Source organism: Barbatula barbatula (assembly GCF_947034865.1).
Source record: "Barbatula barbatula genome assembly, chromosome: 25".
Taxonomy (NCBI): domain Eukaryota; kingdom Metazoa; phylum Chordata; class Actinopteri; order Cypriniformes; family Nemacheilidae; genus Barbatula; species Barbatula barbatula.
This window is the reverse complement of record NC_136788.1, coordinates 5,952,457-6,096,635: the sequence shown is the minus strand read 5'-3', so window position 1 is coordinate 6,096,635 and position 144,179 is coordinate 5,952,457. Positions and strand designations below refer to the sequence as shown.

The following is a 144,179-nucleotide window of genomic DNA, read 5'->3' as shown; positions in this document are numbered from 1 at the left end:
GATTCCTCTGACAAGTACTTAATTGAAAAGTTATAAATAATAAAAATTCACTTATAATTTACTCACCCTCATGTCATCCCAGATGTATACGTCGATAAGATTGAATCTTTTTTGTTCTTGTCTGTCTTGTAAGTAAACAAGTAGATGAGCAAGCACCAATTTCAACCAAACACGTTGATTTGTGTGTTGTCATTGATATATGGAAGTTCTGTCTCGGAGGGTTTGGCATGGTAGTGTACATGACATATAAATGTATTTGGTCTTGGCGGAATAGATCTGCTGCGCCAGAGCAAGTACGGAGACTTGGTGCTGCCAATACATCGACAGCTCGCTACTGTACACATATAAGGAATGCTGCTGTTGCACATATAACACATGAAAAACTCCCATAGCTTACATGGTCACCTTGTAGCAAATTTATACAGGTGGAGCTGGGGAAGGAGGAGGGTTTCTGAAACGCAAGCTTATTGGCTGCTGATACGGACGCAAACAATCAGCTTCACCGAGTAGTAATTATTATGTCAGATTGGTTAAGACATTAGGACTGCGCCATCTAGAGTTTCATGCCAGAACTTACTCTGTCATTTACAAGCTCAAAAAAAACAAATGTATTGTTTTGTGTTAGAAGACATTTATTAACTTTCTGAAGTCATTTGTTTGTATGAGCTTTTTAAGAGTTTCACCATGTTGGCTCCCATAGAAGATAAAATGAGGAACTTTCATTATTTCAATTATTGTTTTGTGAGAAGAAACATCAGGGCGACATGAGGGCGAGTAAACTGAGAGAATGTCCATTTTTCACTATTACTTAAAACGCGTGCTATTCACACGAAGAGAAAGATCGAAAGAGTCAGACAGACATAAAAAACACAATTTATTGGTTATTACTACGTCCATCGGAACAATGTCCATGCTGCTGTTATATAAAGCATTAAGCATTAAATTAAGTTGCTTTTAAACCAAATCTCTTTTACTCTCTCTTCTTCAGGACTTCAAGATGATTTTTATCGGTTCAAGCATCCTGACCAGGCCAATGTCATGAATACGTTCGATTTGTTATCATTTACACTACCGCAGTTTATTTCCTTAAACAAAAACATCTGCCTTTAAAAATCCACATCGACTCTAATCAGCAATAATTTGAAGATAAAAGCACATCATTATCTTCATCAAACAAAACCGATAAATCTCACGGTGGAACATTTCTTCAAGCCCAGAAAGCCAGAGAGACAGGAAAAAATTAGAGAGTCTAAAAGCAAGTTCTTTCCTCCAAACTTCGGTTTAGAACTGTCAACAAAAAAAAGTTCAATTCACGGCAAGATTCATAAATCATTTACAGAGTCAAATTTGCATGTTGGAGTAAATATAGGTTCTTGTATTTTTCGCCACAGAACACGGTTATACAGACGGAAGATGTAGCTGTTTTTAGCTCAATAGGTCTTCATAAAAGTTAGTTTTCAAAACTATGTCACAAACTGCTATTCAGAGACATGCCAATGCCACAGACTATATTATCTCAGCAGTCGATTTTATTCGTCAGACTGGAAAGTATTTTCCTCTCCTGAAAGTATATTGCATAATCTCTTAAAAAGTAGGAGCGACAAAGTCAAATAATGTTATCAATGTGCATGGAAAGGACACAATGATCAAGCAGTAAATATTCAATCATTTCTCCACTAGTATTTCTAAACCACAGGACTGAGTACATTATTACATGAATTTCAATTGTCACGGTAGAAAAACACCGGAAACTATGTGAAGAGGAAGTTTCACAAGCTAGACTCAAACTTGCATTCCCCCCTTGAGCACCAAAGCTCAATGTCGTACAATAAAATCCCTATTTGTATATTTACAAAATCTCTCTCGGAGCGGTCTGGAAAGCGTAATAAATCTAAGAAACATCGAGAAAATCTCCTTTTCGCTCACACCTATAATGCAAGAGTCTGAGAGGGCACGCTGCTGGTCTCTTCAAACGCACACGGGATTTCTTAAACACACTCTGGCTCACACATAGACACACCCAGGCAAACACACACACGCTTCTCATTCGGCCTACAGTTCCAACATATCTACAAATATACAGGAAATCCAGATAAATGCATGAATAATGAAAAGCTGTTGGCCTTGGCAGGCCGGCGTGTTTGAGAATATCTTTGTATATTTGAACTGCCACTCGAAGCTCCTGCATGGCTGGTTATTTGAGGAGAAATCTATACCATCCATTCATAGGTGTAGACGACAGGCACACAAGCAGGAATGAATCGCTGCCTTTGACGAGGTCGATTAAATCAGTAGCACTCAGAGGAAAGAAGAATAACATCTGAGATCGGTTTAATATCTCAATTGTTTCTCCTAGAAATAAAAAGTTGCTAGTAATCTTAAATAAAGAGACAATGTCTTATAAACCTGCACACGATTTATATCATCTGCGTTACAGTAGGCTACCCACATTAACTTTGCGTTGATATTCCAAGTCTATGAAACCCCTGGAGGGTCTGTTGTCACTAGAGTTTAATTTGTGTCTGCGCAACAGCCAATCAGAAAGCAGCACTATAATCCAGCATTAATGGTTGGGGCTTTATAAGCGGCGATATTAATCCACACATTTTCCGTTGAAATATCCTGCCTGTTTTCTTGGGGGTTTTTTGTCTGACTGGACCAAAGCACAATGAAGAGGGAAAAATCCCAATCCAACAACAAAGTCCAGGAACATGTTTTGAATTAGACTGGCGTGTTTTTGGACTCCAAGACTCAAAAAGTGAGGGGTAGGACCATATTAATGAAGTAAAGAGAAGCTGACGGTGGGAACCACATGGAGGCCAAAATATGATAACTTCCCTCAATCCACCTTGTGCTTGTTACATTTTACCCAAATGCAAACTAATTCCTTGTTGTTGGATGAAAATGAACATCGACTTACTCTGCACAGATCCAAAATGAGTTTTTGGTGTTTACATTTACTTAGAATAAATCTGACTGTGGTTACATTAAAGTGATGTGTCCTAAAATATGAAATAAATGTCATGAAAGCATGTAAATGTAACTTTTCTATACATGTCAACACAATATTACAACACTAATGTCATGTTTGAACAAGCGTTAAAAGATCTCAATCTCGATTCGAGCACCCACACGATCTCCTTAATGAAAATCAACGATTCTCCTGCGTCTATTAGACTACACCTCCGACTAACACCATAACGCACCAATCTGTGTTGGTGCTGCCGCTTAAGTAGAGAAAGCATGATCATCATTAGGTATGAAACGGCATCACAAACCGTCTTTTCAACCACATACTGTCATTATTTCTGTGTCAAATGATCACAGAAGTTCTGGAATTAAAGCAGAGCTGCCAACTCAACACGAATGAGACACACGTTTACAAGCTCTCAGTCTGCCCAAATTAATTTCACACCAAATAAAAAACCAACATAAAGTAAATAAAGCCTTGCAACTAAACTCCTCTTTTGATCGTATATAGCATGTAGATAGATGGATGGATGGACAGATAAAAACATTTAACACATAAAACACATTTGCTTGAACCTGGACTATTCCTTATTTACTGGGATCTGCATGTCACGTTTTTGCCTGCATCCTATCCAGTTTCACATCCCTACATGTAGTTGTTTATCAGCACAAGAACACACGTGTGAATGAGCCTCTAAACCCAGTCCATCAAAAGTTGTCAAGATAAAGTGCCTTCCAGAGACCACAGAATCGCCAGGATTAAAAACGTCTAGAATTAATTTGGAAAGTTTCATCCAGAATTACATAATCAACAATATTTGCCAGTAGCATCTTTTATCGTCACAATTTTTCACCAGAGAGGCAATACAGTGACTTTAACGACGCCCATAAATAAAAAGTCAACCTCTTGTATTCTGAGCTCAGAGCTCGTAAACATTCAAAGAACCTGAAGCTGACAAGGCCAGCCGAAACCTACTCCAGCTTTGAGGACGATACAGCATAACGTCTGAGATTTATGAAAAGAGATACACTTGAGCTGGAGTCTGTCTAATACAAAAATGAAGCAAAACGTGCAAAGATTCCTAAAGTGTGAGGAGTTCCTCGATTTATATTGAACACATGTCCAGAGCATATCAGCTTCTTCCAGGGGCTACACTTTAGGATTAGGAGAAGCGGTCTCATGGAAACAATTCTGTTCTTCTTTCCACTCACCCCTCCTAACTAAACCTTATCCCACTTGCCTCAAATCGACAGTCACATATTTCAGCTGCTATTTTTCTGTCGACGGGAGCAATCTAGACTGAATGATAAACAAGGTGTAATGAACGAAGTGAGGGAGAACGTTGGTCTCTGGCTTTCAAATGAATTCAGACAAACTTTCCACAACAAACTGGATTCACCACTGGTGTCTCCACTACATGGTATCTGGGGTTTGTCTTTAAATGCATTTGGGCCGCCCCTGAAAAGATACACGGCCACATTCGAAACGTTTAGAAGTGTTCGTTGCTTTGTCTGTTTAAGAGAACAAAATGCTCTTTCGGACACCTAGGTAGAAAAATCTCTTCTCTATAGAGACTGTCCCCATCCATCTTAGCTTCTGAACACTGTGTTCAGACCATTTCAGGGCTTGTCTTTTGAATGGGATAACACTTCATAGAACTGGAAATAATATTATATAATATACCAATAGATTTCATAACTCCTTCGGGTTTCTTTCCTCAGTGACTTTGAAACTGAGAGTCCCAGTGCTTATGGAAGCCACTTCGCCAACAATACAAGAGACAGAAGCAGGGATGGGCTCAATTGAAATACAACCCCAATGTTATAGTGTAATCTATGGCCAATCCACTCCTGGGAAGGTTTGCTTTGTCTGGTGTGAAGAAAAACTTGATCTCACACACAGAATGAAGGTTACTGCACCATAACCACAAAAACCCCACTCAAAAACACCAAACACACCCTACAGCATCAGACAAAAGAAGGCCCTAGTTAGGAACCCCTTTTATATGCAATCTATCAGTGGTTCCCAACCCTGTTCCTGAAAGACCCTCAGCATTGCACATTCCGGATGTTTCCCTAATAAAACACACCTGATTCTACTCGTAAGCCCATCAGGAACAGGACTGGAAAACACCTATCTAAACTGTGTACCTCAAGTCAGTCCCTTACTTAAGATTTCAAGTATATAATTGAATTTGTTCCAATTTCACAAACCCACTGCAATTCCGGCATGAACTTCCAGAGCAGGCCTGCAGACATCTGCTCCTGGAGGGCCTCAATCCTGTTTATTTCCAACATAACCAAGCCCACCCGAAGAACCCCTTCAAACTCTGTTAGATTATTCGAAAATGACATCTGAGCAAGAGCAAAGTCTGAACTAAACTTTGGAGAACAAGAAAATGTGAAAAGTCCTGTTTGTGCCCCTTTGGGTTACTAAACATGTTGGGCAACTCTGTTCTACCCACGAAACTCTGCCCACCTTTAGTATTTCTGCCTTGGGTAAGCCATAGAGTCCATCATTTATGAGTCCTAAGGGCCTGATCAATGCAGCGTTTGTTTTGGCTTCCTCTGTTTTCCCATAGGGGTGAAGGACCATTTACAACTATTCACGGCACATCTTTGCCCAGCAGGCCTTCCTGTTCACAGAAAACTGCTTAGAGGAATAGGTTGATCTATCAGCTACCCATTCCCAGCCCTGAAAACAATTCAATTTCATTTCGCTTTCCATAACTTTACCCTGCTTTGTATTTCATTCAGACGGAAACAGGGTGGTGGAGACATGTCATCCAAGAGCATCTTTTACAGATTTGCCATTTTTTCACTATGCGTATCACATTAAGTATTCATCGAAAGCCAAGAATACCTTGCGTACGATTAGCAGAGCAAAAGACACGGCAGGGCTTAAAACTTGAATGGAGTTTTCTTTCTTTTCCTCTAACTCTTAGTTATCTTGGTCTCCTTGAAATAAAAACATAGCCATATGGACGTATCGTAAGGATGTCGAATAACGCTGCAGTTCATATAGTATAGAACCCACAATCTGGGTGCCAAAACAGTCCAGATATTTTCCACCCAGACTTTTTATTTACTGAATCCCAGTCTGACTATCAAACATTAGCCACTTTTTTGCAACGAATCTCCAAATTTTCCCCTTGCGTAATATCCCTCAATAATATGTTCTCTTCCCACCGCACTCCCCAAATATCCCACTACACAATTCCAGAGACGGATCCAAGGACTTTTTCTGCCCCAGATTTATGCCCCGAAGTGGGTACTTAACATCATACACCAACACATCATAAGACCATATCTGATGTCATGACATATTGGCACTTCATGTAACGTTTTTCACATACATATACATTTACTTACATACTATGAGGAAAACGTTTAAAGCACATCGATACCCTTTTGCTCTCCAAAAAAGGTCACAGAAAAAAACATTCTTCTCAGTGTGTTCCAACAACACCAGTCATATCAGAAATATTCCACACTTCCATAGCTCCATATGTTCTAAACAACATCCCATTCCAGAGACATGTGCTTACCGAGAACCATCTCCGTGCAACGGCTCATCTCAAAAGCATTGTTTATAATCCCTGCGTTAAATGTTTGATGACCACAAGCTAACGGGTGATGTATTATTTTGGATGACATATCGCCCTGTTTCCAGCACAGCCTCTATCTGCACCGGTGGAAAAATCAGACGATCTTTGTAGGTTTTCAATCAACCACAACATCGGGGAATAGGTGGTAAAATGTAATTGTCGAGCATCTGGGCTTGTTTGTTCACATGTTCGAAGTGTCGTGATTCATCCACAGTGTCGACCTGGGGATTCCATCATGTCACAAACTCATCGCTCTGTGCCATCTCGAGATTTGCGGATCGCTTTGGGAATTGAGTGAATCACGCCGAGGTGTGCCTGTTATTACACAGACTGAGCTGAGCAGACATGAAGGCCAGCTGCAAACTCAGCTGCAGCGGCTGCTTAACCAGAAGAAATCCATAGGGAAAAGAAAGCCAGCCCATTGTAAATTATTCTAAAACACAATTATTGTCCCCACAAATTTGTCTGTACAGAACACTTCTGAAACCGGCATTCCAAATACAACAAATGTTCAGAAATTCTTAACTTAGTAAACAAACTTACTATAAAAGTATCCAATTATGAAAAGATCTATATACATTCAATATACATGTATGCATTCCCTGGTGGCAGCTTTGAAATCAAACATATACCGCACAAGAAACTGACTCTCAACTGATTTCAATGAAGGTGATATGAGGCAGATGACACATTGTGAATGAGTAAACATACGTTGTATGTGTCTTGTGGAGATCTGCTAAACTTACAATGGTCTCCATCCCTGTATAATCATTATCATCTCTCAAGGGACACTGTTGCTTTCTCATTTACAGTTCTTTACTGTAACACAGAACAGGACTTCCTCATTAATATCTTTGAACTTACATACTGCAGATCCAGAGAGAATATCATCAGTTTGACCTAACCTCCCAATTCTCCCGATTCTCAAGAGCAGCTTACGCATGCAACAGTGAACCCAATAGATGCCCAAATACCTATTTTGGGGCTTATTCCTGCTGTGATTAATTGTTTTACGGCAGATGAAAATAGTTTTTGATTTGTCTTATGTCTTTGTCTTGTTTATTCTACAATGGTTTCTGTAGTCTTGGAAGACTCCTAATACTGTATTGGCTTCTTAATAGAGAAAACACAAGCATTGGCGCAATCATCTCTTTCCTGAAAAACAAATCGCACTGTTTTATCCTACTGAAAACATTTCTTCGTCTCAACTTTTATTATGGAACATCGACTGTAAATAAAGTGAGTAATCTTTCATGCTTTTATTATGGACGTATGATTAACTTTTTATTCTCTTTGAAATACTTCTTGAGAAAACTGTAAAGAGAGAGAGAGTGAGAGCGCAACAGAAATTGAAGGACAGGCTCTCTTGCCAGATATACGGCAGCTTTATAGCTGTTGGCTTGTGTTATACTTAACGCTTTAACTTTTACACACACAGTATATCAGTCATCTGCCTAACAGCCAGCGGAGTCAGTCCTGTGCTAAGGCACTTCTGTAACCACCCATGTCACCGCTGCAGAGACTACGAATGGACCCCTGGCGTACCCCAGAAGTGAATAACAGGGTTTGGAGCTAATGAATGGGTATTTTCAGCACACAATGAGGTTCATATTATTCTGATGTCATGGAATGGTCAAACACAATCAGTATAACATATACATTTCAACAACATTGTACACATGCCGGATAAATGGTGTGACATGCTAACAACTTTCTAGTCTACAGGGAAATAAGCATTTGGTGATATAATCTGCGTTTGGTTTTGTAATATGTGAATTTATTGCTTGTAATAGATACTACTGATTTCATTATGTTTTTACCAATGAATAAATCTCTGAGGTTATAATTCACCTGGAATAAAATTAAGTATGATTTTTGGTATATTATGCTGTGTTAGTATTTAAAAGTGAATATACTGTGTCGGTCAAACATTTTCACTCTAATCATAGATAAATCCCAGTTTAATTTCTAGTGATTAATATACAATAGACAGCGACAAACAACATAAACAAACGTTATGTGGCCCGAACTTAACTTCTGGTTGACCTCCCCAAAGAATTAATAACTGTTGAGTAGTTTTAATTTGGCAACACTTTATTTTACGGTGCCCTTGTGACACATGTTACATGCATTTACTATAAATGATGTGTAATTAGACACAACTAACCCCTTCAGAAACTCTAATCCTATAATACACTACTCAAAAAAATAAAGGGAACACCCAAATCACACTACATTAGATCTCAATGAACAAAATATCCAGGTTAAATCTCTTCACTAACACACTTTGCATAACTTGCGAGAAGGAAATAATGTGACAATGGTCAATGAAAGCCAAAATTATAAACACATTCAGGGCAGGAATTACAGTAAAATCACCGTAAAAAATTTGAACTATAGGCTCATTCAACTTTGAAAGTTTTACCACAGTAACTCATAATGTTAGTCAGTAATGTGCATGGCCCTACGTGCCCGTATGAACTCCTCTCAATGTCTGGGCGTACTCCTGATGAGATGGCACATGGCCTCCTGTAAAATCTCCTCTCAGACCTGGATCAGAGCAAAAGTGAGCTCCTGGGCAGTCTATGGTGCTACTTAATGGCTTTGGATACATGAGATCCCAGAGGTTCTCAACTTGATTTAGATCTGTGGAACGTGAGGGGCCGGTCAATGTCATCAATGCCTTCATCATCCAGAAACAGCCTAGAGACTCTGGCCACGTAAGGTCGGGTATTATCATGCACCAGGAGGGCTCTGCACTGCAACAGCATAAGATCTGACTATAGAGTTGAAATGTATTTCATCCCAATACTCCATAACACGTGGAGGTCTGTAAGACCCTCTGAGAACGGTCCTCCCCAGATCACCCTTGTTGTTGCCTCTCCAGTGTCCCTGTTCTCACTTTTATTTACACTAAAACAAGTGAAAATGTTTCACAATCACTTATGCTTACTTACCGGGTTGATTGATAGTCCTGAGGGTTAACTGACTTGGTGTTGTGATCAGGTGTTCCCTTTATTTTTTTGAGCAGTGTAAGTACATGTAGTTAATTTTAACTACGCAGTACTTAAATGTATAACTGTACTGTTACATGGGCACTGTAAAATAAAGTGTAAACATAAATTGTTATAATATAACCAAAAAGACCGGAAGTTAACGTCAAGCATGTGCGTGCAATATAACAGCCTAAAGGTCAACACATAGTTTGATTTTCTGAAAAATGTAAAGAATATTACATTTCTATTTATTTGAGTGGCTTAATATAAATTCCGGCAACTAATTTCAATCAAGGACAACGTGGTGGGGCGGAGCTACTGCTGAAGGTTTAGAAGAGGTGCAGAAATAAGGCAACATTTACAAACGACACGCAGTTCATCTTACAACTGAAATCCCATCAGTTATTGAGCAAATATACAAACAATCAGTGTTTAAAACGGTTTAAATAAATTCATAACAATAAGCATTTAAAATGATTTTTAACCTAAGATGTCAAATCACATTTTGTGGAAAAGGTCGAGTTATTTTTCAACATGTAAAGCAGGGGAAAGTAACCTGTAATTTTATTTTTCAAACAGAGATGGCGATAGAGAGACAGAAGTTACAGATTGCCGTTTTAACAAAATAGAAAATAAGTTATTTTCATGATGCAAATGTACCACTACACTAGGGAATACATTAAACTGCTACACGGCGATCCTTGACTGCTGTCCCAAACCCAGTAGAGAAGAACACAAAGCACATATGCTAAGCAGCTGAACAAACAGACAATACATTGCTGAGCGGTTCAATGAGACTGCTGTGCACACTAAGGTCTGATGTCATTTAACGCAACCGCATAACATACAATGCGAAAACTCTGCTGATGAATCAAAACTTGGAATAAAAAGACACAAAACCCATTTTTCCACTGCTTACACATCTTACACGTTTGCAAGAGGTTTCGTTGTTTTCCATTCACTAGCCTGTGGCATTTCTTGATTTTAATGTGGACGTATCAGGTTTTGCCCCAAACCAAAGTCATGGCCTGTTAGGGCATATTAACAACCTCACACCTTCCAGTGCTGTGATAATCCCAGGCAGCAAAAAAAAGCTCTGGGTCTTTAGCTCGAGCTCGGGACGGCTTTAAACAACACCGGCAGGTTATTAAATAACCCTAGTCTCCATTAACCTTCCCTCGCAAGCAAGCTGTCCCAGCCTGCTGCTCAGAGCGTGAGCAGGCCTCAATTGCACCCCAGTCGCCGATAGATGTATGCATTCCCCATATGTCAGCCTGTAGACGTGGGCGTGTTAGAATTCCCACTGCACAGCCTAGGAATAACGTGTTTTTGCGACCTTGGGGGATTGAGTATTTTCAAAAAATTAATGTTCCTGTCCATAAAGCGCACATTTTAGCAAATGTGTTTATTTATAAACTGTAAATCTGCTGGAATACCCTATAACTTGTTGAAATTGGCTTCGATCTGTGTCAACATGAGCCACCTCCACTGCAGTGTGCGCTAAGTGACCCCTTTACACACTTCTAGAGTAAGCATACTACTGTATGATACACCATAAACCCATCTCAGATTAAGAATGATTAGCAATGATATCCTGACACCTACAGCAGGTCAATTCTCAACTAATTCTAACTGGTGTTTAACTTGCTTGAAGGTCACTGTATCTGGAATGTGCTGCTGCAAAGACAGCTTTAAAAACCATGTGTAGGATGAGCTACAGTACCTGACTATACATGGGTATTGAGCAGTCTGAAACAAGAGGGTGGTCCAGTTTTGAACTCTCCTGGCCAACTTCTTTAAAGCAAATTTATAACATCACTGTAATGATAATGATAAAAAACAACTGTATTTGATTAGCGAAAGGGCCAAGAACTTAGAGACAGATCATAAAATAGTTCTGTGCCAAAACTGAGTACGCTGTCCTACTATTCAACCATTCCTTGTAAGTAATAGTCAACATTAATGGCAACCTAAATATACTTCAATAAAGCAAGTGCATTACAAAAACAAACTTTGTTCAGCAGTAACAGAAGCTTAAAAGATCAAACTATCAAGTCAGAGATGTTACATTTTTTTCCATGGTTTACTGGAGAAGAATCCACACAGGAATCAGAAGAAATAAGCACGGCGTTGTTGAAGCTGGGTCAATGATATTGGGGTGCGGGTTAGGATGAGAGCAGCGGTTCCGAATCAACAAGCTAAAAGTGCTTGGTATCCAAGTCTGTGGCTGACCGCTAAGGACTTTTTTCTTTAGTTTGGAAACACAAACAATGAAGCTTTAAACCCCAAATGTTTTTACCAGCTCTGCTACCAGCTACGCCAAGCTGGGGGTGTTTTCCTGCCTGCACGCTCAACACAAAACACTATTCCAAAGAAGGCCACTGTTGAGCATTTAACTCAAAGAGCTTGGCGGCAGAAAATCACATTTAGTACACAATGTTAAATGTGCTTATTCAGCGTCTTCTGACTGGTCAGGTCAAACTGCCTTTGTTGTCTTAATGCACAACGCACATGGCACAAGCTTCTGCAGAAACAGCAACAAACAAAAGGCAAAGGCGCGTGTGCATGGAGCAAAAGTGTATTCTTCTAGTGGGGTTGGAAAGCATCACAAACTCTGGGCCAGTACGTCTGTGTGAGACCAGGGCCTCTCAAAAATCACAGATATACTTGTATTGGTGTGGACTGAAACTGTGTGCAAGTATGCCTCTGGAGTCGTTGCATAAAGCTAATACGATTTGCTTCATATGGCTTTACTTTCTTACTTTCTTATAAGCTCTTACTGCAAAAGAATATCTGGCAACTGCTCCTGAAAACAACAGGGCTTATTTCCCTCTGTTTTCAACATTCTGGCTCAAATGTCAGACAAAATCCACGCAAACCCCTCTGTTTAGCATACGGGGTGGATGCATCACTTTGGTGCGAGATCTGATACCTGATTGCTCTGGCAGGGATCATGCGGATATATGTGATGGCCCCATCCCAGTTTCCTCTCAAATCCTAAACTTCCAGATATAACAGAGCGCTCGGTACACACATGCTCCTCTGCCCTGAGATTTGGGCTTGTACTTCTCAGGCTTTTTTATGCAAATGCACCAACCCGGAATCAAATGTTTTGTTCTGTTGAACATACTTTCATGCATTCTCGTATTTCTGTGGTGTTACGAAACTTGTTATTTAGGGGCGATTGAGTTACCTTCTTGTGATTTACTGCTTTCTACATAAAATAACCCCACATAAATAAGTAAAGAACATTCTGCGAAAATATAATTGATTAAGATCATGTCAAAAGATTTCATCAGTGAAATAAATTATTTAAATAAAACTTTAATGCTTATTATCTCGTAATTTACAAATGCACTATAAAGCTGTTATAACTGTATGAATAAAAAGAGGGATTCTTTTATAAACATTTATAGCATGTGAGTTAAAAATGCCTCAGGTCACGTTTTTCGTTGGAATCCCTCTTTCTATTCATGCAATTATAACTGCTTCATAATGCATCTGTAAATGACTTATGAATCATTAATGAACACATTTATAAATGCTTTATAAAGGGTGCCTTAATGTAAAGTGTTGCCATGAACTCTTCTGTCTTTCACGTTAATGTCACTTTATGGACTGAACAAACATGGGACACTTGATTCCTGCACTTTCAATTCTGGAATGTTTTGATTCAGGAATATATTAATACATTTGCACAATATTTTGTATATATTTTATTTTTATTGTTATTATTATTCTAATGCCACTGTTTTGGTGGATGTAGGTTGTTAATTACGATTGTAAATGGTAAAGTTAAATGTGACCTTGATGTTTCTTTTGCACCCACCTACTCCTAATACTACCCTTGAGCAGTACGCTCCACCTTAAGTTACTCCAGAAAGTTGTTTTAGATAAAAGCATTTGCTGAAAGACGAAACACTCTTACTAATCTCCATACGCGTTTTCGTCTTTCAGTGCTGAAATATTAAATCATTCAGATCAGTGCAAACCTTGATGTTTAAACATGCGTACAAATTGTAAGAACTTTCCTTTACCTCTGTGTATTTGTTGAAAGATGTACATTAATTTTTTTGCTGCTTCTGGGCAGTCAAATTAGTTATTGTTTGTTTTTTTAGTTTATTCCGTCTCTCTTTCACATTGGCTTTCTTTTTGTCTTTCCGTATATGGACAGAATGTGTTATATGTGTTAACAACTGAAAGTTGACCAAAACAGAAAACGCATCAAAACGAACTGTAACTAATTTTTCACACAACTTTTTATTCATTAAATTGCTCTCTAGAGTTCCCCCCATCTTCCTGCTTCAACATGAAATATATCTGTTGTAAATCAATGTTACATATTTCATGCAAACAAATAGAAAACATAAGAATGTGTTTTGTCAGTGCAAATCCAATTATTGTCTCTATTTTCTGGTCACTATTGTGCCTTTAAACTGCACACATCACATTAACTCATTATCATTCCGCGATCATTTACCCCACAGTGGCCTCCTTGGATCGAGGTTTAACAGGACTAAGAGGAGGGCACATTGTTTGAGACGGATTGGCCTTGTAAGCTTATAGCAGCCTACAGCCAAATCTTTACATCATCAGTGGTGACTACTGAAGCGCCAACCGCTCTGGAACACATTTACCAGTTTGGATTAAAACGACTAGGAGGTTGAAGAAATTAGCTCAATATTATACGAGCAAATAAATGAAAACATGCACTCCTTATCTGTCTCAACAAATGAGCTTGCAATTTATATTGATGCCATGGCAACAACATCAAACCTTTTTAATGATAAGCTGATAAAACATATGCATTATAATAATAATTGCACAAAATATGATAAGATTTTCTATACGCCAAACCTAACCCTGACACAAACATGCTGACGTTATCAGACTCGACGCCTTTCAGATAGTTAAAAGTCTTTGACATGTTTCACAAGAATTTTAAGAGCATATCAAAGAAATTTCCTTCACAAGTTGAGCCAAACCATAGACACTTATCCAATGGCAGGCAAAAACCACAGCTGAAGAAAATACACAGACGAACAATACACTGAAATATAAAAATGATACATAATTGCACAGAATGGCACACAGAGAAAAATGGTCATAAACAGGACACTTGGTTGGTTGGTTGGGTTAATGCAAATTCAGACAGAAACCCACAAAATTAGATCCACTACAATGACTTACAGATGTTGAGAAGGAATAAGATATATTGCTATAAAAAGTAAATAATGTGAAACCAATAGAAACTTCCCAGAGAGGGAGTGCATATTGAAATAAGCAGAAAAGACAACTTACCTGTAGATCTATGTTTTCTTTGGGATCCTACGGCAAGAAACCAGGAACTAAAAAGAAAAAAAAGAAAGGTCAGTGATGTACAAAACATTCGGTTTCTAGATTGCAATCTATTATTACACGGCTCATTTGAATGCTTTATTCTGATTGGCCTGTCGCGACATTCCAAGGGTTGGTATTTTCAAATATCAATGTAGAGCCGATAATTGGATGTTATTTTCAAATAACATTTTGTTAGGGGCAGTTTAATATTACACAAAAAATCATTACAAATATGTCTTTTAATAACATATATGACATTATATTTACGAATAATTAAACCAATTTGCCTGTTCGTGACATTTGAACGTCGTTTCTTACTTTAAAACCGAAACTAAACGTCTTTCCTCGCTGAAGGTCTGCATTCGGTAAAAATGAGCTAATAAAATATTTCAAATTCGCATTTTATGTCCAGTTTTTTTCTCATGTGGCAAGTAGCCATGTAATAAGTGGGATAATGTACAAGCAGCCGGCTGTTATCCCGAAATAAACCCCTTCGGTTTGACCCACGACCCTCCTTTGCTTATTTCTGCGATAACAACCTGCTGCCTGTACATTATCCCTTACTTATAAACCATAATATTATACTATTATTTTTTTATATTATACTTAATCCTTATTTTAAACACAAGCTAAATCATTTTCCAAGAGTTTGAAAAATTATTTAGCTTTTGGGGAAAATGGTTTGTAAATATTGTTGAACGCAGATGTGCAGTCTTTTCGGTCTTGGTGTGAACACACTGTATGTTTACAGGTCAGATTATTAATGACCACAGATAAATGTATACATTACAGAATATGCCCAACAAAGTATGCTGCACAGTTTGCTATTTGCTGAAAATACCATTGCAAATACCAAATATGGTATCAGATTAATCTTATAAACATAGCACTATTCATTCCCATTCTCCATGGCAGCCAGTTGGTTGACCCTTAGTTGATCCGGGTTTTATCATTTAATCATCTGAACCATAAAGGTCTGGAGCAATTGATTGGCAAATGGCACTACATAAAGTCCCAAGCAGAGGCTCTCCTGAGCTGTGATGTCAAAAACAGAAGATAATTCCATGCCTCAAAATACAAGAACCTTCCAAAATAACAAATAACTATAATATCTACATATATAAAAGTGATTTATACGATGTATTGCTTTCACTGTTGCTCTGAAAATTGTATTCTGTCAGATTACACTCAGGCTTTTGAATGGCCGTCAAACAAAACAGATGCTCTTGAAACCAGATGTCGTAGTTACAGTGATGCTTACTAGCTAAGCTTTGGAAATCACAAATCCAAACACCTGCCGTTGACCGCACGCATCCATCAATGTCTCATTGTTATTACTGACTAACATAGAACAATGCAGCCTGAGATCTTTCCGTTATGTGCGAACTTGGCGCGTTCAGTGATCTTGGGTGAGACACGGTAGAACACAGTTGAGCTATGAACCTGACAAAAATATGAATAACTATAATGGATGCATGTGCACTTTCTTTAGGGGACAAAAACCTTTTCTTTCCCAGGCCAGATGCACACACCTTAAAGGACAAAACAGCTTGAGCACCATGAACCTTGGACAACACATAAGGAACGGGTAATTGAATTCGAACAACAGCTTCTCTTCGAACCCCGACGTTTCTTTGGAGGGAAAAAAGATCGGCAGATTGGATGCGGGTTGTCTTGTTTCTGCGGCTTTGTTTTTCTTGTTCCTCTCTTTTTTGTCGTTCTTTTAGCATTTCCCCCAAAGCCGTGGCACGTGTAATGTCATGAACTTTCATCATTCAGCGCTCGACAGAAGAAAAAAGCACTCTGATGTATTGTAATATAAATGGAAAGAGTTGCTCGTCTAAGCTTCAGGCTGCGGCCTGAGATTTGCTCCGACTTTGAGACTTCTGCCAAGTTTAAGGAGCTGTAGAAAATCGTATCACTCCCCACCTCACATGCCCTGAAAATCTCCAGGCCGGTGTTCGCGATCCAGAAACAATGCTTCAAGCGAAAAACACAGCGTATATGAACAGATTATCTCATACACAAGGGGTTACCATGAAATTAAACTTTTAATTTTTATATTTAAGTTTATATTTTGGAACATATTCATTGGTCAGTTAGTAGAAACTAGTCAAATTGAGTTTTTTAACGGTTTACAAAAGGAAAAAAATGATAATTCTGTTATATTGATTCCAAAAAATAAATGTTGTGTTTATATAATACAGTATATGTGTGTGTGGCATGCATATTCATGTTAATCTAAATAATAAAACATGTAAATATTTAAGAAGTATCAAAGTCAGTTTGGGGAAGTTGTGCCAGTCGGCGGCCATCTTTGCAACGGACCTCAGGGCAGTTATGACAGTTATGACGTATTTCAAACACGACGTGAATGGCAATACTGATATTTCTACAATTGCTGGCTGAAATCCCAATTAAACGACATATTTAAAAATGACGGCGCATGCAAAAAGCTTCGCTAGGGCGGCCATATTGAGTTTCTCCCCATTAATTTCAATGGCAATTTCAACATTAATATCTTTGGTAATACATATGTTTATATTATGCATTATGTCAATTATATTTAAATAAACATATAAATGTATATTTATTTATATACATATTTGTAATAAACCTGTGTGTGTGTGTGCATTTATTTATACATATAAATATACCCACCATGCACATATATTATATAAACACAAACATTTATTTTGGAATCGATTAATCGCAATTAATTGTTTTGACAGTTTGAATGTATTAAGTTATTAATTAGAATTCTATTGGGTCTTAACTTGACATCCAGTGTGAAATCTGGGTCTTGAAGCAAAGCTACTGGATCAGGGGTATTCAATCAAAGTTCCAAGAGGTCCGGTCTTTATATTTTCTTCCAAACGGAGGTCCGGACAATATGTTCAAAGTTGGCTGAATAATACCAAAATCTTAGTGAAATCAATGCTTGAAATTGATCTTTGATGCTTGTTATAATAATGAATTTGATTATGAGATGTTAGCCTGGGTTTCACTGGGTCACAAATGTTTACACGCTGACTAATAATGCTAATGCTATATGAAGATAAAAACGTTATGGTTAACAAAATATTACAAATCTGGTTGAAAGGTGTGAGACGTAGAGCAAACAGTAAACAGACTGATGTATACAAATGGTTTAATATTTGCTGCATTTTGATTACGGATGTGTGTCCATTTACCCGCTCTGCGTGTCTGCACTAGTGTTGTTAAAAAAAGCATGTGTTTGCTGCTCTTCACACGGCGCATCTTTGGCGGGAGAGAAGCAGCAACGCGGAGCAGAAAGGGTTCAGATGAAGCGCGTTTGGCCCTAAATAAATATATTCAAGGATATAAAAGATCAATTACATAAATGTTCCTAATCACACGTGTAATGTGTTTCTCCGTTGTGAAGAAATGCGGCTCAATTTAAACAACCAAAATGGTCAAAAGTTTTTAATGGTTTATCAGGCTACGTCTGGCGGTCCGGATGGAACCAAGCAAAGGTCCAGATCCGGGCCGCGCTCCGCCTATGAGGATGACTGTACTAGAGCTATATTTAAAAGGAAAAGTAATGAACAAATAAAACATGTATACACAAATGTGCATAAAGAATGCGGTTCATACATGCCGTGACTTTCTTATAACAATCGCATATTGAAAGCCAGCTTGTTATGCTTCATTTATAGTTTACCAAGCCGATTACTGTCAATCAACAGGGACGCTTATTAAAATAACACTGGAAAATAAGATTAATATCCGTGTAAACTTAAAAGAACACGCTTGTAAAAACACGGCTGACTGCAGACTAAAACATGTTGTTCAATATAAACAAAAAAGACAGACTACCGGAGCATTATGAAAACAAACACATTTGCAGAATTAGCTATACAACTAAAACAAAGCTCAGAATGTCAAACTTGGCAACGTCTGAACTCATTTCAATTTGGCTAATTTGGCTTTTTAAAACAAAGATCTTAAAAAAGCATGTACGTGTTTTAAGGCCAAGTATCTGTCAAGTTAGGGCTCATCACAGTTTCAGTCAAGTAAATATTTCTCTAGAGCCGTCTGTTATTTTCAAATACTTTTAATACATTTTTATTTATAAACAATTCATTGATTGACTATGAAGTACTTATTATAACATTAAATCACATTAAAGTAAGATATACACAAAATATCAAACATTTATCTTATTTGAAAATATTGTTTGAATATTGTAATTGTTTGTTTTGAAAAAGATGTAAACCAACAAGCTTTTGTGTATTTTATGTTATATTATGTCTATACAGTCTATGTTATGAATAGATGTGAAGTGTGTTTTGATGTTTTATGCCAGTATGTTCTGGTTATCTTTCACTCACTAAAGCGCAAACCCACATGAGGCAATAACATGAAGTGCCGTGTGTCTCTTCTATATACATAAACTCTCTTAACCCCGATATACAAAGCAAATCATTTATAAATCTTACCCACACTACTAGGCCTTCAGTTTTGTGCGTTTGGAAAAAACATCGGTTAGAAAAGAAGTGGAGACGCTTAGAATGGATCTGCCTCTAAATGAACGCAGCCTTTATATGTAAGATTAAATTGTGTTTATACAACCTCAGATTTTCCTTTCTGTACTCTAAAGTAACTCAAAGGTTTGTGTTACAGTCATGTCTCTCGTAAATCACTGTCACATGTTTAATGTTAAACACAGAAGGGCAAAATAAAAGATTCTTTTCTCAGGAATGCTCAAAACATGACATGCTTTAAATGTATTGGTTGGTTTTAATGTCGCTAATATGATAGTAGTCAGTAGGTATGGGAAAAAGTTTAGATATTGGAGGGGGGTTTTTTCCATTGTGAAAGTACTTTTTTGGAAAAGGTTTATTCAACAATAAGTTTTACTAGTGTTTTAAGGATGAAAACCTTATAAGATATTAGAAAGATGATAGTACATTTACTGAATTAAAAACACTTATTGGGAAAATAGCACAGGCACTGCTTTTATTTACCCTAATGTGCTTTTAAATCCATATGATATGATAAATAAGAAATTATGTCTTGATAATCTTCCATTCTTCTAAAACTTTGAAATGCCATTGGTCAGAAAACCAGAAAGTCCCGCCCCCAAACGAACACCTCTGGTTCATCCAATTTTACAAAGAAATCAATTTAACAATGGTTCAGTTGTCTTTTCGAACTAAGAAAGACACGCTTCAGCTTAAAGGGAAAAAATTGTAACATTAGCCAACCAAACAAAAGACTTAACCTGAGTTGTTTTATCTTCATATAAATTGGCATCCATCCGCACATCAATTCACCTCAGGCTAAGATATTCAAACATGCGTCTCCCTCAATCAAACAAGTCAACATTTTATCCTGATAGGAAGCACTCCATCACTTGTTTAGTGTACGTCTACATGTCTTTTACATCATCTCATATTTCACCCTACATCTGAGAGACGGCGAGTCTCATCATGGGCTGCGTCCGTGAGAAAGCACTTCTGCTTCAAGCAACACTTCTCAAAATAATACAGATGAGGACGGTCTGACAGCTTCCAAACAGCTCGTCCAACACAAACAAGCAGCATGACTCAGCCCCGGCCAACTACATATTAATCTCACTGACAAAAGCAGACTCCCCCTTCACAAAGCAAAGTTTGGAGCTTTCTGCGGTAAACCAGAGATATCACTTAGATGCCAACAGACCAAGCTAAACTCCAGACGCAAATGACACAACACTTTCCGAACCTGAGGGCGGAACCAAGACACATGCAAAATTAATCACAAATAATCGCGGTAAACAGAATGGAGTAATAAACTCCCTTTAATGCTACTTTACATGTCGTAAAGAAAAAAGAGGAACCAAACTAACTATTTAGAACTGCAGCATGTGAAGAAATTGTAAAGAGTTTACTGTAGACCGGGGCTCGTTGTCACAGTGTCTACAGTGATATTTCTAAGACTATTGAACACTGACACACTGTATTGGGGTAAGTTGTCACAATGAACAGCACACCGGGGCTAGTTGTCACAGTTTTTAAAGGGATATTTCTCAGGCTATTGAACACTGACACACTGTATTGGGGTAAGTTGTCACAATGAACAGCACACCGGGGCTAGTTGTCACAGTGTCTACAGTGATATTTCTAAGACTATTGAACACTGACACACTGTATTGGGGTAAGTTGTCACAATGAACAGCACACCGGGGCTAGTTGTCACAGTTTTTAAAGGGATATTTCTCAGGCTATTGAACACTGACACACTGTATTGGGGTAAGTTGTCACAATGAACAGCACACCGGGGCTAGTTGTCACAGTGTCTACAGTGATATTTCTAAGACTATTGAACATTGACACACTGTATTGGGGTAAGTTGTCACAATGAACAGCACACCGGGGCTAGTTGTCACAGTTTTTAAAGGGATATTTCTCAGGCTATTGAACACTGACACACTGTATTGGGGTAAGTTGTCACAATGAACAGTACCCCGGGGCTAGTTGTCACAGTGTCTACAGTGATATTTCTAAGACTATTGAACATTGACACACTGTATTGGGGTAAGTTGTCACAATGAACAGCACACCGGGGCTAGTTGTCACAGTTTTTAAAGGGATATTTCTCAGGCTATTGAACACTGACACACTGTATTGGGGTAAGTTGTCACAATGAACAGCACACCGGGGCTAGTTGTCACAGTGTCTACAGTGATATTTCTTAGGCTATTGAACACTGACACACTGTATTGGGGTAAGTTGTCACAATGAACAGTACCCCGGGGCTAGTTGTCACAGTGTCTACAGTGATATTTCTAAGACTATTGAACATTGACACACTGTATTGGGGTAAGTTGTCACAATGAACAGCACACCGGGGCTAGTTGTCACAGTTTTTAAAGGGATATTTCTCAGGCTATTGAACACTGACACACTGTATTGGGGTAAGTTGTCACAATGAACAGTACCCCGGGGCTAGTTGTCACAGTGTCTACAGTGATATTTCTAAGACTATTGAACATTGACACACTGTATTGGGGTAAGTTGTCACAATGAACAGCACACCGGGGCTAGTTGTCACAGTTTTTAAAGGGATATTTCTCAGGCTATTGAAAACTGACACACTGTATTGGGGTAAGTTGTCACAATGAACAGTACCCCGGGGCTAGTTGTCACAGTGTCTACAGTGATATTTCTAAGACTATTGAACATTGACACACTGTATTGGGGTAAGTTGTCACAATGAACAGCACACCGGGGCTAGTTGTCACAGTTTTTAAAGGGATATTTCTCAGGCTATTGAACACTGACACACTGTATTGGGGTAAGTTGTCACAATGAACAGCACACCGGGGCTAGTTGTCACAGTTTTTAAAGGGATATTTCTCAGACTATTGAACACTGACACACTGTATTGGGGTAAGTTGTCACAATGAACAGCACACCGGGGCTAGTTGTCACAGTGTCTACAGTGATATTTCTAAGACTATTGAACACTGACACACTGTATAGGGGTAAGTTGTCACAATGAACAGCACACCGGGGCTAGTTGTCACAGTTTTTAAAGGGATATTTCTCAGGCTATTGAACACTGACACACTGTATTGGGGTAAGTTGTCACAATGAACAGCACACCGGGGCTAGTTGTCACAGTTTTTAAAGGGATATTTCTCAGGCTATTGAACATTGACACACTGTATTGGGGTAAGTTGTCACAATGAACAGCACACTGGGGCTAGTTGTCACAGTGTCTACAGTGATATTTCTAAGACTATTGAACACTGACACACTGTATAGGGGTAAGTTGTCACAATGAACAGCACACCGGGGCTAGTTGTCACAGTTTTTAAAGGGATATTTCTCAGGCTATTGAACACTGACACACTGTATTGGGGTAAGTTGTCACAATGAACAGCACACCGGGGCTAGTTGTCACAGTTTTTAAAGGGATATTTCTCAGGCTATTGAACATTGACACACTGTATTGGGGTAAGTTGTCACAATGAACAGCACACCGGGGCTAGTTGTCACAGTTTTTAAAGGGATATTTCTCAGGCTATTGAACACTGACAAACTGTATTGGGGTAAGTTGTCACAATGAACAACACACCGGGGCTAGTTGTCACAGTTTTTAAAGGGATATTTCTCAGGCTATTGAACATTGACACACTGTATTGGGGTAAGTTGTCACAATGAACAGCACACCGGGGCTAGTTGTCACAGTGTCTACAGTGATATTTCTAAGACTATTGAACACTGACACACTGTATTGGGGTAAGTTGTCACAATGAACAGCACACCGGGGCTAGTTGTCACAGTTTTTAAAGGGATATTTCTCAGGCTATTGAACACTGACACACTGTATTGGGGTAAGTTGTCACAATGAACCGCACACCGGGGCTAGTTGTCACAGTTTCTACAGTGATATTTCTCAGACTATTGAACACTGACACACTGTATTGGGGTAAGTTGTCACAATGAACAGCACACCGGGGCTAGTTGTCACAGTGTCTACAGTGATATTTCTAAGACTATTGAACACTGACACACTGTATTGGGGTAAGTTGTCACAATGAACAGCACACCGGGGCTAGTTGTCACAGTTTTTAAAGGGATATTTCTCAGGCTATTGAACACTGACAAACTGTATTGGGGTAAGTTGTCACAATGAACAACACACCGGGGCTAGTTGTCACAGTTTTTAAAGGGATATTTCTCAGGCTATTGAACACTGACACACTGTATTGGGGTAAGTTGTCACAATGAACAGCACACCGGGGCTAGTTGTCACAGTGTCTACAGTGATATTTCTTAGGCTATTGAACACTGACACACTGTATTGGGGTAAGTTGTCACAATGAACAACACACCGGGGCTAGTTGTCACAGTTTTTAAAGGGATATTTCTCAGACTATTGAACACTGACACACTGTATTGGGGTAAGTTGTCACAATGAACAGTACCCCGGGGCTAGTTGTCACAGTGTCTACAGTGATATTTCTAAGACTATTGAACATTGACACACTGTATTGGGGTAAGTTGTCACAATGAACAGCACACCGGGGCTAGTTGTCACAGTTTTTAAAGGGATATTTCTCAGGCTATTGAACACTGACAAACTGTATTGGGGTAAGTTGTCACAATGAACAACACACCGGGGCTAGTTGTCACAGTGTCTACAGTGATATTTCTTAGGCTATTGAACACTGACACACTGTATTGGGGTAAGTTGTCACAATGAACAACACACCGGGGCTAGTTGTCACAGTTTTTAAAGGGATATTTCTCAGGCTATTGAACACTGACAAACTGTATTGGGGTAAGTTGTCACAATGAACAACACACCGGGGCTAGTTGTCACAGTGTCTACAGTGATATTTCTCAGGCTATTGAACACTGACACACTGTATTGGGGTAAGTTGTCACAATGAACAGTACCCCGGGGCTAGTTGTCACAGTGTCTACAGTGATATTTCTAAGACTATTGAACATTGACACACTGTATTGGGGTAAGTTGTCACAATGAACAGCACACCGGGGCTAGTTGTCACAGTTTTTAAAGGGATATTTCTCAGGCTATTGAACACTGACAAACTGTATTGGGGTAAGTTGTCACAATGAACAACACACCGGGGCTAGTTGTCACAGTGTCTACAGTGATATTTCTTAGGCTATTGAACACTGACACACTGTATTGGGGTAAGTTGTCACAATGAACAACACACCGGGGCTAGTTGTCACAGTTTTTAAAGGGATATTTCTCAGACTATTGAACACTGACACACTGTATTGGGGTAAGTTGTCACAATGAACAGTACCCCGGGGCTAGTTGTCACAGTGTCTACAGTGATATTTCTAAGACTATTGAACATTGACACACTGTATTGGGGTAAGTTGTCACAATGAACAGCACACCGGGGCTAGTTGTCACAGTTTTTAAAGGGATATTTCTCAGGCTATTGAACACTGACACACTGTATTGGGGTAAGTTGTCACAATGAACAGCACACTGGGGCTAGTTGTCACAGTTTTTAAAGGGATATTTCTCAGGCTATTGAACACTGACACACTGTGATGGGGTAAGTTGTCACAATGAACAGCACATCATTGACTTTTTAGACAAGTTAAAACAGTAAATCATGAAGCACAACACCGCTTATAAAAAAACAGGCGTACATAACAACATTTTAGCCATGGACAGAATTCACAGAGAATATTCACTAGCTAGGTGAATGAAACCAACAACAAAATGAATACTACACTGGAATAAAAATATTTCTGTAATTGGTCTTTTTACTAAAAGAAGCAGCTAAGATGTACTGTACAATAGCCACCCGTGAAAACTTGCCCCAGACTTCCTTTTCTCTTGAAAAAGGAGGCTTGTTTTTGTTCCTGTTGGCTTCCCCCCTCCAAACATACTTTCCAAGCTATCGCGACCTCTCTGGTCAGTGAATAGTAAGAGCTAATGAACGAGGCCTGTCTGCACCTCTAAAAACAGAAAGTGATGTAATGCAAGCACAGCCACAGACAGGCTGTTCCTTTTGAACTCAAATCAATTGGATCCAAAACAGGGTGACCTATGGAAGACCTACAATAACACATAAAAATACAACTGGCCTCCTGTGAACCCTTCATGAAGTCAAGGGGGTCCAGCAGTTTGGTTTTGGATGCTGGAGCTTGAAAGGGGTCCAATTCGAGCTTATGAGTCTGGGCTCTTTGTACTGTAAATAAGAAGCTTCTGCATTATAATGTAAAAAAGAGGTGTATTAAAGAATAGAATCACATCCTTCTGTTGAACACAAAATATGATATTTTGAAAAATGTGTGTGGTTTTGTGTTGGGTTACCAACACTTCTGTTCTGAAGAAGAAAGTCATACAGGTTTGAAATGACATGAGGGTAAATATATTAAACCATTTGGTGACAGTCAATCCAAGAATGGCAGGACTTTTGGTTAGTTTTTGCAAATCCTGTTGAGTTGGGTTTGAAATACATATAAAAGGTCTATTATTATAATAAATTTTTTTATAATAACATAACTTGGTCGAAGTATTAAACTCTAGATCTCCATCTACTCACAATGTTGTGTTTGGGTCTGGTTTGGTCTTAAAATGTATTAGTACTTTGGTCGGATCACAGGCCAGGTTTGGATTTAAAATACAGTTCTGGGCGGATCTCTAAATCTATACTTCTATAGGTGGTCTTAAGTCAAATCATTTTAAACTGACATTACACCAAATCCAAACTGAGCTCCTTTACCTCATCTGTTGCACATTAGGTAAACAGTTTAGAACACAATGTACTTCATAAATAAGTTACAGATTGCAGCTTTAAAGTCGCAGTGAAATAGAAAATGACAATGCCTATTTTTTCATGAAATACTGCAGCGTTTATTGTAAATAGTTTATCAATGTGGCTAATTCTCTTTTAAATGCACTTCCATCCTGTAATGACTATCCATCTAAGATGACGTATTTTAGACAGCTTGAGAGGGGCATCTGTTAACTCCTCCCCTTCAACTGTCAGTCTGCCAGCTCCATTTCAAAATGCAAATGCTGTTTTAACACTTCCAATCAATTTGCAGAGAAAGACAAAAGCCAAGCCCACAGAATGTTCCATAGTATTGTGGGTGCTAGCGTATCTCCGCAAAAAGCCTTCGCCATACCGTGGGTCCTGACGTCTCTCCACTGGAAAGTCTTTATAATATTAACACTAGCTTCTGCCTGACTTTTATCCTTCTTTCCTTACTTAAAGGGTTCACCCAAAAATGAACATTCTGTCATCATTTACTCACCCTCCAAACAGATCTCATCCCCCATTTACTCCCATAGTATTTATTTTCCCTACTATGGCAGCAAATGGGGGATGAGATCTGTTTGGTTACTGACGTTCTTTCAAATATTGTCCTTTGTGTTCAGCAGAACAAATACATTTATACAGGTTTGAAACAACCTGAGGATAAGTAAAAGATGATAGAATTTTCATTTTTGGGTGAACTATCCCTTTAAAATCAATAGAACCTTTACTTTTATGTAATAAATAAGGCATCACTCTTTCTAAAGTCTTTCTAATGCCCACTGGCTCTCTTCCCTCTGACAAGCCCCTTACTGCTGATAGGCAAAAAGTTAGTCTGACTCCGTTTACTAAAGCGTTTTAAAAAAGCCCACCTTGACATTTTTTCATAAAATAACTTCATATCACCTATAATTTTTTAATACTCCAGTTTGCTTTGTCCAATTTTCCATTCTATTACTAACATGAATAGAATAGAACAGAACAGAACAAATTACTTACAGAAGAGAACAAGTAAGACAAATACATTTTGTCTTCTGCCAAACCTTCAGGTAGCTGTTATGGTATATAAATCAAGTTTTCTAGTCACTCTGGGATTTTGTTTTCAACAATGTGCTGGATCTCTGCTGCAGTCTATGCATCTGTTGAACAAATTCCCTGTGCGTTGCACTTCTGAACATTTTTTAGGAAAACTTTAACTTTTAACATCTGACAAGCAGACGATCAAAGAGATGAAAAAGGTTTGCCTCCATGTTTATTCTCTGCCGAAAGCACCCCCTAAATCTGTCTAGCCAGGCAAGTGTTCACAGAAGAAACAACAGAGCGATACAAAGCATCACACACCAGGAACCGAAGAGCCAAACGCTGGACATCACGGCCGTAAACCGCACACTAAACCCCAGACGCACTCGAAAGTGGACTAGAACATCTGGCCCCACAGCAGGAAGACACCGCCACTGGATCTTCTATCACAATGTCCATCAGCGAATTGTAACAAGGGAGTTAAATACAGTAAGTGTGCGATTTCCACTGTGACTGAATGTTTGCTTTGGAATTCTGGAAACCACAAAAATCCAAATCCCTATTATTGCGTGAAGTGTAGAGCAAAGTTTTGGATCTCTGTTGGTGCTTAACAACACAAGAAAAATGATAGGCCGGAGTGTGTTTTTGCATTTTTCATACAGTGTCGCTTTATTTGTGATGCCTCTTTTGTGAAGGTCACAGTTTGAGGTAGACGAAGACTTTGAGGTCGCCGTCTGCTAGGAGCCAGTTCTTTCAGGTGGTTGCCACTCTCCAGGGTGTAAGAGTGGGACCTGGGGCCTCAGCCCATCAGCTGATGGACAAAGGGTCAGTGTCTCAGCAGGGATGGTCAGGGCGCACTGGGATTGATGGGGTGGTGTTGAAGGATGGAGGTATCAACCAAACAGACTGTCTTTCAGAGCCTGACTACCGCCAGGGGCTCGTTGGGGGGCTATGCTTCCCGTCAACACCTTTAAGTTTGCCGGGCTTCAAGTGTGACCTTTATATGACGGACCAGAATAATCCACCCAAAACCTTCACAAATAAGCAGCAGTGTGGGACATCTGTTAGACTTGGATCAAAAAGGAAAATAGCTGTACTCACATTTGAACAACTCAGACAGCTTGAATAAGATTGTTTTCAAATATTTGACAGAGCTGGATCTCTCTCACTTTTCACAAAGAAAAACATTTGATTGTTATTAAATTGTCATATTTGATCAACTTAAAAGCAACTCTGCCTCAAAACACCCTCAGACCCCAGAGGGTTAAAAACAACTAGACCTTCTCATTTCAACTTAAAAGGGATAGTTTTTTTATTAGTTACTCCTCTTCATATTATTTTAACCATGTACAACTTTCTTACATCTGCAAAACACTGGAATGTCGATAATCGAACAACATTGACTTTCATTGTATGAACACAAAACCATTTTTCAAAATATCTTCCTTTGTGTTTACCAGAAGAAAGAGCAATGAGATGTGAGGGTAAATAAATGATGACAGAATATATATGTTCAGGCGAACTATCCCTTAAATTGAGAACTTTAAACCAACAGAGGATTGACATAATCACTATTCGTCTGGTAGATCTCTAGTGGTTTGCTTTTCTAGTGTATTTTCCATTCATCCATAGCTATCTGCCACCCAAATCTCAAAAGTGGGGAAAGATGAGATGAAGGATAAATTGCTCATTGTTTCTGATGCATTCGGAAACTAGGTTAGGGAATGGAGATACCACATTCCCCCCGGGAAAAGACAATGAGCAGAGCGTGTAAAATCCCCCTTTTCCGACTTCCAACTTTCAGAAACGGGTTTCCCTTTCAAAGGAATGAATCTGCAATGCAAAGCAAGAACAGAAGACCACAGTGTTAAACACAGTCAAATATGCCATGAATTATATTACGGTAGATATTTTGCAGAACAAAAACTGTACGGCTGTATAATTATGATTTCCAATGATTACAACACTCTGTAAATTATTGATGCCAACTACCTCATGAGGTTTTCATGAAAGCATGGAGAAACTCTGAGAAGTTTTGTGGACAGGAAACAGTCCCTGGGGTCATGAGTTGAGGTTGGGTAGAGTCTGAAATGATTTCTCTATTGAGCATTACCCATGATGCTCTTTAATTTGAGCCCTGAAGCTTCCCAAACACTAAACATCAGTCTAGAAACTTAAATACCCTTAAATAAGTGATTGCTCTATTAATTAGTTGCCAGTGGAGATGCGACTTTAAGGCAGCCAAGACATTTGCATCTGATAAAAAGACTCAATAAGCAGTGATATCAACCAGACCAGAGCACATATGGAACCAAACACAATCCATCAGCTGTGATCTAAATCTACACAGGCTTGAAAGATCTCAAACTGACTTTTAATAACACAAGAGTTCACTTTTGATCGCAGAGATATTTCCTTTATCAGAGAATCTGTTTTATTTTCACATTATGGGGTCCAGCTCCAGTTCACTGTACCTTGGAAAGAGGCCATTAACGAAGCATTTAAAAGAAAGAATCTCAGGTATGCCAACTTGGCAGTGGGGGCTGAAGATTGGGGATGGACAGCGAAAGTGTTCCCGTTGGAAGTGGGCTTCAGGGGCTTTGTATCCAATTCCACTACAAGGCTGCTTAAGAAAGTGGGGATCAGAGGACAGGCCAAACGCACGGTTGTCAAGAACTTGCGACTATTGCTCAGAGAAGAAGCCACTGGCTGTGGTTGAAACGGAAGGACACAATATGGGCTGCCAAATGAGCACGTAAGTGCCAGTGAGGCTAGAACAGCCAAAGCCAACAGGGTGGCGCGTATGGTTGCATTGAGGTGCGATGCCAGCCAACTACCAGCAAAGCAAGTGTTGTTGAGGCTGCTAATCTGGATGAGCTAATTGACACAGGAAGTATGGTTTAGAGGACAGTTCCAGTGGAGGATAATCAAGAACTGGCAAGTGGAAGAAGCCAATGGCTGTGCTTGAGGGTGATGGACACAGCATGGGCTGCCAGATGACCCTGTAACAATGCAACACACACCCAGGTATGATCAACCTTCGGTGGGCCTCCCTTGGCTGAGGATGTCTTGTGAATAAGGGTCAAACTAATTATTAGTAAAACTAATTATATTGTAATTAAAAATAAAAGATCGCAAAAAAATTTATGAAATTATTTGCATTGCGAAAAGATAGTAGTAGTATTTTTTTAAGTGCACAAAGAAAAAGAAAAAAATTCAGAGATTTGCACACAATGCAAATAATGTTTTTATCAATTTCAGATTTTTTGGCGATCTTTTATTTTTTAATTACAAGATAATTAGTTTTGCTCTCAAACACTGAATCTTTTGCATAAAAAAGAAATAAAAAAACTCCATAGGAATATAACACCTAGTCCTATTAAGCAAATCATTCAAGGTGAAATGTGATTTTTTTTTAACGGTTCAAAAACCACAACAACAACAGCCGTTCATAATTTGATTTTCTCAAAGATTGTTAACACCATGGATTAGTGGGGCTTTCAAAACACTGCTTTGTCTGTTTGACTGGTTTGACAAAGAAACTTTTGGCCGAACAATGGTGTACGTTTTGGCGGGACTTCCTGTTCATGAACAACAAAAGGTGGGATAAAAACCAAGGGAACAATTCATAAATTGATTTTTATTTATTAGAATATATCCAATATATAATATGTCAAACGATAATCACCATTAATCGCATATAGAATCAATATGCTGAATAAATATGAATAAATAAACTCTTCATATAAATTTTATATCTACATGTCTATATATTTAGGAGAAATAAAATGTATAAAATTAATAAACATCAGGTCAGATCTCCAAATCGCATGTGCATATCAAGTCTGATCTTGGATTGGATCTGATCTGGCTTACTATGGTCTCTGTCTTGGTGATGGGGGGCTCCATCCATAAAACCTCCCCAAAAATGTTCTTTCTTGAAAGTGTTCAAAGAGTGTGTGACAGTTAAAGGATTGCCTTGTCCCGTCCAAATCTCCATGGGGCTCTTAATCGAACACAGAACCAGTTTGGATGGGAGCACTTGAGAACGTATCCATTATGAGAAGGCTGTTGTCCAAATGTCCACGTGCGTTAAAGAAAAACACGATCATTATTACTCTTTCATGCAACTGGCCGAGTCGTGACCGCACAGCTGACGATTGGTCCCATAAATCTTTCACAAAAATGGGCCCGAAAACAGTTTACAGTGCTTCTTTATGGCTCTATATTCAATTCCAGAAAGCCCCAGGAAAAATGCAAACATCACAAATGATGAAATGCTCAAATTTAGAGCACTTAATATTCCCTGCATTCAAAAGAACAGAAACACTGTACGATTGATCAAATGTGAAAGTAATAAAAAGCACAAGGCCAAACCGACAGACCGATGCAGAGGCTTGGGTTCGTTACACCGGACCAGATCGTCTTAAAGACCTGGAACGAGATGTAGGATTGAATCGAGACGATTTATTGAAACAGGCAGAGACAGGTCTGGAACCGCACAGCCAAAGGAGCAAACGTGTTGTTTTGAGACTGCAGCCCTGAGGAGAGCTGATGGATGAAGAGGCGTGTAGAAACTCGCTGTGACGAGATAGGAATCATGCGTTCGCCTGATAACACCCTCGAGGAGCATCTGAAATGACACTCAAGAGCTTCAGATGAGTATCCAAGGTGTCACACAGAAAAAAAAGTCATAAATTGTCCAAAGATATGTATGCAGCATTGGTTAAGTACGACAAGATGCTAAGCCAGCGATCAAGCATTTGAACGTCCAAAAGCTGCATTGATGTGACATGTTTTTCTTGGTTCTCGTTTGCATAAAAAGTTTGGAATGTACAAACGTTTTTATTTGCTGTGAAAACGTGGTTTCCTTAGTAGTGAGCAATTCGAAACAATATGTACGATTATCTGCATTAAAACATTTTTTTTACTTTAACTTACATTATTCCATATGTTTACAACTTTTGAAAATGTTTTTAAATAACGCTCCTTGGTTTCCGCTTTTCCTGCTTTATAAATGAAGGGTGTGCTTGAAATCATGCTGAGCAGACCAATTGCTGCATGACATCAAAGTGCCAATTCATTCATTTCATTTTTGGGTGGGTCATCCCTTTAATGAGGATATTATCTCATCAAAATCATTTTAAAGGTCTTCCTGCAAAATGTCCTTAAATGAAATGAGTGATCAGTTACACAGAAAATTACATTTCAGAGTTTAGCCTGTAATACGTCCAAAAAAATCCTCAAATCAGTTGTCATGGAAAAGGTAGCCAAGAGCATGAGTAATACATCTATAAATATTAATATATAAATGTCAATCAGCCATATGTTAGTACGGTCCTGTTGGCTGGAATTTAATAGAGTTTAAATCCGACACCGGCAGTTGCTTTTCGCCATTGAAACTTCAGACGTGTGAGAGCCTTTAAAAATCTCTGTCAATCGCAGTGGTACATGTGAGAGAAATCACCCAATCTAATGAGAATGAAAGACTGTACAGCTGAAACAATGATCAATAAAACATTATGCACTGCAACTACACACCATTAATGTACAAATCAAACAAGACTACAACATCAGAGAAGTTTAGATGTTTTACCAGAAATACAGTCATCTATTCCTGCTAGCAAAATAAACGGAGAGAGGGTGATCAGATATTGTATCACCCTATACAACCATACCACAAATAAATGGCCATGACATTGATTTGATTTATCAATAATGATATTAAAAACCTATTGTTTATCTCTCTATCGCCATCTCTGTTTCACACATGAAAGTGCAGGTTACTTTCCATGCTTATGTTTCCATGGATTGAAGTCAAATGAAGTCAAACTGACATCTTCCGTAAAATCATAACACACAGCTCATCTTACAAAATATTAGTATACTAACACTGATAGTACAACAATCAGTTGTATGGTCAGTTTACAAGACAAAATAAATGAAGGGATCATTGTTAAATTATTTTCAGTTTTTCTTTATATCTTTTATGTTTTGGCATTAATAATAACTGAAAACAAGTTTTAGCAATACAACAGTAATATTTCTACATGTATTTAGGGAAAGTATAAATTTTTTTCCTTGTGGTAACCTGGATTTTAATCACAGTTTTCATGTGTCTTGTCATGCAGTCAGTCTTTTTTTAACATTGCTGTTGGATGACTTTGTAAGTCCTGAAATCCAACAGACACTGGACTGAAATGACCACAATACATCTAGAAATGCTTATTCAAGGAACGTTAGGAATGGTCTACACTTTTTCTGTGGCTGTATGTTTGAATGCCACGATTGACCAATCAGAATCAAATAATGTCGAGTTCCGTGTTATTCATATGTGTAACCACTAGAGGCTATGTGATTCATCCATGCGATTGTTAATGCAACAAATATAACAGCAGGTCTTTCATTCTCAACGCCAGGCTGAATGGGGTACAGTGTACAGAGAACAGGTCCATAGAAAATAAATAAATCCCATATTTCATTTCACTGTGTAGAACAGTATAAACATTATTTGAAATTTCTTGTGTGTTCCACAGTAGACAAGTCATTGAGGACTAGCAAACAGTTCATTTTTGGATGAACTATTCCCTTAAAGTGATCTCGTGTCATTTCAAACCTGTATGACTTTCTGTCTTCCGCAGAACACAAAAGAAGATATTTTGAAGATGGTTGGTACCCGAACAACACTGGACCCCATTGACTTTATGGACACATGGGTGCAAGTTAACAACATTTAATAAGATATATGCTGAATAAAGAAAGTCTTGCGATGACAATCTGGTGAGTAAATGATGACAGAATCTTTGGGTAAAGCATCACTTTTAAGGATTAGTTCACTTTAAAATAAGCCCCCATTGCGTTTCCAGAGTAGGAATAAAAATGGAAAGTCAACGGGGGTTATTTTGAAGTGAACATCTCCTTTAAGATCTGCTGACATTTCTTCACAAGACAATATTAAAACATCTTCGTTTGATTGGCTGATGATTGACAGTTGAGAATCCAGGAGGTAAAAGAAACGGGACGTAAGATGAGAAGCTGCAGAGGAAAAGCCCTCTGTAGGCAAGGGCCGTTCCTCGAGGGCAGTTGTAAATCAGAGCTCTGATAGACAAACACAAATACAGCATGCATAATCGCAGTAATCGGCTGATGATAGACCTTAAAAAACACCTAACGGCGAGTGCTCGGGATCCAGCCGCACTGTGTACTTTGCAATCAGCTTCCCCCCAAAGCAGTAGCACCAGATGCTTACAGTCAGCTGGGCGCTGTAGACTCGGGACCTGGCCTCTCTCACATCCCACCAGGGGGATGGTGCAAGATCACGGTTCGGTAATGTAACCACGTATTCCAGGCCTCAAAGGAAGCGCGGAGTGTTTGGGAAAGCGCTCGGGTAAGGAAGTCTGATTCAATCTTTTTTTTCTCGAAAACACACCTCCCCCTGTGCGTGATCACTTCCATGTGTCCGGCCCAGACGGAAAAAACAATACTGAGTGAAAAATGATACACGATACATGTCATCATGTTACGTTTCATAATTCTGCATGCAGAATTTCGACCGAGTGGTAAATTTGTTACATACAAGGCTGCTTAATCAAATTTGAGAGAGTCGGATTGATAATCAAACTGATGACACGACATGCCTCGGGCGCCAATAAGTTATTCTTATTTCCAGCACACGGACAGAATCAAAGCTCCCAAAATAATGCAGATCAGGCCATGCTCTGACAAACTATGACAGACCAGTCAGAATCAAGTTACACACTCGGGAGGAACTTTTATTAGCATCTTCATTATAACAAAAAATACCTTTCTGGTGGTTCTGTAGCTTTAGAATAGGGCTGTCACATATGAGTGTAATGCTGAGAAACGTAGGTTAATATGTTTACTAGATACTAACACTGAATTATTTATGATATTATTGTTTGTGTAAGACAATATCAATAATCTTTGGTATTTAAAAAAATTTGATTGTCCTTTTGTTTTTCATTTTTTTCACTTTACATTAGCTGTTACTATTGAATTTTATTCTTTTTATTCCTTTATTTTATAAGTAATTTTTTGTGTCAATTTATTTAACTTGTAATTTATTATTTATTTAAATATGTAATAATTGCTAATTTAATAATTGTTTAATGAAGTAATTGTAATAAAAAACGTTGTTATAATTGCTTCCAATTTTTCCTCATCTGTTAGTCCCTTTTGGATAAAAGCGTCTGCTAAATGACTAAATGTAAATGTAATTGATCATTTGCTGTTTTATTTTTATATATTTTTTTAGCTATAAGCATTTCATTTTATTTATTGATTGATTAAGTCATTTATCAAAAAAGTCAGTAAGGCCAGTAAGCAACTACCAAGAAACTGTTCAGAACACCATAGCAACCACCCTAGCAACTGCATAAAATCACCTAAGCAGCTGACTAAAGCTGCGTTTAGACCGACTGTGTCGCTGTGTGTAGCCAGTCTCTCGCTACGAGGTTGTTAGAAGGCGTTCCAAGCATTAGTCGTCCTAGGAACATTTATAAACAAAACCTGCAGTGACAGACGAGAGAAGGATGACTTGTCGCTCATCATTTGCATAAAGTTGAGTAAATCTCAATTTTGCTGAGTCGCTAGGCACGCCTACTTCCTGTTGCCACACACTTACTGTCGCTCGTGTCACTGGATGTCGCTAGGCTACCATTAAAATGAATGCTATCGCCTTGCTTTGTCGTTGGCGGTCCTAAGACTCACATGTTCAAAACATCACAGATCTTCATCAGAAAATGTATCAGAAGGCCAAGAGGTTCATTTACTTTTAACTGCTTCCAAATAGCGAATGTAGATTACAGACTCTGAGAAAAGGTTAATGCCCAAAAAAATCACAGAAACACAAGGGACGTGGATGCCATTATGTGAGGAAATTATTCAAACCTTGGGAACTTGAGCCTATTGGTAATTTTCTCTGAATTATCTGTGTCAAGTGAAAGTTAAGGCTAAAATATGTTCATGGTCATATACAAGCTTTTATTATGAGAATAGATGCTGAGCACCCCGTTACGTGCACTGCATGAACTCTTTGTAAAATGCAAGTGGAAACCTAGAGACTGGGTTATGAACTCAATAAAACCCCCAATACTCACTGCTATTACCCTTTAGATACCCTGAAACAGGCCATTTTCAGAATAGCCCTGATCAATCACAGCAATGATGCTACAGAGCCAATCAGATACTGGAAGCTCATTCATAAACATATAGTGCTAAAAGGTAAGAAGGTGTTTTGCAAGAGGCTCGCGTGCTGATCTCAAATTCACGAATGATTACAAAGGTCAGTTTTCTTATTAGGAGTCATCACAAATTGGTGTCAACCAGTACAAAGTTCATTAAAGCTGGACGTATCATTTGCCAAACAAATTGTGGTGCAATTTATTTTCCTTGCAAAATAAGCATTGCATGCTAGCAGCAAGAACTACAAATCTACAATTGCAACAAATTGTCTACAGTTTGCAATAAAGACTTTTAGAAAAAGAAACCAATCTTCGTAATCAAGATGGTACCGCTCCTAGACTTCGGCATGAAGAGAATCTTTGTTCTGGTGACATGTTATTAAACCAGTGAATTTGAAACAGAAAACCAGACATCAATCGGTTCATTAGATGGCTGCCCTGCGGACTAAGAATATAAAAATCTGTGCTAAGAAGACTTTTTAGACAATATAATACCCTGAAGGCGCACTTAGCATCTGCTTACTATCAAAACACAATGTCGCACTTCGTTCTACCAGAATGACGTATAAATACACAACAAGGAGCGGAACGTCGCAGGTGGTTCGAGATACAGATGAACAGGCTCAGTTGAGGTGCGAAAAAATAGGACACATTGCTTTGAGTGTAAAGTTGATTCCGTGGGGTAATACAAATATTTGTATGCAGAAAAAAAGTGCAGAAATAGCACAAGCTGAGTGGAAATGGTAAATACTTCGGATTTGTCAAAAGTAATCTCTTAAGCGGTCACAACGAAACTTCAGTCCTACCGTCTACGCAAAAACACAAGTGTGCGCAGAAATCAGGGTGACAGTCTAAGTTTGATCCAGAACTGTGGAGGGAACACGACTCGAGAATCAGACTATGAGAATCAAAAGCATGGCATACTTTAATGAGGCAAACAAACATTTATGGGAGACGGCTTTTAGCGTCAGCTAGATCCTGGAACTCGCCGAGACGCTGAACTGAAGTGATACTGCAGGAGAAGTGAGAGAGTTAGTCAACGCTTATTCACCTACTATCAAATCCCCATAGACAACTTCACTACGAGCTACAACCTGTCGCCGTCAGAACTATACCCCATTCTCTTAAAACCGAGGATATCTAAAGGTGGGTTCACACTTGTGCATGTCCAGCATGTTTGTATTAAAATGAACTCTGGCGAAATTTCTGTTAATATGGTTCATTTGAAGTGTAAATGCTGCAATCTGATTACATCGGTTGCAATAAGAATTCATCACGATCGACTAAACGCTTTATTCTTAAACGTTTGCAAGGTTCTAGGCATAAACTTATAATCATCGTTATTGCTGTTAACTATTGACACGTTCGTGAATATACACCGGTCTGTTACTACGGGGGACTATTCCATGACTCTAAACATGATGCAGCAAAGCTTAATCGGTTGCTTTACCTGTCAGTCATATGGCCTTTTGGTGGGCCTTGCCTAAAGAAGGCAGCCAAAGTTCCCAGACCTTCAGTATCATACTTCCATATGAACTCTGGTGCGTTTGGCCAGAAATGCAACACGTACCAAAGACATCTAAACAGACCAGGATGTGATGTCACAAAAGACAACGCTAAAAATCACGTGGTTTGAGTGTTTATTAGATCTTCAACTAAGGAATTCCTGACCCCTTAAACATTTAATGAGCTCTTCGTGAGTTCTCGGCTGGTAAAAATACCACCATATGGTCGGAGCCGATGGCCTTGAGGAGTTCGAATCCTGGCTTGAGGTCCTTTCCCCGACCCCTCCCCCTTCACTTCCTGTGCACTCTCGCAATGTTGTATATGTTGTCAATTTATGTTATAAAAGCGGACCAATCAGATGTTTACCTTATCTTTACGTGAACGTCAAGCGAGCCAGGATTAAAATGTATAATTTTCTTTTTAGGACCAGACCAAAAGAACCACAAGAACTGAACTGAAGGTGTAAACACACTCTTAGATTTACCTGAAAACAAATATATTTACAATAGAGGAGCACTGATGCTAGATTTCTCCACCGATATGATTATTCCGAGTGATATATGCTGAAGTTTAAATTAATATTCCTTAACTTTCTGTCTGTTATTAATTCATATTATGAATATTAATATTAAACATCAAACTGGTTTCTTAACATTTTCTATATACATAGCACAAATTCATTGCATTTATACAGGATATATACTGTCAGCTGAAAATTGCTTTTTTCGACTGAGACGGTTTATTGGCCGATATATCGTTGAATCTCTAATTTACAATATAGTTAGATAAGAAGACATAGACCAGTTTGCAAAATGTAAACAACACTAGCCCAGAAGTACGCAAAACACTAGTAATACATTTGAACGAAATCCAATCAAACGATCATTTACCAAAAGGATCCTTTGAACATGGTCTACAGTGACCTAGCTTCTTTCAACTACATCCCTATCATTCTTCCAAACAAGCACCTAATTTCACTCAAATCCCAGTTGTACTGAATTAAAGCCTTGTCCTCACATTAGTTAATTTGTTTCATTGTATCTTACAAATTCTCACCTTGTCTGGCAGTTTATTTCTCAGCGTCCCCTCACGCAAACTAAAACAGAACAACAGCTGTGAGCGGTTTAACACCCCCCAGCTAAGGGCAATCAACATCCACACGCATCCCCGATCCTGCCGCATATGCGAGTAGTTTAACACACCGCTGGGGTCGGGCTATTTGCTGACCGCTCCCCCCGAGACCCCCGGCCACACACACAACCTGGTGACAGCCGTTAGCGCTTTAGCTATGAAGAAGACAAAAAAAAGATGGATGAACTTGCCCCAAACCTTTCACACATATACACACATTCTTCCTGTCAAGCTGTCAGGGTTGGATATATGAACTGGGTGCTCGGGTAGATTAGAAAACAGGGTGTGTTTTCATATCTAACTGAGATCACATTAAAAAAGCAGCTTCAGGTGAGGGTTGTGAGTGAGAACGTTGAGTGATGTGGAGATGGCGAGGGTCCATCAATGAACCACCGTTACCTCAGCGGGAACTTAAAGCAACTGTATGAAATGAAAATGGATAACCAGCCTAACTTAATAATCATCGCTCACTTTTTACGACAGCATTATGAACATTGCGAAATGTATATGTATGGCGTTCTGCTACATCTGTTAGCGGCTATATGGATTTTTCTTAAATGATGTCTCGTAAATAGGCCGACAGAATCTGTTTCGTTTGTGAAGCTAGAAACACCAAGGGTTTGCTAGAAGCTAGAAGATTTGAATCCCAATTCACACACTGATAAAAATAACTTTAAATACAAGCAGTATATGTGCTTTACTATTAGCTGAACTATTGCTAAAGAATCATTGCACATCTAAGAATTCAGTAATATCAAACCACTCAGCTAGGATTAAATATTTCTTCTCATGCCAATATGAATAAGGCGTTTTAGGGCATTGTAAGTGGTTGCCACAATGTTCAGGGAGATTGCTAGGCCATCACTACTGTGGTTGGTTGCTAAGGTATTTCTGTGGTCTGCTAGGGCATTGCTCCTGGAGGTGCCTGGGTGGTTGCTAAGGTGCTTTGGGTGACTGCTAAGGCACTGCTACTGTAAGTGGTTGCTACAATGTTCAGGGAGATTGCTAGGGCATTCCTACTGAAGGTGGTTCCTAAGGTATTCTGTGGTCTGCTAGGGCATTGCTCCTGGAGGTGCCTGGGTGGTTGCTAAGGTGCTTTGGGTGTCTGCTAAGGCACTGCTACTGTAGGTGTTTGCTAGGGTGTTTATGTTGGTTGCTAGGGCATTCCTACTGTAGGTGCCTGGGTGGTTGCTAAGGCACTGCTACTATAAGTGGTTGCTACAATGTTCAGGGAGATTGCTAGGCCATCACTACTGTGGGTGGTTGCTAAGGTATTTCTGTGGTCTGCTAGGGCATTGCTCCTGGAGGTGCCTGGGTGCTTGCTAAGGTGCTTTGGGTGACTGCTAAGGCACTGCTACTGTAGGTGGTTTCTACGGTGTTTTGGGTGGTTGCTAGGATATTGCAGCTATAGGTGCCTGGGTGGTTGCTTGGGCATTACTAATGTATGTGGAAGCTAGGACATTGCTACTGTAGATAGTTGCTTTGGTGTTTTGTGTGGTTGCTTACTGGTCCAGGTCAAAAGAGAGATTCCCCAACTTTTTTCATCAATGTTAAACCTATGGATTGAAAATGTTTTATTTCATGATGTTTTTATCCGTTTAAACAGCACAGACAAAAATGAACACTTTAAAAAAGTGATATTTTAACAAGCCACATGATTTGGGGTAACAATTATGTCTGTTAAACAAACAATGCGGCAAAGGTTATGCATGTTAAATTTAAACCATTAACTCAGGCAATTTACTGTTAAGATGCACCAGAGAAAAAACAGACAAAAAGGTGACACAGCGACTGGGTTTTTCCTCACCTCCCCTGGACTGTATACATCATTAACACCTGCACTTGAGTCACAAAACAAGAAACCTGGCACACGAAACTCAAATATCTCAATGAAAAGTCTGTAGAACTGTTTGAAACTCGCACAGGATTCACTCACGGGCCGACAGAGGAGAACATATTCCATTCTGTCATGACGCAGAGCGTCTACGAGGGGAAAAACACACATGGCAGACAATTATTAGAAAGAGGACCGGAGCACGAGAATGGACTGCAGGGTCTCATAAATCCTCTGCCACATCCTGAACAGATCAGACGGGCTCTTGTGTCCCGTCGCACCTCTCCAAAACACACAGGATACTGGAAATCACGTTTCTCTGAACTTCATTCGGCAAGAACGATGTGGGAGAAAAAGTTTCATCTTGAAATTGATGGCATTTGCATTATTTTACGCTTCTTTTATCTTAAATAAACACAATATGTGACAGCATGAGAACTTCCAGAACTTTGATGTCATACTGCTGACATAGAAGCGTCGCAGACATGTAGACTGGATGAAAAGTAAATAAAGTAAAACAAACAAAGTTAAATAAGGCAATATGTCATTTTGCAAATAGGGTTTGAACATGTGTCTCACTGCATACTTAACAAAAACCACTAACCTAAAACCTCTAAAACTTGAACTAGTGTTCCGTGTATAAGACATTAACAGCGCTGTAGTCTCTCCACATATGGTTTGAGCATTCGCGACTCAATAACTCAATCCCAATTTTTTATCGTTCCCTAGTCAGGCAGCAGTATCTAAGATCGCTAATATAATAATCTTCATATTTGAACTACTGCTTCAAATGACTAACAATAACATCCAAGCCTTGGTTTTCCTTGCCCTGAAAAAATGCTCTGAAAATTAAGTGCAATAATTGCTTTGGCCTCGGTGCGTGATGGCTTTGTGAAATGTTACGTCTGGCACACACTTTGGCACTGATTTAGAGAAGCTGGGGAAAAAACGGTGAAAAACTGTGAAGAATCATATTTACGGCTAGGTCAAAAAAAGATGGAAAACTGTCACTTAGGAGTAGAATTAAACTGAAGATGTCACAGCGATGTATTAAGAGAAGCGTCAGATCTTTGCACTTGACTACATCAATGTTTTCCCAAGACGTGAATGTCCTGCCACAGGCCCAACCGTTTTCAGTGCACCTTCTTCAACACACAAGTCCAGCCCAATGAAAGGGACAGTTCAGACCAAATAAATATGCTGTCTTTATTCATTCACTCTCGTGTCATTCTAAACCTACATATGACTCTTCAGTGTGAAACAAAAGAAGATATTGTGAGAAATGTCAAGTGCTTTTGTGTCCATACAGTGGATGTTGTTTGGTTACCAACATTCTTCAAAATATCTTCTTTTGAGTTCTGCATGAAAAGGAAAATCACAAAGGTTTGAAATGTCATAAGGCTGATTTAATGATGTAATAATTTCTATATCTGGGTGAACTGTGCCTTTAATTTACATTGTAATGTATATCATGTAGCATTATTATCCTATATAATCTTCTGCTCATTAATACTAAAGGTAAAAAAGAAAAAAAACCTAGAATGCATCATTCACCAAGTGCCATATATCAAATGCACATATATATATATTCCTTTATTAATTGTTTACTACGTATTTTGATAAAATATGTCTGATCAGCAAAGCCGAAATCCTTGTTGTCCCCCTTGGAAATGACTACTGCAGCCTCCAAGATTTATGACGAAAACATTTAAATCATGGAGATAAGAGACATACATAATAATAAACATCTTTCTCATATGCGTTGGGTTGCCAGTTGCTTGCTCTCAAAACTTGACAGCAAAGTTCATCAGAGTTTTATCTCTCTAATGTCTGTGATGTCATCTTTAATCACATCGAGACCTGTTATTCTTCAAGGCTCTTATCTGCGGTGCCAAAAACTGCCCTTTTTAAATTCCAGACGTTATAAAGGTTATATTTCTGTCATACTTGATATTTTCAGATACAACATAAAGAGATTTCTTGATCAGCGCATGCAGTCTAAATGATAACTTTCTGATTTTCAAGAGTTGAGTGCAAATGAATCAACGCAGCGATGTGGTCGCATGATTCAGAGAGCAGGAATTCAAAGTGACTAAAACCAAACATTAAACACTGTCTGGTATCTTCTAACGTGTAAATAACCCAGATCCAGCACCAAAAAACACATCCGTCCAACAGAATTCCTTTACAAGAGCTCCAACTGTGTTTCTGGTCTCCCCCCTAGTGGCAAAAAGGCGGTATTGATTCAAAAGACATCCGTCAAAAAGGTATGGCACACAAAGACTCATTCCCATGGTCGGTCATTATTTTAAAACACACACAAATGCCTAAAGATCGAACTGCATTCAGCAGTAGACACAAAAACACAAGACCTGGTAAATGTCGTTTTGGAGCTCTCATCTCGGGCCATCTTACAACCTTCTGTCAGGATGAAATACTTGAGTCTTATTATAAATCAGTTCAGAGTTGGAGCTTGTTCAAGGTTCAGCGTTTCCCACTCAAATGATTATTATCAGGCGGCTCACCTTGGAGTGTATTGTTGCTCTTTTCTCTATTAAGGAGAGAGATGCCTGTGTGTGGAAGCTATTGTGATTTGCCCTTTGGCGAGTCGAGGAGCGTGTCATCGAGGAGCTCGCCCTGCTTTAGAGCAGGTGTCCTTGTTCCCTTGAGGAAGTCTACAAACATCCCAACGACGGAGAATCTTCCGAAATCTGGATATCTTTTTCATTATATGTCTAGTATTAGTAAATGTCTAGTTTTGCCACAATAAACAACTAAATAAAAAAGACATATTTATGAATACATACATAATTAGTTTTAAATACTGTTTATCATTTATTTATATCATCTTTATTTTTTGGAGTAAACACAAATGCAGATATTTTGTCAAATGTCTCTGTGGTTTTGAGTTTGTACAATGGAAGTCAATGTGGGTCAATGTTGTTTGGTTACCACCATTCTTCAAAACATCTTCGCTTGTGATCTGCGGAGGATAGAAAGTCATGCGGGTTTACAATGACTTGTGTATACGATTATAGTAAAGCACACTAAATTTGAATTCTTGCTTTATCTAATCAACTTTCTCATAAGTTTGTCTTTTTTTAAAGATATATTTACTGGAAAACTAGACATGAATACGGAGTATTATTGTTACTATGAATTGGAAATATGATGCAGGCTTACGAATCATCCGAACTTGTTAAACCGCACAGAGACTGTCAACAAAAGCCACAAACTAATCATCAACCATCTGTGACTCATTTCATTTCAACAAGGTGAGAGCTAATGATAGAGAACCTTCATTTTCATTTCACTTAAGAAAACACTCATTTAGACGTCACAGACTGCAGTGCGGCAGTCCAGAATGTAAAAAAACTGAGTATTTGTAGCTCATTCATCATCTGCAAGTCTTCCACGAGTATCCCGTGGTCAGTTTTCTCATTTTCAGGGGAACTGGTTCCGGGTCAATGATAAAAGTGGAGCTTTAATTATGCAGATGAATACCTCATGCTGTAAATGACTGTAATACAGAACTGTCAATCAAAATCTTTGTTCAGCTGTCAATCACTGGATTTATGATCAAACATTACCTCCGTCTAGACTGAACTGGGCAAATGAGCTGGCGCTGGCTTCCAACACCTTCAACGAAATGCTATCTCTCCCCACTAAACCACAAAGGAAAAACACATCCGTCATTTGAACGCAATAAATCTTTCATAAGTAGCACGCTATCAAACATGTTAACAGCGCGTGTTTTATATACACCCTCAGATATGTTTATTTGTATGTAAGTACAAGCGTGATGTTAAATGTTAGGGGATTTCCACAGATTTAATGACTTTCTCTCTCTCACCTACTGTATGATGATTCCTGTGACCTTTACTTCAATGTATATATGCCAAAACCAGTGCCTGGAGCCAGTTTACAACTATAAATTAGACTAGAACGAAAATTATAAAGGAGAATGTTTTCGGAAACTCTCTAAATCTGTAAATAAGATAATATGCACATATGAAGCAATTCCTTTTTATGAAAGACTACGATTTCTTCTGCTTAGTCTCACATAGCGAGACTATAACAACAAAGTCAGGGTTCACTGAGGATGTGATAAGACGACAGGTGCATTGATGGATGTGTAAGAAGGTCAATGATACACCTAAAAGGTAAATTACAATTATTTCAAAATATAAAATAATGTAAATAATAATAATAATAATGTAATTGTATCGTTTTGTGTCATTATATTACATTTTTTTATTTTTTACTATTAAATTAAATCATTTCATTACGTTACGTTACGTTACGTTACGTTACGTCACGTCACGTCACGTCACGTCACGTCACGTCATTATTTCATTATTTAATTTCATTATTTAATCTCATCTCATCTCATCTACACACATCGATGGTATTAACACTGTAAAAAGTTGAAATAATGACAGTTTATAGCAAGATTAGTGTGGTTAGATTACGGCAGAGGGGAGGAAATTATTGACGTGAAGGCTTGACTAGCTGTTACCTAAACAGAGCCGACTGCTCCTCTGATGTGGACCAAATTGACTGATACAGTCTGTTCAGCCTAGATTCCTTCAGCCGTAACTGTGGCGTTATCAAGCATAGGAAGTGGAAGTGTTATTGTTATGAACCTGCATCTGGGTGGTCGGTTGACACATGAGTATATCACACGCGTTCAAACACACAGTCACACACGCAAAACAAAAGAGATTTGTGGAGATACGCTACATTCCTTACACACACTAACAAAGCTACCGAGGACTGCGTTTTTCAACATAAAGACAACATTCATAATATTAAAGACGAACAATACGTGCCTGTAGCAAACATTGTGAGTTATGGGTTTTTTACAAGTGCTAACACAAGCCTACAAGACAACTTGTATTTTATAACTTCATGATTTGCCAAAAATGTACACTTAAGACACACCCGGAATGATAACATACCGCGAGATGTGTACACGCTTTAGGCTTTGGGCCTGACAGTCTGGAAGAAGGCCGGAATAGACCTGTCCAAACTACAGGAATGCTTCGCTCCACCCAAGATAAGCAGGTAGAAGCTAAAAATGACAGACATGTCCCGGGACGCTTGGCGAGACGAGTCCGCTGTCATTTCAGTGGCCGTTTACAGACTATTTTTGAGTCTTGAGTCCAGACTGTAGACGACACGCCGTCTACGGCCCAGATCCATCTGCATATCTGAAATGATTTGGCCAGCCGTACGTTTTAGTCTTTAGTCAAACAAAGCTGCTTTAAGTTGGTTTTTTTCAAAGCAAGCAGACAGAACAAGAATCTGAGGATCCAAAAGAATTTAACCAAAGCAACTCCAGGCGTCAAGAAAAGGTCAAGTGGCACATTCAAATCCACATTTATATTTATGTATTTGGCAGATGCTCAAAATTTCAATTGCATTCCAATAAATTGTGTTATTATGCACATTGTATTAGAATGAAACCCATGACCTCGTCATTGCTTGTTCCATGCTCTAGCAAATGAGCTACAAGAGACGTTCAACATTATTTTATCCGCCAAGCAACTGTGATAAAAATCCAGGTTATCACATAAAAACAATTATTTAAAACTTTTCCTAAATTCATGTTCAAATATGACTGTTAAAAAGTGAATATGAAAAAATACAGAGCATAATAAATGCCAATAAAAATATATTTGTATTAAGATTTTGGTAGATATATTGTAAGTAGTTCACAGAATGAAACACAATTATTTTTTTACCTCAACACATATAAATAGTACATTCTAAAGTCAGAGAAACCGCAGCTGTATAGTGCTTTTTACAATTCTGCTTTGTTACAAAGCAGCATTGAATGGAATTGGCAGTGGTTTCTGTAGTAAAGAAAATACAAATAAATACATTTAAAAAATGTGTAAAATTGTACTTAAAAGGTTCTTCACAACGATGCAATATAATAACCATTTTGGGTTCCACAAAGGTTCTTTAAAGAACCATCTCTTTATATCTTTTCATAACCTTTTTTCACAACAAAACAACGTTTGTGAAACAGGTAGTTAAAGGTTCTTTATGGAAGTATTTAGACAAAAAAGGTTCTTCTATGGCATTGAAGAGCCCTATAAAGCACCTTTATTCTAAAGAGTGAATGCATGCTTTTAATTCTAAACCGGCACACGTTAAACAATTATTGACATATATTGAAAATAATTCAGATAGCATAAAGGCTTATTCACTCTGAGGTTAAACATAACACTAAACAAAGTTTTTAAAGTTGCAATCTATCACCATCTCTGTTTGAAACACAGTGTAGTGTGATTTTTTAAACAAAAAGGTTAAGATTAAGCTTTAATGCTATTTAATCCGTTTAAAGCTATGATGTAACAGTGAAAGAAAATGGTTATGATTGACACCTTATTAAAATCCTTTTGAATTTAAAGGTCTCGTGCATTTCAAATCTGCGGCACGCACGTTATCAATCATAGGACACTTATAGTTATAATTAGCTTTATAGTTATCACTCTTGGTGTGAACGGGCCTTCAAATTTGTGAGAGATGTGTCATGAAAATTATATTGAGTTCACATTAAGATTTCTGGCTTTATACGCAGACGTGTTATCTTGACCTATCTGAGATTTCCAATAACTCCTCAGTAGACATACAAGATTACTGTGGTTTTTATCAGAACACAACTAAGCCAGGACATACCTCAGTGCAAACAAGAAGAAACAAGCGAGACGTAAAAGCCAAGTCAAAAAGAATTGACCAGATTTTAATTCCAGATCAAACATACCACAGCTGGTTGTGTAAACGGCGCAATGAGAAATGACCATGTATTATTATATTTTAGAAGACCACACTAATGTGCGACCTTATCCGGAAATGTTAAACGCTCTTCTATAGACTGTGGATCCTACTGTATATCAACACAGATTATGGATGACACTCGGCGTGCCTGTGGGTGATATAAGACAGGACTGCACTCAACGGTACATGAGCTAAGCCGAGTCCTTGACAGCAAATCAAAGTACCTGCTGTTTAATGCCAAAAACAGCATTTCAAAACCCCTATTTTTGCATGTTAAGGGTACTTTGGGCCAAACCCCATGAATGACTCACAACTCTTTCCCCCTGTCATTAGCCCACATCTTGAGGAGCAGAGGACATCGCTTTTCAACTCCAACGCATTATGCCTATACAGCAAAAGCTCTGATTCGACGTGGCCCATCGCCAACTTGCTCAGCTATGCCTTGGCTCCTGACAAATCAACAGGGACAGCAAAGTTCTGGCACTGCTCAAGAGAGGCTTTAGAGATTTTCCCTGAGTCCTGCTTCGGATCACATTTGCCCGTCGATGCAACGTTTTCTCGTCTCCCTCTGTTGGGTGGACAGTTGCAGCCGCTGCTGAGCGAATTCACCTCAACACATCAATGGATTTTTTGACACATTAATTGGATCCAGCAGTCATGGGAAAGCAATCTCCAAGCAGAGCAGGTGGACTAAACAGCTGTCCTGGGCCAAGAAAACAGGAAGTACAGGAAATGCCTGATGAACTCACAGAAACACAACAACCTCACCATTCACTTTAATTGAGTCACTCTTCACAACTACTGAAAGGTCCTCAGTCATTTTAGGTCACCATTCGCGACCACTGCAAGGTTCTCATTCACCGTTCTCTTCCACTGAGTCGCCATTCGCAACCACTGCAAGGCCCTCGGTCACCATTCTCTTCCACTGAGTTGCCATTCGCAACCACTGCAAGGCCCTCGGTCACCATTCTCTTTCGCTGAGACGCCATTCACAACCACTGCAAGGCCCTCGGTCACCATTCTCTTTCACTGAGACGCCATTCACAACCACTGCAAGGCCCTCGGTCACCTTTCACTGAGACACCATTCACAACCACTGCAAGGCCCTCGGTCACCATTTTCTTCCACTGAGTCGCCATTCACAACCACTGCAAGGCCCTCGGTCACCATTCTCTTCCACTGAGTCGCCATTTGCAACCAGTGCAAGGCCCTCGGTCACCATTCTCTTCCACTGAGTTGCCATTCACAACCACTGCAAGGACCTTGGTCACCATTCTCTTCCACTGAGTCGCCATTCACAACCCCTGCAAGGCCCTCGGTCACCATTCTCTTCCACTGAGTCGCCATTTGCAACCACTGCAAGGCCCTCGGTCACCATTCTCTTTCGCTGAGACGCCATTCGCAACCACTGTAAGGCCCTCGGTCACCATTCTCTTTCGCTGAGTCGCCATTCGCAACCACTGTTAGGCCCTGAGTCGCCATTCGCAACCACTGCAAGTCCCTCGGTCACCATTCTCTTCCACTGAGTCGCCATTCGCTACCACTGCAAGGCCCTCGGTCACCATTCTCTTTCGCTGAGACGCCATTCACAACCACTGCAAGGCCCTCGGTCACCTTTCGCTGAGACGCCATTCACAACCACTGCAAGGCCCTCGGTCACCATTTTCTTCCACTGAGTCGCCATTCACAACCACTGCAAGGCCCTCGGTCACCATTCTCTTCCACTGAGTCGCCATTTGCAACCACTGCAAGGCCCTCGGTCACCATTCTCTTCCACTGAGTCGCCATTCACAACCACTGCAAGGACCTCGGTCACCATTCTCTTCCACTGAGTCGCCATTCACAACCCCTGCAAGGCCCTCGGTCACCATTCTCTTCCACTGAGTCGCCATTTGCAACCACTGCAAGGCCCTCGGTCACCATTCTCTTTCGCTGAGACGCCATTCGCAACCACTGTAAGGCCCTGAGTCGCCATTCTCTTTCGCTGAGACACCATTCACAACCACTGCAAGGCCCTCGGTCACCATTCTCTTCCACTGAGTCGCCATTCGCAACCACTGTAAGGCCCTGAGTCGCCATTCGCAACCACTGCAAGTCCCTCGGTCACCATTCTCTTTCGCTGAGGCGCCATTCACAACCACTGCAAGGCCCTTAGTCATCATTCACTTCCACGGAATCGCCATTGAGGGAAGGTTTAATATAGGGCCTTCTCAGTGCTGATTGGTTTCATTACAATATCATGCTACTCACGAACTCAGTTAAATAAACTGCATAAAATGGGGTGGAAATAACTTTTTCACGTTCTGTATTAAAAAAGCCCTTAATAACTTTAACAATGTCACAACCTTTGCTCAGATCAAAGCTCAGATATTTTCAATACAACAACGTTTCTTATCAACTTTTTTAACATTTATTTAATAGATTAGCATTTTAATATTACATCAATTGCCTCATCCTTGCGACTCGTAAAAAAAATTATCTGATGTCTCCTGAATGATGAACGATGAACGATCGACCTTTGAGCAATAAAACTGTCCTCTGGGAAGAATCTTTTTTTAAACTGTCCTTTAAAAGTCATTGTATCATGAAATCAAATAAATCATCTAAGGGATCGTGTCGAAAAAGAATCCATGGGGAAACAAAACCAAAGCATAACATCTTAAAGTTACCAGTCACTCATATTACTGACCACGACTCCGAAATAGACAGTCTCCCCAAATTCTCTCCTATAGTACGAGCCAACACTAAACAGACCTTAGGGGTTGTTCTGTGTCTTAGTGAGAATAAAAGAGTGTTTTTATTTATTCGCTCATTTACAGACACCACATACCCAGGAGGGCTGTGAGGAGAGATGCCAACGTTTTATTGCACTTCATAAATAGCAACACATTTACAGCACACAGCCTAAAATTCAGCACGGATATGAGTGGTTTAGGTCATGTATGCATGGTTCTCAACCCGAAGGAAAGAAAATCGAGACAGTGATGAGATTAAAATGAAACCAAATTGAGACTTCGGAAGTCTCCAGTTGAAGTTGCAGAAGATATACAATGCTGAGAACAAACTACGCAATCCATTGCATCTTAATTGACAAAGTTCCAAAGCAAAAGCTAAAAAACGAGATGTAGAATGGTGCTGAGAGAAAAAAATGAAGGGAAGTCACTTCTGGCCAGCAGGGTTTTATCACTGCCTTCGTTCTGGGCACTGTCAGGGCTGACAATACTGCTAAAAGTCATTACCCCCAAACTGCAAATCCCATGCTCTTCAGCTGTTTAATTCCATCTGGACCAAAACCAGCTGGATAGGCAGCTCTACTTCCATCATTTTTCAATCGCCTAGTCTGCTAAAAGGAGTTAGATGGTGGACCGGGAATCGGACTTGGGGAGCAGGGAACAGTTTTATCAAAGAATAACAGTAAGAAATGACGAGAACAGAAAACATGACGCTAAAGCAAGAGCACACATGAGGACAGAGAAAAGAGATACAAAATAGAAACATGGCAGGCCAACTGCGAAGGGGTTATAATTAAAAGTTTAACCCATTTGTATATAAAACTAAGAACAACATATTTTATTCAAAATATAGTCATAGTTAGTTTTAGGGGTCTGAGCAAACTTTTGATTGTATCATCAGTAAAGTTTGTAGAGTCCGTATGTGCACAGACCATTCTTTCAAAAATGGTGCTATAAAGAACTAAAAGTGGTTCTTGGCTCGTAATCATAGGGAACCACTTTGAGTGCTATAAAGAAACATATCTTGCCATTTTATTTATCTGGACTTGCAAGACTATTTTAGGGTCCTGGCATAACCCAGTCACTGTATAAGTTTACTGAGGTTGATTTACTGATTTATGGTTAAATATTAAAATAAAACATATTTTGCAGAAGGCATGAAGTATTGTTGTGTGACAAATAACAGTTTGATCATACATTGCTAGTGTTGATCGGGTAGTGATGTTCATTGTCGATTATCCATGATTTCAAATAAGAATCATCCAATGGCTTTTTAGTGCAAACCATTAGTCCAACTACTTGAGCACTAGTTAAAACCCAAATTACGCAAAACAACTAACTGAGATAACATAATTTGCTGACAGCTTGTTCCCCCCATTTAAAAATCCCATCTGCGCCTCTGTCTCAGATGCAAACATAGCAATAATCCAGTACCCTTTAGCAACCACATAGCAATTCACTAATAAACACCTTGCCACCACCTAAGTTCGTACAAAATATGCACACACCCCACATCTTTGTAGCACAAGCAAGCACCAGCAAGAGTAATGTCAAGATATAACTCTTGTTCTGGGAGTGGAGAACTGCATTCCCAGCAGTGAATCAAGGGTCGAGCTGAGAGTTTGCATATGGGGAAGTTGTGCTGCACAATCCATCATAATGCTATCGTGTTTCATACTTTGAGGTGGTTGTATGGGGATGTACTCAGAGCAATAAAGCAAACCAGAGGTCTGATCTACAGCAGCGTAATAGTAAAGTGACAAGTGGAAGCAATTACAGTACAGTAGTTGTTTGGTAACGTATGCCAGCTATGGGTTATATATACAAACAGGAAACTCAAGCACAGGTGCATGAAGAGAATTTCAAACTGCGAGATATGCCAGCTCTCGTGTTTCGTGTCACTGATTTATTGGTTTTTGTTTTTTCAGTTAATTGTTGAAAGGTTGGCTCAAATTTTAGCTAGGATGTAATTGAAACAAAATTCAGTTTGTTTGCTAACACAACCTGCTGGAAAATATACAGTCAAAAAATGGTTAAAATGTACTCTGTCACTCGGATGCTATTCATTAAAAAGGTCCCAACATGTACCAGTTACTGTAAACATTTGGTACCAATTTGTACTGATTGCGACCGATGTGTACCTGAGATACTTATATAGACTCTTTAGGTGCAAATGTATACTTTCTGAAAGGGTACCACCCCAGTGACAGCTTGAACATTTTTTTACAGTCCAACTCATAATATTTTTTACTAGAATGAGTTGCTATAATTGATCAAATTAAGTCATTTTAACTTGTTGATCACATCATTTTTAAAGTGTTGGTAAAACTTTACAGGTGCTATTTGTAAACAATCAGTTAATGCATTTGCTAACATGAACCAACAATGAACGATATTTCTACAGCATTTATTAATATTCATTCATGTTCATTTCAGCATTTACTAATACATTATTAAAATTAAACGTTGTCATTGTTAACATAAGTCAATGCACCATGAACTAACATGAATAACTGTATTGACGTGAACTAACATTGACAAGGATTAATAAACGCTGAAAAATGAAATTGTTCAATGTTGGCTAATGTTCGCAAATGCATTTACTAATGTAAACTTATAGCACCTTATTGTAAAGTGTTACCAAGCCATTAACGTTTCCATTCTTATTTTCATTGTGCCCCAAAGAAAAAATCCACAGTTTATTGAATGTAATGTATCCTTTTGTGACAACATACCCCCACATTCAAACTATAAAGGAGGTAAACAACACTGGTCATAAGCCCTTATTGTTTTATAGTTGTTTTTATACTTTACATATCCAATCAGGTCTTAAAGATATTTGTTTCACATTTCATTTGTTGAAACAGGTAGTGCTTTTGGACCAGTGTTGTTTACTTCTTGCAAAATGGTCTCTAGGTAATTGGTGATAGTGGAACCTGGCAGTAAACAATATTTTTTATATGAAATCTGAACTGCACAATTAATTTATAACTCATGAAACACTCTCTACTATGCAGATTTCATTAGTTAGTGCCTTTTCTATAATATCAACAATGACGTAAAAATGACAAACGCTACGCCCAACCACTTGGGCTTTAGAGACATCTGTACAAAAAATGACAAGTACTTTGAACTTTAAAGGTCTTCACAAAATCTGAAGAATAAAATGAATTATCAAGTATTAATGGTCATATCATTTTGAAAGCTTCAGAAATTGAGTTAGCGCTACAAGCATTTAGTTTCAACAGTACTCAACTACAGTACAAATTGTACTGTTCAAGAAGCAATAAAGAACAATTTCAAGTCATTTCACTTCACTTAAGTTTTAAACTAGCATGCACAAGCAACAAAATGTTTTTCACATTATACGTGCTGTTTACATCTGCAGACACACCACTGACATCACCGGAAAGACTGTATTATGAGCCTATTTTCTGAACAACATGAACCCTCAGATCAATGGGAAACAGTCATTCCTTTGGTCATTTACTTTGAATGGGTATTTTGTGGTTTTCTTTAGCGTGTCTGATGAAATGTTTACATGCTCATTCGCACTCGTGTCTGTTCTTGATTTTGATGTCTAGAGCTCGGAATCATTGAACACAATGGATTGATTACAAGAATGCTGACAATGTTTAATGTTATTCTCTAGCCCAACACCATTGCTTTTGCCTAGCTTGGCAACACCTAATAACTAAATCCGATGTACCGTTTCACTTTTACAGCTTCACAGAATCAACAATTTCCAAATGTCTTTTGAACTTGTTGACACCTTTCGGATTTAGTTCTACGAACACATTTTTTAGACTAGTTGACTCAACTTCACTGACCTGATTAAAAGCATGTCGGTTCACTTGGCGGCCATCTTGGTTACACCCAAGCAGCTAGCAGTGATAAAAACGCTTGAATGACAAAAGATGAAAGTCTCCAAAATTGCTTTGAAATTGTTTCAGTTTCAAAAATGTATGCCAATTCAGCAAAATAAATCACCAAAAAATATATTATTGTTGGTTTTAAAGATCCACCAAAATCCAACTTGATCCTTTGTGCAAATTATCTTCACCAGGCAAGTCAGTTGACCCCGGCGGCCATATTGGTAACACCCAAGGCGGCCATTTTCTGTGTAGTCCACAGGGATGCAGTACAAACACAGTTACGTTATACTCACAGGGAAAGAGCCAAATATCCAGACTGTCTGGCAAGATGACATTTGAATTTATATCAAATTAACACTAAAATACTATTTTAGTATATCATTTGTTTCTTTAGATAAAAATCTCACTTTAATAAAACATTTTAGATGGACGATAGCCTATTATTTAGAGTGATATCTGCCGAACATTTTCTACAGAGCACAAATTGCATTTTGATTGACAGGATGTATCGGCTTTTGATGACTCATCTTGCACTCACACACATATACAAATAATCAAATGAAATGCTTTATGTCCACTCGTGCGTATCTTCTTCACACAAACAGTAGCAAGCAGCCTGTCAATGACATCTGAAAAAGCCAACAGCCAAATTCACTGCCTTTAGCGAAGACCAAATTCACTGCCCTTTTGCGAAAAAAGTAAATTGTCCCTTTCACTCATAAGCAAGACCTTCATTTCTTACATCCACCACATCGTGCATTACTTCTTCAATCCTTGTTCTGTCTTTGATTAAAGTCACTTAGGGTGGAAGGTGTTTCTACCAACATAAATGTAAGATCTATGATCAAACCAGTGTTGTGATCCGGGCCCGACACTATTTACATCTTTACACATGTTCCAACTTCATCACAATGCAGGGGCGCAACTACACAGTGTTAGGGGGGTATGCAGAAACAGTTTTGGCGCCCCCCCTAAATAAAAAAGTGTGCCGGACATCATCATGTATGGGCTTGAAATAATAAAGGTTTATTTTAAAAGTATATCAGACAGCTACTGTAAGCCTACCATAATTATATGGTGGACACAAATATATAAAAATGTATTCATGGAAATTTCTCTGCCATTTCTTTCTTTTTGCCGTATCTAAAACGTACCGATCCGTACCGAAACGTGACACAAGTGTATCGTATCGAACCGAACCCTGAATTTTGTGAACCATTACACCCCTACCTTTTCCATATTAATAATATTAAGAAATTAATCTGTTGGTATCAAGTATGAAGTTGGTATCAAGCTCCCTCTACACTTCCACCTAATGTCAGACCTACCTAACTTTGCTGTTAAATATAGCAGCCTAAATTCAATTTTTAAATCAGCCTAGGGATGGCATCAGATAAGACAACTATTATGCAGTAAGGTTGTGCTGCTGTTGAAATTACATTAACATTTGGGATTTTAAAAAGTACAAATATGACACACACACATACATATAGAAAAGTAATTACAGGGTCACATCTCTCTCTGTTTAAAGGTCTGTGCTGATATACATACATACATACACACACATATAGCACAGATCTTTAAAGAAGGAGAAATGTGGCCCTTGCAGCTTCCATGTCACCCAGCAGATGTAAAGTAGCCTGTATGTCTGACAGCACAGCTGAGCTAACATGAAGCTAATGGTAAAATAAAATCCATGATAAACCAGGCTAATTGCATAAGGAATGTTTTTCAGCTTCTAGTCATTTATTGTGCATGCTACCTTATATTTACCAGTTCTTATTTTACTTTAATAAAATTGAGATATGTCATGCATGGCATTGGTAGAATAGGGTTTAACCAAAATATAAATGTAGATATCAGCAGCAACATTATTTTGCATTAAGTTAGCAAACACTTGCCAATCAATATTTATATTTGCAAGCCTCCAAGTTTGGTAGCAAATCTATTCATGAATCCGACGGTCGGTTGCTCAGCAAGCTCGCTAGCTAACGTTAGTCTGTTTACATGAATATTGTATTTGCAAGAATAGACGTCACATTTTGAATCCTACCTGTTGCCTTTCACCATCCACGTATTTAGCTGCTGTCGCATCCCTTGACAGGCCATATCCTTTTTCCATCTTTCTTTTTCTATTTTTAGCCCCCGACAGCTTTTTTGGTTTATCCATCTTTTTCAAATTCAAATTTCAACGACAACTCACCAACGTTACTGCGTCCTTAACGTAACTCACGGTGCCCCGCCCACTCGCGATATTACCCTTCTATGTCTAAATAAATTATATGATGGAATCTTATGAGGGCACCGGTGCCGCCTAGCCTGTTAGTCATCTTAAATGTATATAACTTTTTATATATACAATAACTTATATAAATTTTAGAAAAATTTATATAACTTTTATTATTTCACATTTATTAAACCATCGCGTTGGCGCCCCCCATGGTGCGGCGCCCCTATGCGCCGCATATAGCGCATACCCACTTTTTGCGCCACTGTCACAATGGATCACATGACAAAAACAATCATAATCACATTTTAAGGCATTTGTGTTCGTAGCGCATGTATGTGAGTGTCGAGCAAATAACAGACCCACAGCTTTAAGCATCTCTTAAATGCATCTGTCTTGCATCAGCACATTTTAGCGGTTATGCCAAGTACAAGCGCAGAATGTCGAAGCTGGTTTCAATATTCTCTCCCTGACACAGAAAACATTGACAGAACTTCCCCAGGTCTCTCCGTCTCACAGACAGGAGCGAACACCTCCATTTCCAAGTCATCTTACAGGAAACAAAGCATGATTTATATCTAGCAGAATGTCTAAAGCTGCTGAAAGGAAAATGTCTTTAATGTCTATTAGTGTCGCAGTTCTTTCTGATAGACGACAGCAAGATGAAATAAAGAATAATAAGAAACTTGCTGTCGTCCATGTTCCGAAGATTTGAATCCCGAGACAACATAAGGTTTGAAACAGATGGAGGGTTAGTGAACGATGACAGAATTTTCCTTTTGGGTGAGCTATCTCTTTAAGAGAACACTGTCCAGCACTCTTCAGCATAATGACATCAAACTAGGTCAGGAGACAGACATGTTACGAAGAACTCAAGAGCACTGACTGCTGATAAAACATACATTTATAAACAGAAAACAGACATTCGTAAACCATACATGAAGTACAACATGCTCGCATATTTTCCCTATTTGTTCATGACAGAAAGCGAGACGCATTATGAAGACAAATTCATTCGACTGACATCAATAAATAGGTCAAACAGTTCAGAACTCTGTCTCTAATCCCGGTCTAGAAATGAGGGGATTCTCTCTGTGATTCTAAACATTACTATAAAACAGTCTGTATGGTCTGTACTGTTTTTGAGTAAACAACAAATCACAACATAAGACCTCTTTTTTTACAGAAACAAATTGTGTGCCAGAAGAATATTTACGTTTTGATGGCCATCGCATAAAACCAAACATTGGTCAAACTTCATCTATTCTTAACTTTTATATTAGTGAGACATTACTAATTCTTACATTTGATTACATCGTCATTTAAATCTGATGAGAACCATCTCCTCCCATTTCTCCTTACATGGTATGGAGTGGACTCGATGCACTATGTTTATGTAAACAACATTTTGCTGCCTGAATCATGAACATTTGCTTTACTCTTCAGTTTTTTATGGTAACGAGAAAAAATGAATTGCAACTTTGGTTTGGTCTGTTCCAAAGACCAAATAATAGTACTTTCATACTAGTAACAATGACCGTCCTGTCATTCCTCATCAATATCATGTTATGTTTTCAATGAAAAGTCCAACGATTGTGCACATTTTGTTATTTAAAAAATAAGCTCATCATTTGTTTTAATTAATACTTAAACTACATATTATAAATATTAAGTTTGTATTTTCAAAACGTACCAATATGTGGGTTCCTATGTGTAAGTATGAAGAGTTTTTAGCTAAACAAATCATGTTCTTTATTGTGTTGTCCTGTTTTTATTGCGTATCGTTGGGTTAGTCGGCTGTATCTTTTCAGTTATTATTACTTAATCGAAACAACCCAACTGCAGTTTGATTGATATAACTTGAAATGCACAATAAAATAACGTTTTTATTTTGTTTTTCCCAAAGGATTTCATCGTATATATCCTTTGTTTTACTTTATTTTCTTCCCTTTGCACAAAACGCATACGCTAACTAAATAAAAGCATTTATGTATTTTATGTCAGTGGACAGCTACAGTATCTCAAATCTTGTTTTACATTCCCTGCAAGAGCAATATAAACACACACAACAAAAAGACTGACTGAGGTTGTCATAGGACATGCATGCATTAAAGGGTTAAAAGAGAAATTCAAGAGTACTTCTAGTTTCAAAGGTGGGAGCGTGGCAAAACAAATCTGAAGTGCGCATGGGTTGTGCGTCAATCAGAGTGAACAAATAAAAGTCACTTTGCGTGACTTTAGAGAACAAAACAGAACTCCAGCTTCACCCGAGTGTCTAACTGCTAACAGAACTCCAGACGTTTCCCACCTTTTTCCTCTTTGAGTTATTACTTCCTGACAAACATCCTCAGGTGTGGACGGTACCTTGCGTTTCAGCATTTATCCTCCAAACTGCCTAATAATCTTCCACTCAGTCCTTGTTTAAAACGTGTTTATAATGCCACCGCAATTACTTCAAGCTTAAAGTGGAACGCCAGCTAGATGGTTATGTAAATTCGGCCCAACTTTCACAGGGTCTCCGTTCAATATCGGGTGAATTCTGGGTGTTACTACAGCGTATATAGACCATCTGGTACATATTGCGCACAAGAATGGCAAGCAAAACACTTATTCCAATCTGATGGGCTGAGATTCTACGCAATTTCTTGGAGTCGTTGCACTGGCTTTTATCAGACTGCTGGGAAATCAAGTTGTGTTTGTTTAGTTTGTGATGTTCATACCATTGACTTTTCTTATAATTCATGCGTGTTGTTTGAGAAGTGTAAGAGACATTTCACAAACGTTTTAATGAATGTCTGACCGTCGTAAGTTCACCAGCATCCCAGGCTGAGGATCAACAAGTCAATGTCCGGCGATGGTGCTTTTCCCAACACAGAGCACGGTATCTGATACTGTACTTTAGGAGTAGTAGACACACTCTCTGTTGTAACTCTAAAGCGTGGACATACCCGGGCGATCCAGAAATCCTCGGTTCAAAGGGTCCACTAAAATACTTGGCAGACGACCAGCTTAACTGTCCATCCTGGCATATTTTACTTCACAATCTGGTTGTGAAATGTACCAGTGTGTAACACGATCGCCTCTTTAACATACCTTTCTGTGCGATTGATGAAGGAGAAGCGCATGCCGTTGTAACAGCACCAAAATTATGTTCTTTGGAGAAAAACAGGAACCATCATGTGATATTTACAACCCTACTTAACTCGGTTAAGATGTTTTACAATGAACATGCTTATCAGGTATAAGTGTCATGTTATAAATATTTCTACATTTATTTTTGGAGGACAGCTCATTTTATGTTAGGAACATCATTTTATGATCTTGTAACACAGCTGAGACAGTTAAGTGCCCACCTTTTAGAACATACCAAAAGGTCAAACTCTGAGTGGTTATTTAACTAATCTGACTGGCAGTGTATTTTTACACGATAAAACATTTTGCAAGTCAACTAAACAACTCTGACAACATTTACTGTCATGTTTAATGTCTCTGTTCTATTTTCTTCTAGGGAAGAGCGACATGGCCGACAAAAAAACATTTCCTCCCTAACTTTTACATTTATGCATTGGGCAAACTGAAAGCGACTTACTAAAATGATCGATTCAGCTTTTATGGCAAGAATCATTCGGATATTAAGTAAAGATCATTTTTCAGGATGATATGTAGTACATTTCTTGCCGTGAATATATAAATACTTTATTTAGGTGAGTGGATGCAGCAAAATCTCAAACAAAAATGTCCAGAAACACGCCCATGAACTTCACGCGCTGCTGTCCGCTCTTTGGGAATTAACAACTCAAGTTCGGCATCTATGTAAATCTTAGAATTTCTTCTTTCGGGTTCATCTACTCTCCACAACATCATTTCAGCGGTAAGCCCATAGAGAGCGTTAAAACAACCCTGTTTCTTCTTAGCAGCGGCCTACAGCGCCTTTGATGGACAACTTTATTTTCTCAATACTTAGATTTTTATATAAGTAGTTTGTATAATAACAAACCATACATCTAAGGTAAGCTTAATTCAGCTTTCAGATGGACAAATTTCAATGAAAAAGTTGACCCTTATGACTGGTTTTGTGGTCCTGGGTCACATATTATACTTCATGTGGTTTCAAAAACCGTTTGAGATGTAAACTCACCTCTCGGCCTTTGATGTCATTGTTATCTTTTCTTCCTAGTTTAGCACAGATCTTTTCAGCACAAATGTATTGACCGGTTGGCCATCCAACACATGGATTACAGCATATGATACCTATTTTTCTATCTAAATTCATGCAACCACAACTCAACCTGTAACATGCATGGACTTCACAATTTTACATGCTTCTACGTTTAAAGGGGTTATATCATGCCAAATTAAATTTCCCTCTTTCCGAATAACATAGTTTTATTTTCTTTCAAAATATTCTTTACTTTCAGAACTGAAAACTTCTCTCCCGCTCCAAAATAGCACTTTTTATGGTAGCGAAGAAGCCAAAGAGACTCGTTCCAACATTTTTCTCATCAGTCTAAAAAGTTTACGTTGACACTTTTGAGATGTACCAACTGCACCTGTGATGGAAACACTAAAGATGACTATACATACATCAAGCTAGAAATGCACGGTGGTGGAGTCCATAAATACAGAATTGGAGTACAGTACAGTGTCTATAAATATTTGTGCTCTTTTTAGTCCCTTTTTATAGCCAAACTAAATCAAATCTGCAACGTAGTAATAGTATTGAGCCACACATTTATATAATAAAAAACAACACAACTTTGTCTTCGAGTCTGATTAATGGAGGGATTATGAAAGCGAGGCGAGCACACTGTCTTCTTAGATTATAGATCATGTCTAGCTCACGTTCAGTCTCCGCTCTCTAATAGCTCACATACTTATTGGCCTTACAGTCTTCTGAGCCAAAAAGACTCATTCTTTGAAAAAAGCACTACAGTTTTTAGTGCACTGAAAGTATGCCATGGGATTTGTTGCCTTGTGTAGGATGTAATTCTCTCTACAACATGCCTTGAGGTACATCGTGGTAAATTCACAAGACACGGAAGTTTCAAGGAGATGGATTAGATCAGATTTTGCTCATGGACTCTGCCCAAGGGCACTAGAGAGTAAATTTGCGAGATAGTAACCGGCATGGTGTGCATTAAAGTCTTATTAGACTGGGTTCAAAGGGCTGAGCCTTGTTTCCTCCTGTTTTATACAGCTGGATGCAAAAAGCTATCTTTATAACTTTTACTCTTTATGTCTCCATATGGCATATTAATATACGGCCATAACAAATACGAATCATGAATCAGACTAAACGTTTAATTGAAGTCATTGGAAAATAATTTATGACTCCTGAACCTGAACGAGAATCAAAACGTAACATGAATTATCTCTACTTGCTGGAAATCTCATAAATATCCATGAGAAACAACAAGATGTTCTCTTTCTGTTTCCAATGAAGCCGTACAATTAATAGCGTTCCGAGATGTTGAAACGTTTTTGTAACTACACACAAAGTTCATTGAAAGAAGCGAAGCCCTCATACATGATGGGAAACATGATACAGGGTTGGCAATGGTTCACGAGAACATTTGAACAAAATATAGCCAAAGGGGGCCAGGGTTTCCATGCGGGATATCATTTTGGCTGGACTCTTCCATAAAATTCACCTCTTTTTCCAAATTCAGTATTCTTCTTTCACCCGTTCTTATCAAAATACTGTCAGAAGCAGAAGTTGAATTTCATTTATCACCAACTTTATCCTCTTGGTACATGGAACAACCCAACCCAAAGAGAAGACGGCCTGTCTGCAATGTTTATTTGCTTCATTCTTTTTATTTGATTATATCTCTTTTCATGAAGCATATTTATTTTATTAGTGAAATGTGCTGAAGAATGTATCCTGTCATTTTCTACAAGGGCATTTTTTCCATATTTTCTTCAAAATGCAATATGTTTCTCTGACATCATCATCTAAATAGCACCACAGACAAACTCCCTAAGCATCCAAGCACCAACCTGCTAAATAACATTCCCCCGATAATTTACAGACAGGAAAGAGCGATTCCAGGCTGAGAAAGACCAAGACCCGCAGGGGACGAGTCTGCCTAACAAAAGAGAGCGTGTAAGAAGCGCTGGTCTCTCATAAAACCCAGACTGAAAAATCACAAATATTTGTCCCGAAACACATTCCGATAGTAATAATTTAATCACTGCAGCAAACGGCTGGCAGCACAACCACCACAACACAAAACCCTGGCGCGTTACCCTGGTGTGACCTTCTTCTGGCAATTGAGCGTTTTGGCCTAGGAGCGAGTCAGAATTATGAAATGCTTTATGGGAAGCGTGACACCCGCTGCCATATCTGGCGTTATCGTATTTATATCTATAGCACAGATTGGGGGAAGAAAAATTACACAGCTCTGCCAAACCAAGTCGAATGTTGAGTTCAAAGACAGAAGTTCAATTGAGAGTTCTTCCTGTAGCCATCAAGAAAGCATTTCCCATGGAATAGGAACATGTTATTCCAAAACGACATCCAGAAGACCTACTGAAGAGTTTTATATCAAAAGCCATATGTAATCGAACTGTTTATGTTAATATCATATTCAAAGACCATGAAATAACGGTTTAAATCCAGGAATTAAGCAACGCGCACTTTCCAAAACCCTGCCAGAATAACAACGCAGATCATCAATCTTGGAGATTTTGTTGTGATGTTACAGTATGTATATTGAAGTGGATTGAAATAATGCCAATATTTTGATTCAAAATTTGATGAAATAACATATGGCAGCAAAATAGGCCAGATTCCACAAATTAGTAATGGCGTTTCCGCAACAGAACAGAAAGAAATAGAACGCAGGCCAACGGTAATACATTTAATTTCCATTTTTTAAACAAATAATTACAGAATCCCTTTAAGGTTTAAGTGAACTCGCCAATATCTGTTTTGTCTCAGCAGGACAGCTACTTTTATTGTATAGCTACTTCATAGCTTATTAGTTCAAATCAAAGCGTTTAAAAACGTACGATTCCATGAGTCTCTCGCTTGCACGGTTGCCAGCTTGATAGAAGTTCAGCGGGATTACCTGTTTTCCTTGGGTAAAATTCGACTTATCTGCCTCATTTGCAGAAAACACTGAACGCAACTGGCTTGAATCCGAGCGCTCCGCTACTTCATTTGGTTTTATGTAGAAGATTTGAAGGACCTTTGGAACAGAAGGAATCTTGGGACAGGATCAGTCGCCAATCAACTGCTGTTTATTTATATGGTGCTGGACAAATCTAAGACATCAGGGATGGATTATTAAATTATTATATCAAGAGAGAAATTACCAAAACTGCAGACTACAGTGGTCGTGTCACACATTTTGTATCCGTTTATTTTTCTCCTGCCAAAACAGCCATGATTCATTTTTTCATGAATGCCATTTTCCACCCTCTTGTCGACCCTTAGCATTAAACCGGCTGCTTTTTTTATTTGTGCAGCTGTGAAATTTTTACTTTGATTAAACACCCCAACAGCATCCACCTGCAAAACCTGGACAGAAGTAAAGGCTCAATAGGGCAGGTTCAATAAGGGGTGGGGCTAAAGTGGTGGGTGTGGTTAGAGACGCATCACTTCCACTTTCTTTAAGGAGACTTAAAGACCCTAAAATGCACAGCTTCATTTAATCTGTTGACCAAAGCATGATTTCCATCAAAACATCAAATTAGGGTGGGACACCGATTAGCTCCGCCCACTCATAAAACGTGTTGATCCATATTGGAGGAAGTGAGAGAGTGTATGCTTTTTAAAGGGATACTCTCTTAAAAAATTGGTGTTTTAAAGGTTAATCACAGCAATGCCATAGAAGAACTATACAGTCAAAGGCTCATAAAGAACCATTTCTTACCTTTTTATAATCTGAAGAATGCTCTTCAGATGTTAGAGGTTCTTAGTTAATTGAACCATATAGTAAAACAAGGTTCTTATGGCATCGTGCAACACAAAGGGTAACGCCATTGTTAAGTTACCAACATTCTTTAAAATCTCTTCAGGTTATGAAATAAGAAAAAGTAAATGTGGAAAGCACTTTCATTTTTGGGTGAACTATCTATTTAAAGCGTTTCTTGAAATTAGAATTTTGTGTTTTATTTATTCGTTTCATGTTTTCATAATGCATTTAAGTATTTAAACTTGAAAAACTACAATTACAAGTTTCAATTGTTCTTCTGACTTTATTGTTGTTTTTGGAAATGTGGTAAAATTATTAAAAAGCAATTTGAGAGTTCTGTGTCGCAGATGCAAGAACTAAACCAAAAATAAAAGAATAGAATAAAAGAAACAACACCCCCCCAGCCAATTCGAGAAGGTGTGAAGTCAGTTTAAACATAGCTTTTGCTGTTGGCTCTTAATGTATGAGTTTTTGCTCAGATCACACATTTCAGACGACGCTACATTAAGGGACATTCTGTGTTTCCTAACCAACTCTCCTAATGGGCTGGACAATTGTTACCTAAACAATTTTGTTAATGAGCGGACTGAGTCATATCGCACATGCTTTTGGTTAAGATGCAAGTGTTAACAATGGATGGCCACAGAACGTTCTGAGGGGCCTGGGAAAGTCCCAGTTACAAAGCTTTTATTTAGGTCAAGGAAGGTACAGCTGGTGTCTCTCAGCATCCCACAGATTTGCTCAGGGGCTGCACTTCAAAAACAAAAAACGATACTTGTTAAAAGTGTGTCAATTAATCGATGATGCAACAACAACTTCCAAACGTACGAGCCTGGGTACCAGGTGCAACAAAGGGGAGTATGTTGGTATACACAAGGGCTTTTCCCCGGGTAATGTTTCACACTGCATATAATTGACCAGGGGTTAAGAGATAACCCTGGGTATTCATTACCTGATGTTTCACACCGCATCCCTTGGTCAACATTTTTCTTGTGGGGTTTACCCTGCAAGAGTGGCGCTTACCCTAGCCCCAGGTAAACTGCGGGGATAACCCCGCTTCAAAATGACAAGTGTGAAATGTTTGTTTACCCGGGGTTAAGAATGAAGATAACCCGGGGTTACGCGCAGTTTGAAAAGCCCCACAGACTGCAAAACTGCTGGCGAAGTAATACAATCACAGGAAATTACAATTTATTTAATGTTAAATAAAGTTATGTGAAGAGTTATTTTGAACCAATGAAGTTTAACGATGGGCGGGTCTACCCAGTATTTCAGAGCATTAATAGAAACAGAGTTTATTTTTAGCACCCGGAGGTGCTTCTTTTTTGCTGGTGAAGGCAAAGCCATGTGATCGCCCCCAGGTGGCTGGCTGCAGTATAGTAATAAACCCTTTTGCCCCTTTCAAGTAAATAAATAGTCAAACTAAAAAGCCCTCACGCTCGATCGATTTTAGCCAAAGATGTTTTCTGTCATTTTAGCTAGTTCTTTTTACAGCGATGAGTGTTCGGGTGTTTGTTTTTCGAATAAGTTTGATTTTAGTTAGCTGTTATAAAATGCACAGTAACCGACTGCTTCGCTGGGCGTATTGCTTTTATAAAACAGTGGTTCCATATGCTTAGCGAGGTTTTATTAAATAGAGTAAATACAATGATATTTAGGCTGTACGTAATGCGGTCCGCTGTTATAAATCGGGATATATTTTATAAGGGATTACAACTTGGCTCAGCCAATCAGAATCAAGGACCAGAACTGACCCTTTTATAATGAGGGTTATTAAAGTCACCACAGAAATTCCCATCCTTGGGGTCTACGGTATCCTACACAAAGACCCCAAGGAACAATTTACCATGCAGATCGTAGAAGGATAGACAATCTCATTCTGGATATTTTATTGGTTGCATGTGTCTATGTATTCAACGGTTCATTCTCCTGAAGGATATCAGATATGTGCTCTTTAAACATCTTTAGTGTGTCGACAACATTACCAAACCAAACTTTCGTGAAGATTTGTCGTGTTTAACAGCTTCCACCTGTTCGTTTACACATCAAAACCATCAGAAATGAAATGATGAAATCTCTCTTAAAAGTGAGTGTTTCGCTACTTTAGCGTTTAGGCGGAAACCACGGTTGCCATGGTAAATCCGTCAGCTGCATCTCATCAACAGCATGCCGTTGAAATGATCCATACGTGTGCTTTTAAAACCATCTTTAGGTCAAACATTTAAACGACTATCTGGCATTAAATCAACTATTTACTGCCATTAAATATAGTCAATCTCCACTCATGACTTTCAATGAACCTGTCAGATGATGATATAGGCTGCACGTGAGGTCCGGCGCGCGGACGCGCTTTGTTGCTGTGACGTCTCGTTGGAAATGTAAGAGGAAGCTCCGGACTCACCCGTGATGTGAAGTTTCGCTGCGGAGAACCGGGCAAACTCACGGCTGCTGGCAGGAACACCCGGGAAAGCTCGGCCGGGATAACGGTCTTCTCTTCGAGCTGTTGCGCATCTCTGCGCGTTCCATCACCGCGCTGCGCGGCTGCGCGCCTGCCCAACCACCAGCGCGCAGCCAGTTAACCTCTGACTGACCAGAGCTTCAGAATTTACCTACATATTATTATGTGTCTCCAAAGTTGTACAAACGTTTTATTATTTATAATGATATAGAGCGTTGTTATCCAAAAATAGTCTTAAGAACAGAACGAACCTTAAAATGGTGCTCTTGAAATTCACTTTTGTTTACTAAATGCCATTACATTAAATATCAAATCTATAGCTGTTGTTTAAAGAAAATGACACGAACGTGTTTCTCAAGCTAAATATTTTGTCCGGTTATAATAAGAAATGATAAGTGTTTAAAATGAAAGCAAAGTGTCTATGTGTCATTAAGTGGAACATGTGCCAAAAAGAGTCATTCTGCAGGACACCTGTGTGCGCCCGAAGGGAAACTCACTTTATACAGTACATGCACTGAAAATGAGTTTTGGACAAGATATGACTGTCCTGTGTTTCGTTTCAGAATGGTGCCAGACGCATGTTTTGTGTCAGTGCATGATGTCTGGATCTTAACTCTCATACTTGTATTGGATTTTGTCCTTGGTGGACTCATACTCTGGATCTTATCTGGCCGGGAGCCCCAATATCTCCATTGTGCCATGTGCTCCTTTGTTGTGATTTATGTTGCAGCCTGCATCTCACGCTCCTTTTGTTTTGTTCCAGCTCTGCACGACCCCTTTTGATTTTGTGGCCCGTTCTTGTATTTTTGGTTAATAGAGCTTTTTTTTTATTTTGTTTAAATATGCTGCGCGGGCTTGAATTCGTACCTTGCCAAATAGTGATGACATTTACACAAAACGTGTTCTTCACGGATGGTGCGTTTCAGTGATTCATTGGTTCCTCGCGTCATCACTTAATGACATCACAATATATTCTTACTGCTCAATGTTGTGCCGTATCGATGAAACATTGAAATGAAGTCATTTGCGTATGCATATTGCGTATTGTTGCCTTTCGTTTGACGTCAAACTTTGACCATGTACCTCCTGAAGACCAGGTCAAAATAAAAATGTTCAAAGATTCAGACATTAGTGGCAAAACCTGACTGGCTGGCTAAAGTAATGTACTAAACGTTTTAGTACTTAGCAATGCTAAACGTTTTACTCGTGAGCCTTAACTGATGATTCTTGCATTTTCATCACCAGAAAACATATACAAAAACATACATGATTTTTTCTTAATAGATGTAATGCCTTTTGGACCAGAATGAGAAGTTCCTATCACAACGTTACTGTTGCTTCGACAAAAGGTCTAATCATATTACTGGTCTGACATTGTTCATGAGGGTCACGATTGTGACCATCCTAACCCTGAATAAATGTAAGTATTAATAAATGTGAATTAAGTGCTTCTTTTCCGTTTTCTAAAAGGTAACTAATATGATTTATATGTTTCAATATTTTCACCCGATGTAAAGAGGACTTGATAAGGAATCCATCTATCCCCATCCATCCATCCATCTCATGAGGGTGAGTAAACAAAGAGAGAACTTTCCTTTTTGGGCTAATTGTCCCTTTAACACCACTCAAATGTAGATAAAACCAACCGCGGGGGCTCGACCAATCACCTTTCTCACGCATAGCATTGTGGGACATTGAAGGCAGTACCAATTGCCTGTAAGTCCACAATGATTTCTATAACAATAGGTTATCAGGACCCCAGCAAATGTTCTGCAATCTAAAACATCCAGACATTATACGTTTTAATCTAGGTAATATTTTAGGAACAGGGGAACAGCCGACCAGGTCCCTTTAGAATCAAGGATGTGATTTTGGATGCGGGAGAACAGTTCCAAGACCTGACAAAACCAAATACAGAATCTGAGGGAAAAATAACGAAAAACGTAAAAGACAAAACTAGAGAAAAGCGTGGGAGGGTGAGAAAAACAGATTTATGAAAAAAAAACATTCCTTAGGGGGATAGATGGATGGCGTACAGAAGAGAGCTAATATGAGACTTTGAGACTGTAGGAAAACAAATGAAACGGAGAAATGTTTTTATCAGCGATTATTCAGACTGCTTTCCACACACGCTCCAAAATACACCCTTGTGTTACAGGGTGCGTGGGAAAACTCAACAAAGTTCCAAATCTCTTTGTTTTCCTCGCCCCCGTACACAAGATGCAAATCGGACAGACACATCTGATTAAAACCCACCGGAGCAGCGGGACAGGATGAGTTAGCAAGTGCATCTTGTACTTTTGCCATGACAACCGCCCAGCGGTGCCTGTGCTGTAAAACCTGAAACGTGTGTTAGCCCGGGATGTTCCGGCCATGTTTTGATACGGGGAAGAGCCTTGCTAGGTCCACTTGGAAGCAAGGGAGTCAAAGTAGGAGTTTCACAGAGAATATGTTGCGATGCGAGAGAACTAAAATAAACTCTGAACTAAAAATATGATACGAATCAAACACAGCGGGCGGAAGTCTTTTAACAGCATCCAAATTGCTTTCAGTCAAAGGCGTTCATTGGTTTTTAACCGCAACACCTGATTACAGTTCAACACCGAGTCATATAGTATAAAATAAATCAATCCCTTTAAATAAACCATAACACATGCTTTCAATATGTCGTCTTTTAGCATGTTGTGCATTTATCATTAGTTCCTTTACTAATCTTCTTTACTGGCACTTTGCAAAGACATAACCACATTTGAAAAGGGCGGTATATGGATTTGCATTTGGGGATTATTAAGTCTTGATGGTTTTGTTCTTCAGAAGTTTTTATTTAACAATTTAAGGAAATTAAACGGACAGATCACCCAAATATGCTTGTAACCAAACCGCCATTGACTAGCATTGTTGGAAAATGGCAATGGTAGAGAAAGTTGCCCCAGAACTGTCATTCAATCATTAAAATAACTTCGTATGTGTTCAAGAGAACAAAGAAATGTATACAGATTTGCAACAACTTGAGGGTGAGTAAAAGAAGAGAGAACTTTCATTTTTGGGCGAATTGTCCCTTTAACACCTCTCAAATGTAGATAAAACCATCCGCGGGGGGCTCGACCAATCACCTTTCTCACGCATAGCATTGTGGGACATCGAAGGCAATGAAGGGTACATCTACCAACTGCCTGTAAGTTTTGGCAAATGTATTGGGTAATACAGTATGATATGCATAACAAAATATAAGCATGTAACAGTTACACACTCACCCCTAACCACATACACAGCCTTTCTCACCAGACACACAGGAAGAAAAATGACACTGACCTGCCAAAAACATACTAAAGTCTGTCTGGCAGATGCAGTCTAGTTGATGTCATAGTCAACTCAGGACACAGTGCATCAAAACAATAATCATTTAATAATCCTGGAACAAATTCTTCATACACAAATATATTTATATATGTATTCATATATATGAAAAAAGTACATATTTTATATACTACATAAACACAGTTTATTGTTGTCATATTTTGCTGTGTTTCTAGTAAACTGCCCTACAAAAGCATCACAAAACTTTCAGTAGTTTTTGTTTGTACAATAAAAGTATTTATTCGAGCTAACCATTATGAAAACAAATCTCATATCGATGAGGGAAGAAAGGGCGGTCCTTAAATATTGTCCTGGTACTCCACCAATACACACAGCAAATAAAAAAACATCATAAACAAAGAGAGGAACTGAAAATCTAAGGTTATCAATTGAAGCGTTTCCTATAATGATGCTGGTTTGTCATATCAGTTAAGCAGATAAGAAGTGACGAAAGGAAAGTCGATTTAAAACGTTCAATTGCTCTGTTTTAAAAAGATGATGGAAGCATCTTAAAGCTCAACAGCTCGACATGCTGTTCGTCAGAAGAAAAGGTCTTTCCGTTATGCTTTGTGACAAGATCCAGGTAGATCCGATGAGCCAGCAATGAATCCAACATTGCTTATACGTTACCAAGAGGACTGGATGACTGTTGAGTAGGGGATTGCCAGTGGTTTTCAAAAGAGCAGACACGTTAAACCAAATCGTTTTTTGCTGCACTTGGGTTGAGCTTGTTTTCGTTAAAAAAATTGAGAATTGAGGTGTTGGCTCTCCTCAGTCGAGACTTCTTCGCGTTCCTGCTGAATATTCACGTTGGCTTGTGCGTGAGAAGGTCTGCGTGTGAACGTCTCATGTGTTCACGGTGTTGACGGGCATCTGGATCTGGACCACCTCTCCGTTCTCGTTTTGCTGGAGCTGTATGGCTTCCTTCACGTCCATCTCCGCCTGCAGCGCTGGAGTCAAATCTTCTGCCTGCAAAACAAAGAGGGAGATTTATTTTTTACCGCCAGGTTTACTTATAATGTTAGAGAAGGCTTCTTAGCGTAACAAAAATCGGGATTTAGCGTTATGCCTGGTTCGGATTACACAATTGCGATTGGTAAATAGTGTGAGCACTAGAAGCATTAAGATAGTAATTCATTCATTCTGATGATGCAACACCACATCGGTAGAAGTGTCGATGACATCACACGCATCTTATGAAGACGAAAAGCTATTACTCGCCAGAAAAAAACGTTAAGTCTGACATCGTTTCTTTTAATTTCGTGGTCAAAATCACATAATCTGTGACAAAATATTGTGTAATCTGAATTTGTCATCACAAGCAACGCTATTATAGTATATTATCGTATAACTATCTAACTAAAATTAAAATTGAAAATGTTTGTATTTATTGAAATCAAATACAAATATTGGCCTTAAATTAATTGGAAAAAGTAAATATAAAAAAATAAAATTGCTTCAGAAATAGACTGAATTAAGTTAAAGGAACTCAAATTATAATAGTAAACAAAAACTAAATAAAAAACTAAATTAATTAAACTTATAGAGTTACATAAAAAATAAACAATAAATAAAAACTAAAATCTAAACAATAAAAGCAAATTTAAAACATTAATAAAACTACAGTTTAATAAAACTTCATCCAAAATAACAAAAAAAGGAAAATGTTAGGTGTTTTAATGGTACATCTAGTTCAACCAATGACATGAATTTGGGGGCGGGACGACAATTTATCCAACCAACTAGATGGTTTAGGAAACCTGTCATTTTCTTTACAAAACACACATCAGCATTTGTTTTCCTGATAAACAATTGTTGGGTCACCAGTGGACGTCCCATGCAAAATCCTGGTCCTGAGTCAAGTATTTGCGCATAGCGTGTAAAACAACGCAATACTGATGACGGCACGTTAGAAACAAATAAAACATTGACAGCTATATGGATTGATACGACCAAAATAAAGAGTGGAAAAAACAGCGAGCTGGAAAGAGTGAACGAGGGGTCACATGAAGGCTACGCTTCATCTCAGTCACTGAAATAAAAACACTCCCTAAAAATTGCGGAGGGGTTACACAACGAGGGATGAGTCACACCAGAGTATGTGGAGTGAGTCATTCCTTCCTCAACGGGTGCCAGGGGAACGCACACCTGCACGCTGCAGAGATTCAGGAGTTGGGCCTGAAGTGCCAAGAGTCCTAAAACACGTCGGTCTGATACAAGACACTCACGTGAGGTGCTGAGCGCAAGGCCCTCGGGACAATTCTCGTGTGCACCTACAAGAGTGCACTTATTAGTCAGGTCAAAATAAACAACACGAGGTGGATGTTCGTGGTTATCGGATGCCTCCTTTGATCCTAAAATCACTTAAAAGAACAGACGTTTCTGGACAGAAACATCTCTTTATTTTGGTCAATTTTTTATCAGTGCTGATCAAATGTGCAACAAGGAAACTATTAAATAAAGAGAAAATCTGAAAAAATTAAGCGGTGTGTACCCAAAAAAGCATGTGTAAACGCTACCACATGTACCAGATGAGAGCGATTTAAATAATCCTGAAATTCACACACAAAGAAGAGCTGTGACCGGAGGACGGAGGCTGAGCGCCAACTGGGGCATCTGAGCATCATCTATCTGAGGCACATGGAGACTGTCTGAAATCATTTTGGTTTCAAATGAATGATCGACTTGCTGTAAGCTTCTCTATAAAGGAACCTAGTCATTAAGTCATCTATATGATGTCATTTCCTGGATTTAAATGGATCATGCCATACAGTTTTTTCACCTCTTACCCATGAGAAAATTACAGCTATGAAGCAGACACATGGACCAGTGAGATTTCAATATGATTGGAATGACATCACAGAAATAAAAGCCAATGTTGCGGAAACCGTCTCAGTTCTGTTGGGCCCTTGTGTTCATATTTAAAGGAATGGTTCTCCCAAAAATGAAAATGCTTTCATCATTTACTCACACTTATGTCATTCCAAACCTGTATGACTTTCTTTTGAGGAACACAAAAGAAGACCTTTAGAAGAACGTTAGGGACCAAACTACATTGGCTCCCATTGACTTCCATTGCATGGACACAAAACCACGGAGACATTTCTCAAAATATATTTTGTGCTCCACAGAAGAAAGAGTCATATACAGGGTTTAAACCAGAAAAGGGATTCTTTTTGGGTGAACTGTACCTTTAACTACAGCAGTGGTTCTCAAACTGGGGGCCTCAAGATGGATCCCTGGGGGCCCACAGAGGTTGTGCCGTTTCATGAAATATAGAAATTGAGCATACATTTTGTGCTATCAAACATCAGAAAAATATGACCACCAACCAAACTGAATTGTTTATATAAAGTAATTTGTCCTACTATGGGAGTCAATGGGGGGCAAAATGCATCTGGTTATATGCATTCTTCCAAATATCTTTCTCTATGTTCATCAGAACAAAGAAATATATACAGATTTAAAACAACTTTAAAACGTCCCTCACTGCAGAGAAAGCCCATGCCATAATGGTTTTTCATTTCCTGATCTGAACAGCTGTTGGTTTTATACCCCCTGTCAGGTGTTGTCACAAACGTCAGTTATCTCGAATTGATTTGCAGAGATTTCCTTTGTTGGTTTATGCCAAAGCCTGTATACACATCCCTCTGGTTAAGCATCAAAGTCTTTATTATCATTAACAACCTTCGCTGACAGCTTTGATGTGTTCTGCATAATTACAGCGCCAATTTGGAAGACGTCCAGACCACCGAGGAAAGCGACAAGTGGGGCTAGAACTCACTTTAGGATCCTCTGATGGTGGGATGTCTGGGTAAGGAGGCACTCATGAAACCTTTCCCACAAGCTTGTTTTCGGGATTTGGTGAAGCACGCTTGGATGAAGATGAGATGATGCATATTTGAAGAACGGCCAAAATGCAAGTGTGTAGTGTGTGTGTATCGTGAGAGAATGAAGAGAAAGATGCTGGTCAAGCAGCACTGAGACTATACAACCAATTTGGCCAAGATATGGCACATCCGGTGAAAAACACTAAAAAGATGAAGAACATGAGTCAGAAACGTGTAAGACCAGGGAGCCAGTATTAAGAAACTTAATAGGGTCCATTTTGTATTCACGTCCTGATTTTTCAACCGGAAATAACCTTTAAGAATATTCAAACTATAAGCGCACAAAGGTCTCTTGCAATAAAATGGGTTTGGTTGTACCATGTCTAACCACTTTAAAGCGCTAATGTGGTGAAGGCACAGTTTTCCTCCCTGTTACCGAATAGCTGGCATTCCCCTGTGCGCAAATGACATGCTGGGGGTGCGTGTTAGCGGCGGCACTGTTTGTAAACCCAGTTCTGGAAACTAAGGAGGGATGGTCCAAAACAAACCCCATTGAATTGGATTTAAAGAGGAAGTTGATTAGGTGTTTCTCTAAACACAGCGTCCATGCTCAAGAAGCACACTTACTCATTCGACATGAGAGGAATAAAACTATTTTAAAATAATCTGTTGAACGGAAGCTTTCAGAAGGTGTGTTTTTTGCTTCCACAGATTTGCAAAATGAATGTCTACTTTCAACTCCAATATTTATCATGAAGCGACGGATCCAGAATTTGATTTGATTAATAATGGACTTGGGACGGGGCGGTTTCTACTGACCTGCTCTTCTGTGAATTCATCGCAGGTAAAGTATAGAAAGAATTTATGAATGAACGGCAAAAGCAACCTTAAAGGGGTCATATGACCCGGCTACAATGAATATTATAATATAATAAACACGTATTCGCGCCATATAACCCTTTAAGATTAACTACAAAGCTGAAAAGTATTTTTTCAGAAATATTAGTAGTTACTCTTTTGCATATTTTGCCCCATGTCTTACAGATGGTTTCAGTGGCAACAACATAAACAAATGTTATGTGATCCCAACTTAACTTCCGGTTGAGTAGTTTTAATTCAATACAATAAATATACAATAAAATATTAATACGTCTGTCTGTGCCCTGTCCAATGACTTCCACAAATTCTTGCATGAATCAAACATGAGTGCTTCTGGTGACCGGTATTAACTGTCGAACCTCCACGTGTGCTCGTGAACATTTGCATGCCATGTAGCATCTCTGAAACGTGATGATGGCGTCATAGGGAAGTGATTAGATTAAATATACAAATCAAGGAGGGCATGAACGTCGCAAACTTGACAGAGAGCACAAGATAAAAAGAGGGATAAAATCAAGCGAGAGGAAAGGGACAACTAGAGGCTATTTGTTATTTCGGTAAAAAACAAACAGATCTGGGCTTCTGATTGGAGGAAACTAGAGGTGCACTGATTAACCGGCCAGAGACCGGAATCGACAATTTTTTCGCATGATCGGCCATCTTCTACTGCCGCGACGCAGGCAATAACGCCACAGCGTCAGTACACCCAAAGCCACATGTAATCATGTAAACATGCATGTCTTTCACAGCTTGTTTATACATGTATAAGTGGCAGCTAAAATGAATCAACCCACTTCTTGAATACTACAGACTCAAAATGTATAGGTGAGAGAATATCTTGTAATTACATGCAGCTTGGAGAATTGCATTTAGGGAAATGTTCAATAATTTGTCTTATGAAAAGAAAAATTGTTATTATGAAAAAATGTGCATTGAAGAAAAGCGGATATGGTTTTATATATACTGTCAATTACAGTCCGTGGATAGAAAATATGAAATCAGAAGGTTTCATTAAAAATAAAATCGGAAACCGCAACCGGCAAAGAGAATTGCAATCGGTGCATCTCTAGAAGAAACAAGAGCGAAGTAGATTAACATCGCTGCCCGTGGTTTCTAGAAAGAACATGTGACCCCTGTGACACCGTGTTGGTGGTCATTCGGAGACAGTAAACATCAAATAAAACCTTTAATTGTTATCGGTGTGTTTGCGTGTGGCTTATCTTACTTGTACTCCTCCAGTGTGGTCGGTCACTGGTCCAAGCTGAACGTATTGGACCTGAATATCATTAGCCTGGAGAGGAGATGCGTCAACCCCGCCGTTCCCATCGGCCGACGCCACGGCTATCAGTTGCGGCCCTCTCAGGACCTAAAGAGAAAGCAGAAAAAAAGAGGGCTTGAATGGTCGATTTAAAGTAACACAGTTGGAAAGCATTCACACAGTCGTGTGTTTGTTTATGTACGTGCTGTGTCTGACTCCCAAGCTCGAGTTCAAACACACTACTGTAATTTCCCATCAGCACTGAACGTGCATCAGTGAGCGTCATTATTTTGATGTGACGACGTGACTTATTTCAGTAACTAATGCCATGTAATGCAAAAGTAGGGAGACTGTCACATTGCAGTCATGGACCCTTGCACATTTTCAGGAATGTCATAAAGTGCCAGTTTTCTTTCAATAATGATCTACTCACTAAGATTGAAAAGGTAAAAAAAGTAACAGCTTGATGCATGTGAAGATTCTGTGATACATGGGATTTGACATTTGCGTGCCCGTTTGGGATTACAGAACGCTGCGTGCACTTATGCACGTGATGCTGATTTCGTCCTGTAGCGATATATGAGGTATGTTCGCCAATGTGTTATAACATAACCCGATATCCAGCCGAGCTCTCACAAACACAGCTCCATCCATGCCAAAAGCCTACTCTAATCTGAATACAGGCACATGCAACAATAAACACATGAATGAGCGCATACTCTTACGCATCATGTTCAATCTTTGATTCCACATCGTGACCACTTAAGACGTTCTCTTGTGGTCGCGATGGTTTTGGAACCTCCGATTCCTCTTCAATTACTGGCGCTGGTCTTAAACCTGAACATGAGTCAGTAATTTTTCGCTCGCAGCAGTTGACCGTTTCCACATGGTCAACATTCATTCAAACACGGTCATCCAAGATCGAGTTTTGAGATTCAATGAACAGGCAACTTTAGACTAAACCACTGCTAATCATTATTGGTCCACAAGCAACATCCCCACTGCGTGACACCTCTCCGCCTCTTCTTGGCGACATCAGCGCCTTTCAGCACCAGTGTGGCATAAACAATCGAAACTCCTCAAATAGCAACAGGACTGCCATGCACTCCCAATTAAGAGAAAGAAAATCTGCTGTACTGTACAAAAATCCCACACAACCCCACTTACAGATCCAGTTCGCCACCACCCCTATCCTGGTTTCAACCCCAGACGTTGGCTTTGAAGTTGCAGGCCCGTGGCATGCTTGAAGGTTGTATCGAACCCATGCCTAGTATGTCTCCGGAGCTATGGGGAAACGGTGCCGATTTTGCCGCAGCTTATCCAAGTCATCGCTGCCAGTCAAATCCTGCAGTGATAATTAGGGCGTATGGTGACGGCTCGGTTTAAAAGAGACGACACGTGATCGTATGAGACTAGAGGAAGGCCCGGCAGGTCTTAAACACGAACACATGCACCAGTACAGAGATATGTGCACAAACATCTTATGGTTATAGTGACGAGGGTAATTCACAGTTCAGCCAGAAATCCCAACTTCAAAAATAAGATGCTTGTAACTTGGATGACATCTCATCCACACCATCGTGAAGACAATCAAAATAAGTATGTACAAGTCTGTATATCAAGTATCCATTGGCAGTTCTGAAACCATCCGTCCGGCCCCATAAAGATAAAGAAATGCTCTTTATCCGCATTAAATTGCATGTTCTGGCATTTAGCCCTCGACTTAAACCGGTCAAAGCAAACATGACTGCGACAGCCGGAATTTTAAATCTGCAACTTACACTTTTTTTACGTACCCAGCTGTGAGACTCAAACACAAGTTTTATTATGCTGGGACGACGTCTGCGATTGTAGCAATGGAAGCCCGTTCTCATTGAGAGTTCTCACGAAGACTCTCTTGCCGATCTGGAGAGCATGGGAACCTGATTCCAGAAGAAAAAGTGAAGCTAATTCAAAACACGCAACCCTCACAGAACGCACACTTACACTAATCAACAGGTTTTGACGAAGTGTTATTTATGGGACTTTGCTTGGAAGGAAAGAAGAGGAATCCATTTGTGATGTCACAACGTACATTCCAACTGGTGTGATTGCATGAGGACTGCTGACTTTGTCAGAAATGAAAAGGCTGGTTTGAGCCATCAGTTATCGATGATCTGTTTGTCATTAACGTATAAATCAAACTCACAGTCAACAGGGGGAACCAAGTAAATAACCAAACCGGTTGTTTGCCTTCTTCCTCATGGGTGGATTGATTTCACATAGAAAGGTAGTTGAAACTGAAATGGATCGTGCCCTTTTCTTAAGGCTTCTCCAAGATCTGTCAGCTAAGAAACACGGTGCCCAGCCTGGCTTATTTGAACGTCAAGTCTGCTATCTCTATACAGGCAAATCGCCAAACAAATTGGCAGAGAGAGCTGGGATCCGCTGTCAGCTTGTGTTGATGGGACTAAACGCAAACAGAAAATAAGCAGCGAAATAAATCTCTCGCTTACGTTGTAATGCTTTCAGCAGCAGAGCGGGACTGCGAACACATTGAGGAACTGGAGCAAAGACAACAAAGAACAAAACAAGAGCAGTCTAATGCGAAAAACATTTCTTTCGGGCCCTCGCCGAAACATAACAATCAACTGTGCAAACAAGTTCTCCTCCCAAGATAGATTTTTCAATACTGACGTTCGTGTGTCGTATGGAGTGCATGAGAATGTCAGCCGCAAAAAGAAGACAATAAAGACATGAAACCATACATTCAAGTTCCTTTTGCTGTAGAATAAGAAACCTGATTTCAAGACAAACACAATGAGATCATTTACGTTTAGTCATTTAGCAGACGCTTTTATCCAAAGTCTGTTGAATTAGGTGTGAGAAACTAGATGCTTTTGTACAACACATCTGGGATACAAAATGGGATAGGACAAGGGATATTTCTTTTCACAGTTCAACAAACCGTGGCGTGCGAGAAGACAAGCCAGTTTTACACCAGTAAAGCCTCAAGAGTTGCTTGTATCACAAAAAAGTGTCTTTGGAAAGGTAAACACTTCCGCCCCGATTCCAACAACACTGTGCATCTGGATGAGGACAGACCTAAGCCAGGACAGATGTGGCCTAAGTGCACTGAGAGAGAGAGAGCAAGTGAAACAGAACGAGAGAGAGATAAAGAAGGAAGGCCAAGAGAGCATTGCACAAACTGAGTGAACTCCCGAGAGTCCTACATCACACACCCTCCTACAATTCTACTATCAATTCTAATATGAAATCCCTAGTAGACAAAAGATCCCCATTTATACCTCAAGTTTATTTCACCCCAAAAAACATTGCTACAAATTGAATGTCTGAAGAAAGGTCTACGCATGAACAAGCGAGTATTATACTGAACACACATGGATAACGGCATCACCGTTGTCTTCTAGAAACCTCAAATTTTCCTCTCATTTTATCCTTTAAAAGTTAAAAGGCTTTGGTTGTCATCACCAAAAGTACCGTATTCACCAAAGATTTTACGTAGCCTTGAGTCTTGGAAGCAGAGCTAGGTTCTAATGGATATGTTGGTCTATGCAGTTCCAAGTAATTATTCATTGCATTACTTCACCAAAGCTGCAGCAAAGCAGGGTTTAGCGAAGCCATCCCTTCAATTTGTCAATCGCGTGGCCATTGATCATGGACTGCATGATGGCTGGATGAGCATTTCTGACAACTGCCAAAGTGTCCATGTGCTGTCGGTCTGCGTCAGTGTGGACTTGGATTAACTGTGTATTAAGCGTGGGGATGGTTACAGAGAACCGGTACTTTGTACATATCATTTAAAACATATTACTTGCTTAGAAAAAAGTGCTTACATTTCTGTAGACATAAAACCAGAAAGCAAAAAAGAAATACGGTCTACCAGCCAAATAACCACAGTGATGTAAAGTAAATACGTTGAATTACATTATGATGTGCTCCTATGCACATGCTAAGTGGCGTAAGTGGTGTGCTAAGGAACACACAGACGTTTAGTTATGATATGATTCCAGATTGTAGAATTAACAACTCTAATTTGCAACAAATTTAACATGCAGATAAGTCAAGCTGCAACACTTGATCTCAGGAACCAAAAAACTGGCATTCGTCTTTGTGTCAAAGCACTGTAACCACAGTGCCTTGTCTTTATTATGTTTCTTAATATACTGTTGTGAACCACTCCATGCGTTGTACACTTGTAAAATATCAGTGTGACCCTGGAGCAACCTCCGTGTGGGAGACACACAGTCCAGTCTCGCCTTCAAATCTTGTTGTTTTCCTACACGCTTTCAATGTTTCTAATGGAGAGCTATAAATTCAAAACGCCACTTTTGCAACAGTAAAACAAAGGGGAGATGCCTAAAAGACGCTATTCTGTGATATCATAGTTCTGGAAACTAATGCAGATGTGAAAGCATATTATCATGCTTCAAAATAAAATCCCTTTCCATTAGGACACAAGGATCGTTGGGATAACAAAAAGTATTTTATTCTCCATTATTCATTTTATACCTCGGAGAAATGCCTTCCCTCGTTCTAAAGGAGGTAAAGGGGTAAATTCATTAAGGAGTATGAATGTTCTGCTGTGACAAAAACTGCATCGCAAATTAAGTCCTGGAGACATTAGATCCTACAGCAGGTACTTAATGGAGGCACGCTCTTGCCCACATCTGGTTTCAATACTGGGATAAAGAAAACATGAAGTTCTGGGTTGCAAATGGGCATAATTGCATACATACCAATATAAATGTACACACATTAACAGAGGGAAAAAGTTATCAACTGAACGCAGCTAACACTTCCTGCGATCATTTTTGGGTTGCTTGAAAACAATTGTTTGGTGTTTTGTGCTGTACAAACTCTTGCAAAAATGGTTGCTTAAAAGTGTGAATGTAAGAACAATATGACGCCTCTAAACCCCATCCCTTTCATTGCCAGGGTCAGAATAAGCTCAAATCAGGCTCTGCGTGAGCTCAAAAACGACTTATATACAGCCGCAGCTCCTGTACACATATTTACAGCGTTAGCTGAAAGATCCTGGATAATTCAGCACTTCAGGGGCTTCACGTTCCCTCCAGTAACGCACCTGGACTTTCCCAACAAGAGCCAAACCTCCCTCCCTTCCTAATTCATTTCTTCCTTTCTACCGCAAACTTGGCCAAGGAATGGATGGCAGAATTGGGCAGAAGGCCAAACTGGTGAACGGCTGTGTACCGTCCCCTTGTGGAAGTGAAGTCTCCCAGAAGACACGAGGCCTAAAAATGCAAGTTGCAGCAGACCTCTGCAATATCTGTCTGGAAGAATTATGTGAACGAAAGAACTCTCTGACGGGTTTAGGACTGACAGACTGTTTAAAAACGAAGTAACGTAAACCAAAGTTGGATATAGAAAGAGTATCTCAGCTGATTATAATTGCAGCAATCTAGCTTTGTTTTCCACCAGTCTAGCCAGACTAAATTGATGTTGTTCTCAAAACATTTTGTGGTGAGGACGTTATTTTGCCCCTGGCCATCGATGTTAGCGGTTGCTGGTTTAAAACCAGCAAGTTTAGGGGACACTGCAAAGTCAGTTTTCAGCCCAAACGCCAATTTCCTCTTTGGAATTGAGTGGGATGAGGTGAAATCGGGGCAGGTAACTGATGCACAATGAAATCAGTTTTGTGAATAATAAAGCAAGAAACCTTTTAAACAAAAATGACTGATGGTAGCTCCTTAAAGCAGGTTCTCAAGCTGTGCCAACAACAAAAACAGCACGTGTCTTCAGTCTTCTTGCCCTTATCTTTTCATTTGTACTTATGTTGCTGTTTGGATCACATCAGAGAACAGAAAGGAGGGGCATCAGATAAGAACAGCCGAGTGGTCCAGACCGACTCTCACTTTCTCTCACGGAACAGGACGACTTTCATGTGCTGCCTGTGCTTACTTTAGATGGTGGGGATGAATGATATGGCTTGCCGTTATATACCGACAAGCTATAAATCGCTGGCTCTTTTTCTTTATGGGGTCAGAACGTCAAGCTCCAAAAACACAAAGGAAAGCACCCTAAAATGAGCTCCATATTATTTGCCCCATGCCTATATCTTAAACCATACCAAAGGTTACAAAGAGGTGATGTGAGATATAAATAGATCATACGTGTCTCCTGTTCATCTACAGACATCTTTAGTTACTGTCCCAACCATCCCTGCTGAAAGCTGTGAGGTGCCTGGCGGAAAACTCTGCTCTGAAGACCTCCTGACCTCAGCCTGAATGAAGGACAAACCTCCAGCTGTTTACAGGACAGAAACGAGTCCAAGACTGACGAACTACAACAGATGAAAAGATGAAGGAGGGACCAGAGTGAGGAAATCCTTGGAAGGGACAAAAAGACCCGATGCAGAGAGAGATGTGGAAGTGATCCAGAGCTATCATCTGAGCTCATTTTCTTCCACTCTATGCTTTCTTCACGCACATACACGTGCCGCATCAAGAGACAGGCCTCAAAATAATAGCCGGCAACCGACAGCCAACCCATCTCATGCGTGATCGCAAATAGATGATGGGTAATTAATATAACAGTGTTGGACATTTTTGGAAACGCATACAAATTATGTTTACGTGCGTGCACTGGCCAAGCGGGTACCTTCATATCTACATCCATCTGGCCCACATCAACACAACAGGCAAAAAGCAAGGAATCACATTCTTAAAAAATTGCTTACTGCTACTGTTTAAATGAAAACTATTGCGTTATGGGTTTGTGGGGGTGCATGCAAAAGCTAGAAGCAAGACTAGGGGACTATCACACAAAGCACTTACAAACAGCAGATGCTATCTTAATAGCGAGGTACAAAGTCGAAACGTTAGTAAAACTCTCACCTGCGGGAAAAAAACATTTTAATTTCCCCACTATATAGACATCTGAAACGTGCACATCACAATAATTAAAAGCGACAGTGAAGTGTTAACATCAGATATCCGAAATGTGGTACGAGGAAAGCTTTTATCTCTTGCTTGGTCGCAGGGTCAGAATTGAAGAGAGACAGCAATGCCAAACATATTGACCTCAAACAATTGAGGTGCGCGGACAAGTGGCACGCCGGTCACTTTCTCGCTTTAACACGCAGGCCATGCAATACCGAGTTGTAAGTCAGCGAGTAACATAAACGTGGATGCAAAATAATGAGTTTGAGAATGTGTTTGGATGAGCTGCTTTTGATCTGAAGTTTCTCTCTGATCTGACGGAAAAGAGATGAGAAACAGGAAGCGGCCGCTGTCCCAAACATCACGATCTCAGATCAAAAGAAGAACAACACAACGACAATGAGAAAGGAAGCAAAAAGACGCACATGGACAGAGAGTGATGATAAAGGGTACTTACGTTTACCTGTCCGTCTTGACCAACGTGCACTTGGTGGATCTGTAAGTTGCCCTGCAAGAAAGAAAAACAAATGCTGTATTAGATTTTCACAATCTATTATTATATTAATATAAATAACACATTTTATATATGATTTATAGTTGTAACGATGCCAAAAATTCAGTCTACACTGAAATGTAATGCTCTTGATGACTTAATGCATTGACGTCTAAAAATAGATTTATTTATGATTTTCAACGCCATGTCATTTGAAAAGTTCATTATTATGATAAATATTAAGAACTTAAACTAATAATACAACAAAACATGACAAAAACAACAATACATAGTTTTAAAATATAAAAAATCCCAATTTTTTTTTAACAAAGTGTTGGAGCCTTTATAATTTTAACAACTTGAATAATATAACAAACATATAACTAAAACAATAACATGAACTAGTATTACAATTATTTTCAAAGTCCATGTTAATCAGTGATTAATAAAAAAACAAAGGGATAATTTGATCACTCAAACATTGTTCAGATTAGAGATGCACCAATAAATCGGCCAATAATCGGTATTGGTCGATAAAGCGTTTCACACTATCAGCCATCATCAACAGTTTGGTGTTCAATATTAATAGTTAGCATATTAAATTAATTACATTCAGAAAGTTATGAAACATTCATTTAACCTTTAAGAATTAAGAATAATTATAACCACCAAACTAAAGGTATCGGCAGATATCGGTATCGGTGAATCTCTGGTTCAGATACTGAACTGAGTAGATATCGCGTTATACCATTTTTGCAAAAAGATACGGACACAATTTTTCAATATTTCAATATCAACTTGGTAAAGAAGAACTGATGCTTTTAACATCCCTACTTGCATAACAAACAATCTCTAAGCATTTCCAAACAAGCATCAAATCACTGCAGTTTCAGACGTTCTTCGGCTCTGACCCTAAACTAGAAATGCACACCTGCCAAAAGTTATGGACAAAGAGGAACTAATCGTATGATGGCTCATTTCCTTCTCAAAGCCCCTCAGATAAATAGTTTTGATGAGCCGGGCCAAATATATTACAAAGACAGTCTTTGTGAGTGGCAGCTGATGAAACGATACACTGTTGCTAAGCTCTGGACTCAAAAAACAAACAATATCATTGAAAATTGACCAAAAAATGAGCAGCGGAGAACATCACGACCCTTTCAAAACAGACAGGATGCGTTCTGGAAGTCTCATGTTCTCTTTGAATGATGGGTAGATCGGTCAAATAATGTTCACATAATTGTAAAGGCTTTTTCATATTCCCCGTCAAATCTAGGACGCTGTAAGAGCTTTTCAAATAGGTGTTTTGGAGGATTATCTCCGGCAAAAATGACGTTCAGATACATCACAGATAAGTGGCGCAGTTGAATGGACCTCTTGAGACTTTCATTCCTCCTTTTCCACTTCCAAAAGGATTTGTGTTAACGTGTGTGGTTCTATAGGGTGTATCATTCTCTCTGCTTTCCAAGGTTTAACATTTTTTCCTCTTAATGTGCTCCCCACCGGCCAAACAAAACAGGATGCCAGTGTTTGAAAATGGGAGTTAAAGGAGAAATCCTCTTGGCATAATCAAAGATCTGCCTCTCGGTGAAATGCGGCAGTGTGTGGCGTGTCCAGTAATCCTTCTATCACTAACATTTACACGATAAAGAAAACAAAACCGTTTGAAAGGAGACAGAAATCTAAAGCAATGGAAGAGAGGAGCTGAGCGACCGGGAGAGGTCAAAGAGGACAGAACGAGGGAGATGAGAATCTGAAAAGAAAAAGACGTTTACCTCGCTGTCCTGAGTAATCTGCACCTGTTCACCCTGTGGCACCTGAGCGATGTGCAGATGTCCCTGTGGAATCTACAAAAACAACATAAAAAGAATAAATGCTAAAACAGAGAAAACTCGCTCTGAGATTTCCTATTCCTTCAAGAGAACTATGGTTTGATTTTGTGACTTAGTGAATCGGATTGTTTGTGCTATGTGAAATAAAAACAAAAGCCTTTATTTTAAATGGCACCCTTAAAAAAGCGTCATTTTTCTAGCTCTTCATGTTTGTTACGACAAGAATGGAAAAACCACGAATGAAATAAATAGACATCTCTTATCTATTTTTGGTTTTAAGAAGTTTGTTTAAAGAAGTCCGTGTTAAATTTGAAGAAAATAAAGGAACACAAAAGATTACCAAGACCTTCGACAGGGTGGATTCTAAATAGGTTTGTTTAGAATTGATACTGCTGTGCATCCGGCCTGCACCTCTACGGCAAAACTCATGAGACATGTTACTGGCAGCCAATCATTTAGCATAAATTGACATCATTCATCACGAAAGCAGCTTAAAATGATAGTTATTATATTCATGCCCAACTTCATTACAATATTGATATTAAATATAATATTTACACATAAAGCACTTCAAAAATTAATATTCACTAAATCCCTATCTACCAGGAAGAAAATACAGCGACTGTTTGAGCCTGCTGGTTGAACTCCTACACTGGCAAACATTTATCATTTTGTAATGAACTGTAATTGCATTGCTATGACAGTGAATGCGTAACAGGATATGTGTCCAATATGGTTCCATTTTACTACGACTTATTAAACTTGACCTTAAAGATTTCGTGAACCCTTTTCTATCGTGATCACGTACAAACTACTTAACGTCACCTATAAAAATACAGTCAAGTTAATGTGGCTATTATAGTAAATCAGGCGTACGAAGAATCATAAATGAAATATGATTTGTAACATTACTTCTATCACGTGAAGTCTGGGACCCCCTTTGTATTTATAAACACATACACCTACACATTGTTTATATATAAATACTTAAATAATAAGTATTATATATATATATGTGTGTGTGTGTGTGTGTGTGTGTACATTTTTCTGTGTTTATAAATACAAAACTAATTGGTGTACACATGGCCTATAGGGCTGCGTCAGAATATGTTGGACAGCGCTCCGGTATTCACTTCCATTTCGTGCTTGAAAGAACAAAAACACAAGATTATGCCAGAAAGCATATTTTGTCTAGTATTTGCACAAGCACGGTCTTCAACGAGTTAAATCGAATCTTAAATGAATGCGAAGAGTACTGAAAATAGGAAGCGCATTAGACCTGCTTAGAGCGGCAGCTCTTAAAGGGGCCACGCTCTTAAATGTGCTGCTGTGACTCCTGTCACTAATGTTTATCAAAGAACAAAAGGAAAGAAGAAATCAATGCGATTTTGTAGCATTAATGGGGATTCTTCTGTATTTCATGTTTTCTTCATATTTCCAAACTCTTAGGTAGGAAGGGCACACTTATTATAATGGGTTTGATTAGTAGTTCAAATAAGACATCGGTTGCAAAGCCAACAATATTACAATGTAGGCTTTCATTCATAAAATGATTCTGTTAAAGAAATGTGTCGTTTCTACATTAAATTGGAGATAAAATGTGAAATTATTAGAATGTTAAAGTATATTGAAAAACATCAAAGCTGTGTGTGATAAGTTAGAAAAAAAACATTAAACTAAATATGTAGTGTAGTTTAATTTTACCATACGTGTGTGATTAATCGCAACAAAAGGGGTGCGATTAATCGCGATTAATTTTAAAAAATCTATTGACAGCCCTAATGTTAACACAACTGCTAAATTTAAGGTAGAAGTTAGGTGAATCCTGGATGACTATTCTTTGTTTATTCAAAGAAATCCAGTAGTTCAGTGCTGCATAGTAAAAACAGTAAAGCTTCTTTCATATTTATTGTCACACATTCCCAAACATGTAATAATTTTTCCTTTTATTACCCATTAGCCTTTGCTGCTCCATATATCGCAATACCACCAGATGAAAAGTTGAATTAAGAAAAGTCTATAATGAAGTGAAAGATCAGGCCCTAAAAGCACTTATTGTTTGCCGTATTTGACCCGTAAAAAAATGATCAATTACGTGCAAGTGACGAGCGGCCATAGGGCCTCGACATGACCACTGAGTTGTTTCCTTAGGGCATGACTCTTATGGTTCAGTTCTGAGAGAAGTTGCACAAACAACAAAAGACAGATCCGTTTCTAAGCTCGGCCGATGCCAAAAACTCCTCCGCAGCTTTGACTCTCTTGATTGTACATGGTGTATTCCGAGTTTGGATTGTGCTGTCACGATGTATGCAGCTCACGATTGAGATGGCGGATGTGTTGTGCGTGTAGGGGTGGAGATGACCTCATACAGCTGTGAAAGTCAAAGATCACGTTTAGGTTCTCAAGAGGGAGCGCATGATTTTGGCAAAGCGGAAGTTATTTGCTAATAAAGCTCCATTAAACCTTGCCGAGGGATGGAGCGCTTGCACACGAGCACACAAAGTTCAGAGCGACACAGACCACCTAACAGAGTGAAAATTAGAGGCCGGATTCACAAAACTCTTCTTAAGAGAAACAATAAGACGTTCGTTAGAGTGCAATTCTTATATATTTCAAGTTCATATTCATTTTTTTCGTAAGAATATATGACATGCTTTCTCAATGTTTGTTTGCACTCGTCGGTTCGTGTGTTAACTGTATACATCTATACAATAAACTTTATTTGTGTAAATTACATTTTTTATGACACTTTCATTTAGGGGTGTAATGATACACTCGGCATATATCTCGATGCCTGGTTCACGATAAGATACGAATCACGGTATTTTAAACAAAATTTAAAATCAAAACTGAAATTCAAATAACATTTTCAAAATATTCACAATTTCAGTAACTTTTTTTTGTTACAATTACAATTAAAATTAGATCAGAGTCAATTTTGACAGCAAATTTAGATTTAGATTTAGTCGTTCCCATCATTTTAGTTTTAGTCGACGAAATCTATACAATATACTGGATATGCAGAGTTGCAGCAGAGAGAATATTAGACCATGAACGATATGTAACTGTTCATTCAGTCTCATTTTGACTTGTTCGTTTACTGAAGGGCGTATTCATTCAGTACATTCAACCAATGAAAGGCTCTGACAGACCTCGAACTCAAACGCCATTGGCTCACGTCTCTTTGAAGCTGCACTGTCAGTAATATATGAGAAATATCTTTCAAAAAAACAAATTACATAAACTGCATTACATGTCTTCAGTCATGCAAATTACATACTTGATTCGAACTTTAGCATGTCGTTCAATCTATTAATGTACATTACGACTCACTCACTTCTGTAATCGGATTAGCGCTGGTTTCTTTTGGCTTATTTTATAGGCCATTGCATTTGGCATATAAATACGTTGCTTGTCTTTGAAATACACTTCAGGGTGACTCGTCCGCGGTCACGCTTCAAGTTTGCTGTGTTTTACCAGCGATTGTGAAGGAAAATAAGACGCTTTGTTAATCACGTGGTGACACAGATTGTGTCTTGTGCTTTCCCTTCTCCCAGAGACTTCTCTCTATCGCATATGTGAGATAAGCACACGCGATACGCTGGCGCAGACTAGGCAGCCTCGTAACCGCTCAACTAATAGAGTTAAACATCATACCGTAAAATATCCCCATCTGTCTACGATGCGCATCGTAACAGTTTGGCATTCATTCGATTGGACGAGGGGGGAGAGGATGACGTCAACCACTTTTCTGCATCGAGGAGATTTTTTTTCAACTTTAGGCGCAAACAGGTGGCAAAAGCCAACTGAACACAATTCAAGAGAAGCACGCCGAACAGCAAAAACGTGTTCTGTCTGATCAGCTCCTTAAGAAGTTTTTCAGGAATACATGACATTTCTTTAACTTTTTTCTTAAAATAGAAAGAAAACATTTTTTTCTCAACAATGTTTTGTGAATCCGGCCCCAGGAACCTTAAAGCTTATGCAACATTTGTATACATTATACAAAATAACTACAAATATGAATGAATAAGTTTGTTAAAATCCCTATAGTTTGTAGTCTCTAAATGTATGTGTGTGTGTGAGGGTTTTCCGCTTGTAAGATGTACTCACGACTTGCACCTGCCCGTCTTCTCCTATGCGGTGGATCTGGACTTGTTGTGTGGCCCCAGTCAAAGCGTAATGCAAAGCCTGCTGGGTAGAGGTCTCGATGGCCGACGTCTCTCCGGCCGAGACTCCATCTGCTCAGAGAAACAGATAAACAAGTTCACAACACACCCAGACTATGTGGGTCAAACCAGAAATGAGAGACCGGGTCAAACAACTGGTTTCAATAACAAAGATACTCGATTGGAACGCACACACTTAAGTGAGCGAGGCCACGGTCTGTTCTCGGTCATGACAAATCTTAAATTTCTGTGTTCTCAGACAAACTCCCTCGCGTTCATGACCATAGGATGCAGGCCCTGCAGGATTTGTACAAACTCGAACCCAAACAAATGCAGAGCAGAAGTAGTTCACATACACACACCCTGAACTTTAGGAAAATCCCTTCCGACTGCACTTGGACTTGATCCAGTGCATCTGCCAGATTAGAGTTTGTTTATATAGCGTAAATGGTCTCAAAATACACAACAGGGGCTCTTAACCTAGCAGCCCAAACACTCTAGTTCCCCAAAACTGTACATAAACCCAGCCCCCTTAGTCTAAACAATAAGTATCACCAACACACAACAACAGCCCAAACAGACTTACAACACACTCGTACCACATTTCTGATTAAACATCGTCAAGTGGGCTTTGGCAAAACATTGCGGTGTTCATTTACAAAGTGGATGTGAATTTAAATCATAGTGAAAAGCAAATTTGCAGGGTAAAATGACTCTAAAGGGCAGTGTCACGGTTTCAATTCTTTCCTCCTTTCAGAAGAAACGCGATCGTAGACGACCTGAATCTTGCCTAGCCCGTGGCTGAAAACTACACCATATAAAATTTGTATGCTTCTGAAAGTCTCCTCTCACCAATTTGTCCTGATATTCCTGGAGTTAAATACCAGTGTTTGATGACTGCGATGTTCTAAAGACAATAACGGTAAATCTACACGCAAAATACAAATCCCATTAGCGCCTCTAGTGGCATCGAATGGAATTGTAAAAGGAAAGTTTACAATTATTTCCCCAGTTGTGTTGTACTTTAGCCACCGAAACTAACATAGTTTCTACACCGTACACAAAAAACAACAGAACCCATTATCACTTAAAATGTTTCGGCGCATCAGTCGCAACAGGTGTAGACACCGTATTAGAGACGTTGCCTCGGCAATAAACTGAATATAAGTTTACGTAGAGGAACTAAAATGAACTGAAAAATTGATATAAAATACATTGCATATATAATAAAATAATCATGCTTATTATAAAATAAAAGTTGATTCAAAATATTAACTAATCTGCAATAACCTGAAAAGAAAACTTTGTTTAGACATCGTTGAGAAAAAAGACGGTAAAAAGCAACAAAATGCTACGGCCACAAGAGTTTTAGTTTCTAAACTGCCTACGCATCAATAATGAGGATTCTCTGAGGCAAACACTTTGTTCCTCGCTCGGTTACAGGCCACATGTTCCTCTTGCCCTGGTCGTGGTTTTGAAAGAAGGCCAAGCACCAGGTGGCTTGTTCGTAGATGGAGTAACAGTCAGAGCTACTGCACAGGGACGCCTGATCCAGCTGGACTGAGAAAACTACACGAGGTGAAGCAATACTAAATCTATGGACCATTGTAGTGGACTAATTTGGATTAGTCCGAAGCGGGTCAGAGGTGAAGATCCTTGTATCTCTGCGAGGAAAGGACAGGAAATGAGGCGTTGTCCCGCGATTAGAACCATCTGTTACGTTGGACGCATCATTCGTAACATCTTTTTGGCACACACAAACAACTATATACAAAGAGGTGCATGTTTATACATTGCGTATAAAACATAAAACGCACAATTAAAGTAACATCGAGTACGTATACAGGGCTAATTCTGTGCCAAACTAACACGCACTCAATCTCAACATGTGTTTATATTTGTTCTTCAGAACCCAACCCAGCTGGGCTCCATACGGTCATGACAGATATTTCATTATTAACTACCGGTGTATAATATCCCGGTATCGACTACCAAAAACATTCGTTTTTTTCTGTACCTGAACTATTCTGCGAGGAACGGGTCCGTCGGGAGAAACTCTTAACCGCCAGACTCTGTCCTCGTTGTTTTCGGCGCCAGGCGGTGCGACACTTGGAGTCGATGCTCTGCTTGATGCGATACCAGTCGGACTCTGTGATGCTGAACTTGTGAAACAGGTGACCTGGTTGCACACCAACACAAAAAGCACAGTGAAATGATAACACAACTTTGGAAAAAGGGCAGATAGACTGATGTAATGACATTTAATGCCGCAAACAATAATCATCCTTTAAACAAACAGCTCCAAGAAGCATTCCACTATCTGTCATTATACGTGCGTTATGTTTGCATTAGCCTGAATCAAAAGCCAGGCTTGTTTGTGCAAGACCGCACATAACACTCCTCAACAGCATACCAACTCGTTCTTTGACTACTTATGGAATGCAGCAAAAATGTAATGTATCGGACACAAGATTTGCTATGATTAAGAGGTTGATTTGCAGAGACAGACTGACTCACATCGAATGCCATAGATCATGAGAGGGTCCAGCTGTTTTTTGCCGTGCTTGCCCTGTCCGGAGAGGTTGGAGACAGCTTGCACCTCACGGTGGAACAGGTAGTCCAGCAGCGTCAATGCCATCTTCTCCGCCGTGCGGCAGTTGGTGCTGATGTGCAACATGTCGGACGAGGACACCGGGCTGCGCACCCGCATCTCAGGGTTGTTCTCATCACCTAACCACGTTCCGGTTGGAAAATCCTCTATAGGGATAGAAGAGAGATATACATGTTTAGAATGGCTGAGATGTAAGTATGTGAACTCTGTAGCACACCCTTATTAAGAAGTTGCTTTTGCCATTTTGTGTTTTTATGTATAAATTGGTTATTAAATTCTCAGTGCGGGGTAAAAAACGCACGTATCCCAATGCAAGTGTTGACTGTAGATGATAATAGAAAAAAAATAATGATTGAAATGCAAGTCGGTCACATCGGTCAAGAACTAAACCTGTGGTGGTTGAGGCTTTGCATTCCCATGCATTTAAACCCAGTCATGCCACACTCACATGAAATGCAAGAGTGCCCCCTAGTGGCCATCTCTGATCGCTCCACCAACAGTTTAAATGAGAACTGACAACGGCGCGTGTCTCCTGAAACGGTGCTTTTCTTATTAGGGTTTATCATTAATGCACATCACTGCATCTCAACAAGGACGATGATGAGGTGGAGCAAACAGGTGGGATTAAAACAAATCTGCTTGATTGACAGATCCCAAAAATATAAAACAACTGCGCATTTGCAAATCGCAAAAAAGCACACGCCATCAACAAGCTGAGTCGCATTACATCAGATTAAAGCGAGGGGAAAATGAGTAAAAAGCAGAAAAACAAAAGCAAAGCCTTTTAAAAACCCAAATGTAGCCATTTGATGACTGAATGTCATCACAAACAGCTGCGAATGGGGGACTATTTGTAGAGGAACGTCTTTGAAGTAACCGAGCTATCCCAGACGCCACTCCAAAACAACCCAGTCAACAAATAAGAAAAGCAAAAGCAGAAGTTAAACAATCAAAACAAAGCCTTTAATCGCAGTCCTCGTCCAGACTGAAGATACAGCTCTGAATCACAGACGGCCACATGCTTCACGCAAGGCATGGGTCATGGGAATCGTGACTTTGATATGTCCCATAGTGCCGTTTAATTTTAAATAATGAATTGTCAGAAATGTTCTTAATATTCATGAAATTGAGCTTTAGTTTAGTATACTTTAGATTTCAATGCAGATGAAACCGTCCAGTCTCATGTTATCACATGGTTTTAAATCTGTGACTCTATACCCGATGCGGTGTGTTTGCATTTTATCGCTTATTGTGTTGTCCCATTCCTTCCATTTTGAATTACCTACAGTATTGTTCCTTTAAGATGTTTCTTAAAAAAAGCCTTAAAACACACTGCTCTTTTGATTTATACCTTCCGAGTTCAGCGTGATGAGCGTCACGTTGTTGGTGTTTTGAGATGACTGCTGACCGCTGTTAGACACGGAGTCACTCGTTTCAGAGCCGCTTTCCTGATCATCATGAATCTCTTCATGGACCGGAACCTTCAGCACGATGGTCTTCTGTCTTCCTCGCCCGACAGTACTGCAGCAAAACATGAAAGTGGCGTTACATTTAAGATAAGAAACTATTTTCCTGATTAATAGATAACTTCACAGCTAATAAAAGTCTAACTGGTGTGTTAGTTCACCCAAAAATGAAAAATTCTGTCATCATTACATTATTTCTTCCGCAGAACACCAAAGCAGATTTTGGTAACCAAACAGTGCCGACACCCATTCACTTCTATTGTGTGGACACGAAACTAATGCAAGTGAGTGGGAGCCTGTTAACAGCATTCTACAAAATATCTTCTTTTGTATTCTGCATAAGAACGAAAGTCAAACAGGTTTGAGATGACAAAAAGGGTGAGTAAATGACGGCAAACATTTTGCCGTGAACTATCACTTTAAAGTGACTTCATGACGTCTTGATTCCCTCTTGTTTTTCGATCACCCACTTGCTTAGTAAGTTCTCCAAGGAATCTACAGGGCGTGACATAATCTCCTCCTTCGTTGTCTTCGATTTATCTCCGCTCACTATGACGTTTGTCTGGGGAACAACGCTGAGAGCAAAAACAAACCATTAACGTGTTAAATAATACAGTTTATTATTAATACTAGCAGTTTACAGCTTAAATAGCATTCAGGGACATCACCATATGTTAATACTTATTAAAAACTAAATTCATAGTGTTCATAACGTTTTTTAAATGTGAACAGTTGAATCAGTTATTGAGCAAGTAAATAAAAAGAACTTTGCTTGATTCATAATGGATGTTGCTTGACCAATGACATTCAATTAACATATGTGACATCGACACCTAGCGGTTGAGCTTGATATTGCAGTCCAAATTCTAAATATTGGCGAGGGTTCCCCCCTCCTCAGACTCCACACTCACAGAAGTTGCCAGACACTTACAGGAGTTTAATGGAAAGCATCAACTCTTACATTGTAAGCTTAGCTATTAATTTATACGTTTGCAGTGGTTTTGTTTTTTGCAAATATAACGTTTCATAAGTATGGGCCGTATTGCTGTCTCGTTTAAATAACCATAATAAAATTGTGTAAAACTCCTCATAAGTTGTAAGATAATATAGTACGTTTGCAACGTAATAGTACCGGAAAGGATGAAATCTGCTATCTCTGACCCAGATTGTTTGTTTGCTGCAATACGCTGTGATTGTCGGTAACTGGCAACCGAGCTGTCGAAATACACGAGTGGGAAAATCGGACCAAAACAAAAACAGACATTCCGGCACAGAACGCACATTTCAGAGTGGAATAACGGACTATAGCACTGTTTTCTCGACAAACCAATATATGAACTTAGCTTAGTTTCCAAAATGTCTACAAACATATTAAGTTATTATTTTGATCAAAACAGTGAAATTGTTTTCATACAGCTCCTTTAAGGTTTAGCTAATAAAAAGAGAAATCTAGCATCCTCTTTGGTTCACTCACCAGCGCACTTTGTCACAAGTTTGAGTGGCTCCAAATGGAGAGCCGGCGACCATGGGCACCTGTATTGCCCCCTGGTTCTTTCCCAACGTGTCCAGTTTCTCCCCCAAACCTCGACAAGTTGCTTCTAGAAGCTGCAGCTTGGTCTCCATGCTGTCAAGCCGCTGGCAGATAGCCTGGCTGACCGACAACAGCAACGCCTGTGTCAGGTTAGAAGAAATAAAGACTTTGCCTTTATATACAGTTTGCATTATTATTATTATTAATATTCTGAACAACATGAATTGACTGTGAAATAAAAAAGGCTACTTTGAGAGATGACTCATGACCACTGTCCATTCTCGCACGTTTCCTTCCTGGATGATCAGCTTCGTCGTTGTCCAGGTCGTCTGTTAAAAACGGTGAAGATATTGTTGTTAGGGAATTATTAACCATGTATTAGCCCCTGTATTCGGGCCCCTGAGCAGAACTCACCTCCATGACCCTCGTGGTTTAAATCATCCACTGCGATCTGGACGATCTCCACCAAATCTTGATCAGACATCATTCAAATCTGGCATTTAAAGAAAGATTTGATTGAACTATTACTTCATAGTGTAACCCCTACTTCGCGCCAGAAATCCTATTGTTGTATGTTGCACAAATTGTTTCCCGAGAAAGTGTGGACATTCATATATGAAAACAAGTTAACGTGAAATGTTGTGCCGGCACAATCGTATATCTTTTGGAACGCTGATGCATTGGTGGAAAATCCAGAGATGTTAATACAGATATTGGGCATTTAACTCTGGGAAAAAAGGATGTTTTTTATGCAAAACAAAGCAATATGAAATGACATAACATCAAAAATACATATTTAAGATCCTGCATTATTTCTAGATTACTAATATGACACACTGATTTAAGAATGCTAATGAAATCTTACTTGGTCTTACATCCATCAATGCTATTTATTTCATTTACAGAAACGCAACAATGAAAATTATGTCATCATTTACTCGACCTCAAATTGTTCCAAAACCTGCATAAATGTCTTTGTGTCACAAAAAAATATATATTTTAAGTAAGGCTGGAAACAGTTTTGGGGCACCATTGACTACCATAGTAGATTTTTCTCATACTATAGTAGTCAATAGTGCCCCAGAACTGTTTGGTTACAAACATTTTACCAAATATCTTTCTGTGTTTAGCAGAACAACGAAATGTATACGGACTTTAAACAACTTGAGGGTGAATAAATGATGACGGAATTTTCATTTTTTTGGGTGAACTATCACTTTAAGCCACTAATGTCAACCACTGTATTGTCAGCCACCGTTTGCCTGGCGGGGGGGCTGCTAGATTTATAGTTTTATTAAATTAGCATTGCACATATGAATATATAATCTGTCTGATATTATATGTTTTGCTTATAGTCAATGTTTTCTTGTACAGCTGCATTGTAACAATGAAAATTGTAAAAAGCGCTGTACAAATAAAGCTGACTTGACTTGTATGGCTGGCTTTAGGATATGACTTTTTTATTATAACAAAAACCGTTTCTCTCGATTAATGGATTTTTTATTTATTTATTTATACAACTATGAGAGATATTTCTAGCTATGCACTAAAAGTTGGGCAAAACAACATTTTGTATCACTTCTTTTTATTCATCTCCACATTTTTGCAGGTCTGAACAATCACAAAATCACATTGTCTGTTATTTCCACAGTTAACTGAATGGACTGAATGTGCATTCATGATATGAACAGTACATGTCGAATTGCTGTTGGGATAGACTTGCTTCATCTAACGTTAGATTCAATATATCTGACCAAACCGGACGAAGCAAGTTTAGAAATCAACTTAGACTTTTAAACGCCGTTGTAAATTTCTCATAAACCCCGATTAAAATATTAGCACAATTAGCACGCTGCGGCTAACATGCTCAATGTAGCCCGTTAGCTCGCGCCTGCTAGCAGAAACAGCATAAAGGCATTAAGCTGCAGCAGGGAAACGCTTCTAGGCCTCAGTTCTGCCCTTGCTAGTGCGCAAGAAACTACCGGCACAAAATGTGCAGTATCGTTTATATTTCTTGACTGCACAGCGCCGTATTTTGAAGAACACAGAGAACAGGATGCGTTGCGTGTCAGGGTGGTTTATATTACCGTGTGAATGACGAATTCTCGTGTTGTTTGTGAGGATTCCGATAATGGCGTCCTTCCTCGCGAGAGAAAAGCTTGAGCATTGAACCGCGCTCGCTGGTCTGACTGCGCATGCGCACAGACCGACGGCTATATCGATCAAGCTCGAGCGGTTATAGCTCCAACATACATGTTATTTTATTTACTGCATAAATCTTTAGGTTTTCTGCATTTGATCTTAGTGTTGTGAATATTGGAAGCTATTCAAATTGTATTCTTTTATATTATTAGAAACGTGTAAAAGTTGAGGATCATTTACTTATTATATGTTGAAAGAAGTTGAACAGTGGACTCAAAATATTAATTTATATATTAATTACGTTATATTTTAGCATCTACAAAGCAGTCACCCTTAGAAAAGGCCTATCCGAAAATATACTTTTGGTATAAATGAGTTATATTCAGGTCTCCTTTTGGCTGCTCATCCATTGAAAAAAAGTAAATTCTTAGCTTTGTAATGAAAGTTAAAAACATATTTTAAACATTTAGGCATATATGTTATAAACTAAGCTACATTTCAGTTGTCACCCATAAGCTCATGACCTTTAAAGATGTATTTAATTCATTGATGGATGGTTAAACCTTATGTCAACATTGACGCATTTGGCAGACGCTTTTATCCAAAGCGAAACATTTAGAAACAAAACAAACACACGTAAAAAGAACAAGTTATAATAAATTGTGTTTATTGCGCTTGTTTTATTGTCATTTGAAGAGTTTCTGGTCTGGGTCGGGCTCTACAAAGAGAAACTCCTCCATTGGAACTGTTAATCCAGATTCCCAGCAACTGTTCTTGCAGGTGTACACCAGAACTGTTCCAAACTCCAGTGCGCCCTCTAGAAAGGAAAAAACTAATCTTGATCTAATGTGTATAAATGAGCACAAATGTAAATCATCATCTCTACGCACTAACCTGAACTTTTGTCTCTGCTACAGAGCAAGCTGACCAGTGCGGGCATAAGCTGAAACTCAAAAATTCTCGGCCCGCCGCAGTGACCACAGCAAGGCACCATTTCTTTAATATTGGAAGGTAGATCCGTAATAAATAGAGGCGTTCCACTCCAACTGTATCTACAATATAAGTTAACAGAAATACATTTTATTAAATAAATGTATTTTTAGCATTTTAGGCAGGAAATAAATTACTTTATTTGCTAGGCAGAATTTATAGTTGAGCAGCCTAAAACGTTCAGTGTCTCATTCTTACTGAACAAAAACATTACCGTAAGACTTGTTCGGGACAAAGAGAGATTTTCTTCATGAAATCTGTGAACACTTCATCTCCGTGCTTGGCTTTGGCCATCTCATATTCCTCTGGTGCTTCCCCGCTTTCACAACAGGAAAATAAAATGATAAAGCACATTATTTATTTCAAAACGTAAAGACGTTTTAGTCTCCATAGAGCAGTGGATCCCAACATGGGGGGCTTGGCACTCAAGGGGACCCCAGCTGACAAGAGGGCCTTAAAATGACCCCATAATTTAAAATGAAGACTAAATGAGCACTTACTTACGTTACAAAAACTAAACAACGGGACGTGTCTCGTTATTTGGCCATTTTTACTATAAATAACTATACAAGACGGGGGGGGGGGGGGCTTTGAATAGTATTGAGTACAGCGGGGGGCCTTGAGTCAAAAAAGCTTGAGAATGCTATAGACTATAGAGCATAGTGACCACCCGGTAGTTTTCTCCTTTTTCTTTCCCTCTAAAAAATCCTCAATACTTCATTATGTTATGAAGTCATGATTCAAACCTACAAGCTGTGAGATAAATCCCAACATTAAAAAAAGATCAAAAAACGATTCTCATAGATACAGAAACAGTATATTGTGAATGTATTGATTACATCATATGCGAAATCTCATATGCACAACTTTTTTTAAAAATCAGTTGCTTATAATACATTTGTTTACGAAATGAATGGGATAACCTTTCTGTCGTGCACCATTGCAGTATTTCGATTCTCACCTCACAGTCTCCCCAACGATCACTCCCTCCCTTTCCTCATACTCTCTAAGCAGTTCATTTTCATGATCCGTATCAAGAAAACCGTCAAAATCTGTTTCCTCCATAACGCTTATGTAGAACGACTTGAACGTGGGCACGTCTGTAGGCCGCAGGGCATTCTGATGATCCACTCCTCCATCAATGCACAGGCCCTGAAGCTTGCTGCTCACATCCATTCCCACACCGATGCTGTCGGTCACGGTTTGTACTGGATCTGAACAGGCACATGTGTTCTCTTCATCTTCCACCCCCCAATCATCAGCTTCATCACACCAGTCTGTTCTGGACATTGATGTTTCTTTACATGGCGCGATTTTGTCTTCCTGTCTCCCTGATGAGGCTTTGATGTCATCATCCAGGCACTGAGAGCGCAGGACAATCCAGCTGGGTATGTAGAAGCCACACAGTCAGTGCTTTACAAAACAAGAAGCGCAAAAGTATGCAATGTAGCATGCGATACGGAATATCGCGCAAGATTTTACCTGTGCGATTTGCCATAGCACTGTGAATTGGTGCAGGCAAATACATTGATTGTTCTGTGGTAAGGAGATGCGGCGAGGGGACAGTAGACTTGCACGACGTGAGACAGGCCTTTCTGGCACAGAGTGCATGTGGGATATTGGAGAGAGATTACCGGCAGTAAATCCTGAAATTATTAAAAATGCAATGAAATGTATATGTTAAGGTTGTTTTGCATTGCAATTTTTGTTAATACAGAATTAGCACATGCACTGTATGATAACAAAATATGTCACGAACTGTTTTCAAGCATCAGTTACATCAATTTATTGACACAAATGTTAGAAAAAAGAAATGTTTTATAAATAAAGCTTAAACAAACAAATTTTATTCATTAAAAATAACGTCACTATAAAACAACATAGTGCCACGTTTGGCATTAATAAAATGTGCTTATACGTATAATACTTTATAAATATTAACCAGCATGCTTCAGGTTTCAAACTATTGCACTGGCGGAAAGGACAAAGAAGAGTTGGGACTACTCGAACTTCAAAAGAACCGAGCCAGCCAGGAGTCGAACCTGGAATCTTCTGATCCGTAGTCAGACGCGTTATCCATTGCGCCACTGGCCCGATATGATGTGGCTCGAGTTCGTAGAGCAACTTGAAAAATCGCATCCTATTGACGAACTCAAATAGAATTTGATGTTTACTCTACTGTAGAATTGACGTTATTACTAAACGGAAAAACGCCGTGACACACGTACATCTGACCACATCGAGTTCGTTTAAAGTCAGCATGGTTTGCTGCTTAGCTAACTTAGCCATTCTGGCTAACCCTAGTCTTATTTGAGACATTTTTATTTCTAATCTTTAATGTTCAGCCGGAAAGCAAATCGCCTGACAGCATTTCGCTCATATGTGAAATCCGTCTACGACAGAAGATCAGTTAACCAGCGAGCTGTCGTGCGGATTCTGTAACTTAGCTTTGACTAGCATGATGCGTGACGTCTTCTGTATACCAATGAATGAAGTGAATATAAATAACACTTATTTACCGGAACGTCTCCGATTTTGTTCGTACAATACGACGTGTTCTTGTCAATGGCTCCATCGCATATTCCTACGAGAACGGTCTCGTGTACTGCGGTTGCCATTATCATTTACCGTTAGCAGAAATCTGCAGGCAGCTGTCCACGTGCTTCTCTAAACACGTGGTTACTAAACTTGACTACTTCGTTTAAACTCAATGATCATATACATTTGCATTCCGTATCTAATTTACACTTCTCCATAAGAGACAAACATAATGTCTATCACAGATCATAAAGAATTAGACGTTAGCCATTTGTGAGAATAATATAAGATATTAGACTATAACAGCATATGAGTCACGTTGACACTCGTCATATCACTAGTTTTGAATGTTATTGTATTTATAAAAAGTAGAAAAAACTTTTTCGGAACCTTGTCATTGCACACAGGGACTTTCAGTACGGCACGTTGCGAGCATCAAGGGGCCAGTGGCGCAATGGATAACGCGTCTGACTACGGATCAGAAGATTCCAGGTTCGACTCCTGGCTGGCTCGTATATTTTGAGTTTTATTCCCTCACTATACCCAACTACACTCAGTCAAGAGTATATATAGGAAAAAGGATTCAAATAATACATTTCCAGAAAACCTATTTTTATTCAAACAACAGGCGTACATTTCCATCTCTAAAAATACAGATTACCAGCAACGTCATTGGTTGTGTTTAGCCGTGATGAAAAAAAACTGTGTAAGCCTGAAGTGCCCTCTCGCGGTATCTCCTGCTCAAGGACAATGATGGCAGGGCAAGAGTTAACTGAACTGTGAGTTTTTTTTTTTTTTTTTTTACTGAACTGTGACTGTCATCTCTTTAACCTTTATAATGACATCACTGCTTGGGTAGTGTGATGTCATAACTGTATACCAAAATGTTACAAGATTACATTTCTGATTTGCAATTAACGTCACATTAAATCTAATATTTTTTGCTTGTTTTAAGCACAAATTCACCCAATGTGATTGTTCGACGAAAATATGAAATTTAAGTGAAAACTTAAAACAAGCACAAAAATCATCCTTTCATACTTTGCTTAGTCATTGAATTCAAGACACTTTTTCTTACCCCAACAGGCAGAAATTTTTGCTTGTTTTCAGCACAAATTCACTGAAATTTCATATTTTAAACACAAGTCAGGTCATTTTGCTCATCAAGTCAATTGAGTCAAGAATTTTGAGCCGTTTGTGCTGGAAAACAAGACAAAAATACCAAGAAAGTCATTTGTTGCGGTGCATAAAATGATGTCACCTGGAATAAACTTCAAACTTTCTCAAACCAAAAGCCTCGTCATATGATATGATATGGTGACATTACAGAAATTATACAGTTTGCAAAATAACATTTTAAATACTGACATCACCCTCCCCTCCATGGGCGAGGCTGGCCCCTTTTAAAGAAGCTCAGCACCCCTAAAACTTGGAGTAAGAAATGTTGTTATTCTAAAAAAGAAATTCGTCTTTTACTTTTTTAATGGAAATAGTGAAATGCATCAACTTTTTGATGATATTCTAATGATGTGACCAGCACCTATGGTTTCCGTAAGCCTGCCATCTAGTGGTAGTTCTTATTTTCTGCACGGTTGCGCATGGATCTGCAGTTGCGTGTGTGTGGATTGTCCAATGCTAAACCGCGTAAAGAAAGTCTCAAAATCCAAATGAACCGAACAAGATGTATGAACGCGCGTCACAGGATCCACAAATGCGCAAAATCAATATACATGAACACAAAATAAAACATTGCGATCACAAATCTGCCTCTATTTGTACAAATCGCTTCGTGTTTATTCAAATCTAAATTTCACAGAATCAAATCATAAGGCATTTGTTTGTGAATCGTAAAATACAAATGAAACGTGTATCACGTTCACGGATGACTGTGCGTGCATTTGTTAATCATTTTGAGTCGAAATTCATCCCATATTATTTGTACGGATTCGTTTAATCTGGCAACACACCCTAATCTGCGCTGTGTGGCTGTGGTTCATCAGACGCGAACTTTACCCTGGTGCCTATTCATAATGACGAGGAGAATTTTGAGCCATTTCTACACGAAAACAAAACAAATATACGGAGTAAGAAAGTCATTTTTCGCAGCGCGTCACCCGAAACGCACCCGGTTTTAAAATCACAACAGTTCGTGAAATCAATATCGCGGTATCTGGCAACCACAGTCCTTTAAACTAAGTTCCGTGTGTATTCAGGTCGGATTGCGCAATTCACCGTGACAAAACTATTAACCGATCGCTCGTGCACGTCTGTTCTTCAGCTGTGATCACCGAGCGCGGTCATGAGAAGATCCACCGCACTGTTACTGTGCGTAACTGCGCTGACTTTACAAAGTTTAGTGAAAGCAAGCGAGGGTAAGTGTGCGCAATATTTCCTCATGTTAATATACGACGTTAAGAAGTGCAAATGCACCATCTCTATTTTAGGCGTCAAACGGAGTTGGCACGTGCCCCCTCAGATCTTTGGGCAATCGGTTTTTTTGCATGCCTCCAAATGACGAGTTATGCATCTATTAGTCAGTTGCACGATTCTAGAGGAAGATGCTATATCAGTTGTGAGCTCCTCGTCCTCTTTATGAGAATCGCCGTTTCGATCACATACAGGATCTTAACGTTTATTAATCCCGCGACAGAATCAACAGCGCTCGGTTTACGGAAACTAGGGTCGCGTGCGCCGTCGTGTAGGTAACGCATGACCCCCTTTCATTTAGACCCCACGACCAAAAGCGGGTGCGAGAACTGGACCCATTGAACTGGGGTTTTGACTTAAAGGCGGCTCTGCCCATCCCAGACCGATACCAGTATGTGAATAACTACCGTGAGAACAGATTTCTCCGGATGTTTTCAAAAGCCTCCTCCTGCGCAGTCAAACACTCCTCTTGCCATACAGGTAGCATCGTTTAAAGTGAATATCTTGTGTGTTGCTGGGTGCAAGGACTGACAATACCCTTAAAGAAGTCAAATGTTCCCTCTAAATTAACTATCAATGTTATGTTAAATCATTTCATATAGATTTGGAAATACATCGAGTGGTATATTAGTTAAAATAACATTTACAAGATATGAAATAATACATAAAGAATTTTGAACCCTTTTCATATAGTAAGAAATAGATGCACGGACATGAATATATTATGGATTATACTGCTTCATATATTTTTGTTTCATAATGGAAGGAATTTTGTAATGGATAATAAATCTGTATTAAAGGCAGTTTAACTAACCGCTTAATTTTTATTTGCATATGTTCACATTATGTATGCAAACAATGACTCTTTTACTAGTATTGATAACAAATTGTATATAATATATCTGTTCTCAAAACACACCAGACTGATGGATTGACCTTAAAAGTGTACATTGTTGTTTTTTATTGGGAAGAAGATTCGTGTATCAATCGGGAAGTGTTGTCATTTAATGCTCGCAATTATTCGTGTGATGTTTTGTCCTTATATTTTTACACAAACAACATACACATCTCTGCTACCAATGAACACTTTAAGTTTGTTTCTAGAACCTTCATACCATACAATTACAGCAAAAGGGACAGAAGGGCAAACGTTACCGTTCAATTACAGCAAAAGTGGGTGGGATTCATTGGGTACTTTCTTTTAATAAACTAAAGGTGGATATTGTTTGCACATTTGTCTATATTAGATAGATATCCACACATCTATCATCCAGCCCCCCCCCTCAATTTACCATCCTTCTATATCATAGATCAATACATATGGATAGATATGTGAGAAAATGATGCACAATTATAAAAAATATAACATAATTGTCAATTACTCTCGCTGACATTTGTCATTTCAGTTTCAACATGGTGCTATGTTTTAGATGATATAAGGTTGGATCAAGGTCTAGCGGCAGGATCATGACAGAACCGCATGTTTAATGTGGAGAGAGGCAATTATTGTTGATTTGGCTTGCCATGCGCTCTCTCTGGTCTCGTCTTTGTTCCTGCCCTCTCATCGTTATCGATTTCATGCCCAACACCTGTTCCCCTCTTGATTTGGTCCCTTATTTAATGCCCTCGTCTTGTAACTTGTTTGAGTGTAGTTAGTCTTAGCCCTCGTGGGTTTTGTTTTTATTAAAGTCTTGTTAACCCCTTACTCGCTGCCTGCACCTGGGTCTGTGTCTCACCATCGCGATCCCGACAGAATGAACCAGCCATCACAGGACCCAGCAAACAGAGGGATGGTTACGGGAACGGTCAAAGCCGCCGGGCATTCCAGGTCTGTGCAGCCGGCCATTTCCACCCAGTGCAGCCAACCATTCCCGCTGGTGCAGCCGGCTATCCAATCCGTGTCCTTTCGGCAATCCAGTCCGTGTCCTGCCCTTGTTTGGACTTCACCTGTTTGGACTCTTGTGCTTCCCTGTTTTGGTTATTGTTATTCGCTTGTTGCATTGTTTTTGTCAGTGTCACAGTGTGTCTTGTTTGTGCCTTGAGGAGCGTCAGGTTGCCGCTCCTTAAGGAGGGGCTTCTGTCATGATTCTGCCACATCATGTTAGGTTTCTCTTGGTCTAGTGGCAGGATCATGACAGAACCTCATGTTTAATGTGAATAGAGGCAATTATTGTTGATGTGGCTTGCCATATGCTCTCTCCGGTCTCGTCTTTGTTCCTGACCGCTCGTCTCCATGTTATTGATTTCTTGCCCAACACCTGTTCCCCTCTTGATATGATCCCTTATTTAATGCCCTTGTGTCTTCTGTCTTGTGCTCGTTCATTGGGATTTGTTTGGGGAGTTCTTGTGCCTTGTCAGTTTAGTCTTGTGCAGTTATTTGTAGTTCTTGTTAAAAGTTCATTTTAGTCTTGTTTGAGTGTAGTTAGTCTTAGTCCAGTCTTGTCTTATTATATTCCCTTGTTTTTTACCTCCTCGTGGGTTTTGTTTTTATTAAAGTCTTGTTAACCCCTTACCCGCTGTCTGCACCCAGGTCCTCTGTCCGTATCTCACCGTCGCGATCCTACCACTTACACACTTACAGTTACTGAGAAATTGAAAAAAAAACATGTTGACTTTCATGCTGCCCAAACGCTCCAATATCTCCACGAAAGCACAAACTTTCCAAAAGCTCACAGATGACAACATAGTGAAGGAATCATCAGTAGAATGTACAAAAAGGTTAGTGACTGCAGTAAAGACTTTATTAGCAATATATGTAATTGCTATCAGTTATAAAAATGCATGCCCTTTGGTTCAAAGATAGCAAAAATGTAACAAAATAATGAACAGAATCGAGTACAGTTCTAATCTATATGATCTTCAGCATTTGGATGCTCATAATCATGTAATAGAAAGACTTCAACATCTAGCTTTGTCTCGGACTGAGATTGGAATCAGCTATTTTTCAATTATCACTAATTAAAAAATTCCTATCGGGTCTTTTACTGTAAGCTGTGTTGACGCAGAACAAGAAGGTTTGCAACATTAGGTCTTCATTTCTGTCCTGCTGTATTTAAGCATTTCTAAAAAGGATGAGAAAGATCCATAATATGGTATGGGGTAAGCTTGTGTGAAAAGAAAATGGAAGCATTTTAGAAACGTGTTAATCGACTGAGAATGATGTGAAAACAATATAAATTGTGTTAAAGGTATAGTCACAACATACGATTGCTGTGCTAATTGTGTTTAGTTTTGAAAATGTGACTAAAGATTGGTCAAAGGGATGTTAGCAATTAAAAAAAAACTGTAAAGACATTAATAAACTGAAAATATGAAAATTGTAACATAGTATGGTATGTATGCTAGTGGCTCTTAAAAATATACTTTAATGTATGCTAAGAGTGTTTTGTTTGTGCTCAAGCTGTATACCCAACAAAAGTCCAAGGGTTTAAACTCGCTTTCACACAGGACCTGTCGTACAAACCAAATCTGGATCCCTGAAAGGTGCTCATCTTACTGCACAAGGGAAGGAAACAGTGATTTATACTTATCTGGGCATTCCTTTTGCCAAACCGCCCTTGGGTCCATTGAGACTCGCTCCACCCCAACCAGCAGAGACATGGACTGGAGTGAGAGATGCTACAAAACAGCCACCCGTGTAAGAATAAAACACAAGTGATCGACCTGTACATAACGGAAATGAGAATAAAGAGTCCAACTTTTCTGTTTCAGGTGTGTGCAGGAGAGGCAAGTACTTGAGGATATGTTGTCAAACTTTTCTCTGAAAATGGAGATTCCTGAAATATCAGAGGATTGTCTTCACCTCAACGTTTACACTCCATCCAAACCTGGAGACAACGCTAAGTTGCCTGTAAGTGTTACGTCTGAAAGTGAGGGACTATTGTGGAGCACAAGCACTAAACATGCAAACAAAAATAAAAATGATCATTAAGGTGTTGATACAAAAGACGTGTTTGTGAACTGTTCCTTTAACTAGAATGTACTGCACATTATGTGCAAATGCGTATTTACGTTTAATATTGTTGTTTAAATCAATTGATTTATTGTCTGGTCTGCAAAAGGTTATGGTTTGGATCCATGGTGGAGGATTGGTTATGGGATCTGCGTCGATATTTGATGGACATGTTTTAGCCGCCTATCAGGATGTAGTCGTGGTCTTAATTCAATACAGACTCGGAGTCCTTGGGTTTATGAGGTAAAACATCTCGAATTACATCTGAAAAAAGGCTTGTGAGGTACATACAGTAGAGCAAAAACTAAATTAGTCAAATAATGTTAAGTAAAGTTGACAGTATATTTATGTTTATACAGTATCTATCCATCTATCTATCCATCCACTCGTCTGTCTGTCTATACACACACTCAGACAGACAGACAGACAGACCTACATACACATACATACTGTATATAGTCACCCAGATTTGATGTGTAGCTAGAATGATGTTATCCAGTGTCACAACTTTATTACTCGTGAGTGCCAAAATGTACTTAACACTGATCTTCGAACACTTCTGATCTGATAGCAGTGCAGTTACAGATACAGTTGAGGTCTAAGGTCTAATACAGGCAGACATGACGAATAATGATTTACCCAATGAATTTCATGCCTTGATTTCATTCACTGTTCCACACTCTCATATGTCGTCTTATGATGAACTTCTGTCCTTTAGCACAGGAGATGAACATGCAGCAGGAAACTACGGTCTTCTGGATCAGGTCGCTGCACTTCAGTGGGTTCAGGAGAACATTCACAGCTTCGGTGGAGATCCTGGATCCGTCACCATCTTTGGAGAGTCTGCCGGAGGAGTCAGTGTGTCCTTACATGTAGGGATTCAAAATCCAGAAATACACACGAATGACTTTATAAAAAAGGAGAATCATTTATTCCCCATAATAGCAGTTTTGCAACTTCGAGTTTGAGTTGTAATATCCAAAATGATGCAATTCGTTAATCTTACAATAAGTAGTCCAACCTTAATGATGCTTTTGATAACATTGTTTATCAGAAATAATTATAGATTCCCTCAAATTCTCATTCATAGGTTCTTTCACCGTTGTCTGCAAACCTCTTTCATCATGCCATCGCAGAGAGTGGCACAGCGGCAATGGACGCTATCATGAACCCCTACCCTCTGTTCACAGCCAAGGTAAAACATATATTATCTTTAAAGATGAGGTAACACGCTCAGTTTCTGCCAATCTCAAATTTATCTTGAGTACCTATACAGTAGTATTAAACACTTCGTATCTTCCAAGAGAATTTAGTTTGGTCAAAGTTATAAAAGACAGATACAGCTGTACGATTATTTCCCGAAAAGACGAGCGTCTGGAGGCGTGCAGGGGGGACGGAACTGGAGCACGAGCACACAATACATCATCGCATTATCCCTCCTGTATACGTCTCTGTTGTTAACATTATGCACGCACACGGCGATTGCCGACAAAACAATGACTTATGACGTACCGCGTGCGGTTCATGTCCGGCATCTTTTAGCGCCATCTATCAGTTTCAAACGATCTCCAAATCCAGCGTTATATCCACCGTTTATATAACATTCATCACCCAAATACAGTGAGCAAACAAACACAGCTGAACGTGCTCTTTATCTCACACTTGTGAGTGGGGGTGCTCTTTCGATCTGTGGATGACGCATGGGCGTGCTTTTCTGGGAGCATTGTCCAATAAGGGACGTATTGTATCGCTTAATATATGAACAATGGCATTGACTTTATAATTGTGAAATAAAAACAGTGTAATTGTCACAGTTGAATACAGTCACATTATTCACAGTATTTATAAACTTTGAAAAAATATTTTTACTTGGAGGCCGCCATTTTTTTTCTTTCCAAATCCGTGAGGTCAAATGGTTGCAACCTAAACCTGTTCTCTTTCGCAACAGCAAAGCACACACGTTTTCCATGTATAACAGTAAAATATGACACGTTAAACATAAGATCAGATATATAAACACACAGGGACAATAGGGGGCGGTATGTCCAGCCTGCCTGCCATAAAAGAAGAACGCGTTCAGTTTCAGTAAGCGTCTGATCAAGGTAAGCGTGCATTAAATCATAGCTTTAAACTATCGCTTTTAAGACATTTAAGACATCAGCATTCACCATAATGGTATACTTTATACATTATGAGAATATACTGATTTTAGCATTATATATACAGTATATATATAAATATATATATATATATATATATCATCCTACAGAACCATATATTTACTGAAGAACTGATAAGTTTGTCTGTGTTTAGTTTGGCTGTCTAGCTGTGCGTGCAACCATTTGATGTCACTGAAAAAGAACACGGCGGCCTCCTTAGGTTAAAATGAGTATTACATTTAGGATTTTTAAGAATTGAAGATATTAAATGTGTTTCTAACGACAAATGCTAGTAGTGTAAGGCTATTACAACGCATTAAGCCACACATCTCTCTATACACCGGGTTCCCTTTAACAGTGTTAAGCAGTCAAAATGCAAGAAATAGCGTGTTACCTCCACTTTAAATAGGAATAAATCAAAGAAAAAGGTTCACTTAGATATGACAAATATGATTCATTTACATGATGGCATGTTTCTCTTCAGGCTGTAGCCAATGCATCTGGCTGCGATGTTTCCAGCACAAAGGAGATTGTTGACTGTGTCAGACTGTTGTCAGAAGAAGACATCTTGAAGATAACTCGCGTAGGCATCTCTCTATTTATTTGTGTGTCTCTCATTGTGTTTCACTAAAATGTTTCTCTTAAAAGTACAAACACTCCTCTGTGTTGTATTCTTGCATGTGTTTGACTTATAAAACAGGAAAATCCAATGTTACTTTTTGGAGTGACAACAGATGGTCAGTTCCTTCCTAAATCAGCAGAGGAGCTTCTCCGAAGCCACAAGTTCAACAAAGTGCCTCTCATGACCGGAGTTAACAATGATGAGTGCGGATTCATGCTGCCTAATGTAAAGAAAGAATTCATTATTGTGAAATGTAAAAATGCGTATGGGTATTAAAATACAAGCCCGTGTACATATTCTGTTTTATTCCTTTAGTTCATCGCAGGTCCAGGATGGACGGATGGCATGGACAGAGAGAAAATCGAGCTGTTTTTGCCAATGTTTTATCCTGATGTAAGACACAAAATATTTTAGATTTTTACATCATTCATTCAGGCATATAAAACAATGCCTTAAAGGCGTAGTTCACCCCAAAATAAAGCCTATTTTATAATGTACCCACCCTCATGCCATCCAGGGTGAGAAATTTCATTGTGGGTTTAGCTATTCCTTTATAAGAGAAAGGCCTTATTCATGAAACAAGCGGGACAAAACTTTGTTTATATAATGTATAAAAGCATATATTTTCATATAAAGCGTTTTTTTTAACAACTTTATTTTCACAGTTTTAAATGCATACATATTTTGGATTGTAATTATTTATTTAATTATAAAAAAATGTTTTTCTTGTTTTCATTTTACATTATCATCACTTATTTATTTATTTATTTTATCGCCTCCTTTAGCTTCAAGATCCGTTTCTCGCTGAGCTGGTGTTAAATGAATATCTGGGCACATCCAGCGACAGGATTAAAAACCGAGATGGTTTTCGAGAGATCTTGGGCGACCTCTTTTTCAACATCCCAGCTCGCAAAGTTGCGAATTACCACAGAGGTGAGACTTCTCTCAATATTTGCTCTTCTTTGTCATTTAATGAATTGAAATAATATTTTAGCATAATATTACGCGTCATAACTTACATTACAAACCTGTTGAATTATCTTTTATGATGTTAGATTCCGGTGCACCAGTTTACGTGTATGAATTCCAGCATCCTCCCAGTATACTTCAAAAGATAAGACCCAGTTTTGTTGGCTCTGATCATGGAGATGAAATTGTATTTGTCTTTGGATACTGCTTTGGGAAAGGACATATCAAACTAGAAGGTACAGTATGAATGTCGTTTTAAAATAATAAAAATGAGAATGAAAAAACTAAGGGTGCGTTTATATTTGTAGTTCGGTTCTTTAGGTTATTTTGGTCCGGACCAAATAGTCCTGGTTCGCTTAGCGTTCAGACTGGCATTTTAAAAGCGAACCTAAAGATATCGAACCTAACAGCTTAGGGTGTAAAGTCGCAACGTGATCGGACTGCTTTTATGATTTATATTTTAAATGGAACTTATCCAAAACAATGCTGTGTGCTGGGTTACACATGCTCAGTGTATGCCTTCCAACCAAACATGGCATATGAGCACGCAGTTCGCATACTATCCGTCCTAAATAGTTTTCCGAAAATAGAATTACGTAGTATGTCCCGAGTCATAATATGTTGAAAATAGTGTTCCAAAGATTCCCGGATGGTCTTACGGTCGAAATTCAAAGTGCAGAACGATGCATGGCACCAACTCAACACGAGTAGGCGGAGTTTAGTGAACTGATGTGTCACTTATTGAATCAATATAAGTGTAGAGTTAACTTTACATATGAAACCATAAATGAATCAATACTTCTATGGAAAGAAGAGCTGTATTTTGATGTGCGACACTTAATGGCCACAATTTTGTCTAAGCAAAAACTGCCACTTCCGTTTACTGTTAGTTTGTCCCAGTGTGTGCATGTTGTTTTGCCACACACTTATATGTGCATATCATTTTCCATAACAGAAACCGTACATACTTTTAATGCAGTTGTATGAGTAGGAGAATTGGGCACAAACACAGATATATCTGATTCAAGTTAATCTCAATATTTCATTAGATTCTGTAGATAGTCAATAACTTTGTGAGTCCTGTGTTTTCTTTCTTTCTTTTATACTTTAGAGAAACTTGCAGAGGAAGAACATGAACTTTGTAAAACTGTCATGGATTATTGGGGAAACTTTGCTCGCACCGGGTAAGCCATATTTGCCATGTGAGAATCCATTGATACTCCATCCCTTTAACATAAAAGGAACAGTTCATAGAAAATGGTCAAAACCTTGTCATTCCCTTTACTATTTTATACACATTTATTATGCTATAACTATAAGCTTCTTGCTTCTGTTTGAAACCGGTTGCAGGTCTCCGAATGGTCCGGGTCTCACGGAGTGGCCTGAATACGGAGCTGAAGCTGAATATCTCAGCATTGGGCTGCAACAGAAACCTGGCAAAAATCCAAAAGGAAAACATCTCACTTTCGTGACCGAAACACTTCAGCAGCTCATAAAAGAACGGAAGGAAGGTAAGTGATCCGTGCCAGAACCGGCTTCAGTGTCAGCCGCTTAGTTGTTCGGGTTAAGAAGCTTATAATAAAACCATACATTTTGTGCTTAGAAAGGTTTCATACAGGCTAAACTGGAACTTTATACCCAGATCACATTTACTCCAGAGTGATAGAAATGCACCTCGCATGATTTGTTTGGTCTCTTGGGCAGGACCTGTAGTTCATACCAAACTAGGATCTCTGAAAGGTTCCCTTCTGACCGTGAAGGGGAAGGAGACAATCGTGTATAGCTATCTAGGCGTACCGTTTGCTAAACCACCTGTGGGACCCCTCAGACTGGCCCGACCCCAACCCGCAGACACATGGGAGGGAGTGAGAGACGCCACGCGACAGCCACCCATGTAAGATCACGTTTCTATTACAGGACGCTCTTACCCTTCACATGATAGATGTTGTCTATATGTTTATGGAGATAAAACACATATTTAACCTGCACGCAATCTTCTTTCTCCTGTGTTAACGGTCACGTTGCTTGTTCAGGTGTGTTCAGGACAGGGAAGGAGTTTTAAGTGAACTACAGTTTTTCTCGATGAGTCTGGAGGTGCCGCAGGTTTCAGAGGATTGCTTATACGTCAACGTTTATACTCCATCTAAACCTGGAGATGATACCAACTTACCAGTGAGTAATGAAACAATACCCCGACCAACTAAGATATAGAGAGAGAGAGAGTAATATCATAATTCAACAACCACATCTGCATCACAAGTTATATATATTTATATATAAATGACTGTTTCCACAGTTTGGATTAATATTAAACCCATCAAAATTTGTTATTTTGATGTTATGTTGTGACTCCAAGCATCCATAAGAAATGAACTCTTGCCATCCTTTGACTACATTCCTACACTTCGCATTTTATCATCCAACTCCTTGAGGTCACAACCTGGGAAGCTTTCACACATGCTGGACTCTTATCGGCTGCTTTTTATTTATTATTTGGTGCAAATAGTCCATTTCAAAAATATTTATTACAAAATATAAGGTTTCTAATGAAATAAACGTGTATGTTGGCACAATTTTATTTCTGTCTACAAAAGTGATTTCACACCTTGAGATCAGTAGATTTTGAAGATCATGAGAAACATTTTTTTTTAAGGGATCCTAAACTTTTGACCGGTAGTGTACACACCTGCATGAAAATTTGATTTTGACATATTGCAACTTCAAATATTGTTTTCAGATTTCTTTTTCTATGAGTAAGAATGACATCCATAAAGGGCATATAACACCTATAAATGATCAGAAATGTGTAAAACAAGACTAGACTTGTTTATAGTCCAGGTTGTAATATTGACCACTGAGTACGTGTCATTTTTAAAAGAATTGGTTGAAAAAAATTGAGGTTTTTTTACAAAGAAGTGCAAAACATCATTCAGTTTTAGATCTCGAGTTTTTAGGGTTTTATTTAACGCAGTTTTATTTATTTATGCTACATTGTTTTCAAAATAAGCATTTATGTACATTATAATTGAAAAGCAATAAAATACACTTTTTGTCATTTGTAAAATCGATATTTAAGATCAAATGGTTTAAATATGTTACTGCTTTAGTCTGTTGCTTTCTCACATTCCCTGGTGTTTGTCCCGAAGTTCCCTCAGAAGCAAGCGTGTCAGAAAGCTCTCCGTGTGTTCACAGGTCATGGTTTGGATTCACGGCGGAGGCTTTAGTTTTGGTGCAGCCTCTCTGTACGACGGCTCCGTTCTGTCAGCGTATGAGAACGTGGTGGTGGTACTGATTCAGTACAGATTGGGCTTGTTAGGATTCTTCAGGTATGTCCCAAACAAACCCAGCCGATGTTTCGCACACGTTCATCGCAGGTTTAATGTCAACATCACTTTGTTCTCTGCCAGGAATGTGTTTTGCCTTCAGCTACGGCCATTCACTTATAACAGCAGCTTTTTTATTATCAAATGACTTCAATAACAGTTAGAATTCAGATGACTTGGTTTTGGGCAGAGCTGTCGTGTTGTTGTTTTTCTCTTTGGATTTAGACGAAGTGTCTTGTTGTCTTGCAGCACAGGAGATGAACATGCAGCAGGAAACTACGGTCTTCTGGATCAGGTCGCTGCACTTCAGTGGGTTCAGGAGAACATTCACAGCTTCGGTGGAGATCCTGGATCTGTCACCATCTTCGGAGAGTCTGCCGGAGGAATAAGCGTTCATTTGCTTGTGTGTTCATCTTTGTTTGCATATGAAGTATTTTTGTAAATATATTAAGTGTATAAAGCAAAATGTATTTAGGGAATTATGGCTAAATGAACAGAATGACATTCTTTAAGAGACATACACATAGTTCAAGTTACAAACAATTCTTGATCATTCTCACAGTTTACTTTTTTCTTACTGTTAGTATTATAAAAAAGAAAGAACTCACATTTCATTTATTTGCATTGAAGGGATAGTTCACCCAACAAAACATCCGTCATCATTTATCCTCCCCACCTCGTGTGGTGTATATGACGCTTTCTTCTGCAAAACACAATGGCGGTCAGTCGGGTTCAATGATGTTTGGGTTGTTAACATTCTCCTAAATATTTTCTTTTGTGATCTGCAGATGAAATAAGGTCATACAGGTTTGGAAGACTATGGTGAATTACTAATGGCTTTGGTCGATCCGTTAAACTGTTTTTGTTGTTCATAGTATTGCAGATTTTGCAATAATCGCTTCTTTTTGTTTTAAAGATGCTGTCCCCGTTGGCCTCGGGTCTGTTCCATCGTGCCATCGCACAGAGTGGCACTGCTGTTTGGCCCGGCCTTGAGACCTCCAAACCTTTACTCTCAGCTCAGGTATTGTTTCTTTTTCCATTCTTCTTATATAATATTTGATGACTTCTTCTTTAATAAACCTTGCTAAGCCCACACGTTGATCTGCATTTCAGAACGTCGCCAAATCATCGAACTGTGACGGCAGGACTTCATCCAGTATTGTGGAGTGCATCATGCGCTGGTCCAGTGAGGAAGCTGAGAAATACTCCAATCAGGTGGGAGAACGCAGAAACATGTGACATGACATCATGCCGCAGTATTCACTAAACTGCATAATCTTTATATCATACATTGTATTTTTATAGTACAAGATGCTGGACTTCAGAGTGGCTGTGGATTCTTATTTCCTGCCCGAGCCTGTAGATGAGATCATAGAGAAGCAAGAGTTCAGCAAAGTTCCTCTTATTACCGGCATCACGGATGATGAGTTTGGCTTTTTATTGGCCGCAGTGAGTTAACATTTAATTTCTTTTATGACACTATTAAAAATTGACAGGATTTATTCTTATCCACACAGAGCTGTGTTTTATCAAGAGTAGGTTGAATTTTTGACGTGTTATTTATAGATATATGAATGTTATTTCCCCTTAGTACTTTGAGGGTCCGGGTTGGATTGATGGCATGACAAAGGAACAAGCCACAGACGCACTGACTCTCGGGTATCCCGATGTAAGATTCAACACAAAATTACAATTCACATATATTTCAAATGATTATATTGTATCATTTGTGTTTCAATCAATCCATCTATTTGAAAACTTTGCTCTCAATAGCCCGAGGATCGATGGATCCGCGAACTGGTGGCGAAGGAGTACATAGGTGCCGCCAAAGACTCCATACAAATCCGAGACAGTTATAGCGAGATGATGGGAGATGTGTTTTTTAATATTCCTGCTCTCAAACTGGCCAAATACCACAGAGGTGAGAACTAATGATTATTTCGTATTGGACTTTATCGATCAGATAAAGGCATATTCTTAAGAAATGGGGTAGACTGTAGTGTCTGTAGAGGCAAAATGGTTAAAGCGGTTGTAATCTCATATTAATCTTGAGTAACTACAGAGCAGCAGTGCATACTTTGTGTCTTCGACGAGTCTCTAGTTTCATTACATTTATAAAGGACAGATACAGCTGTACGGTTATTTCCCCACGAGCACACAAGACAGCATTGATTCACTATGAGTTTGTGTTGTTTACAATATGTACGTACACGCCGATTGCCAACAAAACACAGACATATGACTCCGTTACTATTAACCCGATGCATACATTTTTGATTGTAGCTTCGGGAGCGCCTGTTTACCTGTACGAGTTTCAGGAAGCTCCAAGTGTGATCAAGAAGAACAAGCCCAGTTTTGTTGGCGTCGACCACGCAGATGAGCTTTACTTTATTCAGGGAAGCTGCTTCACAAAAGCCCACATCACGATATCCGGTAAGACACATGTATCTTAAACATGCACCTATAAAAATATGGAAAAACACGGACTCGTGAAAGGTTTCTCAAAAGCGGAAGGTGGTCTGTCATACTTCATGTTTTAATCCTTTAAGGTGCGTTCACAAAGGAAGACGATGAACTGTGCAGAACAGTGATGGCCTACTGGGGGAACTTCGCTCACTCTGGGTAAAATATCAGGATTCCTTTTCCGAGAATATATACGCGCACATAATAGTGAGATTTATTGTTTCTGGATCTCCAGGTCTCCTAACGGTCCGGGTCTCCCGGCATGGCCTGAATACGGAGCTGAAGCAGAGTATCTAGGCATTGGAGTGCAACAGAAACCTGGCAAAAACCTGAAGGGAAAGCACGTCAAGTTCCTGACGGAAACACTTCCAGAGCTTGTCCGTCTCAGGCGAGAGAAGAGAGAGCATTTGGAGCTCTAGACATGACCACTTGCCCCTATTAGAAACAAACACAATGCATTTAAAAAATACATTTAAAGGGTGATGTTGAAAAGGGAACGATTGTGATGAAGTAACGGTGATTTTGCTCAAATGAATAATAATAATAATAATAATATGATTGCACTGTAAAAGGATCACCTGAGGTGGTAAACAATTTATGGATGAGAAAGATAGTTTGTGGTTTTTAGTTTTTAAGAACGTTTTAAAGAAATCAACTAATACATTGACAAATGTTCTTATAAATCTGATTCACTCTCGTATGTAATAAATCACAAAATCAGACAACATTGTTTTTTTTCTCCATTTTATTGAGAACAAACGAAGGCCGAAGCTGCAAACCTCCCTGAATTTGGCTGCATACTAGTCATGAAATTAAAACCTGCAAACATACACAGACAGCTTTTGATAATCATAACAATATTAACACAATGCCAATGTGGAATATCCATTATCGAATTATTGTGTATTCCTGTAGTTTGCTTTATAATCGGAAGAAAAAAACACGTTTACCAATCGCTTGATTCTCGGATGTCGTTTATAATGGAGTTAACATAGCTTCATTTTCATTTCATTGAAAACATAAAGACCTCGAAAACTTCACAAATAAACGTTGGAGGCACAGTGTTTTGCACAACGCTACATCACAGTAGCTGCACGAGAGAAACAATGACATAAATAAGGAAGGGAAAGTCAAAATGAGACGACATTTGCAAACCGTTGTACTTTTATAAAGCAACACATTTATGAATGAAACAGGATATCAAGTGGGCTTTTCAAGACGTGGAAGCAGACCTAAATGTGCTTTCTATTTTGGAGGTAGCCAATATTAAAGAGCTTTTTTGACATACGATAACGCAGTCTGCATTACATCTAAAACACTTCCTCAATTGGTATTGGTTATCATTAATGCGTTAAAGTACAACGGGGCAATTTACGCCGACTCACTTGTAATATTTCAGGATAGATAATACAATATAGTTGAAATAGCAGCCCACATAAACAACTCAAATGACAAATCAATTAAATAAAATCAGTTATTAACGTCAGAACACGTAAACATAGTCCAAGCTATGAGAATAATCCACTCGAAACAATTCCAGAGTATGTAAACACAGGTGATATACTTCAAATGAGTTCATGGTCTTATATGCAATCGTCCCTAAAACAAAGGCAAAATATTTTCATCGGTGTTGAAATATTTTGAACGCATTTATTTAATATACTCAGTTTACATTATACTGGTTGATGATTTTTCAATGCGAGTAATGCTGCGGTCAAATACAAAAGTAGAGGATTTTTTCCTCGGATAAACATCTATGCTGCATAGGGAAGAGCACTTGGAAGAGAGCCGCACAGCTAAGATGAACAGATGAACCAAATCTTTACACAGGGGAGTCAAATGTGCTGACAACTCAGAACAGATGCTGAGATTGAACTGAACCAGAAAATGAAGCCATTGTGAAGCCAATCGAATTGTGGAAAAGCGTGTGAGCATTTGATCATTAGACCCTTTACTCCTGACAGCTGAGACGAGTTTACGTTTATGCAAATGAGCAGTGACGATTATGAAAACTTGGAATCGTTGAAGCAAAAATGAGTCGAGAAGCAATTAGTTTTTTGTCAATGTGAATTCTTTTCAGGTGACTTTATGGCGGTGCCAAATCTCCATTTTTTGAGATTTGATGGCAATACCAAGAAACTGAAAGAGCACTTGCATGTCACAATGTTTGGATTGGACAAATAATGTTCACAGGAAAAATAAATAACATATATTACATTGATTAAAAGAGGACGTCATCTAAAACCAATTCTAAATCACAAAACCACAGGATTCTGGCTATAGATGAAATCACAGGCACGCTCAGCTTGTTCGAGTTTTCAAATCATCGTATTCATCATCACCGTTTTCCGGTTACAAAAATAAATGAATTAAAAAGCTGATTAGAAAGGCTTGATATAATACAACCTGTATGTGCATGCCGCCGTAAATACACCTGTGCAGATGCAAGCAGGAGTGTGTGTCTGATGGGCCGAGTGGAAGAAATGAGCGCTATCAGGATGTCCATGACTGCATGTTGCGGAGCATGGCCTCGAAGCGCTCCATGCAGGGGGCCTGAGCTTGGGACAGCTGATCCGTCAGGCGGCTGTAGAAGCTGAAGGATTTCAGCTCCAGCCAGATGAAGCCGAAGCGGTCGTCGTCAAACAGGACGAACAAACCCGGCGTGCGCTCCGGGCTCGTGAAGCCGTGGCCGGCGATCAGGCCGGTTCCGTAAAAACTGAGAGGGAAAAACTTGGTTACTTATTTTTGATGTTTTAGCTGATCTGGGTATGTTTAAAATGACTGTATATAATTAAATGTATACATTATTTGTGACAAATCTGTAATGTTTATGGATGCACCGATATGTACATTTTGGCCGTTAACCGATATATTGGCCGATATACCGCATCTAGATATTAATATAACATTTCCTAAGACTGAAACAAAAGGCAAAAAGTGCTTTTATTTGAAAACATTTACTGCAGAAGACAAGGTAACCGTTAGTTGTCTTTTTCGCCTGAAAATCATGTACCAAGCCTACTTTACACCAGTTAACAATTCTTAAACCTATTTTATATTTAATAAACAAATGATAGATGTTCTTCCAAATACTTTGTCTACATACTGTACCAGACAGAAAGATTAAACTGTACTGTATTATAACTGTGAGCAACTGAAGAAGTTTAACCAGAGGAAATGATTCATGATTTATCAGCTATGATGGGTCGGCCTAGATTTTATTCTTTTAATATGGCCGATATTTTATCGCGCATCCCTAATAATGTTTGTTATAAAACAAGTAGTTTTGACTTACAATTCAGATTTTATGAGTCACATTACCATTGGGTTACCACGCATTGCACAAAACTGGATAATATTATTGAGGTGCATTATTGTCATTATATATAATAATAAATGTAACTAAATTTTAAATATGTTTTATTATTTCGTAGTGTTTCCATCATTTCCGGTTATATTTAAATGTGTATTAATGGTGTACACGGTGCATGTAAGGGTTAAAATCTAAAACTAATCTAAACCAACATTTTCTCAGCAATAAAATGAAATCAGTTCAAGATGAGACATTAAAATGATGATGTATATCAAATAAAATAAATTGAAAAATATACTTAAATGTTCAATATAAAAATAGTAAACTTTACAAAAGGCCATAAAATTATACTAAAATTAACAAACTAAAAACAAAATGACACAACTCAAAGGAAACATTATATATATATAATTATCTATTTAATAATGTTTATTGCAGAAACATAATTACACAAGCAGACTCACCACATCTTACAGGTTCGTGGGTACACTTCATTACGGGCCATGACTCCCAGAGGCAGCACAAACGGTTGTGTGTCAGTTGTGGAACTGCACTCAGCAGCTATTGCCCCGACGCTCTCCTCTCCAACAGGGGGAGCTGAATCTGAGCCCTCGGCCCCCTGAGAAAGCCTCGTCTCTGCACCCTCTGGCGGGGCGTCCCGGTCCTGTGAGCCCCTCTGGGCCTCCATGTGCACCCCCATCACCAGCTGTGAGACCTCGTCCATGTTCCTCTGGTGCTCTAGGTCTGGCAGACGCAGCGGGCGGTTCAGGTCTATTTCTAAGGTCAGCTGACCTGCTGGGACGTTTGGATCACCCTATAAAAGTCACGAATCAGAACAATATATCAACTAGTTCAAAGTATACAAAAATCTGTAATATTCTGTGTATCTTTACAAAGATTTTTTTAGACAATATATCTCACAGTAAGCTTGGTGGCTTTGGCTTTGGAGCCATGGAAGCTTAGCATGATAATCTCCAGGCCGTGACTTCCATACGTCCCTTTAAAGAGACCCGGCCGTAGGAGATCTGAGGGGAGGCACTGGGGCAGATAAATCCGCCGATACGTCAGGCAATTACTAAAACCAGAAAACAACATTTAAACACATGAGAGGTCAGATAGGACTGCAGAAATGACAGTAGACTCAAAAATGATTTCACGTTAGCATGTTGCTAAACTAATTCTAAGATTAGCATAATGCACAGCGATGACACATTCCGTTGCATTGTAGTCCATTTTAATGTGATATGCATACTTTTTAAAGTCTTGATTTGCATATAAATGAGTCATAAAGCTCATTTGACAGTTCATGTAGGAGGCTCACTCATATTGGCTGGTGTAAATGAACTTCATGAGGATCAACTCCTGCATGTGCTCGTGAAAAATATCCTCCAATGTTCTTCCCCATTCCTCCTCCAACCATGTCCTGAACTCCTACATACAGAAGACCTGGAGCTCAGTGTGCATCCAAACATTAATTTGCCATCTATAAAGGACCGAAATGCAAATATCTGTAAATCGTTCCGAAGTTTCTACCTCTTGTCTGCCTCCAGGCATACGATGGTGATCTGTCTGGTTGCACTTGGTGGAAAACTCATCTTTCTTCCCGGTCTGTGGAACAAAAGTTGCAATCTCTTTTGCAAGTCGCTTTGGATAAAAGTGTCTGCTTAATGCTCAAATGTCATTATGATATAAGGTGATGATGACTTAAGTAAGGGTTTCCTTTACCTGAATATCTCCTTTATGAGGGCCTTTGTGACCGTACATACATTCCACCGTGGCTTTGTTTTTCTCCCACATGTGGATGCGGAAAAGGGGTCGTCTGCGCATCGGGTCCTCCACACGGGGGTCATGGGGTGGCAGATACATCCAGCCTATGATGAACAGCCCGTCAACCTAAAAGGTTTTTATCAGGAGACGTTGCAATGATTGAAACAATGAAATGATCAGATGTTGTTGTTTGTGAAACATACTGTATATTGTATTATGACTGTATTTGATATAAAGCTGCCCCATTGTGACCAAACGGTTTTCTTCCCTTCCCTTATTTCTAATTATACGTTTCAATAATGATTTATAAATTGAGATGTCCGATATGATTTTGGTGTCATTTAACCTCGTAAAACTGCGTAAAGTCACCTGCAATTCTTTGTTTTTCCACCAGAGACCGCGAGAAAACATAGTTTACAGATTGCAGCTTTTTGTAACTGAAAAACTAGATACATGACGATAAACAAACGGCAGTTGGGTAAATATTTATTTGTATACTATCAGTACCATTTTGTAGGCAAGATTATGGGTAACATAATCCACTCCAAATCATGTAGTATGTTGAAAGCTATATGTCAAGAATATCTGAATGGCCAACTGTCATGTGGACGTTTCACATATGCATGTCTGTTGCGTACAACTTGTTATATAAATGCATGCGTTGAAGTGCTCTCTCGAACGCACTCCATAAACTGACAATATCAATTTAAGTCGTTATTTGGTTTGTTTTTAGCACATGAAGCATTCTCACTGCTTAAGTAATTAAATTGAGCCACTATGAGCGGATGGACCGATTTAATGATGTCTTTAGTACTTCTCTGGACCTTGACAATAACTATTACTACGATGTCAAGAGGAGGCCTGGAAATCTCTTGGATGTCCCCTAAATATCTTCATTTGTGTTCCGGAGACGCCGGGAGGTCTCAAAACATGTTGAACGTCATGGGGGTGAGTAAAAAAATCACACAATTTTGATTTTGAGATGAACTTTTCCTTTAAGTGACTTAAGACTATAACGAATCAGAAGCTTTAGTCAATAATGCAGGATCTTACCACCACATTCAATAATCCTCCATATGGGCCGATATCAGGCTGCCAGAGACCAAGGATGTGTCTATATGGATGTAGCACTGAAAAACACGTAATATATGCATTTAAATGCTAATGCAGCAACATCCCTAACACAACGTTATTTGAGATGAGATTCAAATCATGGCGCATGAATTCATTAATGCATATTAGTGTTAAGAGTGTATGGATCTTAAAGACCATGCAACAACTTTTATCATAAATAAACCAACAGAATTCTGGGATTTCATTTATTTCTATGTTCCATGATAAAGGATTCATCTCTTCATCTCATGTTAGCGCTGCTGCTTTCTTTTGCACCCCTAACCAACCTGTGAATATCACACACGCATGCAAGACACACAGCCGTGCACCGCGCCCGACAGAAGTTGCCCTTGTGCTGCTCCCAGATCAGTTTTTTCGAGTCCTCCCAAAAATCAAAGGATTCGTCCCAATTCGCATACTTATTTGTTAGATAACATTTCACAAACAAATAATTAACTGATAAATAAGTAGATTTTTAGGTTTAACTGTGCAGAATAAATTCGCACATAAAACGATTAACTGCAACCAGAATAAAAGCTACATCATATTTTGTATATATAAACACATGCGTATACCTGCATATTTTTAAGAAAAATACATAATATAAAACAGAATAAATGTTTATACAATTTTTTAAATTATATATAAATATTAACATTCCATATATATTTCCTAAATATATATACAGGTGTACGTGTTTTTCTTTTATATGTAGGTGTGTAGGTGACAGCAAAGATTTTATATTTATATTATTTTATTATCATTATTCATAATATAAAATAGCACAAGAGAGATTTATTTTCATTGTTAGTTTTTTCAAAATTTTTGCTATGTCACGTCACAGGACACGTGTGCAGTTTATTTGTCAACAACCCAAACAGATCACACAATAAAAAGAAAAGAAAACATTTATTAAATCACATTTGACAGGGATGACCCGTCAATTAACATTTGATGCCTTGTGACCCCTTAAAAGCGAAACTGTCTGAGATCAGCAGCTGAGCATCTCCGACGGGCACCTTTCACAGGCAGCGATGTGATTCCTCCACCCCACGCGTGCATTCAGTACATACAGTGTGTGTACACGTCCCGATAGTCCATGTGCTCATAATCGGGGAGGAGCTTCATAAAGCGCCCTGACTTCACCTGCGGGTTCACACCTAGAGAGGTACACAGGTGGGTGTGCCACAGGAAGAGAAGAGAGGCAAAACAGCACAACAGCTGACCACACAACGTGGAATTACACCGTGTGTGCTGATGTCAATTGTCAACTACATACGCATAACATAATCAATAATTGAAAAAAAATAGGACACTAGCATTATTAGATGCCTTTATCTGTTTAACCAATGATGCTAACGTCTTGTACAAATAAAACAGACCAGACCAAAGGTATCGATCAGAAAGTCGTGAAAAATGGCATCAATGGAACTTAAAGGGATAGTTCACCCATAATGATCATTCTGTAAGCCCACCTTCATTGTTGTTTTACCAGTATGACTTTTTACATTCCTGTGTTGGTTATTTTTTTAACGTAATGAAACGTTTTGAAAAATAATGAAAAATGTTTTGAAACGTAATGAAAAATAAGGCATAAAAAGGTCTCATAAAAGTGTCTTTGAGTGCCATTGGGTTTATAAGCGTAAAAGCTTCATATACAAATGAACAACCAGCAGTCCTCACAATTGTGTTCCATATAAAAAGTCCTCCCGGTTAAAAACGTCACAAAGGTGAGAAAATAATGACAGAATTTAGGGTGATGGTGGTGAAGTGACTGAATTTCATTAATACATTTGTTTGTGGATTTATGCATATGCATTAACCATCCATCCACGTGTAAACATCCATTAACCACCAGCAAAAAGTGCAAAAGCTCAGATTGGGAATGAAGTCGAGTAAAGTGTTTTTCTGTTTGAATACTTTCTCCTCTTTGACCTTGATATGCAATAAGCATATGAAGCAAGCCACAGGAAAGTATTGCCCTCTTACACGATATCAAAACCAAATAAGGGCGCTTTCAAACCGGGATTGGTGTTCTTCAAGCCCTTTGCTGGATTTGTTGAAACCGAGTGGGCAGCTCCCAGATTTAATTGTGTTCTTGTCAAAGGAAATTGTAGAATAAACTATTAACGTAAGCCAATAAAGGTTATGTATTATTGCATTTACGTATGAGGTCAAATGAAAGCCAATGTAAAATAAAAATCCATGGCTTATACGGTTCAGGTGTAAATGAATTAACATGTGATTGATTTTGAAATATTCTCTGATTTGATCGGTTGGTTGAATAAATACCCATCCTGTTTGAAAACTGTCATTTGTTCTTAATACCACCTAACTACATACAGAAAAACACACTTCACTTCCGTTCAGAGGGAATGACACGGTCAGTGACTTTGTGGATACTGTAGTGTAACTTACTGTAAATGACTTACGTTTAACATAAAGCTCTCGGCTTGGCATACCCACAATCTCCGTCTTCCGCAGGTCATCCTTCATACCAAATTCTAAAAGACGAAGAAAAAAAAACAATGACAAACGGTAGCTACGGTCTCCCCCACATCTAACCACTTTAAAACAGATACACTGGTCTATTTTGTTTACAGTTGAGCATCTTGAGTAAACAGGTTGGAATGCCTTCTTAACCTTTTAAGCTATTTTTGAAGATGACCAAAAAAATAAATTAGAACCATAAACAGACTATCACACCCAAAGCAGACCATTTGGTGCGGTTTCACAGACATGGCTTAGTTTAACCCAGGACTATGCCTTAAATAAGTTTGTAGGTTTCAGTCGCTTTCATTAAAACACCACTGGTGAGCATCTTGAGACAAAACAATGGCAATGATGACTTATTTTAAGATACGTCACACCGGACATGACGCGACACATGGCTTGCTCTAATAGGATTGTCACGCCGCATCCAGTGTGGACAAAATGTAGAATTACAATGGGTTCTAATGCGTTCTATTGTTTTTTTGTTGCGTCGCATCATGCCGCGTCCGGTGTAGACAACTTATTTTCAGTAAAGACAGCTCTTTGACCTGCCATACAGGTTTAAGCTATTCCTGTGTCAGAACGTGCATAGAGGATACACATATGTAATAGTTGTTATACAAAGAACGTATTATTTATAAACCGTATCAGCCATGAAGCGGAAGTTAAAATACTCATGATGTCACCACATGCTTCAAGTGACATCTCTAGAAACAGCTACAGTAAGATACAACAGCTGCAAAAAGAGATGATGTCATCACCCTAACACCATGCCATAGTCTTCAAACTACAGTTATTATATGTCACAATGTACAGTATATATAAAAACTGTGTTTGATTTGTTTCTATAAAAAAAGCTTATTGCTCTCTGAATTCTTTGTAAGTCGCTTCGGACTAAATGTAACATGGAAACTTCATATTTGCATAATTATATTAAAGTGTATTGCAGTTTCTATAAGAGTATACGAAGACCCTTACTTGCCTTTCGGGGATCTTTCACTGTTAGATATTTCAGTCCAAAGCGGTTTTATCGAACGCATGCGCCTGGCCCGAAGTTAACTTCCGGTTTTGTTTGTTTATAATAAAACAATTTATTTTATATATCATTTATGTTCATATGAACAAGCATTAACGTTTTATTGTATATTATTCATTGTGCGAATTCTTGACAGTAATTAATTCCTCCTTGGAGGTCTGCCGGAAGTTACGTTGGAGACACGTAACCACGTAACGTTGCCTCTGAAACGGTCTATTAAATATGAAATATATGACATGCTGGAAATTATACTTTCAAAATCTCTGCTGTTGAAATTATTATTATTATTATTTTAAGGTGATAGTGCACAACGTGTTTACGTTCTCTCAACAAATCCTCTCAATTAAAACTACTTTTAAAACCGACGCTCGTTGTGTTTTAACTGTGGGAAAAGCTGCAAATCTTTATATGCAATACAAGTTACGTCAGGAGTTACTTATTCATTTGAGTGCGATAATTGACCGGAAACCTTCACCAAAACGGAAACTGTTTTCCGAACACTAGTAAGTAAGCTATACCCACATCAGCCGTTTTACATTCGGGTGCCGATGTTGCCAATGTAGGGTTTCGAGTCGTCAGCGCAAACACGGACCCTTGATTTACATGTCTCTGTGTGTATATATATATCTCCTATCCTGACTAATGTAAACACAGACACGTCATTACCCTCCGCGCATCTCCTCCTCCAGATTGTTTCCGTGTTCAGGATCTGCTTGAATTTCTTGCACACCATCGCCAGGTTCGGCAGCGACGTGCCCGGCAAAGACGAGAAGATCTCCACTAAAATCTCCGGGGGCAAATCCAGCAGCGACTGCGGATGAGGCGGTCCCGCAGAGGCCTCGAGTCCACCGCTAGGCCTCGCGCCGCGGGTCTTGTGACAGCTGCTCCCGACGGGGTCGTCTTTCGTTTTGCCCACGACCCTCTCGTCTTCCTCCTCGTCCATGTCCATCTCCGAGTCGCTCTCTCGGTCCGACTGGCTGTGCCTCTGCCGCCGCCTGCACCGGCGAGACTGACCCGCTCCACAGAGCCTGGCACACACCGCCATCCGTAGCAACATTACATCATCACCGTACACAGCTGTCACACCTGCAGTGCCCCTCTGTGGTGCGCATTACGTGAACGGGCGTCTGCTCGTAATGCAACCACGTGACGCCGTTTGGCCGTACCACGTACGTTTGACGTAAACCTTGCGGAATCGATCCAAATTCGTGTGATTGATTGTCTCGGGTGTTACTTCTGGCAGCGGAATATGTCAACTATGTAAAAGAACACGTTTTAAACATTAAACATTAAAATATATATGTTTGCCTATTTTGTGTCTCAACACCGCCCCCTTGAGGACATCTGCTGGACACGTGTGTCATTGCAACCAACATGTGGTAGGAGACAGCAATGGATTTGATTCACGTGAAATTTGCTATATTTGAATATATAATATATAACAATATGTATCATTCAAAATTATATTAAATTACATGAAATGCCTCTCTTAACCATATCAACCCGTCTGTTTTTTTCCATTTTAGATTAAAACAATATGTTTAGGAGTATACACAAAATGAATGGGTAAAGTCTTTATAATTTCAATACCACTCATTAATATCTGGTTACTGCAATAAAATACAATAAAACATATGAATACGCTAAATATGAACACTGGGTTTGTAGTGTAAACATATTATTTCCCGTAGGTGGCGATTGTTGGCTCCCTTTGTCTTATTAAATTCGTTCGTCCTTAAACTCTGCAGATGCTCGTTTATTATTCAACATATCTGCCTATTTATGTATAAAATAGAATCAAGCCGTTTTACATTCATCAGAACATTGCAAGACCAACGGGACTTTTAATTTGTATATTCACGTCAGCGGCGAGAAACGTCATTTAGCAATTTTCTGCCATCTAATTTAATCGCTAGAATCAGAAATACAAGAAATATTATAACAAAATGAACTTATTAGATTTTTCTTCAATCTTTTAACTGTTAATCACGTTGTTACAAACATATGAACTTCCGTTTCCATAGCAACGGGAACTCACGACACGTCATGGTATTTTCTTCCTATCCATCTTTGTTTAAGTTTGCGTTAATGTAGTTCTGTGTTGTATTGCTATTATAGTATTTTTGTGTTTTGCTTTCTGTTGTGTTTAGCTGTTCATTACAAAGACAAAAGTTTATACACACCCAATAAAATATACCCGTGTAGTTACTAAGCTTTCAGTGTGTGCACATACAGATTTATCCCTGATAGCACACATGCATCTGGCTTACGGCTATTTGACGTCTGCATTTACATCTGCAAGACATCAATAGATAGTTTGCTCATCTGCAATACGTCTCAGAGATGTAAGACGTCATATAGACCTCTAGAAGACGTCTGTAAGATGTTTATGATTTAGAACGGATGCATAGCAGCTCTTTCTAAGATGTTTAGCAGATGTTTTTACCCAGCAGATCTCCAGATCTTTAGCAGACGTATTACAGACGTCTCCGAGGCGTATTGCAGATGAGCAAACTATGTATTGCAGATGTAAATGTAGACGTCAAATAGACGTGAGCCAGATGGATTGTGCTATCTGGGTTATAACTGTAACAGATCTACCTGATGTGAGTATGTTTGTTTGGATTTGTGATGTGTTTTAGGTATTCCCAACAGAACTACACTGGACAACTCGACCTCATATGCATACTGCTGCATCCGCTGACTATGAAAGCCAGGAGTACAGTCAGAGACATCGACCCTCAGAATGACCTGATCAGATCCAAGAAACACGAGATCACGGTGGCGCCAGGTAGGTCTCCACATTATCAGATGCCTCTTGCTTTTTAGTCTCGCTGTTAAAAAGCTCCCACCTGTTAGGATGTTAGGAAGCTCCCACCTTTTCCCCCTTTTTTATATAAAGAATAACTGTTGTGGCCAAGAACAGATGTTTTTTGTTCTCATGTGCATTGAGAAATTCTTTGAACATGGTCCTGAACTTTTTCTGTTGTTGTTTGTTTGTCTGGTTTATACACCATTTAAAGTGATATACCACAACATTGCTGTTATTCAATGATTATTCAGAAATATAATGTTAGGGATATATATAATACACAACTTAAAAACGTTCTTTTGCTGGCTACCGTAACTACCGCAACGAATCAATAACTGTTCGCACAATTAATAATACACAATAAATGATGAATACTAGTTCATATTAACTTAAATGAAGTCACTTGAATTTAACTTATATTATATTATTATTATATTAAACTGGCCTAAAAATCTAGCTGCGTTCATATAACTGAACTAACTTGAAATTGGTTATTTTGTTGAGTTAAAGTAACGGAAAAGCGGTTTTACGGTGTACTTTCAAATTTAATTTATGCTTCATGACAGTTTGATGATTTTATAGATTCGTTGTTTTTACAATATGGCTGAATGTATTGTTTTTACGCACGCTGTGTGTGCAAGTGTCATTCATATAATGTCCAACAGAGAGCAGTATCTCGTGCAGAATCTCCAGATGCACCACCTATTTGGTTTCTCTCAAAAAATGCTGGTTTAACAAGTTGTGACCGCAGCAATCTGGTTTATTATGCACCTGTGTTAGCACCAGGGTAATTGGGCGTGTGTGCGTTTGCCCGTTGTTAAACCGACTTGGTCCATCAGCAAATTAAAACACACGCGTTTTTCACAGTAGAAATATGCTGGATAAATGAGACGTTTGGCCAGTGTGGTTCATACAGAATGCTGAAATGAAACAACCCCCAGAACCTTTGAATGAGTTCATGCCAGTGAGCTGATTTGCTTGTTGTTTTGTGTTTCAGTGGCCCGTGTGTATTTGCCTGTGGCTGAAGGTTGTCTTTTGAAAGGAACAATGTGGCCAGAACATTTGTGCTCTAATTATTCTTCTGCCTCGAGCTTCTTCTGGTATCTGGATCAGGCACATGTTAAATTGATGACCCACTGCCTTTTTTCAAAGCAATAAAGTCACAAATGTCACGTTCTGTAAAAAGAACTATAGACGCAAACAAATAATATCAGAAAAGTCATGAGGTGGCCTCATTAAAATCAAATGAATCCAAACCGAAATGTCAAAATGTTGCCATAATAGGATAAATCCAGTCCTGGGTCTGTGGGGCAAAGCCCCTTCAGATTTTTCTTGGAAAATATCCAGCTGACAATTAAAATCTATAAAAGTGATATACTTATTATTGCATTCTTTATAGATACTTATTTGTACGATATATTAAACAATGATATGTCAATTTAATCACAGAAAATGTATATCGTAAATCTATTATATGTATTGAACTGTAGCGTCATGTTTTTGATTATGTTATTTAAAAACACTGTCTGAAAAAAGGTACCGTAAAGGCAATAGTATTCTGTAAGGGAACCAAATATTTAACTGTTCATACAGTATACAGTTAAATGCACACAGTACTGTACAGTAGATCAACATTTGATGTTTTCTACCTGTTGCGGTACACACCAATATGACCTTTTGAAACGTTTCTGTTTACCCAGTCATCCTCCCCTGCAGTCGCATACCTGGAGTGTGTTTGCTGAAATGTGAAACCCTAAAATGATACCGAGAGGAGGGTCTGGTAATCACCTGCTCGAAAGAGCCTCTTTTGAGTTTCTCACTGCTGGACTGACCTCTGTTCGGCTTCCATCTGCTCTCTGCTTTACATGCCCAGCGCTGCCAATTGGCACTCTCAGCATGGGGCAAGAAGCCAGCAGGTGGGTACAGATCTGATGCTCTGAGACCCGCTCTCGTGCCGAGCCCTGTGAAAGAGTATCTCACCGCTAGATAATTACACACAGAATAAATGATTGGGTCAATAGGGGCGTATTCGGGTGGAAACCATGGTGACGGTGGGGTTTTATCGGGGGGCAGTGAGTTAAATACCGGCAGTGCATGATGGTGTTCTATTGATCTGTATTTCAATAATACTTGAAGGTTTTTTTATGTATTACAAATGCAAGGGGTGATGTTTTTGTGATGTTATAATGTATCAGTCGGAGTGTTAACCAACCACTGGGGGGCCTTAACAAACTTCCAGTCGGACCTAAAGAAGATTGAAGACGATTTAAAATATGACAAAACAAACATAGAAATAAGCAAAAAAACTAAAAAGGAACACATTTCATACAGTTTTTTTAAAGCTCCAGACTTTTATTAGGTACAAATTGTGAGTACTGGGACAGACTTCAAATGCTGTGGACCGCAGGGGGGCTTAAAATCAAAAAGGTTAAGATCCACTGGTGTAGACTTTAAAAGCCGTCAGAAAGTAACCAGGGGTTTTATAATAGCCCTTCACAAGGGGCTTTGTATCTCAGTCTTTTATACTTTCACAATTCAGTATCCATGTTATAATGAAGGACCCACCCCTCTTTATTACTCCAATCTCATGTGCAAAGTTGGTTTTAGAAGGGATAGTTCACCCAGAATGAAAATTCTTCCTTCCTTTATTCATCCTCAATGTCCTTCATTCTTCTGGAGAACACAAAAGAAGATATTTTGAGCAATGTTGGTAAACAAACAACACCAAGTCCGAACCCCCTTTGACTTCCATTTTTATGGACACAGAACCACTGAGACATTTTTCAAAATATCCTCTTTTATGTTCCACAGATGAAATAATCATAAACAGGATTTAAACTACACAAGGGTGACCTATTAACACCCTAACAACCACCAAGCAACGCCCTGGCGACCGTACAGCATGACACTAAATCTAGTTATAACCACAGCGTCATTTCAACTAGCGAAATAAGTGAACAAAATAACATCCAATCCAACAACAATCACTCTTTTGTTGACCGGTGTAGGATTCAGAAGCAGCTCTTGTGTGATGAGTTTATAGCAGCCACTAATCTGACAGCTGTTATGAGAACAGGTGATAGTCTACACCCCGCAGGACACACTAGACCCCTTATCTAACAGTGCTCTTACTGGATTAAAGCTTTTGTTTGTTCAGTGGAATATATGATGTGGTTTGGGTGGGGCCATGTTTGAATGTGTATCCTAAACATGCACACTTGTTTGATTTTATTGTCACATGGAGACAGTTCTGTGTTCTTTAGAGCTGTTTAATTAAAAATTCAAATGTATATCATAAATATATTTTATATATACTATTTTGATTTTCAATTTTTTAATCTAATTATTTAGTTATTTATTGGGTAGTGGAAATACCATGGTCTTTTTGATATAAGCACAATACCTACTATTAGGGTATCATATATTATGGAGACTTCAGATGAAAAAGCCTCTAAATCCGTCAGACGTCTTTTCGTTTAAATGAGCTTTATATATATATATATATATATATATATATATATATATATATATAGTTTGCTGTGTGTGGCTGTATATATATATAAACCTAAAAGAAATAATCCTGTAGACCATAATCCTATGGAAAACTTAAACAATGCTGGTCTAGAAGAACTTCCTGTTTCTGTTAACACAATACAGACGTTGGACAAAATATCAACAACAGAACATTTATAATTAAATAAAAATGTTAAACAAATATCTTTCATATTTAATTACATACATAATATTAAAAATGAGAAACCATAAGTGCTGCCGTGTTTTCATCTTATACCTATACTGTACTCTATGTAAATGTACACTGTATTTTTACAGGTTTTTCACATATTTTTGGAATACAGTACAAATAGGTCAAATTACAGAAAAAGACTGCAAATTTACAAGAAAACATGTTATTTTACGGTATTTTACTGGCACCCCAGCTGCCGGAAAATAACAGTGTTTACAGGATTTGTTTACAGTGTCAGTGTTATTTACAACAAAGTACTGTGATGGACAGGAGATGGTAAAACCATGATGTCCGAAAACCATATTAGTATCACTGTAAAATTGTCTGTTATCCGGTTTCCCACTTGAAACTGAATTTCTGTATATTTTTTACAGTTACAAACAGTGTTTTAATGCCCATCCACTTTATTACACCTACTATACATTATACCCTGCTGAGCCGGCACTCTTCCATGCTCACCAACTGTCTAACAGTTATCATGTTTATACTTTCACAGTCTGTCTAACAGCTGTCATGTTTACTTACATCTCATCCAACTTACAGTTTCTTTAAACAGTCTCTTTATAGTCATTACTAACCATATGGACCTTAGCAAGGCTGATCTAGTTAATCAAAACATAACCTGCAAAGTTAAATATAGACTTAATGTTTATATGGTTATATTGCATTAGTTTAAATGCCTTATGCATAGTAAAAAAATATTTTTTGTGTTATTTTTTATAGATTGTTATCGTAAAATTAAAAAAACTGATTCACAGATTTTTTTTAAATGTATTTTTTAAATAAAACATTTAAAATGATCGAAAAAGAAGGTGGGAAATGTAATTTTACAGGGAAAAACTTTTTTGTTTATCACTGGCGCCCCAGCTTTTTGAAATACGGCCAAAAAGTGTAAAATTACAGAAAAAGACAACACATTTACAAGAAAAGCAGAGACATGTTACGAGGTTATAAACTGAAGAGAAACATTCGTGGTGTAATAAGGTTTCTCACATACTGTATATTTCAAACTTTACTAGATTAAATGTGTAACCCAGTCACCCCACCACAGACACAGGCCCGCGTCTTCCCCTGTTTTTATTGGCTCAATATTATGGGTGAGGTGTGAGTCGTACCTCCCCCAAACTCCCCAGGGAAAGACACGGGCGCTCTCCAGCTGTTCCGGGAAGAAAAGCCTGTGTGTTGCTATGTTTATATAGAACAGTGAATAAAGGGCTTTCAAAGGTCACAGGTAAGCTTAAAATTAAGCTAAAAAGTTAAATAACATACAATCGAAAATGGTTTGTATAAAAATAAACAATAAACAGAAAAAAGAAGTTAGCATTCATACATACACATATGTTTGTTCTTGGCCCCTCCCATTTGACCCCATTATGTTAATGTTTTGCTCAGTAAAGTGAGTCTTTTGACTGGCTCTGTCTGCTATTGTTCAGCAGATGGTGCATTAACATCAATTAGCCTCAAATCTTCACCATTGCACACTATGTGACACATGGACATGAGCACGAACCTGAGGCCACGAAAGCCAATTAAAACAGACAAACACAGATGCAAGACTTGTGGCTGAAGCCTGGACATCATTATTAGAGGAAACAAGTGTAAATCAAAATATGGAAGAATGTAGATCATACCTGCCCTGCAAGGGGTTGTTTCGTGTAAAACTGAAAAATACTTAGTTGAGGATGACTACTGTTAACAGAAGTAAACATTACTATCTTTTCAAAAAGATCTGCAGTGTTTCCAAGGTTATCACAACCGTTCATAGGGTCCAGAACAAAAAAAACGTATATGTAGGCCGTCAATATTTACATGCAGAGATACTCTTATGTCGGGAGGTGGAAGGGTCTGTAATACTTACCATTGGAAAAAGGGTAACGGCTAACCTGGATCACGTGACGGACCCTCAACCAATCACACATTGGCAGTTACATTTTATGACTGTCGGTAACAGTTTACGTGGCACAGTTTCGAGTGGATTTGTTTGTTCATATTGTCAATAAATCAGATCGTAGATAGATATAATATAGTAAAATAGATTTTGACATGACCATAGTTGTAAATGTAATTTATCTGTTTAGATCTGGAAGTCAGAGAAACCATACCTTTATATTTATCTTCCATTGACAGCCATTCAAAAAACATGCCTTTGGTCTCTTTTCCTGCGTAGGCCTACCGGCGTTAGCATAAGCCGCTACGTGTTTTTGGCTAATGGTTGCAGGTTTCCTTCTAAAAGAGCTTTGTTTACATGCATACGGCCCCAGAATGAGAATTTCACTCTGGAAACTATTTTAATGCCAGCCTATCAAAACGGCCATTTATGTCATGTGACGAATGAGGCTCTATTAGAACTAACTGCAGAAGGGAATTATAATTCACAATGTTAAGAGCTCTTAAAATGCTTGTGAAATATCTATTATAGGTTTAATATTTTACAATCATTTATAAAATATTTGTGATTTATGTCTCTTGCAAAAACAAATGCCTTTGTTTGAAGGGTTTTAAATGATGAAAGATGCTTTTTGCTAAAAGCCAATGGCGTTTAGTTTACCTTACAGTATGCTGAAGTGCAAAATCATGTCATAAAACGTTTTGTTTTAAGAGCGAGACTGTAAATTTTGTATACGTATTTCATAAAAATGTTAATCTTGTCAAAGTGTTGTTATACAGTAATTTATACATATATTGAAAGCTAACAAATTCATACCATAAGCAAAACACTTCAATTTCATAGAGACTTTAATAAGGTTTTCCATTCTGAACTTGTTGACATAATATTTTGACCCAGAAGTTTACTTTACTGACATTCCTCCGAAAAGAAGGCTAAAAATATAGAACCCTTAATATCGTGCTTTTAAAAAGACTAATGCAAAAAAACGAGCCGTTATGTTTCTATTTTTAAAGCATTACCCATGAGGCCTTTCACCAATGGAATGGTAGAAGTATCAACCAATTGAGTTAATAGTTTTTGCCGTTTGGCCGTAAGTCTGTGCACAGCCTTTATAAAGCTTGTACAATTTCAGGGAGCTTTATGTGTGCTCTTTTGTCATTATCCTAACCCTTGAGCTTTCTGTGTTTACGTTTAATGGATTTCCAGCAGGGTGAGAGAGAGAAAGTTGCAACTCTGGGCACTTTTAAGAGCTCCCGCTGTTACGACAACATTTATCAGGGGAGCGTTGCGCATTTTTTATGTCTGTGTGTGGCTGTAGGTTAATTCTTGTCTCGTGAATTTAACAATATATTGGTAATGGAAAGCTTTCGATCATTTCACTGAATTGTGAATAATGACGTGAACCAAAATGTTTGATTATTCAAAAGTCGACTCCCGTTCGATCAAATCACATTCTGGACGACAAAACCAGTATTATCGGTCAATTTTTTGAAATATTTCTGAAAGCGGAATGGTTGAGCTTTCTATTCATGTGTGGTTTGTTAGGATTTGACAATATTTGGCGGAGATACAGCCGTTTAAAACTCTGGAATCTGAGAGTGCAGAAAAAACGAAGTTTTGAAGTTGTTCATCAGAGGCGCTGTAGCAGGTCATCCACTCACAAAAATAAAGGTTTTATATTATTTACGGTAGGAAATGTACAAAATATCTTCATGAAAAATGATCTTTACTTAATTTCCTCATGATTTTTGCCATAAAATAAAAATCAACAATTTTGACCCATGCAATGTATTTTTAACTCTTACTAAAAATGTTTCCGTGCTGCTTAAGACTGGTTTTGTGATCCAGGGCCACATTTACCTTTAAATCTATTCATGTTCACAGGTTTTTCGTGAGTGAGGTTTAGAAGACAGAATGTCATTAGCTCGGTGTGAAAATAATGGCTAATAAAGTCTATGAGAGGGAAAGGGTAACAAATCTGTCTGTGGTGGTACATGATTTACATTCGCATTTATCAAAGACAATATAAAGTTAGTGGGAGTGTGTAAAACATGGTGATAAAGAACTCATCTGTGTTATGCGTTTGGGTTTCATCAGTCTGGTGAAAAGCAAAACAAATTGACTTAAGTACTTGAGAAAATACGAGACTATAAATCAATATTACCTGAAAATGTGAATACGTTTTGCTCTGTGTGTCTGGAGACTGTTGTGAGTTGTTTTTGACGTTACTTCTCACAGACACTCACTTACTCCTGCAGTAAAAGGTTGAATTCAGAAGGCTAATGGTCCTTCTTAATAGAAGTCAGCTGGAGATAAATGAGCTGTTAGCAGAGCTGAAGCTGTTGAGATACATCTTGGGTAGGAGACCTGGGCTGATGTCAGTCTCCGCTGGATTGCAAAACAGTTATAAATTGCCATGACATTCATTTAATCTGCTGAAATAGCAATAAATGCTGACAGTAGTACATAGAACTTAAGATATCTTTCTACCCCAAACTAAAAGCCATCCATCGACATTCAGAGCAAACATGCTGAACAAAGGCTAAACCATATAATGTGAAATAAAGCTACAAAGGTAAAACTGCGATTCAAGTCTGAACTACACTTCTGTCTCATTTGAAAGAAAGGCATTGTTTTTTTAATGTAAGAAAATCATGCAGAACAAAAGCAAAACTGCTATATTGAAGCGTTTTTCATTTTCCTGGACAATTCAAACTTAATATCAGAGACCGTTCTTTACATGTCTGAAGTATGTTGCAGGAGGACATCGCTGGAATAATAGCAATAACAAAATATTTTCCTCATATTTCACACCATATAAATGACAAGTTAAATATTGTGCGGGGTTGCAAAGTTCATGTTTTTCCAGCAACTTTTAAATGGTTGCACGATTGTTTTTTAGTTTGCACATTTAAAGTGGAATGACTTTGTTCATAAGCCATCGTTCCTGTAAGAAGTTATTTATGAAAACGTACATATTGTAGTTTTTAGTAAGGAATAGTGTGCAATGCATAAGCATGAAGATAAAACATGTATTTAGGAGTGGCATGTTTTGAGTCTTGTTATTTAGACCGGGGTTTCATTTGTTATTGGACTGATTTTTATGCAGACCTGGCAACCCTGTTTCCCTTTTTTTAATTCCTTTTCCAATGTTTCTGTAGCTCAAGAGCATGACACAATGACAAAGGAATGGCTTGCATTCGTCTTAAATGCATGGACTTATCAAATGTATATCGCTGATGAACTTTTAGATGAAAGCATCAGCTAAATGCGTAAATTTACAAATATTTTCCCCACATTCTCCACCATAAATGACAGATGTAAAAATATTTAAATATATCTAAATTATAATCGCTCTTAAACGACGGTGCTCTTCAATGTATCGCTTGTATCACAATAGACTATTCCCATCTATTCTTAAATGAAATAAATGACAATATTGAACATAGATGAAAACAAATCACTCACGTTAAAAACTGAAGGAGCGGTATTAAATGAGAAAAGGCTGCGGTGGAGAAAGCAGGAAGGATTTTAGATGGGATGCATCATAACTTTCCCCCTCACAACGAGAGTAAAATGAGATTAAAGTGACGTGTTATCAATCACATCTCATAGCGATGACACTGTGAGAGAGAATGAATAAAAATAGTGTATTAAATCTGGAGTTTAATGCTTACTGCCTGATATGAGCTTTACATGCAATCGATTTTTGCTCTGTAGGTTGCATTTATGTGTCACAATCGACGTAAATATGAAAGTGTATTACTGAAATGTGTAAAGCTAACGTCGAAATGTCTCTGTTAAAACAGTATTCTCTCGTATACACCTCAGAAACACACAAACACAAAAATGCATTCCTTTTTCAAACTCAGTCCATGATTAATTCCCAACCAAACACAGATATCTGTGCGGTCACAATGTCAGAGTTCAGGGCCAGGGGTCAGGTCACACGGGTCACTCGGTGATGCTTAATAGTCATTTAAGGTCAGCTGTTGACGTGAACCCAACGAATGATGCTCAGGCGGTGAAGGATAATTAACATATCTTGGAGGAGGGCCGTCACAGATCGGATTCCAGTCGAGTGCAGGATCCCAGAGTCAATGCTAACACCTGTGCCTTCCGCTGGGACCAAATACACACCGACACACTCACAACACCCTAACACAATCCAAACGCACACACACAGATTTAATCAACCCCCCCCCACCACCAACGCTAGTGTTTTTCACATACACACAGACAGTTAGCACACACACATGCTAATTTCACACTCGGTATGTGTGAAGCCCGTCCGTCCGGGCTCAGATGCAGTCACAGATGGCTGAAGGGAATGGGCTTTTGATATTGTTTCTGACGCCCCTTTTTATTGTAGCAGTTCTTGAACTGGCCCACCATGACCATGAATAACTTTTACTGAACCAATGATGGTGAGGAAAAATAATGCATTTAAATAAACATAAACAATCTTTGTCATGTTTTTTAGTAAAAATATATCAAGATCCTTAAAACACAATTGCAATAACTTCGACTATTTGAAGAGTTCATTTGCAAAAACAGATAAAACTTTTTTTTTTTATTATTGTGTATTCCAATTGATATCAATCAAACTGCAGTTAATAATCAATATAATATATATATATATATATATATATATATATATATATATAAATATATAAACTTACACAATAAAACATAACATGATAAGACAAAAATGTTTATAATAAAGAATACATTTTTTTTTACTTTTTTTTCAAATAAGCTTCATTTACTAACAAAAATGTAATGATGCATTTTTGATACAAAACGTTTTTAATCTATATCATGGATTTCTTTGAGGGCATAGAGTATAAACATTTTTATGGCTACAGCCAAATAATGCTGCGGGTCCACTAGACCCGGGAACATCGGCTAAGTACCGAAAACATGAACACCATACAAGATTTAATAACTTAATCATTTAAATAATAATGATTGATTTATTGCACATAACTTTGCTGTTCATAATGACAGTAATATGCCATTTGAGATCAAACATTACAGTAAAAGGTAAATCTCTGACCTGTCTGTGAAATCCAGGTTATAATCTAATATTTAGCATCAATGTTTACTATTAATTTCACTATGATTTCAATCGTTGACATGGCCTACCTCTGTTAATATTAAAGATATCAAGATAATATTTTCACAGAATGTTTTTTTATGCATGACTCAAAAAATGACTTTAACTGGGGTTTCACGGGCAGCTTTTGACATTCCACTTTATACTGTTCCTACTACAATGTAACAGAGTCACAACCTTTATTTACCTTGATTTGTTGCTTTATTGATTGAAAGACAATAACAAATCTGTCTGTATGGATAGACCCATTATTAAGACTTAAACAATGATGCCAGGCCACCCATGTCTGGGTCTAGATCAAGTAGCAACAGATGGATCAATTTGTGGGAGCTTGCTAGATGAAGCTTCAAATTCCCTGCACAGGTTTGCCAGTTGGTTCTGCTGTCATATTCACACACGCCACCCTTATTTATTTATGCATTTAAGTAAAGAAAGAAACACATCTAAATATATACTACACGTTTTTTACAGAATTTTACTGTAACAGGCTACAAAGAATACAGATTTTTGTACATAATGTTAAACAAACTGTAATTTTATGAAATTATACTGTTTTTGAAATATTTTTCACATATTTTGGAAATACAGTAAACTAATGTAAAAATACAGATAGAAAACGTAATTTATTTACAGCATTTTACAGTATTTTAGGATTTTTGCCAGAAAATGACAGTTTTTATGGGATCCTCTTTACAGTGTATAGGTCTGTCACTATGCGATTGTTCTAAGGATTCACAATAACAATATCATCACAATATGTTTTTTTGCCATCTGTCAAATTCATCTTTAATTTAGTTTATTTAGTGTCTTCTTTTTTGGTTAATGAATCAAAAATATGAATGTACACGGAGACACGAGAGAGTTTGTAACCGTTGTGTGCTGCTCTATTTACAATGCTATCATCGAATGAACGCAATATTGATAATCACAGTTATTAATATCACTGCTATTGCCAATACCGGTATATTGCGACACCCCCCACATACATGTAAACAGACCTTAGTTACGCTTATAAAGCAGCTCATTGCGCATTTGGATGCTAGCAGGCCAATACTAATCACGGTTGACAGGGCAGGATGAGGTTCTGTACCATCCCGGTCTCAGAAATACCCGCGCTAATGCCAGGCTTGTTAGGGTCTGGGCTGCAGCTGTGCCCGTTGATGGGTTATGCCATCTGCCAAACAGGCCTCTGGGACTGAGAAACACACAGAGACCTTTAATTGGGTTGTGAGCGGAGAGAAATCGCCCCGGCGATGTGTTTCAGCAGATAGACTGATGCTGGTGTATTGTCACTGAAAGGTTTCAAAAGCATCCGCAGCGCGCTTAATGGGATACTCTGCACTTTTGTACCATATTAGGTCCGCTAATGTCGAACTAATGCTTGTTTAGTTTCATGCACTAAAAGCAATATTTTTTTATTCTTCAACCAAAATGTTTTCTTTTCATTTTCATGCACTGTATTATAGACTTCTAGAGGAAATGATCTTATAGATCATTCTTTGTTTATCAGTATTAAAGGGATAGTTCACCCAAAAGTGAAAAGTCTTCATCATTTACTCGCCCTCATGTCATTTCAAACCTGTATGACTTTCGTCCTTATGCAGAACTCAAAAGAAGATATTTTGAACAACATTGAACCCCATTACCATCACCTCTTTCCATCCGTCACCGCCTGCCTATTCCACACAGTTACATACAAACCCAAAGCTTTTTTTGTCACCATACACATACAGTAACGCTGCCGGTATCCTCTTCATCTCTTTGAAAAGAGCGTGCGAAGAAGTAAGTTTGCACTCCAAACAGATTAAATCTGTCTCTACCACCCAAAGGCTCTGGAGCTTTTAATGAGTCACAATAAATTTCACCTTATCTCCTCTGCCAGCTGCTTAATGTAAACAGACACCATCTTGCAAAACCTTTCCACCATGGCTTAAAGCGTCGCTTTCGGTCTGATAATAGCAGTGCATGCAAAATGACAAACCTTGCAAAGCACAATTTCTTTTAGTGTTGTTAAATTTGCAAGTAAAGGGTAAATTTGGTGATTTTGTTTAAGAAATGTGAGAACTCGAGAAAGGATCTCATATTAATGTTTCATGCGGGATCACAATATACTGTAAAAGGTTTTTGAATTATTTGAGTTTTATATGGGACTGTCAAAGTTGTGTATTTAAAGATTCCTAAAATAACACGACAAACTGAACTGGGAGGGAAATTTTCTTCATTCTTTGATTTATTCCCAAAGGTATCAGTGATATTAAAACTAACACTTAGATCCAAACGATCTGTGGCATTTTCAGCTTTGGCTGTGTTTCAGTGGTATCTCATTAGTAAGGTTTCCTAGATGTAAATCGGATTTGGGTTTTATTTCCCTAGTGAAATTATTATAGGCTTTGAACAAGATTCAATAAAACAAAACCAAGCACATTTCACACATTTCCTCAAACCCTGCAAGCTGTCCATCCAGATACACTGTTTAACCAGTGTTATAATGGTCTTTGTTCATATGTGGATCTTTTTCCACTTCCAAGAGTGATTTTAGTTCAGTTACTTGCTTTTAAATTGTACTTTTTATATTTTGGTATTTATTCTGGTATACGATTCTTTATATTTATAAATGAAGTTGTCTTTAAGGGATAGTTTCATCATTTATTCACCCTCTTATCATTTCAAACCTGTATGACTTTCATTCTTCTGCAGAACACAAAAGAAAATATGTTTTAAAGAATGTCGATAACCAAACAACATTGGACCCCATTGACTTCCATTGTATGGACACAAAACCACTGAGACATTTCTTAAAATATCTTAATAAAAAATGTCAGAATTGTTATTTTTGGGTGAACTATTCCTTTAAGTAAAAGCCGTTCAGCTACTTAGTTCAGATATCTGACTCCACAAGGACCGTCAGTGTGTGTTTTTAGACGACATTGTTTTCTCTCTCTCCCTACAGTCACTTGTGTGATTACGGTTGAATGGCTTTTCAAAGAGGGAAGCCTCTGGATAATGGGCTCGCCTCTTTGAATGCATGACCCCTGAAGAACCAGGGCTGTATCAGGAGAACAATAACAAACAGGATGTTGGTAGGAACAGATGAATTATGAAGCCTCTTAATCAAACATTATGATTTACATTCGAAAGGAGAACTATGTTTTTATGCTCATCTTATTATGGGAGGCAGAATAAAATGGTGTGATCTATCTCTTTTAATTACCTAGTCACCACACAGAGTACCCTAGCAACGACAGCCGAGTATTATATACAGTATCTTTCTCAGATCTGTCATGTGACTTAAGATCATATGTTTTTTTTATATTTGTCATATCTAAAACAAAATAAGAGTCAACATTTGCATGATGGTGAGAACATGTAAATCACGACAGAAGAAGATAGAAGTTTAATCTTTGGTGAACTATCCCTTTAACCACTAGCTGAGCATTGCCCTGGACGCGACCTTTGACCCTCTTTTCAAGAGTTACACAGGGGTCACTGGCTTTCGATGACCCAACCCTGAGAGAGTGGCGAGACGGGGGTCAGGGCAGTTCATTGTTAAGAAAGGACCAGCTGGTGTAGTGTAGATATTGTTGGACTCTTGTTTTGAGGCAATGTGCTGTTTGACCAGCTGAAGTAGATGAGAGGGAGACTGAGGAATATACATCACTACTTATAGGATTGCACATACTTTTACATATTCATTTATCAAAGATTTAAACAAACCCCTAACTCCAAGTAATAAACCTCTACATGTTACCTGCACAGTATTCATGAATGATATTTCAAACTGCACGGCAGTTAAGGACACTTGAACTGATTGAGTAACCTAAGCCATGTTTAGAAACCAGAATATCACTCAGAGCACCCTAGCAACAGCATAGCAATGCTCTGTCAACCCATTGAAACACCCTAGCAACTGTATAGAAACGCCCTGGTTACCTCTTGAAACACCCAAGCTACTGCATAGCAACGCCCCTGCAACCACTTGAAAAACTGTAGTTACATTGCAACTCCCTGGCAACCAAGTGCAATACCCTTTTAGTCGAAACATTTTCATAACCAAGCAGCATTGGCCCCGCTGACTTCTATTGCATGTACAACAAAAC

General features: G+C 38.7%; 4 protein-coding genes across 5 annotated transcripts; 1 reads left to right on the top strand and 3 right to left on the bottom strand.

The window, feature by feature from the left end:
* Window positions 1–70,269: 70,269 nt before the first annotated feature.
* Window positions 70,270–97,398, bottom strand: banp (BTG3 associated nuclear protein). Its single transcript, XM_079449986.1, has 13 exons — window positions 97,299–97,398; window positions 95,626–95,704; window positions 95,461–95,540; window positions 95,155–95,351; window positions 94,151–94,255; window positions 93,566–93,735; window positions 92,121–92,360; window positions 91,621–91,782; window positions 89,548–89,675; window positions 85,378–85,449; window positions 83,567–83,617; window positions 76,175–76,315; window positions 70,270–71,209 (listed from the first exon to the last, which is right to left on the bottom strand). The coding sequence occupies exons 2-13, from the start codon at window positions 95,696–95,698 to the stop codon at window positions 71,087–71,089; spliced, it is 1,542 nt and encodes a 513-aa protein (XP_079306112.1). The 5' UTR covers window positions 95,699–95,704; window positions 97,299–97,398; the 3' UTR covers window positions 70,270–71,086.
* Window positions 97,399–98,001: 603 nt separating this feature from the next.
* On the bottom strand, window positions 98,002–101,238 carry pdcd2l (programmed cell death 2-like). 2 transcript variants are annotated; one of them, XM_079450041.1, is made up of 6 exons: window positions 100,863–101,238; window positions 99,826–99,989; window positions 99,305–99,727; window positions 98,558–98,662; window positions 98,248–98,405; window positions 98,002–98,170 (listed from the first exon to the last, which is right to left on the bottom strand). In XM_079450041.1, the coding sequence occupies exons 1-6, from the start codon at window positions 100,965–100,967 to the stop codon at window positions 98,040–98,042; spliced, it is 1,086 nt and encodes a 361-aa protein (XP_079306167.1). In that variant the 5' UTR covers window positions 100,968–101,238; the 3' UTR covers window positions 98,002–98,039. The 2 variants fall into 2 exon arrangements, with proteins under 2 accessions (XP_079306167.1, XP_079306168.1); XM_079450042.1 differs by lacking the exon at window positions 100,863–101,238 and adding an exon at window positions 100,286–100,337.
* Window positions 101,239–103,097: 1,859 nt separating this feature from the next.
* ces2b (carboxylesterase 2b) lies at window positions 103,098–117,523 on the top strand. Its single transcript, XM_079450445.1, has 25 exons — window positions 103,098–103,253; window positions 106,756–106,945; window positions 107,020–107,158; window positions 107,370–107,503; window positions 107,979–108,132; window positions 108,351–108,455; window positions 109,904–110,002; window positions 110,120–110,266; window positions 110,357–110,434; window positions 110,827–110,974; window positions 111,097–111,246; window positions 112,122–112,194; window positions 112,361–112,521; window positions 112,715–112,904; window positions 113,044–113,182; window positions 114,203–114,336; window positions 114,583–114,736; window positions 115,250–115,354; window positions 115,447–115,548; window positions 115,639–115,782; window positions 115,925–116,002; window positions 116,107–116,254; window positions 116,617–116,766; window positions 116,883–116,955; window positions 117,032–117,523. Exons 1-25 carry the CDS (start codon window positions 103,181–103,183, stop codon window positions 117,213–117,215), a joined length of 3,252 nt encoding a protein of 1,083 aa, XP_079306571.1. The 5' UTR covers window positions 103,098–103,180; the 3' UTR covers window positions 117,216–117,523.
* Window positions 117,524–117,534: 11 nt separating this feature from the next.
* On the bottom strand, window positions 117,535–127,672 carry fbxo31 (F-box protein 31). Its single transcript, XM_079450446.1, has 9 exons — window positions 127,185–127,672; window positions 125,422–125,493; window positions 122,930–123,006; window positions 121,835–122,002; window positions 121,643–121,717; window positions 121,431–121,540; window positions 121,031–121,184; window positions 120,574–120,923; window positions 117,535–119,512 (listed from the first exon to the last, which is right to left on the bottom strand). The coding sequence occupies exons 1-9, from the start codon at window positions 127,573–127,575 to the stop codon at window positions 119,290–119,292; spliced, it is 1,620 nt and encodes a 539-aa protein (XP_079306572.1). The 5' UTR covers window positions 127,576–127,672; the 3' UTR covers window positions 117,535–119,289.
* Window positions 127,673–144,179: the final 16,507 nt, after the last annotated feature.

What these genes read in the sequence shown, in the direction of transcription:
- ces2b (XM_079450445.1), top strand. Translation starts at nt 103,181, where the DNA reads ATGAGAAGATCCACCGCACTGTTACTGTGCGTAACTGCGCTGACTTTA. An exon ending in ACATCTTGAAGATAACTCGC is followed by an intron (nt 110,003 to 110,119) that starts GTAGGCATCTCT and finishes CTTATAAAACAG; the next exon opens with GAAAATCCAATGTTACTTTT. An exon ending in GAATAAGCGTTCATTTGCTT is followed by an intron (nt 114,737 to 115,249) that starts GTGTGTTCATCT and finishes TTTGTTTTAAAG; the next exon opens with ATGCTGTCCCCGTTGGCCTC.
- banp (XM_079449986.1), bottom strand. Translation starts at nt 95,698, where the DNA reads ATGATGTCTGATCAAGATTTGGTGGAGATCGTCCAGATCGCAGTGGAT. An exon ending in ACTTGTGACAAAGTGCGCTG is followed by an intron (nt 94,256 to 95,154) that starts GTGAGTGAACCA and finishes TTTTGCTCTCAG; the next exon opens with CGTTGTTCCCCAGACAAACG. An exon ending in CATGATCTATGGCATTCGAT is followed by an intron (nt 91,783 to 92,120) that starts GTGAGTCAGTCT and finishes GTGTGCAACCAG; the next exon opens with GTCACCTGTTTCACAAGTTC.
- fbxo31 (XM_079450446.1), bottom strand. Translation starts at nt 127,575, where the DNA reads ATGTTGCTACGGATGGCGGTGTGTGCCAGGCTCTGTGGAGCGGGTCAG. An exon ending in CCGAGAGCTTTATGTTAAAC is followed by an intron (nt 123,007 to 125,421) that starts GTAAGTCATTTA and finishes CGTGTTTTTCAG; the next exon opens with TGCTACATCCATATAGACAC. An exon ending in ATTTACACCAGCCAATATGA is followed by an intron (nt 121,185 to 121,430) that starts GTGAGCCTCCTA and finishes TTCTGGTTTTAG; the next exon opens with TAATTGCCTGACGTATCGGC.
- pdcd2l (XM_079450041.1), bottom strand. Translation starts at nt 100,967, where the DNA reads ATGATAATGGCAACCGCAGTACACGAGACCGTTCTCGTAGGAATATGC. An exon ending in TGCTATGGCAAATCGCACAG is followed by an intron (nt 99,728 to 99,825) that starts GTAAAATCTTGC and finishes CTACATACCCAG; the next exon opens with CTGGATTGTCCTGCGCTCTC. An exon ending in ATCGTTGGGGAGACTGTGAG is followed by an intron (nt 98,663 to 99,304) that starts GTGAGAATCGAA and finishes CTGTTGTGAAAG; the next exon opens with CGGGGAAGCACCAGAGGAAT.